Raw genomic sequence first — 125,407 nt, 5'->3', positions numbered from 1 at the left:
TTGGTTTAACCATGAAAATAGCTTTTCCAATGCAGCAACCAAAATCTATCTTCTACTGATTAGTTCCAAAAAGAACGAAACAGGCTTGTCTAGTGAGTGATTTCTGGTTTGCTGTCATAATCCTGTTTAAAAAGATCGCTGTGTCAAAACAGTATTTTTGAAGCAAAAAACTGAGAATTTGCATATCTAATTTGCATATCTTACCCACAATTCTCTTGTGCATTTGAAACATTGTATATTAAGAATTTCTGGTGAAAAGCAAGTGGGGATACTTGCCTAGATGTTCTAATTTCCTATGCAAATATTTACATTGATTTAATTTTGAGACATGGAGGATTTTAATTTCAGTTTTTTATCTCCCCCCATAATTTAACCCGTTAACGACCAAGGACGTACGCCACATGTCCACAAAAAAAAATACAGTTAATGACCGAGGACGTGTGGCGTACGTCCTTGGTCTGGAAAGCAGCTGGAAGCGATCCTGCTCGCTTCCAGTTGCTTTCCGGTTATTGCAGTGATGCCTCGATATTGAGGCATCCTGCAATAACCTTTTTTAGCAATCCGGTGCAGAGAGAGCCACTCTGTAACCCTCTCTGCACCGGACATCACCGGCTAAATCCGTTGGTGGGTGGGAGCCGAGGCGGGTGGCGGCCATCGATGGCCCTGATGATGTGTAGGGGGGCGGGATTGTGGGCGGGGGTGATCGGAGGTGCACACAGGCGTGCGCACAGGAGGGCGGGGGCGGGCGCGTGCACGGGGAGGGAGCGGGTGGGAACCGCTACACTACAGAAAAACTATGTATTAAAAGTTTAAAAAAATAGTATTTATTTATATAAAAATACATTAATCAGGGGGTTAGGGATTGGTCTGTGGGGGAGGGGAAGCTACACTACAGAAAAAGAACATAACAATTAAAAAAAAAAAACGTTTCTCTTGCAAACTGGGTACTGGCAGACAGCTGCCAGTACCCAAGATGGCCCCCAATAAGGCAGAGGGGGGGTTAGAGAGCTGTTTTGGGGGGGATCAGGGAGGTTGGGGGCTAAGGGGGGATGCTACAAAGTAGCATATGTAAATATGCTAAAAATGTATTTTATTTTTATTTTTTTTTAAAAACTTTTATTTTATTACTGGTAGACTTTCTGCCAGTACTTAAGATGGCGGGGTCAATTGTGGGGTGGGGGAGGGAAGGAAGCTGTTTGGGAGGGATCAGGGGGTCTGATGTGTCAGGTGGGAGGCTGATCTCTACACTAAAGCTAAAATTAACCCTGCAAGCTCCCTACAAACTACCTAATTAACCCCTTCACTGCTAGCCATAATACACATGTGATGCGCAGCAGCACTTAGGGGCCTTCTAATTACCAAAAAGCAACGCCAAAGTCATATATGTCTGCTATTTCTGAACAAAGAGGATCCCAGAGAAGCATTTACAACTATTTATGCCATAATTGCACATGCTGTTTGTAAATAATTTCAGTGAGAAACTTAAAATTGTGAAAAATTTAGCGTTTTTTTTTTAATTTGATTGCATTTGGCGGTGAAATGGTGGCATGAAATATACCAAAATGGGCCTAGATCAATACTTGGGGTTGTCTACTACACTACACTGAAGCTAAAATTAACCCTAGAAGCTCCCTACATGCTCCCTAATTAACCCCTTCACTGCTGGGCATAATACACGTGTGGTGCACAGAGGCATTTAGTAGCCTTCTAATTAGTAAAAAGCAAAACCAAAGCCATATATGTCTGCTATTTATGAACAAAGGGGATCCCAGAGAAGCATTTACAACCATGTATGCTATAATTGCATAAGTTTTTTGTAAATAATTTCAGTGAGAAACCTAAAGTTTGTGAAAAAAATTGTGAAAAAATGAACAATTTTTTTTATTTGATCGCATTTGGCGGTGAAATGGTGGCATGAAATATACCAAAATGGGCCTAGATCAATACTTTGGGATGTCTTCTAAAAAAAAATATATACATGTCAATGGATATTCAGGGATTCCTGAAAGATATCAGTGTCCCAATATAACTATAGCTAATTTTGAAATAAAGTGGTTTGGAAATAGCAAAGTGCTACTTGTATTTATGGCCCTATAACTTGCAAAAAAAAGCAAAGAACATGTAAACATTGGGTATTTCTAAACTCAGGACAAAATTTAGAAACTATTTAGCATATGTTTTTTTTGGTGGTTGTAGATGTATAACAGATTTTGGGGGTCAAAGTTAGAAAAAGTGTGTTTTTTTCCATTTTTTCCTCATATTTTATAATTTTTTTATAGTAAATTATAAGATATGATGAAAATAATGGTATATTTTGAAAGTCCATTTAATGGCGAGAAAAACGGTATATAATATGTGTGGGTACATTAAATGAGTAAGGGAAAAATTACAGCTAAACACAAACACAGCAGAAATGTAAAAATAGCCTTGGTCCCAAACGGACAGAAAATGGAAAAGTGCTGTGGTCATTAAGGGGTTAAATGAAGTTTGGTTTAACCATGAAAATAGCTTTTCCAATGCAGCAACCAGAAATCTATCTCCTACTGATGAGTTCCAAAAAGAACGAAACAGGCTTGTCTAGTGAGTGATTTCTGGTTTGCTGACATAATCCTGTTTAAAAGAATCGCTGTGTCAAAACAGTATTTTTGAAGCAAAAAAACTGTGAATTTGCATATCTAATTTGCATATCTTACCCACAATTCTCTTGCGCATTGGAAACATTGTATATTAAGAATTTCTGGGGAAAAGCAAGTGGGGATACTTGCATAGATGTTCTAATTTCCTATGCAAATATTTACATTGATTTAATTTTGAGACATGGAGGATTTTAATTTCAGTTTTTTATCTCCCCCCATATTTTAAATGAAGTTTGGTTTAACCATGAAAGTAGCTTTTCCAATGCAGCAACCAGAAATCTATCTCCTACTGATGAGTTCCAAAAAGAATGAAATGGTCTTGTCTAGTGAGTGATTTCTTGTTTGTCATAATCCTGTTTAAAAGGATCACTGTGTCAAAACAGTATTTTTGAAGCAAAAAAAATAAGAATTTGCATATCTTACCCACAATTCTCTTGTGCGTTGGAAACATTGTATATTAAGAATTTCTGGGAAAAAGCAAGTGGGGATACTTACCTAGATGTTATAATTTCCTATGCAAATATTTACATTGATTTCATTTTGAGACATGGAGGATTTTAATTTCAGTTTTTTATCTCCCCCCATAATTTAAATGAAGTTTGGTTTAACCATGAAAATAGATTTTTCCAATGCAGCAACCAGAAATCTATCTTCTAGTGATGAGTTCCAAAAAGAACGAAGCAGACTTGTCTAGTGAGTGATTTCTGGTTTGCTGTCATAAACCTGTGAAATGGTGGCATGAAATATACCAAAATGGGCCTAGATCAATACTTGGGGTTGTCTACTACACTACACTGCAGCTAAAATTAACCCTAGAAGCTCCCTACATGCTCCCTAATTAACCCCTTCACTGCTGGGCATAATACACGTGTGGTGCGCAGTCGCATTTAGTAGCCTTCTAATTAGTAAAAAGCAAAACCAAAGCCATATATGTCTGCTATTTATGAACAAAGGGGATCCCAGAGAAGCATTTACAACCATGTATGCTATAATTGCATAAGTTTTTTGTAAATAATTTCAGTGAGAAACCTAAAGTTTGTGAAAAAAATTGTGAAAAAATGAACAATTTTTTTTATTTGGAAATAGCAAAGTGCTACTTGTATTTATGGCCCTATAACTTGCAAAAAAGCAAAGAACATGTAAACATTGGATATTTTTAAACTCAGGACAAAATTTAGAAACTATTTAGCATATGTTTTTTTTGGTGGTTGTAGATGTATAACAGATTTTGGGGGTCAAAGTTAGAAAAAGTGTGTTTTTCCATTTTTTATTCATATTTTATAATTTTTTTATAGTAAATTATAAGATATGATGAAAATAATGGTATATTTTGAAAGTCCATTTAATGGCGAGAAAAACGGTATATAATATGTGTGGGTACATTAAATGAGTAAGGGGAAAATTACAGCTAAACACAAACACTGCAGAAATGTAAAAATAGCCTTGGTCCCAAACGGACAGAAAATGGAAAAGTGCTGTGGTCATTAAGGGGTTAAATGAAGTTTGGTTTAACCATGAAAATAGCTTTTCCAATGCAGCAACCAGAAATCTATCTCCTACTGATGAGTTCCAAAAAGAACGAAACAGGCTTGTCTAGTGAGTGATTTCTGGTTTGCTGACATAATCCTGTTTAAAAGAATCGATGTGTCAAAACAGTATTTTTGAAGCAAAAAAAATGGGAATTTGCATATCTAATTTGCATATCTTACCCACAATTCTCTTGCACATTGGAAACATTGTATATTAAGAATTTCTGGGGAAAAGCAAGTGGGGATACTTGCATAGATGTTCTAATTTCCTATGCAAATATTTACATTGATTTAATTTTGAGACATGGAGGATTTTAATTTCAGTTTTTTATATCCCCCCATATTTTAAATGAAGTTTGGTTTAACCATGAAAGTAGCTTTTCCAATGCAGCAACCAGAAATCTATCTTCTAGTGATGAGTTCCAAAAAGAACAAAACAGATTTGTCTAGTGAGTGATTTCTGGTTTGCTGTCATAATCTTGTTTAAAAGGATCGCTGTGGCAAAACAGTATTTTTGAAGCAAAAAAAAAAAAGAGATTTTGCATATCTTACCCACAATTCTCTTGTGCATTGTAAACATTGTATATTAAGAATTTCTGGGGAAAAGCAAGCGGGGATACTTGTCTAAATGTACTAATTTCCTATGCAAATATTTACTTTGATTTAATTTTGAGACATGGAGGATTATAATTTCATTTTTTTTTTATCTCCCCCCATAATTTAAATGAAGTTTGGTTTAACCATGAAAATAGCTTTTCCAATGCAGCAACCAGAATTCTATCTTCTACTGATGAGTTCCAAAAAGAACGAAACAGGTTTGTCTAGTGAGTGATTTCTGGTTTGCTGTCATAATCCTGTTTAAAAGGATCGTTGTGTCAAAACAGTATTTTTGAAGCAAAAAAACTGAGCATTTGCATATCTTACCCACAATTCTCTTGTGCATTGGAAACATTGTATATTAAGAATTTCTGGGGAAAAGCAAGCGGGATACTTACCTAGATGTTCTAATTTCCTATGCAAATATTTACATTGATTTAATTTTGAGACATGGAGGATTTTAATTTCAGTTTTTTATCTCCCCCCATAATTTAAATGAAGTTTGGTTTAACAATGAAAATATCTTTTCCAATGCAGCAACCAGAAATCTATCTTCTAGTGATGAGTTCCAAAAAAAAAAAAAAAAAAAAAAACAGACTTGTCTAGTGAGTGATTTCTGGTTTGCTGTGTCAAAACAGTATTTTTGAAGCAAAAAAACTGGGAATTTGCATATTGAACTTGCATATCTTACCCACAATTCTCTTGTTCATTGGAAACATTGTATATTAAGAATTTCTGGGGAAAAGCAAGCGGGGATTCTTGCCTAGATGTACTAATTTCCTATGCAAATATTTACATTGATTACATTTTGAGACATGGAGGATTTTAATTTCTGTTTTTTTATCTCCCCCCATAATTTAAATGAAGTTTGGTTTAACCATGAAAATAGCTTTTCCAATGCAGCAACCAGAAATCTATCTTCTACTGATGAGTTCCAAAAAGAATGAAACAGGCTTGTCTTGTGAGTGATTTCTGGTTTGCTGTCATAATCCTGTTGAAAAGGATATCTGTGTCAAAACAATACTTTTGAAGCAAAAAAAGTGAGAATTTGAATATCTTACCCACAATTCTCTTGTGCATTGGAAACATTGTATATTAAGAATTTCTGGGGAAAAGCAAGCGGGGATACTTGCCTAGATGTACTAATTTCCTATGCAAATATTTACATTGATTTAATTTTGAGACATGGAGAATTTTAATTTCAGTTTTTTATCTTCCCCCATAATTTAAATGAAGTTTGGTTTAACCATGAAAATAGCTTTTCCAATGCTGCAACCAAAATCTATCTCCTACTGAAGAGTTCCAAAAAAGAAGTAAACAGGCTTGTCTAGTGAGTGATTTCTGGTTTGCTGTCATAATCCTGTTTAAAAGGATCGTTGTGTCAAAACAGTATTTTTGAAGCAAAAAAACTGAGAATTTGCATATCTTACCCACAATTCTCTTGTGCATTGGAAACATTGTATATTAAGAATTTCTGGGGAAAAGCAAGCGGGGATACTTGCCTAGATGTACTAATTTCCTATACAAATATTTAAATTGATTTAATTTTGAGACACTGAGGATTTTAATTTCAGTTTTTTTATCTCCCCCCATAATTTAAATGAAGTTTGGTTTAACCATGAAAATAGCTTTTCCAATGCAGCAACCAAAATCTATCTCCTACTGATGAGTTCCAAAAAGAATGAAACGGGCTTGTCTAGTGAGTGATTTCTGGTTTGCTGTCATAATCCTGTTTAAAAGGATCGCTGTGTCAAAACAGTATTTTTGAAGCAAAAACACTGAGAATTTGCATATTTAATTTGCATATTTTACCCACTATTCTCTTGTGCATTGGAGACATTGTATAATAAGAATTTCTGGGGAAAAGCAAGCGGGGATACTTGCCTAGATGTACTAATTTCTTATGCAAATATTTACATTGATTTGATTTTGAGACATGGAGGATTTTAATTTCAGTTTTTTTTTATCTCCCCCCATAATTTAAATGAGGTTTGGTTTAACCATAAAAATAAATTTCTGGTTGCTGCATTGGAAAAGCTATCTCCTACTGATAAATTCCAAAAATAACAAAACAGGCTTGTCTAGTGAGTGATTTCTGGTTTTCTGACATAATCCTGTTTAAAAGAATCGCTGTGTCAAAACAGTATTTTTGAAGCAAAAAAATTGAGAATTTGTATATCTAAATTGCATATCTTACCCACAATTCTCTTGTGCATTGGAAACATTGTATCTTAAGAATCTCTGGGGAAAAGCAAGTGGGGATACTTCCCAAAATGTACTAATTTCTTATGCAAATATTTACATTGATTTAATTTTGAGACATTGAGGATTTTAATTTTAGTTTTTTATCTCTCCCCATAATTTAAATGAAGTTTGATTTAACCATGAAAATAGCTTTTCCACTGCAGCAACCAGAAATCTATCTCCTACTGATGAGTTCCAAAAAAAGCGCAACAGGCTTGTCTAGTGAATGATTTCTGGTTTGCTGTCATAATCCTTTTTAAAAGGATCACTATGCCAAAACAGTATTTTTGAAGCAAAAAAAAATGAGAATTTGCATATCTTACCCACAATTCTCTCGTGCATTGGAAACATTGTATATTAAGAGTTTCTGGGGAAAAGCAAGCGGGGATACTTGCCTAGATGTACTAATTTCCTATGCAAATATTTACATTGATTTTATTTTGAGACATGGAGAATTTTAATTTCAGTTTTTTATCTTCCCCCATAATTTAAATGAAGTTTAGTTTAACCATGAAAATAGCTTTTCCAATGCAGCAACCAAAATCTATCTCCTACTGATGAGTTCCAAAAAGAAGTAAACAGGCTTGTCTAGCGAGTGTTTTCTGGTTTGCTGTATCAAAACAGTATTTTTGAAGCAAAAAAACTGAGATTTTGCATATGTTACCCACATTTCTCTTGTGCATTAGAAACATTGTATATTAAGAATTTCTGGGGAAAAGCAAGCGGGGATACTTGCCTAGATATACTAATTTCCTATGCAAATATTTACATTGATTTAATTTTGAGACATGGAGGATTATAAATTCAGTTTTTTTTATCTTCCCCCCATAATTTAAATGAAGTTTGGTTTAACCATGAAAATAGCTTTTCCAATGCAGCAACCAGAAATCTATCTTCTACTGATGAGTTCCAAAAAGAACGAAACAGGCTTGTCTAGTGAGTGATTTCTGGTTTGCTGTCATAATCCTGTTTAAAAGGATTGTTGTGTCAAAACAGTATTTTTGAAGCAAAAAAACTGAGAATTTGCATATCTTACCCACAATTCTCTTGTGCATTGGAAACATTGTATATTAAGAATTTCTGGGGAAAAGCAAGCGGGGATACTTGCCTAGATGTACTAATTTCCTATGCAAATATTTAAATTGATTTAATTTTGAGACACTGAGGATTTTAATTTCAGTTTTTTTTATCTCCCCCCATAATTTAAATGAAGTTTGGTTTAACCATGAAAATAGCTTTTCCAATGCAGCAACCAGAAATCTATCTTCTACTGATGAGTTCCAAAAAGAACGAAACAGGCTTGTCTAGTGAGTGATTTCTGGTTTGCTGTCATAATCCTGTTTAAAAGGATTGTTGTGTCAAAGCAGTATTTTTGAAACAAAAAACCTGAGAATTTGCATATCTTACCCACAATTCTCTTGTGCATTGGAAACATTGTATATTAAGAATTTCTGGGGAAAAGCAAGCGGGGATACTTGCCTAGATGTACTAATTTCCTATGCAAATATTTACATTGATTTAATTTTGAGACATGTAGAATTTTAATTTCAGTTTTTTATCTTCTCCCATAATTTAAATGAAGTTTGGTTTAACCATGAAAATAGCTTTTCCAATGCAGCAACCAGAAATCTATCTTCTACTGATGAGTTCCAAAAAGAAGTAAACAGGCTTGTCTAGTGAGTGATTTCTGGTTTGCTGTCATAATCCTGTTTTAAAGGATCTTTGTGTCAAAACAGTATTTTTGAAGCAAAAAAATGAGAATTTGCATATCTAATTTGCATATCTTACCCACAATTCTCTTGTGCATTGGAAACATTGTATATTAAGAATTTCTGGGGAAAAGCAAGCAGGGATACTTGCCTAGATGTACTAATTTCCTATGCAAATATTTACATTGATTTAATTTTGAGACACTGAGGATTTTAATTTCAGTTTTTTTTATCTCCCCCCATAATTTAAATGAAGTTTGGTTTAACCATGAAAATAGCTTTTCCAATGCAGCAACCAGAATTCTATCTTCTACTGATGAGTTCCAAAAAGAACGAAACAGGCTTGTCTAGTGAGTGATTTCTGGTTTGCTGTCATAATCCTGTTTAAAAGGATCGCTGTGTCAAAACAGGATTTCTGAAGCAAAAAAACGGTGAATTTGCATATCTAATTTGCATATCTTACCCACAATTCTCTTGTGCATTGGAAACATTGTATATTAAGAATTTCTGGGGAAATGCAAGCGGGGATACTTGCCTAGATGTACTAATTTCCTATGCAAATATTTACATTGATTTAATTTTGAGACATGGAGGATTTTAATTTCAGTTTTTTTTTCTCCCCCCATAATTTAAATGAGGTTTGGTTTAACCGTGAAAATAAATTTCAGGTTGCTGCATTAGAAAAGCTATCTCCTACTGATGAGTTCCAAAAAGAACGAAACAGGCTTGTCTAGTGAGTGATTTCTGGTTTTCTGACATAATCCTGTTTAAAAGAATCGCTGTGTCAAAACAGTATTTTTGAAGCAAAAAAACTGAGAATTTGTATATCTAATTTGCATATCTTACCCACAATTCTCTTGTGCATTGGAAACATTGTAAATTAAAAATTTCTGGGGAAAAGCAAGCAGGGATACTTCCCTAAATGTACTAATTTCCTATGCAAATATTTAAATTGATTTAATTTTGAGACATGGAGGATTTTAATTTCAGTTTTTTATCTCGCCCCATAATTTAAATGAAGATATATATATATATATATATATATATACACACATACATATATACACACATACATATATATACACATACATATATATACACATACATATATATACACATACATATATATACACATACATATATATATACATACACATATATACATACACATACACATATATATATATACAGTATTTTACATAACTGGAAGATATATAGAGGGCGACTCCTAGTGCAGATCAGTTAGCTTTAAATTCTCCCACTAACAACTCCCCTTGGAAGAATACTCACACAGTGGGAAGCACACTATAGTGCTAATGCAGCCTGCTGGGTATATTGCAGTGGCCCAGTGCACATATACACTCTGGTAATGAACAGTTCCAAGGTTTTTTTTGCAGGATGTTCCAATAAAACAATAGGAGACTTCAGTGGATAAAGGGAACTGTATAAAAATCAATGAAATATATAAAAACCTTGGAACTGTTCATTACCAGAGTGTATATGTGCACTGGGCCACTGCAATATACCCAGCAGGCTGCATTAGCACTATAGTGTGCTTCCTACTGTATGAGTATTCTTCCAAGGGTAGTTGTTAGTGGGAGAATTTAAAGCTAACTGATCTGCACTAGGAGTCGCCCTCTATATATCTTCCATTTCTACAGATTGTCATAACAATTTAACAGGAGGAGCTGCCCTGCCATCTGGTGCACAGTCAACTTGGACACTGCTGAGTTCCCAGAGCGTTTACCTTGGCATTATCTTTGCCTTCACAATTTGTGAGTATAAAATTTATATCTGATTATATCTGTACAGTTCTATATTGGCTACACTAGGAGGCGCCCTTTCTCTTTTTGTCTCATTTTACATAACTGGTCTGTGAACCCCCATTTGAATAACCCACGAGCCGCCACTGGATGTAGAGTTGCTGTAGAACTGCCTATTTTATACAGGCTTTACAGCTAACAAATAGGGATTGATAGTAACTAACATCACGTATATAAAACATATTCTTGCTGCATTCTACTATTTTCTAATTGGCATGAAACACTTTGAGAGGCTAATTTAAAATGATAAATCATATATATATATAAAATAATCTGCAATATACATTCATTATTCATTTTGTCCCCTTTTCCTGTAATTCCATTCTGAAATTGTGAGCTTTTCAGGTCCTGTTAGAAATAAAAGTGAAACACTGATATATTTCATTCACACAACCATTGGCTGCACTCTCTAGCGACCTATTTATAACTGTCTCTAATTGGCCACCGCATAGAAGGTAACCTAAATTACATGGCAGCTCCCATTGTTTTATAGACACTACAACTTCACACTTATTTTATCAATATTTATACAGGTAATGAAACTTTAAAAAATACATCTGCATGTTATTCTCAGACTAATCTTTTCTTTGAGTGCATCATTCTATCTAGCATTTATTTAGTGTTAAAAGTCCCTTTAACCCCTTAACGTCAAGGTTCGTACAGGGCACGTCTTACACAAACTGGTCTTTAAAGACCAGCGACGTACCCTGTATTGCCTAGGTGTTTAAAGTGGCTGGAAGCGATCCTGATCGCTTCCAGCCGCTTTCAAGGTATTACCATGATGCCTCGATATTGAGGCATCATGGCAATACCTTTTCTGGCACACCGATGCAGAGAGGGCCCCGCAATCTAATCATCTAAACGGTCTGAATGTGGTGGGAGCGGGTGGTGATCTGTGGTGGGAGCGGGTGATGGGGGTTTAATTTTTATTTATAAAAGGGATCTGGGAGAGGGGGAGGGGGTATTGGGGGGAGCCAGCTACACTACAGAAAAAAAAATATATTAAAAAAATGCACAAAAGTTTGAAAGTGGGTACTGGCAGACAGCTGCCAGTACCCAAAATGGCACCAAATAGTGAGAGGGGGAAGATTAGAGAGCTGTGTGGGGGGGCTCAGGGAGGTTGGGTGCTATGGGGGGATCCTACACAGCAGCATATGTAAATATGCTAAAAAACTAATTAAAAAAATTAAAAAATAGCTTTTATTTTAGTACTGGCAGACTTTCTGCAAGTACTTAAGATGGCGGGGACAATTGTGGGGTGGGGGAGGGAAGAGAGCTTGGGAGTTTGGGAGGGATCAGGGGGTGGGATGTGTCAGGTGGGAGGCTGATCTCTACACTAAAGCTAAAATTAACCCTGCAAGCTCCCTACAAGCTACCTAAATTAACCCCTTCACTGCTAGCCATAATACACATGTGATGCGCAGCGGCATTTAGCGGCCTTGTAATTACCAAAAAGCAACTCCAAAGATTTTTTTAATTTGATTGCATTTGGCGTTGAAATGGTGGCATGAAATATACCAAGATGGGCTTAGATCAATACTTGAGGTTGTCTATTACACTAAAGCTAAAATTAACCCTAAAAGTTCCCTACATGCTCCCTAATTAACCCCTTCACTGCTGGGCATAATACACGTGTGGTGCGCAGTGGTATTTAGCGGCCTTCTAATTACCAAAAAGCAACACCAAAGCCATATATGTCTGCTATTTCTGAACAAAGGGGATCCCAGAGAAGCATTTACAACCATATATGCCATAATTGCACAAGTTGTTTGTAAATAATTTCAGTGACAAACCTAAAGTTTGCCCTATAACTTGCAAAAAAAGCAAAGATCATGTAAACATTGGGTATTTCTAAACTCAGGACAAAATTTAGAAACTATTTAGCATGGGTGTTTTTTGGTGGCTGTAGATGTGTAACAGATTTTGGGGGTCAAAGTTAGAAAAAGTGTGTTTTTTTCCATTTTTTCCTCATATTTTATATTTTTTTTATAGTAAATTATAAGATATAATGAAAATAATGGTATCTTTAGAAAGTCCATTTAATGGCGAGAAAAACGGTATATAATATGTGTGGGTACAGTAAATGAGTAAGAAGAAAATTACAGCTAAACGCAAACACTGCAGAAATGTAAAAATAGCCCTGGTCCTTAAGGGAAAGAAATTGAAAAATGGCCTTGTCCTTAAGGGGTTAATGCTTTAAGGCATAGCAAGAACTAAACAGCTGGATGGAAAAGCAACTTCAACTCAAAGCTTCATGGTCTGTATGGATGTTCTGTGTATTGTAAAAATAAGATATATAGGGAGTAGTGAGATTCACAGTTAAATGCTTCACTATTATGAATACTTTGCAATGTGCATGAATCACAGGACCTCCTTGTTTCAGTTCTAAGGAGTAGTCAGTTTAGAAAATAGAGAGCCAGTTGGACAGCCCTTATCTAACCCAGCCATATTATCTAATAAACACATGTAGACTATGCTTGACCATAGATGGACACTGATTTTATTAGAATTATTATATATGATTCAGGGACAAGTAAAGAGATGTTTTGTATAACCCACACATTCAACTCAGCATCATTTACACTTTTGCATAAAATGCATTTTAGTGTTTATTTTCTAGATCCTTTTTTACAGCAAATTTCCTTCCCCCAATGTCTTCGTACGCTCCTTCGAAGATATAATTGGATTAAGGTGTGATAACCACTGGCGTTCCTGGAATGGGTGACGGAATAAATAATTAATTTTATTTTACAAAACACAAGTGCTCACAAATGAAATGTTCCAAGCTGAATAGCACATAATACAATTATTTATTTTTACTATAGTACAGATGTTACAACTTAATTGAACACAATTATAGTTATATTAGCCACAATGTCCAATCTGTTTCTTTACATATATAATAACAGCCTTTAATGAAGCCATTTTTTTTTATTTATTCTAAGGCTTTATTTCCGTGTTTCTGGTTTTGGTTCCTACAAAATATAATTTAATACAATTTAATTCCACTGCTTAGTCTAAAAATGTCTGACATGTAAACAGGGGCGGGCTGAGACCAGTTCCTGGGCAAAAATTAAGGAAGGACCCCCTCCTCCCCTACCCTGACCCCTTTTTACCCTCCCTCATTGACTTTCTGCCTTACCCCACCAGGACCCCCACATCACCACAGACCCTTCCTCTGTGGGGTCAGTTCCCAAACTTCAGGGTCCCCATAGCAACAGACCTTCTATTCAGGCATAGGGTACCCATTTCAGGGTCAAATACAGACCCCCGCACACCAGGGACAGGGCTGCTATTCTGCCCACCCTTAAAGGGGCATTAAACACTTTGAGATGGTAATATGAAATGATAAATTGTATATATAAAACAACTCTGCAATATACTTTCATTATTTATTTTGTCCTCTTTGCCTGTAATTCCATTCTGAAATTGTGAGCTTTTCAGTTCCTGTTAGAAATGGAAGTGCAGAACACTGTTAAATCCAGCACAACCATTGGCTGCACACTCTAGTGACCTATTTATAACTGACCCTAATTGGCCACAGCAGAGAAGGTAATACAAGTTACAACATGGCAGCTCCCAGAGTTTTATAGACACTAAAACTTTACACTTATTTTGTCACTTTTTAAACAACTAATGAAACTTTAAAAAATACATCTACATGTTAGTCATGGACTAATCTTTTCTTTGAATGCATCATTCTATCTAGCATTTATTTAGTGTTTAAAGTCCCTTTAACTACTATCACCACTGCTCTAGCTCATTTAACCAACTCTGAGCATAAGCAGCACGCCAAGAACCCCATTGGGAGCCTCCTTGGCAACACCAATGGTGGGCCTCTTACGTTCTGTGCCCTCGATCTAGGTCCTATTGCCCGACTGCTCAGTCTGCCCCTGCATGTAAAATAAAATAAGTATCCAAGACATACTTAAATTAAGAATATTATTTATAATATTAAATATCAGTCCTCGGAACAGACGCATGTTCAAAGCAATCCCTTAAAAGACATACACACTACAAAACATCTGAACTTACACCAAGTGCATGTCCTTAGAACCTGTTTTAAGAAGCTACATACCCAAAACATTTTGACGTTATCTCCTGCACATCCTATGATACAAAACCATGTGCTTTGACATGGTAGAGGGAATAGAAGAAAAGAGATAGCGGGGCCTTGCTGCTAAACCAACATAGCCGCACTGTTTCTCTTTGGCTACCACCATATTGACCCCCACTAGTATAACACTGCCTTTAAGAAAATATTTAGATTATTGTCAATTTGGACACACATACACTTTTAAAAAAAATTAAAGATATTTTAATGAATACTATGGGATCCATTTATCCATCTGTGGATGCAGCTTTGCAATGCCTTCAGCCGATAGTTAAGAAGCCAAGACGTTCAGACCACTGCTTCCTAACCTATACGCCAGCTCTTAGTTGGCAGATTAAGATCACCCCAGATTGACTGATCTGGGTGATTAACAACCGTGTGTGAGCAGGGGGTGGCATTCATTTTAAAGGTGGGCAGCGTATTGCTTTTTTTAATGGGGCCCTATTTCTGTGAACCATATGTGTAACAGGCTTTGATAGCAGGAAATGATATGGTTCTCTAATTAGATTGTCTAATGATCTGTTGGTATTATAAAATGTAGAATGGGAAGAAGAAAAGACAGGAACATACAGAAGTGAATCGCATCATAGCAGATCAGGATATTGTACCTTCTCCAGCTTTTCCAGAGCATGCAGTTCTTCCTTCAAATGTGATCTGTGATCCAGGAGTCTCCAGTACTTACTCTGTCGCTGGTTCTGGAGCTGCAATAGAAACGTTTTGTAGCTGGTTATCAATCTCAGATCTTTGGTATTAAACTTGCCGATCCTCAAAATTCACACTATCATCTACCACCCACAGATGACAATGAATTAATCTCCAGTAATCTGCTGATTCAATGAGAAAAACGGAAATACTGACCATCTAGAAATGGTGTTTAGCAATCCTATTCTTAAAGGGACAGTCAACACCAGAATTTTTGTTGTTTTAAAAGATAGATAATCCCTTAATTACCCATTCCCCAGTTTTGCATAACCAACACTGATTAATATACTATTTACCTCTGTAATTACCTTGTATCTAAGCTTCTGCAGACTGCCCCCTTATTTCAGTTCTTTTGACAGACATGCATTTTAGCCAATCAGTGCTCACTCCAGGGTAAATTCACGTGCATGAGCTCAATGTTATCTATATGAAACACGTTAACTAATGCTCTCTAGTGGTGAAAAACTGTTGAAATGTGTTTAGATTAGAGGCGGCCTTCAAGGTATAAAAAATTAGCATATGAACCTCCTAGGTTTAGCTTTCAACTAAGAATACCAAGAGAACAAAGCAAAATTGGTGATAAAAGTAAATTGGAAAGTTGTTTAAAATTACATGCCCTATTTGAATCATGAAAGTTTTTTTTTGGACTTGACTGTCCTTTTAATATGTTTAGTTTTATTTCATACTCACATTTTTGTGACCAGGGTATTGTGACCAGGGTTAAACAGTTTGCCATTCTGTCTTGTTTATTGGCAACCAAGCTCATTTGCATGGGGTTTAAACATTTAAGAGACAGTAAAATCAAAATTAAAGTTTTATGATTTAGATAAAGCATACAATTTAATCCCCTCCATATATGTCCATTATTAAAATGTGCACATTCTTTTTTTATGCACACTTTCTGAGGCTCCAACTGAGAATGTGCAAAAGTGCACAGTTTATACGTGTATACAGTTTGTGATTGGTTGATGGCTGTCACATGATACAGGGGGAGAGAAAATTAACTTTAACATTTGCCAGAAAATAAATATTCTCCTGCTCATTTCAAATTATGATTACAATTGCATTGTCTTTTTATTGTGTATTTCTCAATTATTAAATTCTATTGTATTCAGTGGTCCTTTAAAACCGTATTTTGAAAAAACATGGATTTAAACTTTCTAGAACCTCACTTCACCATCCTCTTACAGAAATAGAATTTCACTTCCTTCTTATGGAAATTAGTTTCCTGTAGTGTTCTTCTTGATTTTAAATTAAAATCTCGCCAAAACGGAAACAGAAGTTTTCTTAATAAATTTTAAAAAAATTATAAAAAATACTTTTAAAATATTAAAAGTTTAAAAAATATCATAGATCAAAAGTGCCCAGTATTCTCATTGTGCCCTTATACAAGTGGCATTTAGATTGTTTTACACTTATCATAAACACCAGTCTATCCAAAACACAAACACTAACTCCATTAACCGATATCAGATTTCAGTGATCGGTATCCATTATCGTCTGTTCTGAGTGTCGGTCTGGGAAAATGGAGATCATATTTCATGTGAGTTAACAATCTCTGTTGTATTTGACTCGGAATGATTGTGATCACTTTGCTAACAAAAAAATATCTTCCTGTTTTTCCAACATTGGAAACCCCCCCGAAAGATTGGAATTTACCTTAAAATCATTATATGCTTCAGATCACGTGCAATAGATTCAAGGAAAAAGTAAGTTTTGCTAAATCTTTACTTCCTAAAAAGTACTTTTCCAGAATGACATTATAAACTGGACATCATGTATATAGTATACCATTACCTACCCTCCTTAACTGCCCCTCTTCTTTTGCCAAATGCAGTAACAGGTCTTGCTCTTTCTTTGCAGCTTCTGATATGACTTTCTGTAGCTACAGAATTATGCAGAATTAGTGCATATCCACATAGATCTATCAACTCTCAGCTATTTTACTATTGGGGCATAATACTTATATGCTAAATCACTTGCAAGTGATGCAGCATAACTGTAAAAAGCTGACATGAAATTATCACCTGAACATCTCTATGTAAAAAGGGAAGATATTTGACCTCAAAATTTCTTAAGCTCCCCAGAGTAAGTGCTCTGTGAACAGTTATACTTCAGCTGCAAGTTAAAAAAACAAAACAATAACCAATCACCATTAATAGTGCTGAGGTCATGCTTTGCTTTACTGTAATCTCATGAGATTTCACTGAAATCTTGAGATTTCATAGTAAACTTCCTTAATCTGAATTGGAAAATAACATGACTGTGCCCGCACATGCCAGATGCAAACTCCCTTGCAAATCCTGGGACTACCATCCTGATTGGCTGCTTAAAGACCCTTTACAATGGGGTGTGAATACTTAGGACATTTTGAGGTAAAATATCTTCCTTTTATGATATGTTTAAGATATGTTCAGGTGATATTTTTAGTCAGCTTTTTACAGCTATGATGCAGTACTTTTGCTGGAAAAAAAATAAGATAACGGTTTACCAGAGAATCTTAATGCGGCTGACGTTTTTTTACCGCTCTCTTTACTTTGAATGGATAATGCTTGAGTAAATGCATAACAAAACACATATATAATATATCAAAAAAGTTTTTCAATGATAGTTATACATTTTAAATGTAAAATCAAGTTTATTATTAAAAAAAAAGGGTATATGATCAGGTGCTGGGCTGGGAAGGGTCAAAGGCGTGTAGGTATAGTGTGTGCATTTGTGTATGTGTATATATATATATATATATATATATATATATATATACTGTATATCAAAATAACAAGAGTATTGCATTGAGCAATGATACTTTTTTATTGGACTAACTCTTCCGAAAGCTTGTCATCTTATAAATGTATAGTTAGTCCAATAAAAAAAGTATCATTGCTCAATGTAATACTCTTGTTATTTTGATATCTAAATCTCTGGACTAACACGGCTACTCCAATCAACGTATATATATATATATATATATATATATATATATGTGTGTGTGTGTGTGTATATATATATTAAAACTAACTCAGATTTTAAAAGTAAGTAAAGAACTCCACTATTTTACTTTTGGCTTATGGCTCAAGCGATAAATGACACAAGTTTTTCAGTGCACCCCCCTAGAAATCTATTATGTGAAAGTTTTAGCATTCACAATCTATCTGACATCAAGATGTTAGCAACCCCTAGACTTTCACTCCAGCGCTAATATAATACAGGTAGCCCTCAGTTTACGCCGGGGTTAGGTTCCAGAAGGAATGGTTGTAAATCGAAACCATTGTAAATTGAAATCCAGTTTATAATGTAAGTCAATGGGAAGTGAGGGAGTTAGGTTCCAGGCCCCTCTCAAAATTGTCATAAGTAACACTTAATACATTATTTTTAAAGCTTTGAAATGAAGACTTTAAATGCTAAACAGCATTATAAGCCTAATAAAATAATCACAACACAGAATATATAATTAAACTAAGTTAAATGAACAAAAACATTTACTAAACACCATTATAAACCCAATAAAATAATCACACAGACATTAACTTGCATTTTTCTGCAGTTCTTTCTATGCATTCCAATCTGGACTGATTTATAGACAGGAAGATCTTGTTCCTTTGCAAGCTGCTCGATAGCTATGGTCTGGTTAAACTGATTAATTTCTGCTTGCTTGGCTTGCATATCTTTGCTGCAACACAAGCGGACAGCTCCACCTACTGGCTATTTTAATCAATGCACTGCTTCTCAATGCTTTTCAATAGCAGTCACATGACTGGGAAAAAAAGGTTGTTATTCTGAAAAGGTGCAAATTGAACCGGTGTAAAACGAGGGCCACCTGTACTTTTAACTTGAAATATGAGTGCAAAAATATTGATTTAACTTGAGTGACGTTAACACACAATAGCACTAATAACTTGTGCTCCACTTGTAATCTTTGCCATTATGTTGCTTTGGATAAGATGTAATGAACGAGTCAAACCTGCGCAGAGTTCTCTTGTCTCTTTTTGATTAGCTCCTGTTGCAGACTTGTCACCACTTCTGAAGATTTTTTGTATGAGTATTCGGCAGAACGCACTCCGGCATACAGCTGCTTCTCAAATTTCTTTCCTAAGGAGACTGATCTCTGGACCAAGGACATAGACACTAATTTATGTGAAACACAGAATACAATCAGTAGATCAATTTGCATGAGTATAAAATTCAGTCAAATTATTGTCCCCATATAAATGTATTAGAACTCCAGTGAGAAAACATTGTATCCCATAATTCCTGCTATGCTTGAAAACAGCCTTGAGCAGTACTGCACCGGCGTGAGGAACATTATGTGAGGCATTGTGGAGCTCATATTCTCCTCCTCTATACCAGTAGGAGACACTGCTAGTTGGGTATTTCCATGGCAAAATGTGCAAGTCTTTGCAATGATCTAATGTATGTCTAGTGCTCTTGAAAATAGCGTTCTTGTGAAACTGCTGCCTTATAGTGCTCCAGACATGTGCACGCTCCTGAGATTACGTCCCTGCTTTTTAACATAATATACCAAGAGAACGAAGAAAATCTGTTAATAGCAGTAAATTAGAAAGTTGTTTAAAATAACACAGTCTATCTGAATCATGGTGTAACAGCACAGGATCATTAATTTTTCAAAAACAAAGCACTTTAACCTTTTCCTGACCATGGGACGTTGCATGCCGTCCTAAATGCGCTGGGCTTTAGCGCCGTCAGGCCGGCATGCAATGTCCTAGTTCAAACAGTGAAATTCCACAGCACCAAGAGTTCATAGGAAAAAATGTTTATTGAGGTACAAACAAATGCAACGTTTCGGGAGTATTTCCCTTAAAGGGACAGTCTACACCAGAATTGTTATTGTTTTAAAAGATAGATAATCCCTTTATTACCCATTCCCCAGTTTTGCATAACCAACACAGTTATAATAATGTACTTTTAACCTCTGTGATTATCTTGTATCTAAGCCTCTGCAAACTGCCCCTTTTTCAGTTCTTTTGACAGACTTGCAGTCTAGCCAATCAGTGCCTGCTCCCAGATAACTTCACGTGCACGAGCACAGTGTTATCTATATGAAATACGTGAACTAACACCCTCTAGTGGTGAAAAACTGTTAAAATGCAATCTGAAAAGAGGTGGGCTTCAAGGTCTAAGAAATTAGCATATGAACCTCCTAGGTTAAGCTTTCAACTAAGAATACCAAGAGAAAAAAGCAAAATTGGTGATAAAAGTAAATTGGAAAATTGTTTAAAATTATATGCCCTATCTGAATCATGAAAGTTTATTTTGGCCTAGACTGTCCCTTTAATCATGCATAGCATCAACAGGTGTATACAGAGCTTATATAGGGAAAACCTTAACCCTTCACATCCTTATCACCATAAATAAATCACCATGAGTTCACATAGCACCATCTAGTGAGAATTGCACAATAATACAATTTAATCTAATTTAAACACTACCTTACTTTAATATTAGAACATGTATTTCAACCTGTTAACCTATTTAAAAACAATACTTAAACAGAGGGGGTACCATTAAAAGTTTTTTTAATAGTAATTTAACATCACAGAAACACTGTCAAATCAAGCTCCCTATTAAGACCCATAGGGGCCATTGCATTTAATTTATGGATCCAAAAGGATTCCTTTTGCTTTAACACCTGTTCCCTATTGCCTCCTCTACGTAGCCTACCTACACTGTCTATGATCTGCCATCTTAGTTGGCTGATACTGTGCCCAGCCTCTAAAAAGTGACTGGATACAGGGGCATTGATATCTCCACATCTGATATTAGACTTGTGTTGACTCATCCTATCTCTCACCTTTCTGGTTGTCTCACCTAGATAGATCTTGGAACACGGACACTTTATTAGGTAGATGACATAGGATGAGTCACACGTATAGAAATCCCTTATTTTGAATATTTTGCCTGTGAGGGGATGTACAAAACACTCGCCTTTAATTACTGCATTACAACTGGCACAACCAAGACAAGGATACGTGCCATTTTTTTAGCTGTTATATAAGTCTGGTTCATTGTTTTCCTAGACCCTACATCACTCCTCACTAGTCTATCTTTCAAATTCGGTACCCTTTTATAGGCCATCATTGGGGGATCCCTAAAAGCAGCAATGTCAGGATTACAATTGCTGAGTATATTCCAATGCTTGTACATTATCTTAGAGATATCCTTACTGTAGGGGTTAAATTGAGTGACACAGACCATACATTGTGGTTTCTTTTCTTTCCCAATAATGACTGGTCTCTCTTCCCAGATCCTTTCCCTTTCTCTCTTGATTAATGGAGCTGGATAACCCCTTTCTTTAAACCTGGCAGCCATTTCATCTAATCTCAGTTCTGCCACCTCGCTGTCTGTCACTATTCTCTTGACCCTTAACATTTGGCTACGTGGGAGGGAATTTTTTAATTGGTTAGGTTGATAGCTATCAAAAGCCAACAATGTGTTTCAGTCTGTAGGTTTTTTATGAATATCCACATTCAATAGACCATCAGCATTTCTATAGACCACAGTGTCAAGAAAAACTATACTTTCCTCACTGAATGATATAGTGAATTTCACACAATTAACTGCATTGTTCAGTTCTTCAACAAAGGATAGGAGGGTTCCAATGTCACCCCACCACACGCCAAACACATCATCTATGAAGCGCCACCAGGCTGCTCCATAGAGTTTAAAGAGTGAATTCTCATAAACAAATCTTTCTTCTATTTGACCCATAAAAAGGTTGGCGTATGATGGGGCGACATTGGAACCCATTGCTGTTCCTCTTACTTGTTCATACCATTGATCTGCAAAAAGAAAATAATTGTGATATAGCACAATCCTTAGTAGTTCCTCTAAAAATACTAGTTGGGGCATGGTATATAGACCTGTGTTTCTAAGGGTACACATACTGGATTCAATTCCACTCTCAGGATTGATGACAGTGTATAAACTACACACATCTAAGGTGAATAATATATATTTGGTATTCTGTACAGATAGATTTTTAAGTTTGACTAAGAAATCATTGGTGTCCCTAATATATGAGGTTAGCTTTAACACCTCAGGTTGAAGTATCTTATCTAAATATGTGGCAATGTTTGTAAATACAATGAACTCCTGCCACAATGGGGCGACCTGGGGGTCTCTCTATATTTTTATGTACCTTAGGTACTGTATATAAAATGGGAGTTTTTGGCCATTCAATAAACAAATAGGTACACAATGATTTATCAATTATATTTCTTGACAATGATCGGGTTATGACAAACTTAATTTCCTTCTGGATGTTAAACACAGGATTACTATTTAACTTTCTATAGGTGGTGTTATCCTTTAGTTGACCCTCTATCTCTGATATATAGAAATCATTTTTCAACAAAACAGTGGCACCTCCCTTATCCGCTCTCCGTATGGTAACCTCTTTAGATTTCAACACCTCAATGGCAGCCCGTTGGTCCCTTGGTAAATTAGTTTTACATAATTTTGACAGATGTTTTACTTGCTCTTTCAATTTTTCTAGGTCTGTGTTTACCAATTTCACAAAGGTCTCAACGCTGCCATTGACCTCAGGAGGGATAAAGGTGCTCCTTTTAAATAAACCAGTGCCCTTAAGTTGTAATCTATTACTTGCATTTTCACCAGAGGAATTTATCACATGCATTTGATCTTTATTAGAAAAAAAAGCCTTCAATTTTAAACTCCTAAAGAATCTAAACATATCTTTATCTAATTCAAATAGATCAATATTTTTGACCGGACAAAATGTTAATCCCTTGTTGAGTAACGAAAGTTCACTTTCAGTCAATATAGAGTCAGATATGTTAATAACATTATTTACTTGCTTTACGGTATCATGCAATGTCCTAGTCATTTGGCTGTACTGAAGCCAAAGGCGCTTCTTGAATGGGATTGGTCATGGTGGGCTTGCCTAGCGTTGTAGGCTCGCCCCCCCCCCGACCCGATCCCATCATTGAAAACATTTTTTTTTTCTTTTATGATTCAGATAGAGAATGCAATTTTAAGCAACTTTCTAATTTACTCCTATATTCAATTTTTCTTCGTTCTCAATCTCTTGCTATATTTATTTGAAAAAGAAGGCATCTAAGCTAAGGAGCCAGACAATTTTTGGTTCAGAATGCTGGTCAGCACTTGTTTATTGGAGGGTGATTTTATCCACCAACCAGCAAGAACAACCCAGGTTGTTCACCAAAAACGGGCCGGCTTCTAAACTTATATTCTTGCTTTTCAAAAAAAGATACCAAGAGAATGAAAAAAATTGATAATAGGAGTAAATTAGAAAGTTGCTTAAAATTGCATGCTCTACCTGAATCACAAAAGAAAAAATTTGGGTTTCGTGTCCCTTTAAAGATTAGCTGCCTTTCCCAGTCACAGACTTTGGTGTCACCTGTATATGGGCCACTCCATGTTCCAACCCCAGCCTTCTGATCTCATCTAGTGATAGTTGCTCAGAACAGGGTACGTTTGCAGTTTTTTTCTCAGATGTTTGGGTAGTCTGCTGGTTTCTGGCCTGACGGTACAAAGTCACATATTTATATTGTTTTAAAAACATATTTCTGGTAGACAGTGCTCACAGAAATGAACAACTGTATACAATCAAGCTGACAATTATGAATCTCAAGAACACCCTGTTTATTAACCCCTTAATGACCACAGCACTTTTCCATTTTCTGTCCGTTTGGGACCAAGGCTATTTTTACATTTTTGCGGTGTTTGTGTTTAGCTGTAATTTTCTTCTTACTCATTTACTGTACCCACACATATTATATACCGTTTTTCTCGCCACTAAATGGACTTTCTAAAGATACCATTATTTTCATCATATCTTATAATTTACTATAAAAAAATATATAAAATATGAGGAAAAATAAAAAAAAACACACTTTTTCTAACTTTGACCCCCAAAATCTGTTACATATCTACAACCACCAAAAAACACCCATGCTAAATAGTTTAAAAATTTTGTCCTGAGTTTAGAAATACCCAATGTTTACACGTTCTTTGCTTTTTTTTGCAAGTTATAGGGCCATAAATACAAGTAGCACTTTGCTATTTCCAAACCACTTTTTTCCAAAATTAGCGCTAGTTACATTAGAACACTAATATCTTTCAGGAATCCCTGAATATCCCTTGACATGTATATATTTTTTTTTAGTAGACATCCCAAAGTATTGATCTAGGACAATTTTGGTATATTTCATACCACCATTTCACCGCCAAATGCGATCAAATACAAAAAATCGTTCACTTTTTCACAAATTTTTTCACAAACTTTTGGTTTCTCACTGAAATTATTTACAAACAACTTGTGCAATTATGGCATAAATGGTTGTAAATTCTTCTCTGGGATCCCCTTTGTTCAGAAATAGCAGACATATATGGCTTTGGCGTTGCTTTTTGGTAATTAGAAGGCCGCTAAATGCCACTGCGCACCACAAGTGTATTATGCCCAGCAGTTAAGGAGTTAATTAGGGAGCTTGTAGGGTTAATTTTAGCTTTAGTGTAGTGTAGTAGACAACCCCAAGTATTGATCTAGGCACATTTTGGTATATTTCATGCCACCATTTCACCGCCAAATGCGATCAAATTGAAAAAAAAGTTAAATTTTTCACAATTTTAGGTTTCTCACTGAAATAATTTACAAACAGCTTGTGCAATTATGGCACAAATGGTTGTAAATACTTGTCTGGGATCCCCTTTGTTCAGAAATAGCAGACATATATGACTTTGGCGTTGCTTTCTGGTAATTAGAAGGCCGCTAAATCCTGCTGCGCCTCACACGTGTATTATGGCTAGCAGTGAAGGGGTTAATTAGGGAGTTTGTAGGGAGCTTGCAGGGTTAATTTTAGCTTTAGTGTAGAGATCAGCCTCCCACCTGACACATCCCACCCCCTGATCCCTCCCAAACAGCTCCCATCCCTCCCCCACCCCACAATTGTCCCCGCCATCTTAAGTACTGGCAGAAAGTCTGCCAGTACTAAAATAAAAGTTTTTTTTTAAAAAATTTACATATGCTAGGGTGTAGGATCCCCCCCTTAGCCCCCAACCTCCCTGATCCCCCCCAAAACCGCTCTCTAACCCTCCCCTCTGCCTCATTGGGGGCCATCTTGGGTACTGGCAGCTGTCTGCCAGTACCCAGTTTGCAAAAAAAAAGTGCTTTTTTATTTTTGTTTGGCTTTTTTCTGTAGTGTAGCTTCCCCCCCCACACAGACAAACCCCCACCACCTTGCTGATCTTTTTTTTTTTTTTAAATATTTAGACATTTATACTTTTTTTATTAATACATTTTCTGTAGTGTAGCGGTTCCCACCCGCTCCCTCCCCGTGCATGCGCCCGCCCTCCCGTGCACGCGCGCACGTCCGTGCGCGCCCCCGCTCATCCCCGCCCACGATCCCGCCCCCCCTGCACATAACCAGGGCCATCGATGGCCGCCACCCGCCTCCCGGTCCGGCTCCCACCCACCAACGCAGGGAGCCACCGATCTCCGGTGCAGAGAGGGCCACAGAGTGGCTCTCTCTGCACCGGATGGCTACCAAAGGTTATTGCAGGATGCTTCCATATCGAGGCATCACTGCAATAACCGGAAAGCAGCTGGAAGCGAGCAGGATCGCTTCCAGCTGCTTTCCACACCGAGGACGTGCAGGGTACGTTCTCAGGCATTAACTGCCTTTTTTTTGAGGACGTACCCTGCACGTCCTCGGTCGTTAAGGGGTTAAAGGTACATTAAACACTTCAAGATAATATGAATTGCTTAATTACATATAGTAAAACAACTTTGCAATATACTGTCATTATTTATTTTGTTCTCCTTTCCTGTAATTTAATTCTGAATATTGTGAGCTTTATAATTCATGTCAAACATTGAAGTGCAGACACATCTATATTCCACACAGTCATTGGTTGTTCACGCTAGTAAGCCATTTATAACCATTCCTAATTGGCATCAGCAGAAAAGGTAACCTAAGTTACAATATGGCAGCACCCACTGCTTTATGAACATTAACTTTACATTTTTTTTAAATATTTAAACAACTAATAGGAGCTCTGAAGTCACTGTAATCATTCTAGACTAAGGGGTCAATTTATCAAGCTCCGTATGGAGCTTGATGCCCCTTGTTTCCGGCGAGTCTTCAGACTCACCGGAAACAGAAGTTATGAAGCAGCGGTCTAAAGACCGCTGCTCCATAACTTGTCCGCCTGCTCTGAGACAGCTGACAGAAATCAATCCAATCCAATCCGATCGGGTTGACTGACATCCCCTGCTAGCGGCCGATTGGCCGTGAATCTGCAGGGGGCGGTATTGCACCAGCAGTTCACAAGAACTGCTGGTGCAATGATAAATGCCGACAGCGTATGCTGTCGGCATTTATTGATGTGTGGCAGACATGATACGCTACATTGTATCATGTCCATCCACACTATAATAAATATACCCCTATTTCGCAATTGCAATCAATACTTTCAACTTATAATATAGGCGGAATTTAACTTGCGTGCAAATGGCCACAAAAACCCGATAACGCTCATGCGCAAACTATAGCATGTCACTCATAAACTAGCCCATAATTTTTAAAAATAAATGTACAAATTATTCTCAGGCTAATCTTTGCTCTGAATACATCATTCAAGCAATAATGTATTTAGTGTTTAATGTCTCTTTAATGGATGCCATTCCAATCCATTAGAATTCTTGTGTGAAAAGATTGTATATGAATAATTTTACCTTCATGTTCAAAGCCATTCAAATCCATTAAATGAATCACTGTTTATTTTTTTTAAGAAAAGGTAAAAAGAGATACTAGTGAAAAAAATGCTCAAACGTGTTAGAAGTTTTTATTGTTGCACTAATTCATGCATGTTAATCCAGTGATCACAATTCTAAAATGCCTCTGCTGCTAATACACCTAAAGCTTGAGAGCTTTACCCCGAACAACAACACAAAGTTGTTATCAGCGTCTTTAATCTCCCAATTCCGTAATACAAAACCCAATGGGCAACAAACAAAATGGCAATTTTGTGGGTTTAGCGATTATGTCACAGTTTGAAGGGTCTCTATGTTGACTGATCTCTTTTAATACTGTGTAGAGATTCCAATAGGTGACTTGTGTGCAATCAAGCTGTTGTGCTCCAAAAATATTGAGTGCTTGTTATTAATATTTTAACTTTAACTGATTTAGCAGGAAGCATCTCCATCTGTCTGGTTCCTTCGTTGCTTCCTAATGACATCCAATATGATGGAGGGTGATGCCAATTCGCTTTACCCATGCACAAAACTAGTGGTACAGTCAAAGACTTTTGGGAATACTCGGTAGTAAGTCAAAAAGTGTTGTCTAGGGGCTATTAATTAGTTTTAGTTGTTGAATTTGATAAGTGAAAAATAGCTCTGTAAACATGTTGCTTAGTATAGAAGATATGAATTGTGATCAGAAAAACAGGACTAGCACTTGTTAAATATAGGGCCATTTTTAAACCAAAACAATAATTTAAAAAGTGCTGTTAATAAACAATGAAAAGGGCTGATTATGATCATGTGACTATCATCAGCAGTCATTAAGATGCAGGTAATTATCAAATGATAAACCCATTCGTCTTTGAAAGCAGTGAGATGCACTTTGTACCGGAATTCTGAAAGACTTGCATAGGGACCAATGTGTAATGTTAAACAACTGGTAAGTAATGGCCAGTGGGTGACAAGAGGTCAATTCATGGTAGTGGGTTATTCATGGTGTTCATGTTCTTAGCATTTACATTTTTTTACTCTCTGTAGTAACTAATACCTTTTCTGCCATATGTTGACTTCTCAATTGAGCGATGTCTTGTTGCAGCCTTTGTTGACTTTCCAAATTCTTCTTCATCTGGTTTTTGATTTCCAAATCTTTTCTTGACTCTACAAGCAGAAAATAAACACAGTTGTCCACTATCACTTAGATAATTTAATCTTTCTCATCTGACGGCTGTTGCCTTTACATGTATTCTCTGTAAGTCATTCTTATTGGCCTATATTCACTAAGTTATGGAAGCAATGCGATGAAGTAAATGACTATGTATTTTACTGATCTCTACTAATTCACTAATACACATAATAGGAATACATTTTGATGATGAAATACAACAACTTGCCACAGTATTGTGCTTATGAGATAAAGTAAAGCTTTCGTCCCCATGCTCAACAAATTTTAATTGAGATTACCCCAAGGCGCACAGGCCAGTAACAGGGACATCACACATGTACATGATAAGTCATACAGGCCCATTTATCAAGCTCCGTACGGAGCTTGAAGGGCCGTGTTTCTGGCGAGACTTCAGACTCGCCAGAAACACAACTTATGAAGCAGCGGTCTAAAGACCGCTGCTCCATAACCCTGTCCGCCTGCTCTGAGCAGGCGGACAGGAATCGCCGGAAATCAACCCGATCGAATACGATCGGGTTGATTGACAGCTCCCTGTGATTGGCCGCGAGTCAGCAGGGGGTGGCTCTTGTGAGCTGCTGGTGCAATGTTAAATGCGGAGAGCGTATTGCTCTCCGCATTTAGCGAGGTCTTGCGGACCTGATCCGCAGTGTCGGATCAGGTCCGCAAGCCCTTTGATAAATGGGCCTGATAGTGACCACCAAAGGCCATTGCATTTTGATTCCATGGTGTGGTGGCATTGTAAGGATTAATGAAAACCTATCTATTTGCTACCCTGCACAGAAACACTGTAACACATTTTAATGACAAATAAACCTAAGATACATTAATCCACTCAAAAGTCGTTTATAGAAGATGCTACTGCACCATACTTTACCAATCCAGTATATCAACAATTGCAATAAAATATATGGAGATGATAACAACACTATTAACTACTCATCATTTTAATTGTTTTAGCCTTTTCCTTCTGTTATTTTTTTCAATACCAACCAATGCATTCTAATTAAAGTTGTAATTAACTGCTACATCTGGTTAGAGTAGAATATGATTGAAATGTATGTTTGCTAGTTTTGTAAGGACATTAACATCAGTAGTGTACAGAACCCAGCTTCTCCTGTGGCTCCCTTTCCATTACATGGAAGAAAACACAAAACGACCCAGTTTTGTCCGACATGATCTGCTCAGCGGATCATGTCTGACAGACATCGATGAATGCACACAGCATATGCTGTCTGCATTTATCATTGCACAAGCAGTTCTTGTGAACTGCTTGTGCAATGCCGCCCCCTGCAGATTTGCGGCCAATATAATGGTTTAAAAGTATAGAACAGACTCTTGTAAGGTTCAGTGCCAAATATTCTTGTGCTTGATTAATATTGGTTACCTATCACTGATCTAGTCTTTTTTTTTGGGGGGGGGGGGTTTCAACAAGCTTTACTGAAGATATAAACATACATTACAATGAATTATGTAAAGTGATCATAAATTATATATAAAGATTAGGAAGAAATATAAGAATATAGGTTTCATTACCCAATGTTGTGCCAATAGTGCTGCTGTCTCGTATTTAACAAAAAAATTATATTAATTTATAGTTTACAGCTTAATTTACTTATACTGTCTCATGAAACTTTATCCTTTACAGTAAAATAATAGCAATACATTAATTTTAATTGGATATTTTATTAATGTTATATACAATTTAATGAAGAAATAAAAAGGATATAAGAGACACACTGTAAAATAGATTTTCTGTTTATTGACATAATATATGTGACTTTACATAGACTTTGGTTTCTTCAATTTGAGGGGCTAATCTCAAATAACATAGAAATACAATGGGATTTATTACTTTCCTCTTTTCAACTTGGAGATTTGTACAGGGTAAGAATCAACTGATTGCCAATGTATTTGTTTATTATTTTTCATATTGTTAATGCTTATGTAAACATATTGCTTTATTTTGTGTCTTTAAAGGGACACTAAACCCAATTTTCTTTTTCTTTACTGATTCAGCATCAGTTTTAAGCAACTTTCTAATGTATTCCTATTATCTATTTTTCTTTGTTCTCTGGTTTTGGTTCAGAACTTGGGTTAGTTACCCTTGCTTATCGGTGGCTAAATGTAGCCACCAATAAGCAAGCGCTATCCAGGGTTCTGAACCTAAAATGGGCCGGCTCCTAAGCTTTCTATTCCTGCTTTTCAAATAAAGATGTCCAGAGAACGGGGGAAATTGATAATAGGAGAAAATTAGAAAGTTGCTTAAAATTACATGCTCTATCTAAATCATGAAAGAAAACGATTGGGTTTAGTGTCCTTTTAATAAAAAAAGAATACAATAAAAAATACATTAAAGGGACACTGAACCCAAATTTTTTCTTTCGTGATTCAGATAGAGCAAGACATTTTAAGCAACTTTCTAATTTACTCCTATTATCAAATTTTCTTCAATCTCTTGGTATCTTTATTTGAAATGCAAGAATGTAAGTTTAGATGTCGGCCCATTTTTGGTGAACAACTTGGGTTGTCCTTGCTGATTGGTGGATAAAGTCATCCACCAATAAAAAAAGTGCTGTCCAGAGTCCTAAACCAAAAAAGAAGCTTAGATGCCTTCTTTTTCAAATAAAGATAGCAAGTGAACGGTCCCTTTCATTTACAAATCTACAAAGTATGATAGAGTTTGAAAGTTGAATTACTGTATATGATAACCTTCTGTCCTAACCTTCTGCTTTCTTCCTGCTCAGACGTGTAAGAGTGGCAGATCGTTCAGCTTCTAGCTGCCATCTTTGTTGTTCTATGGCTCTCAGCTTCTTCTCTGCCCAGTGACGTTCGCTTTCCAGATCTTGTCGTCGGCGGTCTTCTCTTCTCAAGCTCTCTGCTTGTCTTACTCCCATACTGTAATTAGGGTGAAGTGTGAGGTGGTAATATCACAAAATAAACTAAAGAGCCATTGTTAACATTTACTGCTTTTTGTATAAAATGTCATAGCATATAGACTGCATTAAAAAAAAAAAACATGCCACAAATACAAGCTTTATGAGCAGGCAAGGTCTTTGGCTCCTGATGCTTTAGACATAGAAATAGATGCATATGTGTGTATGCTGCTTAAGCAGTAATAACTTTGCACATATCAATATTGACTTTTCTATCCCTTTAACTTCTGCTTTTTCATACGTACAATATCATTTTCATTCAGTATAATGCCACTTTAGGCTACTGTGTCCAGAAGTATTGTCCCAAGGGGACAGTCTACTCCAGAATTTGTATTGTTTAAAAAGATAGATAATCCCATTATTACCCATTCCCCAGTTTTGCATAACCAACACGGTTATATTAATATACTTTTTTACCTCTGTGATTACCTTGTATCTAAGTCTTTGCAGACTGCCCCCTTATGTCAGATCCTTTGACAGACTTGCATTTTAGCCAATCAGTGCTGACTCATAAGTAACTCCACAGATGTAAGCACAGTGTTATCTAAATGACACTGGCACACACTAGCGCTATCTAGCTGTCAAACTGTCAGTGTTAAAATGCACTGAGAAAAGAGGTGGACTTTAACGGCTTAGGTTTAGCTTTCAACCAAGGATACCAAGAGGACAAAGCAAATTTAATTATAAAAGTAGATTTTGAAAGTTGTTTAAATTGCATGCCCTATCTAAATCATGAAAGTTTAATTTTGACTAGACTGTCCCTTTAAAGGGGCAGTCTACACCTTAGTCATCTTAAAGTTTGGTCATTTTGAAATGGCAGTCAAACTCTGCCCACTGATGACATCACGATCTGGGTTGTATCTAAGCAGTCTGCTGAATAGCATTGACAGTCTGTTGAATCCAACTAGTGAGCATTTTGTGATTGGACCCTATTATGCAACCCAGATTGTGATTTTATCAGTGGGTGGAGCTTGGCAGCTATTTCAAAGTGGCCAGAAAGTGATATAGAGAGGAGAGGAGGATATTTGCAGCTTAATCTAAGGTAAGACTTTAAAGGGACATTAAACAATTTTTTTCTTTAATGATTCAGATAGAGCATGCAATTTAAAGCAACTTTCTAATTAATGCCTACTATACATTTTTCTTCATTCTCTTGCTATCTTTATTTAAAAAGCAGGAATGTAAAGCTTAAGAGCCGGCCCAATTTGGTTCAGAACCCTGGATAGTTTTTGCTTATTGGTGGCTACATTTAGCAAACCAATAAACAAGCATAACCCAGGTTCTCAACCAAAAATGGGCCGGCTCTTAAGCTTTGCATTCCTGCTTTTTAAATAAAGATAGCAAGAGAACGAAGAGAAATTGATAATAGGAGTAAATTAGACAGTTGCTTAAAATTGCATTCTCTATCTGAATCATTAAATAAAAAATGGGGTTAGTGTCCCTTTAAGATGACTAAGGAGTAGACTGTTCCTTTAAAGATTATTTTTTTTTAAAGAGCAACACTAGAAAAAAGATTCATAATCTCACATCAGAAGAAAGTAGATTTAGGAGTAATTTTCAGAAGCACATCTTTTAAGAAAGGATACTAGATTCATTAAAAAGACTTCAAATAGAAGAATGTCTGTGATTTGCAGAAGGCTGTCATTAGCTCCACTAAGAATAGGAGTCACTGATTTTATCTAGATCAAGTAAGAATAAGATTAAATGGGCTTAAAGGGACAGTCTAGGCCAAAATAAACTTTCTTGATTCAGATAGAGCATGTAATTTTAAACAATTTTCCAATTTACTTGTATCACCAATTTTGCTTTGTTCTCTTGGTATTCTTAGTTGAAAGCTTAACCTAGGAGGTTCATATGCTAATTTCTTAGACCTTGAAGCCCACCTCTTTCAGATTGCATTTTAACAGTTTTTCACCACTAGAGGGTGTTAGTTCATGTATTTCATATAGATAACACTGTGCTCGTGCACGAGAAGTTATCTGGGAGCAGGCACTGATTGGCTAGACTGCAAGTCTGTCAAAAGAACTGAAATAAGGGGGCAGTTTGCAGAGGCTTAGATACAAGGTAATTACAGAGGTTAAAAGTATATTAATATAACTGTGTTGGTTATGCAAAACTGGGAAATGGGTAATAAAGGGATTATCTATCTTTTAAAACAATATAAATTCTGGTGTAGACTGTCCCTTTAACCCCTTAATGACCACAGCACTTTTCCATTTTCTGTCCGTTTGGGACCAAGGCTATTTTTACATTTTTGAGGTGTTTGTGTTTAGCTGTAATTTTCCTCTTACTCATTTACTGTACCCACACATATTATATACCGTTTTTCTCGCCATTAAATGGACTTTCTAAAGATACCATTATTTTTATCATATCTTATAATTTACTATAAAAAAAATTATAAAATATGAGGAAAAAATGGAAAAAAACACACTTTTTCTAACTTTGACCCCCAAAATCTGTTACACATCTACAACCACCAAAAAACACCCATGCTAAATAGTTTCTAAATTTTGTCCTGAGTTTAGAAATACCCAATGTGTACATGTTCTTTGCTTTTTTTGTAAACTATAGGGCCATAAATACAAGTAGCACTTTGCTATTTCCAAACCATTTCTTTTCAAAATTAGCGCTAGTTACATTAGAACACTGATATCTGTCAGGAATCCCTGAATATCCATTGACATGTATATATATTTTTTGTTAGTAGACATCCCAAAGTATTGATCTAGGCCAATTTTGGTATATTTCATACCACCATTTCACCGCCAAATGCGATCAAATACAAAAAATCGTTCACTTTTTCACAAATTTTTTCACAAACTTTCGGTTTCTCACTGAAATTATTTACAAACAACTTGTGCAATTATGGCATAAATGGTTGTAAATTCTTCTCTGGGATCCCCTTTGTTCAGAAATAGCAGACATATATGGCTTTGGCGTTGCTTTTTGGTAATTAGAAGGCCGCTAAATGCCACTGCGCACCACAAGTGTATTATGCCCAGCAGTGAAGGGGTTAATTAGGGAGCTTTTAGGGAGCTTGTAGGGTTAATTTTAGCTTTAGTGTAGTGTAGTAGACAACCCCAAGTATTGATCTAGGCACATTTTGGTATATTTCATGCCACTATTTCACCGCCAAATGTGATCAAATTGAAAAAAAAAGTAAAATTTTTCACAATTTTAGGTTTCTCACTGAAATCATTTACAAACAGCTTGTGCAATTATGGCACAAATGGTTGTAAATACTTGTCTGGGATCCCCTTTGTTCAGAAATAGCAGACATATATGACTTTGGCGTTGCTTTCTGGTAATTAGAAGGCCGCTAAATCCTGCTGCGCCTCACACGTGTATTATGGCTAGCAGTGAAGGGGTTAATTAGGGAGTTTGTAGGGAGCTTGCAGGGTTAATTTTAGCTTTAGTGTAGAGATCAGCCTCCCACCTGACACATCCCACCCCCTGATCCCTCCCAAACAGCTCCCTTCCCTCCCCCACCCCACAATTGTCCCCGCCATCTTAAGTACTGGCAGAAAGTCTGCCAGTACTAAAATAAAAGGGTTTTTAAAAAAAAAGAAAAAATTTTTTAAGCATATTTACATATGCTACTGTGTAGGATCCCCCCCCCCAAAACCGCTCTCTAACCCTCCCCTCTGCCTCATTGGGGGCCATCTTGGGTACTGGCAGCTGTCTGCCAGTACCCAGTTTGCAAAAAAAAGTGCTTTTTTTTGTTTGTTTGGTTTTTTTTCTGTAGTGTAGCTTCCCCCCCACACAGACAAACCCCCACCACCTTGCTGATCGTTTTTGTTTTAAAACGTTTTACCCATTTTTTTACATTTTTTAACATTTTTTACTATTTGATTTTCTGTAGCGTAGCGGTTCCCGCCCCCACCCTCCCGTGCACGCGCGCGCGTCCGTGTGCGCCCCCCGGCCATCCCTGCCCACGATCCCGCCCCCCCTCCACATCACCAGGGCCATCGATGGCCGCCACCCGCCTCCCGGTCCGGCTCCCACCCACCAACGCTTTGAGCCACTGATCTCCGGTGCAGAGAGGGCCACAGAGTGGCTCTCTCTGCACCGGATGGCTTTAAAAGGTTATTGCAGGATGCCTCCATATCGAGGCATCACTGCAATAACCGGAAAGCAGCTGGAAGCGAGCGGGATCGCTTCCAGCTGCTTTCCACACCGAGGACGTGCAGGGTACGTCCTCAGGCGTTAACTGCCTTTTTTTTGAGGACGTACCCTGCACGTCCTCGGTCGTTAAGGGGTTAAACCGCTTGAAATGAGTATAAACATACTACCAAGTGGAATATAAAGACTATCAGTAATCATGTTTTATTTTTAAGAAATTATAATATTGTTTCTATATTGTTTTTAATATGTAACATTGTAGGATAAATGTTTGCTATAGAGATGATGTTTAAATGTATATCACACATATACTGTATATGAAAATCCTTTTTCTGTTTTGTTATATGCGCATTGTGTAATAAGATTTAGCTAGCTGTGGATTTAATGAATAATCAAGAACCATGGTGTGCTTACACGCCCATGGTGGGCGTTACTGATTTGTTAATTGGTTAGACTTTGTTTTAAAAGAATTGTTTGTTACAAGGTGCTTTATGCCTGAGGAAACAGCCAGTTTTAAGCCTGAGAAATGCGTTGCATAGATAGGGGGTACATTGCACATGCCCCCTATAGCCACTGCTTGTATGTTTTTAGTTCTTGACATTTTTAATAAGCCTTTTTTACTACAAGCTGAGTGGAAGCACCTGTTTTTGTCTGACCTATCATTATACCATATCTGAGCCACTGAAGCTGCCCCCTTCTGTAGTGGATTGGACTGCACTTGCATACCTCGCTGGAGCCAGGAGAGGGTTTACTGGTACACCCCAAGTTACTTGTTCCTACTAGTACATAAGTGCACTTTTACCAAATGTGAGTATAAATTTGGCTTGAATAGCCATTTGCTCATATCTGAATATGCTGATACACACATCTGTTTTATGCTTTCTTCATAGGCTGTTATAAGAATTGTGTTTGCATTTCAGATAGAAAAGTTAGGAGGCTTGATTGGTTTTATGACATTATATACCAGGCATCCTCAAACTTCGCACTTCAGAGGTTTTGAAACTACATTTCCCTCCCTGGCTGAGCATCATGGGAAATGTAGTTCCAAAACCTCTAAAGGGGCAAATTTGAGGATGTCTGTTATATTCCATCAAAATCTATGTTGCCGTGGTTCTATTTCTGGAATCCTTCGCTCAGGACCATGGACAGCTTTTGGATATGCACATGCAATAATGTCATACTTCAAGGAAAAAGGGTGCGTCCTTATATTAAAAGCTTTGTAGGAGATAGGTGTTGTCCTGCCTAAAGAAAAGACTATTGAATCATTTATATTTCACACTTACAGAATGGTTTCACGATCCTTCTGACCTGATTTTGTGGACAAGAGCTCCAACCTATTCTGAAGGATGCTGTCTTTTGTCACCTGCATGGAAACATTTTTAAATAAATTAATTTCTTCAAGTTAACGGTGAAAGAACATGAAGGATTTAGGATTTCTGAAGAGGTAAACATTTCTAAATTTAAGAATTAGAGAAGTATGCGAGTGAAGGTGATAAAGACAAGATAAATACAATATAACATCCTCATTGATGGAGATACAAGAGAAAAGCAGAACATAAAAAAAATATTTATTCTTAGAGGTGTTCTCATAGTTCTTAAGAATAATAAGTCATTGATTTTGGCACAAATTTCAAAAGACATACAGAATATTGATTGTATCTATTTAAATCTATGAGTTACAGATTGGAACTCATATTGTACCGATCCTTTATTAATTATTATAACAGTTATGAGTATTGAAATCCCACAGTGGCCATCAAGCTAACAATCACCACTGACAAAGATACATTGATGATTTGGGATTAAGTGATGGATCAATCGGGATTGTATATGCATGTTTAGCAGGAACATTACCTGTTCTCTTCTTTTTGATTCTTTTTGTGGGAAATCTTCATTTTGCCTCTGAATATCCTTAATTTGCTTCTCACCATCTGAGAGTTTCTTCTGGATGTCTGGAAGAGGAAAATATAACAAAAGTGAGTACACCCCTATGTGGAATTGTCCAAATTGGGCCCAATTAGCTATTTTCCCTCCCAGTGTCATGTGACTCATCAGTGTTACATGGTCTCAGGTGTGAATGGGGAGCAGGTGTGTTAAATTTGGTGTTATCGCTCTCACACTCTCTCATACTGGTCATTGGAAGTTCAACATGGCCCCTCATGGCAAAGAATTCTCTGAAGAACTAAAAAAAAAGAATTGTTGCTCTACATAAAGATGATCTAGGCTATAAGAAGATTGCCAAGACCCTGAAACTGAACTTCAGCACGGTGGGTAAGACCATACAGTGGTTTCACAGGACAGGTTCCACTCAGAACAGGCCTCGCCATGGTCAGCCAAAGAAGTTGAGTGCACATGCTCAGCGTCATATCCAGAGGTTGTCTTTGGGAAATAGTCGTATGAGTGCTGCCAGCATTGCTGTAGAGGTTGAAGGGGTGGGGCGTTAGTGCTCGGACCATACTCCACACACTGCATCAAATTGGTCTGCATGGCTGTCGTTCCAGAAGGAAGCCTCTTCTAAAGATGATGCACAAGAAAGCCCGCAAACAGTTTGCTGAAGACAAGCAGACTAAGGACATGGATTACTGGAACCATGTCCTGTGGTCCTATGAGACCAAGATAAACTTATTTGGTTCTGATGGTGTTAAGTGTGTGTGGCGGCAACCAGGGGAGGAGTACAAACACAAGTGTGTCTTGCTTACCAGTCAAGCATGGTGGTGGGAGTGTCATGGTCTGGGCCTGCATGAGTGCTGCCAGCACTGGGGAGCTACAGTTCATTGAGGGAACCTGAAGCAGAGCATGATCCCGTCTGTACGGAGACTGGGCTGCAGGGCAGTATTCCAACATGATAACGACCACAAACACACCTCCAAGACGACCACTGCCTTGCTAAAGAAGCTGAGGGTAAAGGTGATAGACTGGCCAAGCATGTCTTCTAGTCCTAAACCCTATTGAGCATCTGTGGGGCATTCTCAAACGGAAGATGGGGGACCGCAAGGTCTCTAACATCCACCAGCTCTGTGATGTCGTCATGGAGGAGTAGAAGAGGACTCCAGTGGCAACCTGTGAAGATCTGGTGAACTCCATGCCCAAGAGGGTTAAGGCAGTGCTGAAAAATAATGATGGCCACACAAAATATTGACACTTTGGGCCCAATTTGTACATTTCCACTTAGGGGTGTACTCACTTTTGTTGCCAACTGTTTAGACATTAATGGCTGTGTGTTGAGTTATTTTGAGGGGACGCAAATTTACACTGTTATACAGGCTGTACATTTACTACTTTACATTGTAGCAAAGCGTCATTTCTTCAGTGTTGTCACATGAAAAGATATAATAAGATATTTACAAAAATGTGAGGGGTGTACTCACTTTTGTGAGATACTGTATATATCCTGAAAATCAAATAATAGACTTCATAACATGTTTTCCTATTGAAATATAAATTTGAAATACTGCACACATACATTAACACGTTCACTACAGGGAATTTCAACGAAAAACAGAAGATTCTTTGCATTTTTGCTATCCTTGTTTAAAAAGTTTGTTTTTTAATTTACCTATATATCTTTTTAAAGTAGACAACCCAAGTTATTGATCTAGGCCCATTTTGGAATATTTCATGCCACTATTTGGCGACCAAATATGATCATGTACATAAATTAACTTTTTTGCAAACTGGGTTTCTCACTGAAATTATTTACACATAACTACTACAGTCATAAGGCAAACAGTTGTAAAAGCTTCTCTGGGGTCCCCTTTGTTCAGAATGTTTTTTGGTAATTAGAAGGCTGCTAATTGCTGATGCGCACCACACTTTTTAATTTCCTGGCAGTGAAGGGTTAATCAGTTACCTTGTAAGGTTCATTTTTGCTGCAGTGTAGGGATTACCCCCCACCTGACACCGCCCATCACTTGATCCCTACCTGTTTCCTCTCCTCTCAAACAGCACTCTTCCCTCCATCTCCCCCTACTGGTCACTACCATCTTAGGTACTGGCCAACAGTCTGCCAGTATGCAGTTTAAGGCTATTTATAAATATATTCAGTGCTTTTTTTTGTAAAAGAAAAGGTGCTGGTACTCAAAAAAAAGGTTACGGTACTCACTGATTATAAATTGATAAATTCTGCTTAGTAACTTTGAGAAAAGCAAAGGGACAACATTATTTACAATGTTTGATGTATTTTGTAGCCCCCTCTTGTGAAAACTACAGTATTTAAATGATGATTACAAATATTACCTGTTAAGAGTTGGCAGAGGTGGGGATACTCAGTACCGATGAGTAACCCCACCAAAAAAGTCCTGAATATATTTATTGATTTATTCTTGTAGTGTAATGATCCTTCCTCACACTCCCACCTCCCTGATCCTCCCCAACAGCTCTCTTACATTCCCCCTTCCCACTGTTCACCGCAATGTTTTTTCTTTATATAATTATTAATTTATATATTTTCATGTAGTATAGGGGTTTCCCTCAACTCCCCCCCCCCTCCCCTTCAAGCGATTTATTTCCCCCCTGTAGTGTAGTTAACCCCTCCCCCTTCCAGTCTATATTTTTCTATAGCATAGGGCCCCCCATCCTTCCTTCTCCCTGATCATAGACCGTATATTTTTTGAATCATTGTTAAAATATATATTTTTCAATAATACACTTTGATTTTATTTTAATATGTATGCATATGAGTGAAATACTTTATTTGAACAAATGTTATATGTTTTTTGTTTAGCATATTTTCAGTTGTTAACAGTTTACTTCAAGTCTCTAAAAGAGGTAGATTTTTCAGTGTTATTTTATGTTGGACTCAAGCGCATTACTTAACTGACCCCTTGTAATTTGAACGATAATCCTTTAAAAGTATAGTGAATGTTGAAAAAAATGTTGGCTGTGTTAGGATTCTCTGTTAAACCTTTTTACCAATCGCTTGTTATCCCAGTTGGTGTGTTATTCTTTGTGAGATTCTCTGAGATTTGCATTCCACTTGTAATCTAGCCCTTAATTTGCAATGTAATTTAAAAACACAAATATAATATTTTTTCTAATGTAAAATGAGTCTCCCAGTCTTGACAAAAGGGCTGAATAGGGGGTGTTCCTTGAATATGTCTGATGTTTTCTCACAGGTCTCATTGTATTCTCCATGCACCTTACACCTGTAGTTCTTGCTGTTTTATTATGTAAAATAGCATGCTTGTTTAAAAAATATGCAATGTGCTTATTGTACTGATTAAAATATACATGTATGTGAAACTAGAGTATATGTACATGATTAAAAAAAATGTTGCTATCAATGCTAGGAGCTCCCTGATACATTTATTTTCTCCAGCGAGATTATGCAAACCTAAGCTTCTGTTCCCTTTTTTTTTTTTTAGAGAGATTTGAGTGAGATCTGCCCATGTGAGGGTCAGCGTAATTATTTTACTTAATGGGGCCTATCTATCAAGTTTCGAATGGAGCTTGACGGCCCGTGTTTCTGACGAGTCTTCAGACTCGCCAGAAACACAAGTTATGGAGCAGCGGTCTAAAGACCGCTGCTCCATAACCCTGTCCGCCTGCTCTGAGCAGGCGGACAGGAATCACTGCAATTCAACCCGATCGAATACAATCGGTTGATTGACACCCCCCTGCTGGCGGCCGCGAATCTGCAGGGGGCGGCATTTCACCAGCACCTTGTGAGCTGCTGTTGCAATGCTGAATAAGGCGAGCGTATTGCTCTCCGCATTCAGCGAGGTCTTGCAAACCTGATCCGCACTGTCGGATCAGGTCTGCAAGACCTTTCTTAAATAGGCCTCAATGTCTTTAAAAAAATCAGGACCTTACAGAAAGGAAATAACAAAAAAAACAAGGATATATATATATATATATATATATATATATATATATATACAGGGAGTGCAGAATTATTAGGCAAGTTGTATTTTTGAGGATTAATTTTATTATTGAACAACAACCATGTTCTCAATGAACCCAAAAAACTCATTAATATCAAAGCTGAATAGTTTTGGAAGTAGTTTTTAGTTTGTTTTTAGTTATAGCTCTTTTAGGGGAATATCTGTGTGTGTGCAGGTGACTATTACTGTGCATAATTATTAGGCAACTTAACAAAAAACAAATATATACCCATTTCAATTATTTATTTTTACCAGTGAAACCAATATCACATCTCAACATTCACAAATATACATTTCTGACATTCAAAAACAAAACAAAAACAAATCAGTGACAATATAGCCACCTTTCTTTGCAAGGACACTCAAAAGCCTGCCATCCATGGATTCTGTCAGTGTTTTGATCTGTTCACCATCAACATTGCGTGCAGCAGCAACCACAGCCTCCCAGACACTGTTCAGAGAGGTGTACTGTTTTCCCTCCTTGTAAATCTCACATTTGATGATGGACCACAGGTTCTCAATGGGGTTCAGATCAGGTGAACAAGGAGGCCATTTCATTAGATTTTCTTCTTTTATACCCTTTCTTGCCAGCCACGCTGTGGAGTACTTGGACGCGTGTGATGGAGCATTGTCCTGCATGAAAATCTTGTTTTTCTTGAAGGATGCAGACTTCTTCTTGTACCACTGCTTGAAGAAGGTGTCTTCCAGAAACTGGCAGTAGGACTGGGAGTTGAGCTTGACTCCATCCTCAACCCGAAAAGGCCCCACAAGCTCATCTTTGATGATACCAGCCCAAACCAGTACTCCACCTCCACCTTGCTGGCGTCTGAGTCGGACTGGAGCTCTCTGCCCTTTACCAATCCAGCCACGGGCCCATCCATCTGGCCCATCAAGACTCACTCTCATTTCATCAGTCCATAAAACCTTAGAAAAATCAGTCTTGAGATATTTCTTGGCCCAGTCTTGACGTTTCAGCTTGTGTGTCTTGTTCAGTGGTGGTCGTCTTTCAGCCTTTCTTACCTTGGCCATGTCTCTGAGTATTGCACACCTTGTGCTTTTGGGCACTCCAGTGATGTTGCAGCTCTGAAATATGGCCAAACTGATGGCAAGTGGCATCTTGGCAGCTGCACGCTTGACTTTTCTCAGTTCATGGGCAGTTATTTTGCGCCTTGGTTTTTCCACACGCTTCTTGCGACCCTGTTGACTATTTTGAATGAAACGCTTGATTGTTCGATGATCACGCTTCAGAAGCTTTGCAATTTTAAGAGTGCTGCATCCCTCTGCAAGATATCTCACTATTTCTGACTTTTCTGAGCCTGTCAAGTCCTTCTTTTGACCCATTTTGCCAAAGGAAAGGAAGTTGCCTAATAATTATGCACACCTGATATAGGGTGTTGATGTCATTAGACCACACCCCTTCTCATTACAGAGATGCACATCACCTAATATGCTTAATTGTTAGCAGGCTTTCGAGCCTATACAGCTTGGAGTAAGACAACATGCATAAAGAGGATGATGTGGTCAAAATACTCATTTGCCTAATAATTCTGCACACAGTGTATATATCAGAAAAGAGAGAACAGCACTCCTGAGATAGAACAAAAGCTAGAATAACTTCCATGCTTGTTCATTTCAATTGCAACTCAGGGTGCGCTTTCTTTTAGCACACTATGCCCCTTCACAGAGAAAAAATATCCTGTAGTATATCAGTCTGATCCTGCCCAATGACAGTCCAGCGCCGAAATACCAGGCAATTCTTCTCTGAACAAAAGAAACAACAACCCCAGACGATCTTTCCGGCCTTCTGTGGGCCGCATCAGTGAAGTACAGTTTTATCTCTTTAATGGCATGAGTGCAAGGAGTCCACGTCTGGTTTCCCCCATTACTCTTAGGAAGACCTAAGAGTTATTTGCATAATTATTAGAAAAGAGAGAACATCACTCCTGAGATAGAACAAAAGCTAGAATAACTTCCATGCCTATTCATTTCAATTGCAACTCAGGGTGTGCTTTCTTTTAGCACACGTTGACGCCTATCCACAGAGAAAAACATATTCTGTAGCATATCAGTCTAATCCTGCCCAATGACAGTCCAGCGCCAAAACACCAGGCAATTCTTCTCTGAAGAAAAGAGACAACAACCCCAGACGATGGTGTCAGCCTTCCATGGGCCTCATCATTGAGTTGCAGTTATATCTCTATAAGGGCATTTGTGCAAGGAGTCCACGTCTGGTTTCCCCCATTACTCTTAGGGAGACCTAAGAGTAATTTGCATAATTATCAGAAAAGAGAGAATAGCACTCCTGAGATAGAACAAAAGCTAGAATAACTTCCATGCCTGGTCATTTCGATTGCAACTCAGGGTGCGCATTCTTTTAGCACACGTTGATGCCTTTCCACAGAGAAAAAATATCCTGTAGCATATCAGTCTGATCCAGCCCAATGCCAAAATACCAGGCAATTCTTCTCTAAACAAAAGAAACAACAACCCCAGACGATCATTTCGGCCTCATCAGTGAGGTGCAGATGTATTTATCTAAGGGCATGTGTGCAAGGAGTCCACATCTGGTTTCCCCCATTACTCTTAGGGAGACCTAAGAGAAATTAGCATAAATATCAGAAAAGAGAGAGAACAGCACTCCTGAGATAGAACAAAAGCTAGAATAACTTCCATGCCTGGTCATTTCGATTGCAACTCAGGGTGCGCATTCTTTTAGCACACGTTGATGCCTTTCCACAGAGAAAAAATATCCTGTAGCATATCAGTCTGATCCAGCCCAATGCCAAAATACCAGGCAATTCTTCTCTGAAGAAAAGAGACAACAACCCCAGACGATGGTGTCAGCCTTCCATGGGCCTCATCATTGAGGTGCAGTTATATCTCTATAAGGGCATTTGTGCAAGGAGTCCACGTCTGGTTTCCCCCATTACTCTTAGGGAGACCTAAGAGTAATTTGCATAATTATCAGAAAAGAGAGAATAGCACTCCTGAGATAGAACAAAAGCCTCAGTTGCAATTGAAATGAACAGGCATGGAAGTTATTCTAGCTTTTGTTCTATCTCAGGAGTGCTGTTCTCTCTTTTCTGATATTTATGTAAATTACTCTTAGGTCTCCCTAAGAGTAATGGGGGAAACCAGACGTGGACTCCTTGCACAAATGTCCTTATAGAGATATAACTGCACCTCACTGATGAGGCCCATGGAAGGCTGACACCATCGTTTGGGGTTGTTGTTTCTTTTGTTCAGAGAAGAATTGCCTGGTATTTTGGCATTGGGCTGGATCAGACTGATATGCTACAGGATATTTTTTCTCTGTGGAAAGGCATCAACGTGTGCTAAAAGAATGCGCACCCTGAGTTGCAATCGAAATGACCAGGCATGGAAGTTATTCTAGCTTTTGTTCTATCTCAGGAGTGCTGTTCTCTCTCTTTTCTGATATTTATGCTAATTTCTCTTAGGTCTCCCTAAGAGTAATGGGGGAAACCAGATGTGGACTCCTTGCACACATGCCCTTAGATAAATACATCTGCACCTCACTGATGAGGCCGAAATGATCGTCTGGGGTTGTTGTTTCTTTTGTTTATAGAAGAATTGCCTGGTATTTCAGCGCTGGACTGTCATTGGGCAGGATCAGACTGATATGCTACAGGTTATTTTTTCTCTGTGGAAAGGCATCAACGTGTGCTAAAAGAACGCGCACCCTGAGTAGCAAATGAAATGAACAGGCATGGAAGTTATTCTAGCTTTTGTTCTATCTCAGGAGTGCTGTTCTCTCTTTTCTGATATATATATATATATATATACACACTGTAGTATAAATAACCACACACACTCACATCAGAAATTTACTTTCAACCTAAAAATCACAAGGGTTGGAAATAGGTTTAAATTGTAGAGTTCCGCTGCCAACATATTGTGTGGTCAAAAACAACAGCAGTGATCCCACATGAATGGATATGCTAAGGAAAGTTTGCTTATATGTACTATTTGTAAATACTAGATACTGATATATTAAAGATTTATAAAATGTAACTTTTAATTTAATTTCTAATAAAAGAACAGCAAAAACAGTTATGAGAGCTGCTTGTTGGTCATATTGTGTGGTCAGTCTAATGTACTGTTTGGCTGTAATAAGAAAGTTTTACCATTTGTAGCCAGATTAAATCCATTATCAAAGAGTGATGCCCCCACCTTCTGCCATTAGTAAACATTTAAATTTTTCCAGTTTTATAAACCTTAATAAACCATCTTCCTAAACATAATTTGATATCCCACACATAGCAGTAAATGCTCTACAAAATGTGAATAATTCTGTATTTAATTAAATTAAAAATGTTTCTATACGATCTGTAGTCTGTACTTTTCTTTATTTTGTTTTCTGTCTGAATATATTTCTCAAGACAATACATGAAAATAATACTTTTTTAAAGGACAATTATATATTATGGAAAGCGTATACAATTGCCTGTTACATTAATTTGTGCAACAAATTATGTTATTAGGGGGTTTTAAGTTTCAAAGGATAGGACATGAAAAAAACTCTTACGAGAGGTAATAAAGATCCTCTCCTAGATCATACAGAAGTGTTTTGGTTTTTTAAACTTAGTACTAGACGGCCAAAGGGATTAAACAAATAATAGGATGTGCATTTATTCTATTATCCATGTAATGAAAGCCATGCAGCACAATTATCAATCTGCGAGCGGACAGGATTCACATGTTGGGGGCTAGTTATCAAGCCGTCTACTTTTCTGGCTTCGCCGGCCCAATACGTCCGCCTAAGCTCGCCTACCTTCGCCGCCGCGGACCTTGAATACGTTCGCCTAAGTTATCAAATAAAGCTGTCAAAAAGCCGCGGGGCGATGAGCAGCGGACTGTGACAGTTATCACTCATCCGATCTCGCTGCCCTTCGGCTTTTTCCCAGCTTTATTGCTAGCCTGTCACTAAGCACTCACACTAAACTGCACTGTTCTACCCCCTATACCGGCGCCCCCGGAGCCCCCCGCAACTCAATAAAGTTACTAACCCCTAAACCGCCGCTCCTAGACCCTGCCGCAAGTCTTATAAATGTATTAACCCCTAAACCGCCGCTCCTAGACCCTGCCGCAACTCTTATAAATGTATTAACCCCTAAACCGCCGCTCCCGGACACCGCTGCCACCTACATTATACCTAGTAACCCCTATCCTGCCCCCCCTATACCGTCGCCCTCTATTATAAAATTATTAACCCCTATCCTGCTGATCCCGCACCTCTCCGCAACTAAATAAATAGTTTAACCCCTAAACCGCCGCTCCATGAACCCGCCGCAACCTATAATAAATTTATTAACCCCTATCCTGCCCCCCACTACGCCGCCGCCACTGTAATAAAATGATTAACCCCTAAACCTAAGTCTAACCCTAACCATAACGCCCCCCTAACTTAAATATTAATTAAATAAATCTAAATAAATTAACTCTTATTAACTAAATGAATCCTATTTAAAACTAAATACTTACCTTTAAAATAAACCCTAATATAGCTATAATATAAATAATAATTATATTCTAGCTATCTTAGGATTTATATTTATTTTACAGGTAACTTTCAATTTATTTTAACCATGTACAATAACTATTAAATAGTTATTAACTATTTAATAGCTTACCTAGCTAAAATAAAGAGAAATGTACCTGTGAAATAAATCCTAACCTAAGTTACAATTACACCTAACACTACACTATACTTTAATAAATTATTCCTATTTAAAAATAAATACTTACCTGTAAAATAAACCCTAAGATAGCTACAATGTAATTAATACTTATATTATAGCTATTTTTGGATTTATATTTATATTACAGGTAACTTTGTATTTATTTTAGCTAGTTAGAATAGTTATTAAATAGTTATTAACTATTTAATAACTACCTAGCTAAAAGAAATACAAAATTACCTGTAAAATAAATCCTAACTTAAGTTACAATTAAACCTAATACTACACTATCATTAAATTAACTAAATAAACTACCTACAAAGAACTACAATGAAATACAATTACATAAACTAACTAAAGTACAAAAAATAAAAAAAGCTAAGTTACAAAAAATAAAAAATTACGTTACAAACATGTTAAAAATATTACAACAATTTTAAGCTACTTACACCTAATCTAAGCCCCCTAATAAAATAACAAACCCCCCCAAAATAAAAAAAATCCCTACCCTATTCTAAATTACATAAATTTCAATGCTCTTTTACCTTACCAGCCCTTAAAAGGGCCATTTGTGGGGGCATGCCCCAAAAAGTTCAGCTCTTTTGCCTGTAAAATAAAAATACAACCCCCCCCCCAACATTAAAACCCACCACCCACATACCCCTAATCTAACCCAAACCCCCCTTACAAAAACCTAACACTAATCCCCTGAAGATCATCCTACCTTGAGTCGTCTTCACTCAGCCGAGCCACCGATGGAACTGAAGAGGGCATCCGGAACGGAAGAAGTTAATCCTCCAAGCGGCGCTGAAGAAATCTTCCATCCGATGAAGTCATCATCCAGGCGGCGCTGAAGAAGTCTTGGATCCGGCCGATGTCATCTTCAAAGAGGCGCTGAAGAGGTCTTCTATCCGGGCGAAGTCATCTTCCAAGCCGGGTCTTGAATCTTCCTTCCGCCGACGCGGAACCACCTTCTTCACCGACGGACTACGACGAATGACGGCTCCTTTAAGGGACGTCATCCAAGATGGCGTCCCCTCAATTCCGATTGGCTGATAGGATTCTATCAGCCAATCGGAATTAAGGTAGGAAAATCTGATTGGCTGATGGAATCAGCCAATCAGATTCAAGTTCAATCCGATTGGCTGATCCAATCAGCCAATCAGATTGAGCTCGCATTCTATTGGCTGATCGGAACAGCCAATAGAATGCGAGCTCAATCTGATTGGCTGATTGGATCAGCCAATCGGATTGAACTTGAATCTGATTGGCTGATTCCATCAGCCAATCAGATTTTCCTACCTTAATTCCGATTGGCTGATAGAATCCTATCAGCCAATCGGAATTGAGGGGACGCCATCTTGGATGACGTCCCTTAAAGGAGCCGTCATTCGTCGTAGTCCGTCGGTGAAGAAGGTGGTTCCGCGTCGGCGGAAGGAAGATTCAAGACCCGGCTTGGAAGATGACTTCGCCCGGATAGAAGACCTCTTCAGCGCCTCTTTGAAGATGACATCGGCCGGATCGAAGACTTCTTCAGCGCCGCCTGGATGATGACTTCATCGGATGGAAGATTTCTTCAGCGCCGCTTGGAGGATTAACTTCTTCCGTTCCGGATGCCCTCTTCAGTTCCATCGGTGGCTCGGCTGAGTGAAGACGACTCAAGGTAGGATGATCTTCAGGGGATTAGTGTTAGGTTTTTGTAAGGGGGGTTTGGGTTAGATTAGGGGTATGTGGGTGGTGGGTTTTAATGTTGGGGGGGGGGTTGTATTTTTATTTTACAGGCAAAAGAGCTGAACTTTTTGGGGCATGCCCCCACAAATGGCCCTTTTAAGGGCTGGTAAGGTAAAAGAGCATTGAAATTTATGTAATTTAGAATAGGGTAGGGATTTTTTTTATTTTGGGGGGGTTTGTTATTTTATTAGGGGGCTTAGATTAGGTGTAAGTAGCTTAAAATTGTTGTAATATTTTTAACATGTTTGTAACGTAATTTTTTATTTTTTGTAACTTAGCTTTTTTTATTTTTTGTACTTTAGTTAGTTTATGTAATTGTATTTCATTGTAGTTCTTTGTAGGTAGTTTATTTAGTTAATTTAATGATAGTGTAGTATTAGGTTTAATTGTAACTTAAGTTAGGATTTATTTTACAGGTAATTTTGTATTTCTTTTAGCTAGGTAGTTATTAAATAGTTAATAACTATTTAATAACTATTCTAACTAGCTAAAATAAATACAAAGTTACCTGTAAAATAAATATAAATCCAAAAATAGCTATAATATAATTATTAATTATATTGTAGCTATCTTAGGGTTTATTTTACAGGTAAGTATTTATTTTTAAATAGGAATAATTTATTAAAGTATAGTGTAGTGTTAGGTGTAATTGTAACTTAGGTTAGGATTTATTTCACAGGTACATTTCTCTTTATTTTAGCTAGGTAAGCTATTAAATAGTTAATAACTATTTAATAGTTATTGTACATGGTTAAAATAAATTGAAAGGTACCTGTAAAATAAAAATAAATCCTAAGATAGCTAGAATATAATTATTATTTATATTGTAGCTATATTAGGGTTTATTTTAAAGGTAAGTATTTAGTTTTAAATAGGATTCATTTAGTTAATAAGAGTTAATTTATTTAGATTTATTTAATTAATATTTAAGTTAGGGGGCGTTAGGGTTAGGGTTAGGGTTAGGTTTAGGGGATAATCATTTTATTACAGTGGCGGCGGCGTAGTGGGGGGCAGGATAGGGGTTAATAAATTTATTATAGGTGGCGACGGTGTAGGGGGGGCAGATTAGGGGTTAATAAATGTATTATAGGTGGCGACGGTGTAGGGGGGGCAGGATAGGGGTTAATAAATGTATTATAGGTGGCGACGGTGTAGGGGGGGCAGGATAGGGGTTAATACATTTAATATAGGTTGCGGCGGGTTCAGGGAGCGGCGGGTTAGGGGTTAATACATTTATTATAGTTGCGGTGGGCTCCGGGAGCGGCGGTTTAGGGGTTAATATGTATAGAGTAGCTTGCGGTGGGCTCCGGGAGCGGCGGTTTAGGGGGTAATAACTTTATTTAGTTGCGGCGGTGTAGGGGGACAGATTAGTGGTGTTTAGACTCGGGGTACATGTTAGGGTGTTGGGTGTAGACATCTCCCATAGGAATCAATGGGATGTCTGTCAGCAGCGAACTTGTACTTTCGCTATGGTCAGACTCCCATTGATTCCTATGGGATCCGCCGCCTCCAGGCTGGCGCTTTGAAAACCAGGTACGCTGGGCCGTAAAAGTGCCGAGCGTACCTGCTAGTTTTTTGATAGCTAGCAAAAGTAGTGAGAATGTGCCGCACTTGTGTGCGGAACATCTGGAGTGACGTAAGAATCGATCTGTGTCGGACTGAGTCCGGCGGATCGAAGCTTACGTCACAAAATTCTACTTTTGCCTGTCTCGAGCCTTTGATAACTAAGGCGTATCAGCCTCGCCACAAATACGCTGCGGAATACGCAGCGTATTTGAGGTTGACGGCTTGATAACTAGGCCCCGTTGTGTGCCCTTCCACATTTGATAGCAGATTGTGGGGCACATTTGTTCCTCATATTTAACATTGCACAGATGAACGCTTGTTAAAGTTCACCCACCTACCCTCACTCAACCAATTGCATGAAAGTAGGGCTTGTCAATCACCACAGTCGAATGAATGTGGGGTGATAATCACCCCCCAACTCCAAATTGGTGATAGAGTTTATGAAGCAGCGGTTTTAAAGGATTGCTTATATGTCAATGATTAAGAGTCTAACCAGCATTAAATATGTCTGATAGTGTTTCTATCCTTTTTATTATTGAAATTTGTGTGCATGGTTTTTAAAAAGAATTTTCAATAAAGCATTTTTTTTAGTTTCCTTTCAGAGTCAGTTTTTAGTTTAAAAAGTATATATATTTTGGCCTATATTTTAGTTAGTGTTGCACAAAAATATTGATGCTAATATACGTTAACGAAGGTCAAGCACAATCAATAGCACTTCTATTTTTGCACTCATATTAGAGGTCCAAACAGGGCTGGACTGGGAATAAAAAGCAGCCCTGGAAAAAATATGAAGACCAGCAGACCAGCCCTATTTTCCGTTGAGTCGATAGAATGCACATGCCCCAGGGGATTACTGGGACACTCCTTCCCCAATATTTTTTCAGACTTAAATTATATTACTTTGTATTAAATACAAATATCAGATTGATGTTATATAGCAGCCCTACAACCCAATTGCATCCATTAATCACCCCTTTCAATTGTAGCTTTCCAGCCCCAGCTGCTGCAGCCCACCGGGAAATCTCCTGGTATCCTGGTAGGCCAATCCGGCCCTGGGTCCAAAGTTATTTTTTATCACTCGAGCATTAGTCTAAGATGCTCTAACATCTGCACGTTGCTAAATCTCTCATATAATACATTACTATGGGGCTATGCAGTAAAATTAATGTTAAGGTTGCTGATAGTGTGCAAATAGTGGAGTTGTTCATAAAGTTCTGTACTATTTTATTAATAATAAGGGTCTACTTCAGGTCTTAAAAAGCTCAACACATAACTCACCAATACAAGCATGAGTGAACTAATAGCATTAGCCTGCACTATCCATTAAATTATAGGGTCCTTCAATTAATATATTTAACCATCCACATGTGATACCAGATTTTGATTTATTCTTTGTGCAAGTTCGGGTAAAAGATAACGCACCATGCGCTATTGATTGCACTCCACTTGTAATCTAGCTCTTGATCTGTTAATTTTTGTTTTGAAAAGTGTGTGTATATTATGTTGGAAAAATGGATTTTGTAAATATACATTTATTTAAAAAAATATTGTTTACTACTGAGATGCACAATAATTTTAGATAAGACATTTTTGTTTTTAATATGAAATCCATTACAGACATTTTTTAAACTAGTTTTCTATTTGACTTGTACAGATTAGTGGATCAGAATATTGTGTGTAAAGGAGCTGGATGGATTTTGTAGAGCACATACATCAGTACACTCATATTTATAATACCGTATTCATATGCTTTGAACTGATCCTGCAAAGCGCTACATTCCTTCATAACATCTCCTTGTGATCTACGCAGGCTTCTGACTTCTTGTCTCTTCTGACATAAAGAGTCCTGGCACATAGAAATTTAGGAACATAAAATTAGTGCAAATCCACCTCCAAATGTTCAAGATCAGAGATATTTTGTATCTTAAAGGGACAGTCTACACCAGAATTTTTATTGTTTTAAAAGATAGATAATCCCTTTATTACCCATTTCCCAGTTTTGCATAACCAACACAGTTATATTAATATACTTTTAACCTCTGTGATTATCTTGTATGTAAGCCTCTGCAAACTGACCCTTTTTCAGTTCTTTTGACAGACTTGCAGTCTAGCCAATCAGTGCCTGCTCCCAGATAACTTCATGTGCACGAGCACAGTGTTATCTATATGAAATATGTGAACTAACACCCTCTAGTGGTGAAAAACTGTTAAAATGCAATCTGAAAGAGGTGGGCTTCAAGGTCTAAGAAATTAGCATATGAACCTCCTAGGTTAAGCTTTCAACTAAGAATACCAAGAGAACAAAGCAAAATTGGTGATAAAAGTAAATTGAAAAATTGTTTAAAATGACATGCTCTATCTGAATCATGAAAGTTTATTTTGGCCTAGACTGTCCCTTTAAAGGGACATGTTACCCAATTGCTGAATAAATTGAATGTGATGTAGCATATCTGTAAATAGCTGAGTAGAAAATATCACATAAACATTTCTAAAAAAGGAAGATATTTAAACTTGACATTTTTTCAGTAGTACTATAAAGGATCTTAAAGCATCCAATCAAGATACTTGCTCTGGGAGTGTACATCTGACATGTATAGGCAAGGCCACTTTGTTTCCCTCCTCAGTTTATGGAAGTTTACTATGAAATTTCGTGTGATTTTGGTGAAATCCCACAAGATTACAGTAAACCAAACTGAATTCAGCAATGATGATGTTGATTGGCTGTTGTTTTTTCACTATGCAGATGACTAAAATGTTGAACAATAACTGCTCACGGAGCACTTACTCTGGAGAGCTGAGGACATTTTGATGTAAAATATCTTCCTTTATCATAGAGATGTTTGTGTGATATTTTCTAGTCAGCTTTTTACATATATGCTGGATCTATTTAAAATGATTTAGATTTCGGATAGCATCTTCCTTTAAAGGGATTCTTCATACCAAAAAAAGAAAAAATAGACACAATTTTCAAAACTGGTAAATGTATACATGTGAGACAATAGGTTCTACATATTCTTGATAAAAATGGGACAGTAGCTATGTTTCAGTGATACCAGCTAAGGCATGACTAAAGCTGATGGAAAAGGGTTTTTCATGTCAGCTTGTGTGCGTTTTTTGTTACTGTTCGTTATGTTTTGTCTGTCAACAAGGGATTTTTTGGGGGTGGATATCAGGGGAAGTAACGGTTCCCTGCAGTATTAATTTAATTCCTGTCTGGATCACACCCAAGCATTAATCCCCTGTCACCCTTAGGAACCATAACTATTTAGCAGCAAACTTCACAGGCAAAAATCACTTTATGATTCAAACGTTTTTAGGCAGAGAAGTGTTTTTCACTATTAGTGGCAACGGATCTCTGCTTTATTTTTTTATAATTGTTCAATTAAATGTTGTTTTATATCTAGTTATTTAAGTGCCCAACAGCATTCTTTTCTCTCATCTATCAATCAGCTAGATTACGAGTTTTGAGCGATATAGGGAAATTAACGACCGCCACAAAAGCGGCGGTATTTAACCTCCCTATAGCGCTGCTATTATAGGTTTTGTAAAACCCGGCTTGTGCTGCCGATATGGTTGCGTTAAGCTCCATATCTCACCCAAATACAAGCAGTGTTTTGACATGCTCGTGCACGATTTCCCCATAGACATCAATGGGGAGAGTCGGCTAAAAAAAAGCCTAACACCTGCGATCACAGAAACAAAAGCTCCGAAACGCAGCCCCATTGATGTCTATGGGGAAAGAAAAAAAGCTACATTTAAACCTAACACCCTAACATAAAAAACACGTCTAAACACCACTAATCTGCTGTCCCTAACATCGCCACCACCTACATTACAGTTATTAACTCCTAATCTGCCGTCTCCAATGTCGACGCCACTATACTAAAGTTATTAACCCCTAAACCTCTGGCCTCCCACATCACTAACACTAAATAAATATATTAACCCCTAAACCTAACCCTAACGTAACCCTAAGCGTAAATCTAACCCTAACCCCCCTAACTTAAATATAATTAAAATAAATCTAAATTAAACTTACAATAATTACCTAAATTATTCTTATTTAAAACTAAATACTTACCTGTAAAAAAAAACTAAGCTAGCTACAATATAACTAATAGTTATATTGTAGCTAGCTTAGGTTTTATTTTTTATTTCACAGGTAAGTTTGTATTTATTTTAACTAGGTAGACTAGTTAGTAAATAGTTATTAACTATTTACTAGCTACCTAGTTAAAATAAATACAAATTTACCTGTAAAATAAAACCTAACCTGCCTTACACTAAAACCTAACATTACAATCAAATCAAATAAATTAAATTAATAAAATACAATTATCTAAACTACAAAAAAATAAACACTAAATTGCACAAAATAAAAAAAGAAATTATCAAAAATAAAAACGAATTATTACTCCTAATCTAATAGCCCTATCAAAATAAAAAATCCCACCCAAAATAAAAAAAACCCTAGCCTACACTAAACTGAAAATGGCCCTTAAAAGGGCCTTTTGCGGGCATTTCCCCAAAGAAATCAGCTCTCCTACCTGTTAAAAAAAATTACAAACACCCCCCAACAGTAAAACCCACCACCCACCCAACCAAACCCTCTAAATAAACCTAAGCTAACCATTGCCCTGAAAAGGGCATTTGGATGGGCATTGCCCTTAAAAGGGCATTTAGCTCTTTTACATTGCCCAAACCCTAAGCTAAAAATAAAACCCACCCAATAAACCCTTAAAAAAACCTAACACTAACCCCCGACAATCCATTTACAGTTCTCGAAGACCGGACATCCATCCTCATCCAGGTGGCAGAAGTCTTCATCCAAGCGGGCAGAAGTCCTCATCGAAGCCAGCAGAAGTCTTCATCCAAGCGGGCAGAAGTCTTCATCTTCATCCATCTCGCGCGGAGCGGGTCTATCTTCAAGTCATGAGGCGCGGAGCATCCTCTTCTTCCGATCGCTGCTGTAGAATGAAGTATCCCTTTAAGTGACATCATCCAAGATGGCGTCCCTTACATCTGATTGGCTGACAGAATTCTATCAGCCAATAGGAATTAAAGGTGAAAAAATCATATTGGCTGTTGCAATCAGCCAATAGGATTGAGCTTTCATTCTATTGGCTGATCCAATCAGCCAATAAGATTGAGCTTGCATTCTATTGGCTATTCCAATCAGCCAATAGAATGCTAGCTCAATCCTATTGGCTGATTGCAACAGCCAATAGGATTTTTTCACCTTTAATTCCTATTGGCTGATAGAATTCTGTCAGCCAATTGGAATGTAAGGGACGCCATCTTGGATGACGTAACTTTAAGGGAAACTTCATTCTACAGCAGCGATCGGAAGAAGAGGATGCTCCGCGCCAGATGTCTTGAAGATAGACCCGCTCCTCGCCGGATGGATGAAGATAGAATATGCCATCTGGATGAAGACTTCTGCCTGCTTGGATGAAGACTTCTGCCGACATCGATGAGGACTTCTGCCTGCTTGGATGAAGACTTCTGCCACCTGGATGAGGATGGATGTCCAGTCTTCAAAAACTGTAAGTGGATCGTCGGGGGTTAGTGTTAGGTTTTTTTTAAGGGTTTATTGGGTCGGTTTTATTTTTAGCTTAGGGTTTGGGCAAAGTAAAAGAGCTAAATGCCCTTTTAAGGGCAATGCCCATCCAAATGCCCTTTTCAGGGAAATGGTTAGCTTAGGTTTATTTAGGGGTTTGGTTGGGTGGGTGGTGGGTTTTACTGTTGGGGGGTGTTTGTATTTTTTTTAACATGTAAAAGAGCTGATTTCTTTGGGCAATGCCCCGCAAAAGGCCCTTTTAAGGGCCATTGGCAGTTTAGTGTAGGCTAGGGTTTTTTATTTTGGGTGGGCTTTTTTATTTTGATAGGGCTATTAGATTAGGAGTAATTTGTTTTTATTTTTGATAACTTCTTTTTTTATTTTGTATAATTTAGTGTTTAATTTTTTTTTGTAATGTAGATAATTCTATTTTATTAATTTAATTCATTTTATTTGATTGTAATGTTAGGTTTTATTGTAAGGCAAGTTAGGTTTTATTTTACAGGTAACTGTGTATTTATTTTAGCTAGGTAGTTAGTAAATAGTTAATAACTATTTACTAACTAGTCTACCTAGTTAAAATAAATACAAACTTACCTGTGAAATAAAAATAAAACCTAAGCTAGCTACAATGTAACTATTAGTTATTTTGTAGCTAGCTTAGGTTTTATTTTATAGGTAAGTATTTAGTTTTAAATAGGAATTATTTAGGTAATAATTGTACGTTTAATTTTGATTTATTTTAATTATAGTTGTTAGGGGGTGTTAGGGTTAGGGTTAGACTTAGGCTTAGGGTTACATTAGGGTTAGGTTTAGGGGTTAATATATTTATGTAGCGATGTGGGAGGCCAGAGGTTTAGGGGTTAATAGTTTATTTTAGCATATTTCATTGTGGGGGGCTTGCGGTTTAGTGGTTAATAGGTTTATTATTCCGGTGGCAGATTAGCGGTTAATAATATTTAAATAGTGTTTACGATGCAGGAGGGTGGAGGTTTAGGGGTTAATAGGTTTATTATAAAGGCAACGATGTCAGGGAGTGGAGAGATAGGGGTTAATACATTTTTTAAGTGGCGGCAATGTCCGGAACGGCAGATTAGGGGTTAATAAATTAAATTTAGTATTTGCAATGCGGGAGGGCCTCAGTTTAGGGGTTAATAGCTAGTTTATGGTTGTTAGTGTACTTTTTAACACTTTAGTTATGAGTTTTATGCTACAGATTTGTAACATAAATCTCATAACTACTGACTTTAGATGGCGGTATGAATCGTGTCAGTATAGGGTGTACCGTTCACTTTTTGTGTATGTATTGTATGTATTGGGTACGTGTAAAGTGCGGCTAATCACCCGTAAGAGTCTCAAGGTGCTGTTCATTTTATCAGCTTCTGAAGGATGAAAGGCTGAGTGGACCTCACCGGGGATCGAACCTGCAACCCTTGGGTTGCTACAGAGCTCAGCCACAGTGCCTTAGCATGCTGAGCTATCTGCCCGGCTTTTTGGCCTCACAGCAAAACTTGTAATACCGGCACTATGAAAAGTCCCATTGAAAAAGGACTTTTTTAAAAGTGCGGTACTGACGTTGCGTGACGGCCAAAAAGGTGTGCGGTACACCTATTCTGACAAGACTTGTAATAGCGGCATTAGGGAAAAAGCATCGTTATGAAGCATAATGCTGCTTTTTCACTCATAACGCCAATCTTGTAATCTAGCTGTATTATAGGTATTTATTTATACAAGTTTATTATTATGCTTAAGCACACTTTTGGATAGCCACCTACCATAAAAATGTATATACATCTAACAAGGTCATCCAAAAGCAACTACTTATTTTTGTCCCAGGACCATAGTATATTTATATGATACTGCAACTGCTGTCCAGCTGCAGGTTAAATCCCCCCCCCCAAAAAAAAAACAGTCAATCAGCATCAGCATTGCTGAGGTCATGCTTTGCATTGCTGTGATCTCATGAGACTTCACTAAAATATTTTGAGATTTCACAGTAAACTTCCTTAAACTGAATAGGGAAATAACATGACTGTGCCCGCACATGCCAGATGCACACTCCCTTGCAGGTCCTGGGACTAACATCCTGACTGGCTGCTTAAAATCCCTTTACAATGGGATGTGAATACTTATTACTTAGGACATTTTGAGGTAAAATATCTTCCTTTTTCATATAGAAATGTTCAGGGGATATTTTCTAGTCAGCTTTTTACAGCTATGCTGCATCACTTTCAAGTGCATGCACATTTGGGTATCATGTCCCTTTAGGTATATGAATCGGAAATGCTAAGCAAGAAAGGCATAGCTTGTTGCCAGTTTGTCATGTTTTTAACCCCTTAACAACAGCTGACATACCCTTTACGTCAGCTGTTGTTTGTGCATAAGGGGTTAAATGGCTTGCGTCTCGTCAACAGCAGCAAGATCAGTCTATTCCTGCATGTGTGAGACAGTAATGGACACAGAAATAGGGCAGTCTTGCCTCTGTCGGCAAGACCTGTACTCCCGGAGCCCTTTAAACCCCTTGTGACAATCAGTGTATGTCACTGACATTAAGGGGCTAAGTAACGTTCATTAAAAGTCATCATTACTTAAGATTACAGAAGCATTTACAGGTGAGTAATGATAAATGACTGAAAAAGAACCACAGACAGCGAAGAGAACCTAGCAGTAGCCTCAGTTAAATGTTATATGTCTGGTGGTAGAAGACTTATCACTCTCTATACCTGCAAGCGTTGTTCCTCTGATGTCGCCTCATTGCTTCGCTTCTCTCGGCAAACAGGAATGACACTCTTGGTCTTTGCTAAGCCTTTTCGAACCATATAACTGTTTGCGTATCTCTTTGAGTCCAAATACCCCTCAGGACCAATCATACGCTCCTGCTCTCTAAAAAAAACATTCTATTTAAAATGTTCATCAGGTTAAATGGATCTAATCAACACAGTACAACATTGTTTTGATAAATATGATGTAATATTTGATGTAATATTAGGTGCGTGCCATTTTTAAAAATTGATAATAGGAGTAAATTAGAAAGTTGCCTAAAATTGCACGTTCTTTCTGAATCATGAAAGAAAAAAAATGGGTTTAATATCCCTTTAAGGTTAAAATGAAATATTTATGGTTATTTTTTTACCATATTTGCTTTGTCCTCTTGGCATCCTTTGTTGAAAAATAAACCTAAGTAGGCTGATATGAGCTTAGATGTGTGCACATGTCTTTAGCATTTTATGGCAGCTGTATTTGCAACTATGTAGAACATTGCAATAAACATTGTTGCTAGCACTGCTGCCAAATGGCTACATACATGTGTATGCTCCCGAGCTCACTTAGAATTATTATTTAACAAAGGATAACAAGAGAACAAAGCAAAATTAATCATAGAAGTTCATTTTAACCTTGTTTAACCGATTATGTTCTATCCAAAACATTTAAGTTTAATTTTTCCTTTACTGTGTCTTTACAAAGAACCAACAGCCATATTTAATTTTATGTTTTGTATAATTATTGAACCAATTAAACACCAGGAGGGGATTTAAATTTCTTAACATCACAGATGCATTTTTGAAAAATCCATTATCATGCGAAACGCGTGTAGGTTATGGAGCTTTATTTTACACATTAAGGACTTTGGACTGGTAATGTATAAACATATGTAATGCCTAGTACCCAAGGTAATACAACTCTGTAGTATGTATGCAGGAGTAATTCTTAAAGTGATGGTAAACGCTCCCCTTTATAAAATCAAATCCGGAATGTTAGTAATATTTTAGATGGAGTTTAATTCATCAGATGTAATGAAGATGCTCTATAACTTACTTTTTTATAGATATGAAATATTAATTCCTTGTGCTCCGCCACCCACTTCAAAAGTCAGTTTTTCTGTGAGCTAAAGGTTTGATTTGTTTTCCAATCAGTGCTCTCCCCATATGGAACTTTTGTTGTAGCTAGAGTGCTGATTGGAGATCAATTCAAACCTTTAGCTCACAGAAAAACTGACTTTTGAAGTGGGGGCGGCAATTTGAATTTTATATCTATATTAAAAAGTAAGTTATAGCGCAACTTCATTACAACTGATGACTTAGACTCCATCTTAAATATCACTAACATTCCAGATCTGATTTTATAAAGAGGAGAGTTTACTGTCACTTTAAGGATATTGTAGATAAGAAAGCTGTGGTGGCCTATTGCTAATTTGTAAAAGAAAAGTTAGGCTCCACCTTAACCCCCCTCCAACATGGCCACACCCATTATTGTTTGCCCTGGTTCGGAACTTAAAGGGACATTATACACTCATTTTTTCTTTGCATAAATGTTTTGTAGATGATCTATTTATAAAGCCCATAAAGTTTTATTTTTTTTAAATGTCTAGTTTTGCTTATTTTTAAATAACATTGCTCTGATTTTCAGACTCCTAACCAAGCCCCAAAGTTTTATGAGAATACTGACGTATACCTACACCAGCTTGCGTCTGTTTGTGTAAAGGGTCTTTTCATATGCAAAAGAAGGGGGGGGGGGTCTTATTTCCCACTTGCAGTGGACTTTCCAGCTACCTTTTCAACAGAGCTAAACTGAGAGCTTCCAAGTAAGTTTTTAAACAGTTTTATACTGGATTTTTATATAAGTATCTGTGCATCTTATTCTTTATAGTAGTGTCTATTACATGCAGTTATATTGAAATTAGTGTATACTGTCCCTTTAATAATATTGAGTGGCAGTTGTGAAACATGACGACACTCACAGTAGGAAATCTGTATATTTTTGGCTCCTCATTGCTGGCAGTACTGTTGGGACGCGTATGATCTTACAGTCATTGATGGATACAACAGACTTTGGATCCTTGTCATGTGCCACCATTCTTCAGCAACAAAAACCTTAAAAGACACAAATTTAGTTTTATATTACAAAACTAGTAGCTCAAACTTGCGTAAAGCCTCAATATGTTCTTATTTTCTTTAGTAAAATGACACTGTTAAAAATTCTTAGTTACTACCCAAATATTTAAAGGGACACTAAACACATGTTATGCCCCTCCCTCTAATCATGGGTGCTGTCATTATGGGCCCTACGTTACACTGCAGTTATCTGAAGAATAATTACTGCACATGTGCAAACAGGTCAGCACTGGAATTTAGTGAAAGACAGATTTTTACATGGCACCACAAGTGACTGGAAGCAGGCAGGGAATAATGTTAATACTATGCTAATAAAGTATATTTAGTGTTTAATGTAGTTTCAAATCTTGGGGGGGGGGGGTTGCCCTACAACAATCTAATTTGTACACCCTAGCTGATAAAAAGCTACAATTAATGATCAGTTAGTAATCCAAAAAGAAACTACATTACTGCACATTCACAGTAGAGTAACTGAAGATCTTGAAAAATAACTAGAGAAAATATTTTTATGGATTAATACTTTTGAGCAAAGCTGCCAATGAAATAAACTATTTATACCATGAATAAAAGTATACAATACAAGAAAAACACTAGCAACAAAAATCATTAAAGGCTAAGTTGACTCTATAAGGAAGAGAGAAAGAGATGATTCCATAATTAATCAACCACACACAAGAGGCACGTTGCCTTGACTACTATAATGGTAAAATGCACAGACTCCTTATGCACATCTCTAAAGGGAAAGTCTACTTCAGAATTGTTATTGTTTAAAAAGATAGATAATCCCTTTATTACCCATTCCCCAGTTTTGTATAAGCAACACTGTTATATTAATATACTTTTTACCTGGGATTACCTTGTATCTAAGCCTCTGCAGACTGCCCCCTTATTTCAGTTCTTTTGACAGACTTGCATTTTAGCCAATCAGTGCTGACTCATAAATAATTCCACGGGGGTGAACACATTGTTATCTATATAGCACACATGAACTAGCACTGCCTAACTGTGAAAAATTGTCAAAATGCTCTGAGATAAGAGGTGGCCTTTAAGGGCTTAAAAATTAGCATATGAGCCTACATAGGTTTAACCTTTAACAAAGAATACCAAGAGAACAAAGCAAATTTGAGGATAAAAGTAAATTGGAAAGTTGTTTAAAATTACATGACCTATCTTAATCTTGTATGTTTAATTTTGACTAGACTGTCCCTTCACGTTAGTTAATGTTCAAGACTAAAAACCTATTTCTGTTTATTTTTTTGGAAGGGACATTAAGCTTTTAAAAGAAACATAATAACCATAATATGCTTACAATGGTATACTTGTAGCATGTATAATGCTTTTTTCTACGCCCCTTTAATCCATTATTACATTTTTTCCATTTGATGAAGCCAAGTTCAATATGAGATCAACCAAAAAGGTTTCTTTCTGCTCTGTGTTCACAAAAACTGGCTTTGTTCGATCTTTTGGACTAGTTTTATGGATTTGGGCAATGATTGCTAGGTTTTGGATAGGACTTCTGTACATATTGGGATTAGTTTGTGGTTCTGACAACGCTTTTATATAGCAAAACGTGTTCCATAGCTACACTGGATTAGAACACTGACCATGCTAATCATGCTTAGATCAATATCTTAAGGGCAAGTAAGGAAGAAAAAATACAAGGGGAATAGGAAAGTGACAGGGCAAGAATGTAAAAGTAAAAGGGAGTTGAGGGAAGACAATAAAAATATGTCAATAAAAAAATCAAATCTAGATAGTGAACTTCACAGAATCAACACTAGATGGAGACATTTTATCATATTTACCACAAAAAATGCTTTTCATGACACATTTCATTTATAGAAAATACATCAATAATTAAGAAGTATTAAATGACCACCACAACAGCAAATTATATTATGTTTCCAATAGGTGGTTGTACTAAAACACATTAGTCATCTCTTTTACAATAAAAACACTATTATTATTTATACATAAACATCATTACAAGAAAAAAACACACACAAAAAAACAAATAATATATTTTAAACTGCCCTATTTTACATGCAGTAGCAAAAAATGACTTTATTGTCCTTTAACACTAAAGCTGTTTAAATGTATATTGAAACAAACTGCATATTCATGTTTGCGCACATCGCTTACCTTGGTTTTTTTTCAGCACAGGAATCTCCATAAAAAAAAAAGAAAGTTTAACCCCCAGAACAGAGCATGAAATTGATTCAGTTTAGGACGGCCAGTTTAAAGGGACATATTACTATGATGTATATTAGGTATTATTAACCAGAGGCCGATAGAGAAATAAAATTGAACACCATCCTTTTTTTGTGGCCGCAGGAAAAAGTGGAACTTAAAAAATGTGCACTTTGGGGACTTCTGGTGAATGGCAACAAATCAAAAGGGAGAAAAATAAAGAAGTCTCTAAATAAATACCAACAGTACAGTATATATAATAAAATAGAAACGATATATATTATAAACAATACCATACAACGTTTGTGCTGCAGAACAAGTGTATATGTACTTAATAAAGGAAGACACTGTTAAATACTGTATATATGCAACAGAGAAATGTTTATCAACAGCGGTCCTTAAATTCCCCCAACAGGTCAGGTTTTCATTATAGCAGTTGAGAAACACTGGATTAGAGGAATAATGCTTGAAATGCAATATTTAGTGAGAAGCTTCTCAAATGTATACCAAAATATGAATTGAAATATTTATTGCATATAAAACACTGGTATGTAATTATTAACAACCAAACATACAGTATGATAGCTGTACAACAGTCAATATCAGCTTTAAAGGGACAGTCTAGTCAAAATTAAAGGGACAGTATACTATATAATTTTTTTCCCTTAATGTGTTTCCAATTACTTTTTTACCAGCTGCAGAGTACAAAATATGAGATTTGCTTTTTTAAGGCTTATTTGTGTATATGAATTAGCTGATTTTGTGTTTTGAAGCCACAACCTAATAAAATGGGTTGAGCTTGTAGGTATAATCAGATCTCATTAGTTTATCACATTGTGTACATATACCTGCTTCTTTATCTTATATCTGTCCATAAACCAATCACCAATACTTGGAGAGAACAATAGAAAATTAACATTTTGTTACCTTATCTCTTCTATAACCCACTGAGAGTGTAATTTCTTCTACTGGCTGTGTTTAACCAGCTTGGTCTTAAGGCTAAAAACTTTCAGGATGGGTGGGGATACCACAGGCTAAATAAACTATTTTAAATGCCAATATAAGGGTAATGGAAATACTTGTAAACAATTTAATACACTCCAGCAGGTAAATTGAATCATTGGGAACAAATTAAAGGGGAGACATTTTTTTGAGTAAACTGTCCCTTTAAACTTTCATGATTCAGAAAGGGCATGCAATTTTAAACAATTTTAAACGGCTTTCCAATTTATTTTTATCATCAAATTTGCTTTGTTCTGTTGGTATTCTTTGTTGAAAGCTAAACCAAGGTAGGCTCATATGCTAATTTCAAAACCCTTGAAGGCTGAAATAAGGGGGCAGTCTGCAGAGGCTTAGATACAAGATAATCACAGAGGTAAAACGTATATTAATATAACAGTGTTGGTTATGCAGAGCTGGGGAATGGGTAATAAAGGGATTATCTTTTTAAACAATAGCAATTTTGGTATAGTCTGTCCCTTTAAGTGGAAGTTGGACTCCACCAATATTGGTAACCGCTACCATTTCACATTGTTCTTACCACAACAACACCTCTATCGTGTGACTAACAGGCTTCCTGACAAATCCAGCAGTTGTTTTTGCCAGTTGGGGCGACTTTCTCAAGGACAACTCAAAAGAGCCCTCTGGAGAACAGAACAGCAGACCCTGCAACTTTACCTAAATTTGACCCTGTGCTACTGAATATCTAAGACGATGGGGCCCATTTATCAAGCTCCGAACGGAGCTTGTGGGCCAGTGTTTCTGGCGAGTCTTCAGACTCGCCAGAAACAGCAGTTATGAAGCAGCGGTCTAAAGAGCAGGCGGACAGGAATCGCCGGAAATCAACCCGATCGAGTATGATCGGGTTGATTGACACCCCCCTGCTGGCGGCCCATTGGCCGCGAGTCTGCAGGGGGCGGCTCACAAGAGCTGCTGGTGCAATGCTGAATACGGAGAGCGTATTGCTCTCTGCATTCAGCAATGTCTTGCGGACCTGATCCGCACTGTCGGATCAGGTCTGCAAGACATTTGATAAATAGGCCCCAATATGTTATTATCTGTGTGTTTAATAGCAATATATTTATATACGGCCCTAAAAGCTTCTAAAATACTGCTGTGCAGCCCCCATGTCTTAAGAAGTTGTCCCTCATTGATGTATATAAAAGAGCAGCCGTTATTATTGTTAAACAAATGTTTGCATGAAAAAGGAATTTTATGAGACTTCATCCACTTTGCAACTTCTGAGTGCGCCTCTTCTCTGAAAATGTGAGTATGTAAAATTGGCGTATTAGATGTGACACAATGAGACAATCACATATTTCTTTCTTGTTTTCTTTCTATATATTCACCCTGAATTACAGTTTAGATTAAATAATACATCTGTAATTATATATGTGTATTTATATATATACAGTATATATACTGCTTGTGCAATGCTGCCCCCTGCAGATTTGCGGCCAATCGCAGCCCCAGAGCAGGCGCACCAGTTATTCATGTATTAAAAGTATGTTTTGTTTGTGAGAGATTATTAGATAAGGCAGAAGTCCTTGGTGTGCAAAAACATACAAAACAAATTTGGGGATTTAAACAAATTTTTTACTAAATAAAAAAAGATGTGGGAAAAATGGTAGATATAGGGGCTGATTTATCATCGGTCTGTCCAACATTATCTGCTCAGCAGATCATGTCCGACAGACATCGATGAATGCCGACAGCATACCCTGTCAGCAATTATCATTGCACAAGCAGTTCTTGAGAAACTGCTTGTGCAATGCCACCGCCTGCAGATTCGTGGCCAATCGGCCACTAGCAGGGAGTGTCAATCAGTCCGATCGTATGAGATTGGGTGGATTGATGTCCGCAGCCTCAGAGGAGACGGACCAGTTAAGGAGCAGTCTTAAGACCGCTGCTTTATAACTGCTTTATAACTGCTGTTTGCGGCGAGCCTGAAGGCTCTCGCAAAACAGGGACATCAGGGGCCATTCAGCCCTTAATAAATTGCCCCCATAATATGGGAACAAAGCAAATTTGATAAAAAAAAAAAAATTGGAAACGCATTTAAAATTACACGCTCTGTCTGCAGGGGGTGGCATTGCACAAGCATTTCACTAGACTTGCTTGTGCAATGTTGAATGCCAACTGCGTATGCTGTGCACATTCAGCAATGTCTGTCGGACATGATACACTACAACGTATAATGTCGGACAGACATTGTTAAATCAGCCCCAATGTCTTCTGTGCTAATTGTTTGTAGCAGCTATTCTACTAATTTGGAATTGTTCAATTTACAGCTCCAAATGACATGAAATGTGGAAAAATAAATAATGAAAATATATTGCACAGTTGTTTCATTATGCATAACAAAACATTTTATATAAATTCTCAATGTGTTCACTGTCCCTTTAAAAAAGAATTTGACTAGAGAGACAAGATAAGGGAGCGAGGATAATATAATTTCACAAAGTAGATAATTAGTAATAACCCCAAACCTCCATGAGAAAAAGGGGGACAAACAGAATTTTCAGATGAATTTCACAGCAGAAGGCAGTAAAATAAATTACTGTATATTGCAATAGTTATACTTTTAACACTGAAACATTGTTTTGTATTCTTAAATTCTGATTGTAATGGTCTAAGATAAGAGTTTGTTGTATCTGGCACTTGTGCAAGAATGCCCTTAAAGAAGGGCTGGGGTTTCTCACCCACACCCCAACGGGAGGTTGATTTCTTCTGGTTCCTCTTTTTTTACATAGGTTTCCTGTAACCATTATTGCATCGTTTACATTTGTTAGTGTATGGATGGATATTTGAATAGAAAAAAAAACAACTATTTCAAATGACAAAATAAAGGTAAATGGATTAGTTGTAAACAATGTAATACACCACATGGATCATTGGAAACACTTTAAAAAAGAAATACAGTAAACTGCCCGTTTTAAGTTAAATGTCCCTTTAACTTTGCATCAACATAGATTTCTATTACATACTAACTGTTAATTGTTAACTTCACAGATGGGTATCTGCATAACAAAAATAAAAATAAAGGACTATTAGGTTAATAATTTGAAGGTATATTGCATTCCTGTTCTCTAAAGAATTTGTTTGCCTCTTGGAGTTTTAAGTAAATATGTGGCGGCAGATTAATGTGTGTTCTGGCATTGGAAGACAGATGACGTTGCTACAGAAACAAATCGTTTCACATGTTAAATAGCCCATAACTAGTTAGTGCAAGGACCGGTCACACGGAGAGGTTGTTATGGGTTCTGTATACGCCTGCACTATAAAAGGGAATACATATAGCAGATACAACCGGACACCTCACCCTCTTTCCAGGAGACCTCTCAGTCAGCCTCCTTGTTAATCTTCTGCTTGTTCCCCTTTTTCACTCCTTAGTAGACTGCTTGGCCATTGTGAAATGTTTGTTTGCACAGAGTCCTTGACGACTGACGTGTCATTATCACTGAGGGAGTTTGTAGGCAGCAGCAGTGATCAGCACTATAAACACACCTACAATGTATTATAGATCTCAATACTGTTGTTATTTAAAGGGACATGAAACCCAAAATATTTATTTCATGATTCAGATAGATAATATATTTTTAAACAACTTTCCAATTTACTTCTGTTACTTCATTCTTTTGGTATCTTTTATTGCAGAAGCAGCATTGTACTCCTGGGAGCTAGCTGAAAAACCATCTAAGCCAATGAAAATGGACAAAAAATGTCAGTCATCAATCAGCAACTAGCTCCAAGCTACTGAGCCTATCTAGATATGTTTTTCAACAAAAGATACAAAGAGTATGAAGCAAATTTGATAATAGAAGTAAACTGGAAAGTTGTTTAAAATTGTATGTTCTATCTGAAACATGAAAGAAACATTTTGGGTTTTATGTCCCTTTAAAGGGACATGAAACCCAAAATTTTTCTTTCAGTATTCCGATACAACATACAGTTTTTAATAACTTTCCAATTTACTTCTATTATCAATTATGCTTCTTTCTCTTGGTATCCTTTATTGAATGAGCAGAAATGCACTACTAGGAGCACGCTGAACACATCTGTAAGCCAATGACAACAGCCACAAATCAGCAGCTAGCTCCCAGCTCCTGAGCCTACCTAGGTATTCCTTTCAACAAAGGATGCCAAAAGAACAAAGCAAATTAGATAACTGAAGTCAATTTGAAAGTTGTTTAAAAATGTATGTTTTCTCTGAATTATGAAAGAAAAATGTTAGGTTTCATGTCCCTTTAACGTAATATTAATTCAGAATGTATTTACTTCTAAAACTAAAACATTTAATTATTTTAAAGGGACATAAAAATCAAAATTAAACTATTGGGGTTCAGACAGCACGCAAAGACTTTTCAAGTCATTCCTGTTATCAAATTGACTTTGTTTTTGTTGTATCCATTGCTGAAAGGAATACTTAGGTATGGTAAAGTAAACACGTTCTTTGACAAGACATTTCTGTTGTCTTGTGATAGAATAACATATCAAGTAAAAATATTTTTAAAACAAATTAATATCTTACTTGCTGTAATTGTCTTTTTCAATAGCCAAACTCCAGCCACCACTTGCCTCATTTGGAGGAGCCAATAAGAGCTTAAGTCTGCAGCTGACAAGGCTCGCCACTGTCACTATGTTAGTATAAAGTGCATTGTTTTTCCATCTTATCACTTAAAGGCAATTAGGGAAAATATAAGCAGTAGGGTTAGCCTTGAAAAGTCTGCATGTGCTTTTTCAGTTTTGAGAATTAAAAAACCCAGAGCTAAATTGCATGAAAAGGGAGCAAAATAAACAATAAAATATATTTCACAGTTGTTTTACTATGCATTACTATTGAAATCTCAGGTTGTTTACCGTCCCTTTAACTTCTTTGTAGTGGTTAAACACATAGGGCTAGATTAGGAGTGAAGCACTATCGTTAGTACGGGGAGCGTAAACACGATTATGAGATTGCAGTGTTTTTTACGCTCTAATCTATATTACAAGTGGTGTACTGTTTAAATTACTGCTTATTCGTTTACACGAACCTGTAATAATTTATGATCCCCATAATTGAACGTAAACGCGTTTGCTCGAATGCAATCGCATTTAAAGCTCAAACTTTTTACGTGATCTAAAAGTTTGTGTAAAAAGTTTGGCCGGAGGAAACAGTGGCACTAAACTACTCTATTAACCCCTGAAATGCCACCCCCCCACACTATTAGCCCCTAAACCGGAACAACCCTCACTGCAAGTAACCCACTACACTATTTACCCCTTCTATAGGCTCCTCTTGTTCTTATGTCGATAGTCACGGCAAAGAACCCTAGTGCAGTGAATGGGGGTAAGTCGTACAACAACGTGCAGCAAAGTTTATATATATATATATATATGTATATAAGCATATACATGTACAGTATATTTCAATTAATAACACAGTCCCCATAGACCGCAATGTAAAGGCACTTTTTAGTGCCTTTTTTTCTAAAAACCCCACATCTATACACTTTAACCCATTAAAACTGCTTTGTGCAGTTATTTTAAAAAAATAAAGATGCTACAATTTTTTATTTTTAAAAAGGAACCTTAAACTTTATTTTGGGGACAATTGGGGACATCAACTGGGGACAATTGGGGACATCAACTGGAGCGCAAAGATTAACCAGACACGTGTAATGGATGGTTATTTGACGTGTGCCCATAAACAGGCACATTTGCCCATTTCAGGGCGCACATTAAATTAGCGCTCCACTTGTACTCTATCCTTATATGCAAATTGTGCTACTAAAATGACAGCTTTTATAAACATTTATTTTATATGCAAATATTTTAAAATGCAGTCTGGAATTTGCAAAATCCCCCTATTTCCTAATTTCCCTAAATAAGATTATATAAGATTGTGTTTATACAGAATTCTCTACAGAATGACTATTTTATAGTCATTATAGAGCTTCATGTAAAAGCAGCTAAGGTTGCTTTGGAGCGATTGCGGTAAGTAAGCCTCTTTACAGCAAGTTATGACCGCTACTTCCTCTTCAGTGGTTTTAATCGCTGTGAACACAGTGATTGACAGGACCAGCTCTCAGAGGGCTGGACTGCATTAAGGAATCCTTGTGTAATAAACACTGTGGCAGCTGATGTACAGTGTTCACTGCCCACTCGATACTAAGATAGGTGAACAAACTTGCGAATTGAGAAATTTGTCTGCCTGTTGTTTAGTACATAGAGCCCAAAATCAATTCAAAGTAAAATGTTAATTATATGTAGTTAATAGAACCTTTGTAGTATACTTGTATTGGGTATTTCGCCTTCTTTTCCTGTAATTAAACTGATTTTCTGATTTTACTGATTCCACAGAATGACTGTACTGCATCCTGCAAGTTTTCTGAACCTTTACTCTTTTCACAGTGATTGCTTGAACAGTGCGAAAGCGCATTCATATCTGTCGCTAAGTGACCAGCAGAGGGCATAACACAAACAGAACTAAATAGGATTTTCAAGGGGCAGGTGCCCAGATTAATGTACATTGCACAAAAAGTCTTTAAAACATTTATTTTGTATTTAGTTTTGCATTACAGTAGTTAAGCGATTATATTTTACTCTGCAAATATCAAAAAATACTAAACATTTGTAAAAAATGTGCTTCCTCACACTCCCTGGAGAGTCCAAATTCTAAGTATATAACCTGCCAATGCGGCAAATCAAAAAGCTGGTTTAGGCAATTTGAAGCATTTGGAAAACCTAGGTTAAAGAGACACAACATCCAAAGCACTTCTCAGTGTAGCTACTTTTCCTCAGGGAAATAAGAGTTGACATATTGGCATATTGGCATCTTAGGTTGCTTTCTGCCTCTTCTGAGCATGAGCAAATCGGACTCCATGTTTTCCTAGTATTCACTTAAAGGGATATAAAACCCAAACCTTTTCTTTTGTGATTCAGACAGAGCATACCGTTTTTTAAAAAGTTTCCACTTACCCTCTTCGCTGCGCTAGTTCTCATTCTGTGTCTGACGACATGAGAATGAAGCTCCCATTGGAGCCTATTGGAAGCACACTCTTGTGACGGCAAAGCTTCCGTGCAATGCCAATGCAAGGTCGCGTTTGCGTTCCACCTCACTTGTAACACCAGCGCACATTTGTGTGTGTTTGTATTACTAAATTGAGTGCAAATATCACTTTCGCGGAAGAGATATTTTGCGCTCAACTTGTAATATGGCCCAAGGTATTTAATGCCCCTTTAATTTCTCTATAATGGGTATAAATATTACATATAGTATGCTTGCATTCAGGTTGAACAGCCCTCTTTTTAAAGTATGTAATTTTCATTTTATAATATAGATTAATATAAACTGTACACTTAACCAGTTGTGTGTTAGTCAGCAAAGCTCACGTCCTGGTGTACATCAGAGTAATTAAAAAAAAGAAGAGGACACCTGCCCCTAATCCTAATTACAAGCGCACTAATTAATTCTATGATACCTTAATGGTATCTTATTAGCTTAGACAACCAGCCCTGCTCTGCATCATTTACCTTCATCAGTTCTGATCACCGAGAGCTGAAATGACAGTACTGTGATAATTTAAACATTGATTGAATTAGGCAATAATTTAATAGGAACCCAGCACTGTTCTGATATTCTGCACACAGAAGCTTATCCTGCACTTCCTAATTACTTCGCCTCTGTATTTCATAGTTAACCCACTGTATGTTCACACTAATAATCTGCAGACAGAGGTTATTTCTGCATTCAGTATAAGCCCAGTTCTGTCTGAACCTGCAGGGTTTCTCAATTTCAGTCCTCAGAGCACACTAACAGTGCAGATTTTCAGAATTAGCTTAGGGGGCCAAATTATTATTGGGCCAATTCACCCTGTTTCCGCTGTCCGCATTCAGCGATGTCAGGCATCCATGATACGCTACAGCGTATCATGTCCGCCAGACTTTAATAAATTGGTGACAACAGGTGGATCAGTTGATTATATTACCTGTGCTCTACTTTAGATATCCTGAAAACTGGTGTGTACCCTGAGGAATGGAATAGAGAAAAACTGATCTATAAGGATATAATCTAACAGTGGAAACTGAAAAATCTGTTTTTTGGAATCAGGAGATCATCCTATGTTGGCACAAACCCATAGTGGGCTCTATTCACAGCGGTGTGATTATGTTTGGACAGTCCCCAAATTGGTTATTCCCTGAACGCAAGTAAGATCTAAAGCTATCTTTTACAACCGACTTACAACTTGCTTCCACTGAGCAGTAATAAAGTTTGTGCAAGGTCACAAACCAATACATTTCTAGTATCGACTGCTTGCGATGGTGTGTTATACCTCAATATCGGCAGCTGGGGTCCGGCTGACAAAAATATTTTTTACGTCCTATAGAAAGTATTTACACCAGGATTCCAATGGAAGCGCAAACCATTAATACACTGTTGGAGGCTGCTGTTACTTTAAAAAAAATTACACCCAGCTCAATCAGGTGTAATAGAGGAAAAATTTGCTTTTTTAAGGCCTAGTTCTCACTGAAATTTTAAAACTTGTAAAAAATGCAAGGGTTTTAATGTAGAAAAAAAAATAATATGTAATATGTATTGTTGTCCCATGTATAGGAATAGTGGCACTTATGTTCTTATAGAAATATCAGTATGTATTTACATATAAAAATATATGCAAGCACATACCTACAGAATTCAAACAAGACCTATGCCTAGGGCAGCAATAAATATTACATATATTAATAAATAAGAAAATTTGATTTAAAAAGTATAATTATAAAGTAGTATTTGCTTATAGTTTAAAAATATGTATTGTAAATAAGTGAATGTTTTTGTTTCTCTTTAGAAGTGATCACAGGTAAGGAGAACAGACATTAAAAGTAAATTTTATAGTGTAAGGTCATACTTAGACATGTGTCTATGCATATATGTGTTAAAGCCCTTCGCAGCCCTTTTTTATTTCAAACACCGTATACCATCTATCTTTGAGCCCTTATAACTTTTTAAATATTTTTTTCCCATTTTTATCAGACAGTGTTTATATGAGTGTAACTGTACTTTTACATGTATTTATGTTGTGTCTTATGCAACTTTTTTCTTCCCTAGCTCTAAAGTTGCGCTAACCTGTTGCGCGTTAAATCCGTCGTGCTCAAAAAGCCGAGAACCCAATTCCACTTGCGCGCAACAGTTAGCGAAGTCGTAATCTACCCCTTTGTACTTCATGAAATTAGAGCAAAACATGATTCAAATTTCAGTTCAGTGTAATCAGGTTCCAAAGTGGTCAAACTATTACTTTCCAAGCCATTCAATTTTGTTTTTAAACAAGTCAATTTAAAAAATAAATAAAATAAATAAATAGACTTCAAACCAGATTAAAGTGACTTAGCGCCTTCCAGTATTTTCTGCTGAATTCCTTCTTTTGTTCATCACTTCACGTTGCACCCCCATAATTCCTAGCAAAGTTGTTCTTTAGCTCTTTCCCCAAGTGCAGAGCCTCTGTCAGTCAAGTTTTCTCCTGGTGAATTTGACATGGATGTTCCTTCCCATGTCCATGTTGCTTGTTTTAAATAGTACTAAGGTGTTCTTCACTGGATGTCCATACAATTTGAAGTATTGAAATGTAAAAATGTGAATATAACCCACTATTTGAATTTGTCTTGACCAGAACACTATTCAAAGTTCCTTGGGCCCAATCAAGTGAATGTGTTGGTCTAATATCCAAGAAAACAGCAACATTGTGCACAATGCATGTACTTTATTAAATGGACAGTAAACATCTTGTAATTACAAGACATTTTTGTTGTGTTGTTAAAGAATAACATATTCTAAATGTTTTTTAAACAAAATCGCATCCTTTTTTTTATACAACTATTTTTCAATTACTAAAGTTTGCCTTATTTGGAGGGTTCAGTCAGCAGACTACTGGGCTATCCTCAAAATAAATAATGAAAATATATTGCACAGTAGTGACATTATGCATAAATAAATATTTTATATACAAAACTCAAGGTGTTTGCTGTCCATTTAAAGATTGTGGGCTAGATTAAGAGTGGAGCGTTATTTGTTGCTCCCACTCGCACGGTAAGCACTTTGTGCACGTCAGATTGAGCTCGTATTACAAGTTGAAAGTAAAAAGCTTTCACTCATGCGAAGCAGAAGTTAGAATATCACGACCGCGTTAACGTATTCCCCCACAGACTTCAATAGAACTTTCCTGTAGTATATCAGTCGAATCCCGCCTATTACGGTCAGTCCCGCACCAAAATACCAGGCAATTCCTCTCTAAACAAGGAACACAGCAACCCCAGATGATTGTTTCAGCCTTCATTGGGCCTTGTCAATGAGGTGTAGCCATAGTCCTCTAAGCACACAGAGCAAGGAGTCCAAGTCTGGTTGCCTCTTTTTTCCCATAGGAAGACTAAATACACACAGAGACATGTATATGTATGTATCTCTATGTTAAAGCTCTTTGCCTGTCTTATGTTTTCTAACACCTCAGACCAAATAAAATCAGCTAATAGGAAAGTAGCTCTCATCCTGTTGGCTAATTGGAATTTGAAGAATCAAATCAGCCAATAGGAATGCAAGGTACCCCATATTTAAATGCGTACCTTGAGTTCAATCCTCAGTGTGCAGCGGTGATCGTACAAAAAGGATCTCCACGCTTGATTGCTCCGCGGTCGGCGGTCTTCTGTTCCGCGCTCATCTCATTTCCACTCCACGTCGTCTTGGTCCTGATTGAAGATAGAAGGCGTCGCCACGATGGAAGAAGATATCGCTGCTTGCAAGAAGACTTCACCGCTTGGAAGAAGACTTTCTCCGCCGGACTTCAGGAATGGTGAGTACCTATTTGGGGGTTAGAGTTAGTATTTTAAAATTTTTTGGGGGGTTTGTTTTTTTTAGTATAGGGATTTTGGCACTGAAAAAGAGCTGAATGCCCTTTTAAGGGCAGTAAAAGAGCTTAGTGCCCTTTTAAGGGCAATTCCCATACAAATGCCCCTTTAGGGGCAATGGGTAGTTTAGGATTTTTTAGTGTTAGGTTTATTTATTTTGGGGGGTTTGGTGGGTGGGGGTTTTACTGTTAGAGGGGGACTTAGTATTTTTTTTAAGGTAAAAGAGCTGTTTAATTTAGGACAATGCCCTTTTAAGGGCTATTAGTAGTTTAGTCTAAATTTGTTTTTGTTTTTATTTTGGGGGGGCTTTTTTATTTTCATAGGAATTAGGTTTAATTTTGATTGATAATTTGGTTTATTATTTTCTGTAATGTTAGACTTTTTTTATTTTTTTGTAATTTTAGATTATTTTAATTTAATCTTATTTTTTTTTTTTTAAGTACTGTTAGGATTTTTTATTTTAATTGTAATTTAGTATTTTATTAATTTAGGTAATTTGCGGTTAATTTAGGGGGTGTTAGGTTAGGGGGCTTAGTAATTAAATAAGGTCTATTACAATGTGGGGGTTTGGCGGTTTAGGGGTTAATAGATTAATTAGGCTTATTGTGATGTTGGGGTTTAGGGGTTAATAGATTAATTAGGTTTATTGTGATGTGTGGGTTTGGCGGTTTAGGGGTTAATGCTATGTGATAGCAGAGGCGTAACTAGAAACCACAGGGCCCAGGTGCAAGAATCTAAGAAGGACCCCCACCCCCCCCACCCAAAAAGAAGTGAATTTGATACATATCTTTTTTTTTTTTTTTTTTTTTTACATTTAACACAGAAAAAAAATGTGAATCAGATTACATGTCTGCAAAAGGAGGTACCCTGTGCCCACAGTTTGTGAGACGGTCTGACCCCCTATTACTGTATATAGTGACACTGTTTAACCCACCAGTACTGTATATAGTGAGTCAGCGACAGAGTCTGTAATCTGCCGGTGAGATGGCTGGCCTGACCCTACCCGCCCCAGCACTTTATAAAGTGACCACAGTAGTCTGTGACATAGTTCAGCCCCCCGTACTGTATATAGTGGTACTGTATAGACTGACACTGTTTACCCCGCCCCCCCCATGCTGTAGTAACAAGGTCTGTAATTTGCTGGTTCCACAAACATACACAAACACACACACACACATACATGCATAAATACACACACACAGTCACATACACACATACATACATGCATAAATACACACACACACACATACATGCATAAATACACACACACAGTCACATACACACGCACAGACATACATGCATAAATACACACACACAGTCACATACACACACACATACATACATGCATAAATACACACACACAGTCACATACACACACACACACATACATGCATAAATACACACACACAGTCACATACACACACATACATACATGCATAAATACACACAGTCACATACACACACACACACACACACACACATACATGCATAAATACACACACACAATCACATACACACACACATACATACATGCATAAATACACACACACAGTCACATACAAACATACACACATACACACACACACACACACATAAACACCAATGGGTAAAACAGAAACACTAACCCCTGTAGTCAGACACTAGTGAAGCATCATGTAACACTCAAATGATATCTGTGCAGGCAGTGGCAGGTCAACATTTTTTATTGTAAAAAAAAAAATTTTTTTTTAAGCAGGGCCCCCACCCTTGGGGGCCCAGTCGCAATTGAGGCCTCTGCACCCCCTGTAGTTTTGGCCCTGTGTGATAGCAAAACTGGACTAAAGACTGGCGTCGCCGGCTTTTGCTGGCGACGCCGCTTATGTAATCATGCCTCAGAATTTTAATTGTTTAAAAAGATAGATAATCCCTTTATTACCCATTCCCCAGTTTTGCCTAACCAACACTGTTATAATAATATACATTTTACCTCTGTGATTACCTTGTATCTAAGCCTCTGCAGACTGCCCCCTTATTACAGTTTTTTTGACAGACTTGCATTTTAGCCAATCAGTGCTGGCTCGTAGGTTATCTATATTCCACATATTAAATAGGGTTGTCTAGCTGCGAAATTAGCATATGAGCCTACGTAGGTTTGGCTTACAATAAAGACAACCAAGAGAACAAAGCTAATTTGATAATAAATGTAAATTGGACAGTTTAAAATTGCATGCCCTATCTGAATCATGAAAGTTTAAATTTGACTAGGCTGTCCCTTTTAATACAGGTGAGCTGTCACTCTTAAATGAGGGAGGAACATAGGTGCATTTTACAGACACTACCTAAACTATTCGCACATCAAATTGCTTACACTTTAATTAGCAGTAGGGAAGACTTACAGACAGACAAGGATAAGTGTATGAATGCATTTTAAAGAGAGGTGTATTCAAGGGCTTAGATATATATAAGTGCTTTAGCCCTAGCAACTTTTGAAATCGTTCTTTGAAGGTTTGACCTTTGTGATTGTCTTGAAGGCTCTGACAGTAGGCGCTTGGAGGATATTCTGTTACAAGGCATTCCAGGCATGAGTGGCCGTCAGTAAAAAAGCTTTGTAAGGGCTCAGCAACAGACACAAGACACACTCAGGGGTTTAGCAAAAAGATGAGATCAGGAGCATAAAGGTAAACATTAGTAAATCATATTACAAGAGAGGTCAAGAATTTGTCAAGACCTACAAATAATATTCACAAGAGATTTGTGGGACTTAAACAATTAAGATGAAAAAATTATTAAAAATGATCTACCTTCAAAAATGAAATAAGATCATACTTAGGTATCCGGTAAAATACTTATTTTAAATAGATTGTGAGGCTTGTGTAGGTAACATTTGCCATACATGTGATATGCCCAGAGGCAGAACTATTCTTCACTTTCTGGGATGATTTAAAAAAAAAAAAAAAGTTTCTGCAGGCTATTTTCAAATAAAATTCAATTTTAAATTAGCCAGTTACACTAGAGCATCAGCCTAAATGCAATGTGTTTGATTAACTGGAGAATAAAGCAACATTTTTAAGATGTCTCAAATAAATGTGTTTCCTTTTCTCTTAATTTAACATCAAAGATAGAAAAGTAACAATAAAAAGGAGCATTACTCACAAGAGCCTCTTACATTCAGAAGTCACAGCTTTGCAGATCAGGAAATGCTATGGAGAAGGGTTGAAAAAATCCCTGAGAGCCAGTCAAAAATAAATGCTCAGCTGCTTTGCAGCTCCATATTTGACTGTACTCTTCAAACAGCACTTTGCTCTTGCTGCACTGTGTACGTTTTCCTTAACACGTGGCATCCAGAGCAAAGCTCTGTTTGAAGAGAACAGTCTTATGTGGAACAGTGCTGCAAAGTGAAAGTGCTAAGAGTTACTGCACGTGTCCTATTGTTTCTGCAGACACGCTGCATTATCTGCAATGACATCTCAGATCACAGCATGTTCTGCCTTGGGGGTGATATGTTGTTTCTGTTTATCCAAATGTAAAAAAAAGAATTACAGATAGAAAACACTTTATTCAGAAAAGGTTTAGATTTCAGAATAGTTTGGATTTTGGAATATTTGCATCTATAAACTGGGACAGTTTGGAGAGCGGACCGGACAACAATATTTTAGTAATTTTGACAATATTTGCATGTAATTATACAGCTTATACATGTAACCTAAAGGTAGTTTTAAATAATTGTTATACACAGCACTCTCAGACAGACAGTACAGTAATCAGACAGGTAATATTTATATTATATAATACAGCTTATACATGTAACCTAAAGGTAGTTTTATATAATTGTTATACACAGCACCCTCAGACAGACAGTACAGTACTGTAATCAGACAGGTAATATTTATATGATATAATACAGCTTACACATGTAACCTAAAGGTAGTTTTATATCATTGTTATACACAGTACCCTCAGACAGTACAGTACAGTACTGTAATAAGACAGGTAATATTTATATAACATAATACAGCTTATACATGTAACCTAAAGGTAGTTTTATATCATTTTTATACACAGCTCCCTCAGACAGACAGTACTGTAATCAGACAGGTAATATTTATATAACATAATACAGCTTTTAAGGTAGTTTTATATCATTTTTATACACAACGCCCTCAGACAGACAGTATAGTACAGTAATCAAACAGGTAACATTTATATCATATGATACAGCTCATACATGTAACCTAAAGGTAGTTTTATATCATTGTTATACACAGCACCCTCAGACAGACAGTACTGTAATCAGACAGGTAATATTTATATTATATAATACAGCTTATACATGTAACCTAAAGGTAGTTTTATATCATTGTTATACACAGCACCCTCAGACAGACAGTACAGTAATCAGACAGTTAATATTTATATTATATAATACAGCTTATACATGTAACCTAAAGGTAGTTTTATATCATTTGTATACACAGCACCCTCAGACAGACAATACAGTACTGTAATAAGACAGGTAATATTTATATGATATAATACAGCTTATACATGTAACCTAAAGGTAGCTTTATATCATTTGTATACACAGCACCCTCAGACAGACAGACAGTACAGTAATCAGACATGTAATATTTATATGTTATATAATACAGCTTATACATGTAACCTAAAGGTAGTTTTATATCATTTTGATACACAGTACCCTCAGACAGACAGTACTGTAATCAGACAAGTAATATTTATGTTATATAATACAGCTTATACATGTAACCTAAAGGTAGTTTTATATCATTTGTATACACAGCACAATGAGACAGACAGTATAGTAATCAGACAGGTAATATTTATATTATATAATACAGCTTATACATGTAACCTAAAGGTAGTTTTATATCATTGTTATACACAGCACCCTCAGACAGACAGTACTGTAATCAGACAGGTAATATTTATATTATATAATACAGCTTATACATGTAACCTAAAGGTAGTTTTATATCATTTTTATACACAGCACCCTCAGACAGACAGTACAGTAATCAGACAGGTAATATTTATATTATATAATACAGCTTATACATGTAACCTAAAGGTAGTTTTATATCATATTTATACACAGCACCCTCAGACAGACAGTACAGTACTGTAATCAGACAGGTAATATTTATATTATATAATACAGCTTATACATGTAACCTTAAGGTAGTTTTATATGATTGTTATACACAGCACCCTCAGACAGACAGTACTATAATCAGACAGGTAATATTTATATTATATAATACAGCTTATACATGTAACCTAAAGGTAGTTTTATATCATTTGTATACACAGCACCCTCAGACAGACAGTACAGTACAGTAATCAGACAGGTAATATTTATATTATATAATACAGCTTATACATGTAACCTAAACTTAGTGATATATCATTTTTATACACAGTACCCTCAGACAGACAGTGCAGTACTGTAATTAGACAGGTAATATTTATATGTCATTATACAGCCTATACATGTAACCTAAAGGTAGTTTTATATCATTTTTATACACAGCACCCTCAGACAGACAGTACTGTAATCAGACAGGTAATATTTATATTATATAATACAGCTTATACATGTAACCTAAAGGTAGTTTTATATCATTTTTATACACAGCACCCTCAGACAGACAGTACTGTAATCAGACAGGTAATATTTATATTATATAATACAGCTTATACATGTAACCTAAAGGTAGTTTTATATCATATTTATACACAGCACCCTCAGACAGACAGTACTGTAATCAGACAGGTAATATTTATATTATATAATACAGCTTATACATGTAACCTAAAGGTAGTTTTATATCATTGTTATACACAGCACCCTTAGACAGGCAGTACAGTACTGTAATCAGACAGGTAATATTTATATTATATAATACAGCTTATACATGTAACCTAAAGGTAGTTGTATATCATTTTTATACACAGCACCCTCAGACAGACAGTACAGTAATCAGACAGGTAATATTTATATTATATAATACAGCTTATACATGTAACCAAAAGGTAGTTTTATATCATTGTTATACACAGCCCCCTCAGACGGACAGTACAGTACTGTAATCAGACAGGTAATATTTATATTATATAATACAGCTTATACATGTAACTTAAGGTTGTTTTATATCATTGTTATACACAGCACCCTCAGACAGACAGTACTGTAATCAGACAGGTAATATTTATATGTAATAATACAGCTATGGAGTTTTTAACGGTGGATAATCCCAGAACACCCCTGTTCCATCACCTACCAAAGGTCCATAAATCCCTGAGTAATATACAGGGTCGCCCCATAGTAAGTGGTATAGGATCTCGTTTTTAGAGCACCTTTCCCAGTGGGTTGATACCATTCTTCAACCATTTGTAAAGTCACTACCATCATTTATTAAGGACACTAAACATGTCCTTAATATGATGGAAAACCAGGTTTGGGATCAAGATTATCATTGGTTGACGGTGGACGCTGTGTCCCTATACTCCTCGATTCCTAACGAGGAAGGTTTGGAGGCTATCAAATTCTTTCTTAGAAACCATTCTGAGTTTTCGAGAGAATTTCAGGACTTTGTAATAAAGGTGATCAGGTACTTGTTGACCCATAATTTCTTCCAGTTTCAAGATGTTTCCTATCTCCAAAGATGTGGAACTGCGATGGGGGCTAAGTTTTCCCCGTCCTACGCCAACCTATTTTTAGGTTGGTGGGAATTTTTCCACATCTTTGGAGATAGAAACATCTATAAGGATAGAATCGTCATGTATGGAAGATACATTGACGATCTCCTGTTTATCTGGAGAGGGGATCCATCAGACATTGTGGGATTTGTGGAGAGTTTGAACAAAAATGAAGTGGGCAGGGGCGAAACTACAAGGGGTGCAGAGTCCGCAGGTGCGACTGGGCCCCTGAGAGTGGGGGCCCAGCTTTAAAAAAAAAAAAAAAAAAAAAAAATTTATAATTTTTTTTTTTTATAAAAAACGTTAACCTACCACTGCCTGCACTGATATCATGTGAGTGTGACATGACTACAGGGGTTAGTGTTTCTGTTTTACCCATTGGTGTTTATGTGTGTGTATGGTGTGTGTGTGTGTGTGTGTGTGTATGTATGTGACTGTGTGTGTATTTATGCATGTATGTGTGTTTGTGTATGTTTGTGGAACCAGCAAATTACAGGCCTTGTTACTACAGCATGGGGGGGCAGGGGGTAAACAGTGTCACTATACAGTACCACTATATATAGTATGGGGGGGTGGACCATGTCACTGACTACTGTGGTCACTTTATAAAGTACTGGGCGGGTAGGGTCAGGCCGGCCATCTCACCAGCAGGTTACAGACTGTGTCACTAACTTACTATATACAGTACTGGGGGGTTAAATAGTGTCACACTATATATATATATATATATATATACACAGTAATAGGGGGTCAGACCATCTCAAAGACTGTGGGCACAGGGTACCTCCTTTTGAAGACATGTAATCTGATTCACATTTTTTTTCTGTGTAATGTAATTTTTTTTTAAAAATGATATGTATTAAATGCACACTTTTTTGGAGGGGGGAGGGGCGGTGGGGGGGGCCTTCTTAGATTCTTGCACCTGGGCCCTGTAGTTTCTAGTTACGCATCTGTGGGTATGAGTTTTACCTACGAACACAATCCCACAGTGATCAACTATCTGGATTTAATACTAACATGCACTGGAGATAGTAGGGTCACTACGAAAGTATTTAGAAAACCAATCAGTGGTAACAAATTATTACATGGCAAAAGCTGCCACCCAATACATACAGCGGCAGCAGTTGCCAAGGGCGAATTTATTCGCCTAAAGAGGAATTGTTCAAGCGAAATATACTACCATCAGGTGGCAGCTGCTTTAGAACAGAGATGTAGTTCGAGGAAATGTCCAACTCTAGGGTCACTGCTATCACCCACTGAACTAAAGTCAGAGATCAAATCCCAGGGCACTTGGATGACCAGCAGGGGTATGTACAACTGCGGTCATAAAAAGTGCAAACTGTGTGAATACCTTGACAAAATCAAGTAATTTAAGTCCCAAGTGACAGCAGAGGTCTTTCAGATTAAAACATGTATGAACTGCACGACATGTAGTGTGATATACATGCTTACCTGTCAAATGTGTGGAGTTCAATACATAGGACTCACCTCAAGGGACATTAAGACAAGAATACGGGAGCATATATCTACGATCACGAGAGGTAAATCACAAACACCTGTGGTGCGACATTTTACTGAAAACCATAATAGTGAAATTTGTACACTAAAATAGGGTGCCATAGAGGGAGTTGAAAATTCCCAAAAGGGGCGGCGATCTAGATAAACTTTTGGCAAAAAGGGAAATGTTCTGGATATTGAGACTCAGAACCAGATTTCCAGAGGGTCTCAATTCCAGATATGACATAATCAATTATTGGGAATAGAAGAATCCCTTCCAACTAGTCCTTAATAGGCGTGCTGTCTTTAGTATTCACAATGTTTATAGGATGTCTGACATTTGTAACATTGAGTTGTTTGATATATTGTATACAGTAGGTTAGCAATTATTTATTTGAATTTATTATGCTGATTGCATACATGATTTACCCATCCTCCTATAGCTTTAAAATCAACAACACCCCTTCTGCAAACTCAACAATTTATCTGGTAAAGTAATATAAACTCCCATTTTTCCATTTTAGACAAACCCTGAATATCAGGGATTTTGATAAGAAGGTAAAAAGAGATAAACATAAAGATACCTCTTGATACAATACATTCTAACAATAAAGGGAAGTTTATTGAAAACATTCTTCCGTTTACATAAGGAGTTAATATTACTGTGTTTGGCACTTTTGAATAAGTCAGCATCCTACAAAGAGTTAATTCCCTATCTCAGGTATTCCTTAGGTGCTTCTAATTAGAGGGAGGGACAAGCGCTTTCTTATCCTATCAGCATGGTTTTAAGTGTTCTTAAAGGCAAGGAGAGTACACACACATCAGGCTATGATTACGGCAAACTGCCGAAACGCGTAAGCTTGTGTGCTGCGCTTTCCTCTCTACGAATGTGGCAGGCTGTCACAATATCTTTCAAGTTTATTTTTAAAGATTGTGAAAATAAAAGTTGTTTTTATACACGGAGTGTGGAACTGTAACTTTTTTCTTCCTGATAATACAGCTTATACATGTAACCTAAAGGTAGTTTTATATCATTGTTATACACAGCACCCTCAGACAGACAGTACAGTAATCAGACAGGTAATATTTATATTATATAATACAGCTTATACATATAACTTAAAGGTAGTTTTATATCATTTTTATACACAGCACCCCCAGACAGACAGTACAGTAATCAGACAGGTAATATTTATATGTTATATAATACAGCTTATACATGTAACCTAAAGGTAGTTTTATATCATTTTTATACACGGCACCCTCAGACAGACAGTACTGTAATCAGACAGGTAATATTTATATGTTATATAATACAGCTTATACATGTAACCTAAAGGTAGTTTTATATCATTGTTATACACAGCACCCTCAGACAGACAATACTGTAATCAGACAGGTAATATTTATATTATATAATACAGCTTATACATGTAACCTAAAGGTAGTTTTATATCATTGTTATACACAGCACCCTCAGACAGTACAGTACTGTAATCAGACAGGTAATATTTATATTATATAATACAGCTTATACATGTAACCTAAAGGTAGTTTTATATCATTGTTATACACAGCACCCTCAGACAGGCAGTACAGTAATCAGACTGGTAATATTTATATTATATAATACAGCTTATACATGTAACCTAAAGGTAGTTTTATATCATTGTTATACACAGCACCCTCAGTCAGACAGTACTGTAATCAGACAGGTAATATTTATATTATATAATACAGCTTATACATGTAACCTTAAGGTAGTTTTATATCATTTTTATACACAGCGCCCTCAGACAGAGACAGACAGTGTAGTACAGTAATCAGACAGGTAATATTTATATTATATAATACAGCTTATACATGTAACCTAAAGGTAGTTTTATATCATTGTTATACACAGCACCCTCAGACAGGCAGTACAGTAATCAGACTGGTAATATTTATATTATATAATACAGCTTATACATGTAACCTAAAGGTAGTTTTATATCATTGTTATACACAGCACCCTCAGACAGACAGTACTATAATCAGACAGGTAATATTTATATTATATAATACAGCTTATACATGTAACCTAAAGGTAGTTTTATATCATTGTTATACACAGCACCCTCAGACAGACAGTAAAGTACTGTTATCAGACAGGTAATATTTATACGATATAATACAGCTTACACATGTAACCTAAAGGTAGTTTTATATCATTGTTATACACAGTACCCTCAGACAGTACAGTACAGTACTGTAATCAGACAGGTAATATTTATATTATATAATACAGCTTATACATGTAACCTAAAGGCAGTTTTATATCATTTTTATACACAGCTCCCTCAGACAGACAGTACTGTAATCAGACAGGTAATATTTATATTATATAATAAAGCTTATACATGTAACCTAAATGTAGTTTTATATCATTGTTATACACAGCACCCTCAGACAGACAGTACTATAATCAGACAGGTAATATTTATATTATATAATACAGCTTATACATGTAACCTAAAGGTAGTTTTATATCATTGTTATACACAGCACCCTCAGACAGACAGTACTATAATCAGACAGGTAATATTTATATTATATAATACAGCTTATACATGTAACCTAAAGGTAGTTTTATATCATTGTTATACACAGCACCCTCAGACAGACAGTAAAGTACTGTTATCAGACAGGTAATATTTATATGATATAATACAGCTTACACATGTAACCTAAAGGTAGTTTTATATCATTGTTATACACAGTACCCTCAGACAGTACAGTACAGTACAGTACTGTAATCAGACAGGTAATATTTATATTATATAATACAGCTTATACATGTAACCTAAAGGCAGTTTTATATCATTTTTATACACAGCTCCCTCAGACAGACAGTACTGTAATCAGACAGGTAATATTTATATTATATAATAAAGCTTATACATGTAACCTAAATGTAGTTTTATATCATTTTTATACACAGCACCCTCAGACAGACAGTACTGTAATCAGACAGGTAATATTTATATTATATAATACAGCTTATACATGTAACCTAAAGGTAGTTTTATATCATTGTTATACACAGCACCCTCAGACAGACAGTACAGTAATCAGACAGTTAATATTTATATTATATAATACAGCTTATACATGTAACCTAAAGGTAGTTTTATATAATTTGTATACACAGCACCCTCAGACAGACAATACAGTACTGTAATAAGACAGGTAATATTTATATGATATAATACAGCTTATACATGTAACCTAAAGGTAGCTTTATATCATTTGTATACACAGCACCCTCAGACAGACAGACAGTACAGTAATCAGACAGGTAATATTTATATGTTATATAATACAGCTTATACATGTAACCTAAAGGTAGTTTTATATCATTTGTATACATAGCACCCTCAGACAGACAGTAGAGTAATCAGACAGGTAATATTTATATTATATAATACAGCTTATACATATAAACTAAATGTAGTTTTATATCATTTTTATACACAGCACCCTCAGACAGACAGTATAGTAATGAGACAGGTAATATTTATATTATATAATACAGCTTATACATGTAACCTAAAGGTAGTTTTATATCATTGATATACACAGCACCCTCAGACAGACAGTACTGTAATCAGACAGGTAATATTTATATTATATAATACAGCTTATACATGTAACCTAAAGGTAGTTTTATATCATTTTTATACACAGCACCCTCAGACAGACAGTACAGTACTGTAATCAGACAGGTAATATTTATATTATATAATACAGCTTATACATGTAACTAAATGTCGTTTTATATCAGTTGTATACACAGCACCCTCAGACAGACAGTACAGTAATCAGACAGGTAAGATTTATATCATATGATACAGCTTATACATGTAACCTAAAGGTAGTTTTATATCTTTTTTATACACAGCACCCTCAGACAAACAGTACAGTAATCAGACAGGTAATATTTATATTATATAATACAGCTTATACATGTAACCTAAAGGTAGTTTTATATCATTTTTATACACAGCACCCTCAGACAGACAGTACTGTAATCAGACAGGTAATATTTATATTATATAATACAGCTTATACATGTAACCTAAAGGTAGTTTTATATCATTTTTATACACGGTACCCTCAGACAGACAGTACTGTAATCAGACAGGTAATATTTATATTATATAATACAGCTTATACATGTCACCTAAAGGTAATTTTATATCATTGTTATACACAGCACCCTCAGACAGACAGGCAGTACATGACACCTAAAGGTAATTTTATATCATTGTTATACATAGCACCCTCAGACAGACAGTACTGTAATCAGACAGGTAATATTTATATGTAATAATACAGCTTATACATATAACCTAAAGGTAGTTTTATATCATTTGTATACACAGCACCCTCAGACAGACAGTACAGTAATCAGACAGGTAAGATTTATATTATATAATACAGCTTATACATGTAACCTAAAGGTAGTTTTATATCATTGTTATACACAGCACCCTCAGACAGACAGTACAGTACTGTAATCAGACAGGTAATATTTATATTATATAATACAGCTTATACATGTAACCTAAAGGTAGTTTTATATCACTTTTATACACAGCACCCTCAGACAGACAGTACAGTACTGTAATCAGACAGGTAATATTTATATTATATAATACAGCTTATACATGTAACCTAAAGGTAGTTTTATATCATTGTTATACACAGCACCCTCAGACAGACTGTACTGTAATCAGACAGGTAATATTTGTTGTTTCAAATAAATATAGACTATTATTTGCATTTTAGATAAAAAAAACAAAGACACAGGCAGAGAAGATTGTGACTTACAGGCAGCCACCAATCAGCTGATCTTGAGCTTACCTAGGTTTGATTTTCAACAAAGGATAACAAGAAAATGAAACAAATTAGAAAATAAAAGTTTTATTCTATTTTAGTTGTTTAAAATATTGCTCTATCTGAATCATGGGGTGATGGGTTTTGTGTCCCTTTAACATTTAAAGGGATATAAAAGTAAAAATTAAACGTTCATTGTTCAGACAGAGTATACAGTTTTAAAAGACTTTTCAATTTACTTCTGTTATTAAATTTACTTAATTATCTTGCTATCATTTTTGAAAAGCATACCTAGGTAGCTTAGGGGCTACATGCTAGCTGGTGATTGGTGGCTATACACATGCCACTTGTCAATGTATTGCTAAAATGGAGATGACTATTTGTTTAAAGAGATATGAAACCCAAAAAATTTCTTTCATGATTTAGAAAGAGCATGTAATTTTAAAAAACTTTCCAGTTTACTTTAATTATCTAATTTGCTTAGTTCTCTTGCTATCCATTGTTGAAAAGAATACCTAGATAGGCTCAAGAGTGGCAAAGCACTACTGGGAGCTAGCTGCTGATTGGTGGCTGCACATACACCTCTTGTCATTGGCTTACCTGATGTGTTCCGTGAGCTCCCAGTAGTGCATTGCTGCTCCTTCAACAAAGGATACTAAAAGAACAAAGCATGTTTGATATTAGAAGTAAATTGGAAAGTTGTTTAAAACTGTAATGCTCTGTCTGAATCATGACAGAGAAATTTCCAGTTTCATGTCCCTTTAAGCCTTTGCAGGGATTAAACACATTAGAGAAGGTTCGTTTTTATCTTGTATGTTCCTTTAAGATTTTTTCCAGAAAAATAACAGCAGTTTAATCAGAATAAAAAATAATCTTTCATGATACAGACAGAGCATGGATTTGTCTTAAAGGGACATAAACCCCAATTTTTTCTTTTATGATTTAGATAGAACATAACATTTTAAACAACTTTCTAATTTACTTCTATTATCAAATTTTCTTAGTTTTCTTGTTATCCTTTGTGGAAAAGCAGAAATGTAAGCTCAAGAGTGTGCACGTGTCTGCAGCACTATATAGCAGCAGTTCTGCAACAATGTTAGGCATTAGCAGGAGCACTAGATGGCAGCACTATTTCATGTCATGTAAGGCTTCAGGCATGTGCACGCTACTTACCTAGGTATCTCTTCAACAAAGAATAACATGAGAATGAAAAAAAATGATAATAGAAGTAAATTGGAAACTTTTTAAAAATTGTATCCTCTATCTGAATCATGAAATAATTTTTTGGGGGTTTAATGTCCCTTTAAATATACTTTCATGATCAATTTGTGAATTATTTTTAAATGCACACTTTCTGAGGCACCAGCTCCTACTGAGCATGTGAAACAATTCCCAATATAAATGAGTAGGAGCCTGTTATTGGCTGATGGCTGTCATGAGATACAGGGAGGGGGAAATGTAAGGAAACTTTTGAACTTTGTCATAAATAAAATTACAGCTCATTTGTTATTCAGAGTAAGTGTTATTGCTTTGTCTTTTAATTATGCATAAGTTGATTAGACAATGCTACAGTATTTACTTGTCCTTTAAATGGACATGAAACACAAAGGGCCCGATCCGATATGCAGCGTCGCCCGCAAAAGCCGGCGACGCCCGATTTTGCGCGATTTTGGTATTACATATACGGCATAGCATACAAGTTACGCGCGTATATTTCAGCCTTCGCCCGTATTTTTTTTACCCGTAGACTAACATAGAACAGACGCGCAATTTGGTATCCAATATACAGCGTAAGGACTTACGCGCGCAGAATTCAGAAAATCTACTCCATTCTCATCTCGCCACAAATTGCAGACGCAGCAACCCTTGCACTGACTAAAAAAGCAACGTAACTCCCTGGAAGCCTTAACAAACACATACATTTGTTAAGCGGCAGCAGTTGCCAAGGGCGAATTTATTCGCCTAAAGAGGAATTATTCAAGCGAAATATACTACCATCAGGTGGCAGCTGCTTTAGAACAGAGATGTAGTTCGAGGAAATGTCCAACTCTAGGGTCACTGCTATCACCCACTGAACTAAAGTCAGAGATCAAATCCCAGGGCACTTGGATGACCAGCAGGGGTATGTACAACTGCGGTCATAAAAAGTGCAAACTGTGTGAATACCTTGACAAAATCAAGTAATTTAAGTCCCAAGTGACAGCAGAGGTCTTTCAGATTAAAACATGTATGAACTGCACGACATGTAGTGTGATATACATGCTTACCTGTCAAATGTGTGGAGTTCAATACATAGGCCTCACCTCAAGGGACATTAAGACAAGAATACGGGAGCATATATCTACGATCACGAGAGGTAAATCACAAACACCTGTGGTGCGACATTTTACTGAAAACCATAATAGTGAAATTTGTACACTAAAATAGGGTGCCATAGAGGGAGTTGAAAATTCCCAAAAGGGGCGGCGATCTAGATAAACTTTTGGCAAAAAGGGAAATGTTCTGGATATTGAGACTCAGAACCAGATTTCCAGAGGGTCTCAATTCCAGATATGACATAATCAATTATTGGGAATAGAAGAATCCCTTCCAACTAGTCCTTAATAGGCGTGCTGTCTTTAGTATTCACAATGTTTATAGGATGTCTGACATTTGTAACATTGAGTTGTTTGATATATTGTATACAGTAGGTTAGCAATTATTTATTTGAATTTATTATGCTGATTGCATACATGATTTACCCATCCTCCTATAGCTTTAAAATCAACAACACCCCTTCTGCAAACTCAACAATTTTATCTGGTAAAGTAATATAAACTCCCATTTTTCCATTTTAGACAAACCCTGAATATCAGGGATTTTGATAAGAAGGTAAAAAGAGATAAACATAAAGATACCTCTTGATACAATACATTCTAACAATAAAGGGAAGTTTATTGAAAACATTCTTCCGTTTACATAAGGAGTTAATATTACTGTGTTTGGCACTTTTGAATAAGTCAGCATCCTACAAAGAGTTAATTCCCTATCTCAGGTATTCCTTAGGTGCTTCTAATTAGAGGGAGGGACAAGCGCTTTCTTATCCTATCAGCATGGTTTTAAGTGTTCTTAAAGGCAAGGAGAGTACACACACATCAGGCTATGATTACGGCAAACTGCCGAAACGCGTAAGCTTGTGTGCTGCGCTTTCCTCTCTACGAATGTGGCAGGCTGTCACAATATCTTTCAAGTTTATTTTTAAAGATTGTGAAAATAAAAGTTGTTTTTATACACGGAGTGTGGAACTGTAACTTTTTTCTTCCTGATAATACAGCTTATACATGTAACCTAAAGGTAGTTTTATATCATTGTTATACACAGCACCCTCAGACAGACAGTACAGTAATCAGACAGGTAATATTTATATTATATAATACAGCTTATACATATAACTTAAAGGTAGTTTTATATCATTTTTATACACAGCACCCCCAGACAGACAGTACAGTAATCAGACAGGTAATATTTATATGTTATATAATACAGCTTATACATGTAACCTAAAGGTAGTTTTATATCATTTTTATACACGGCACCCTCAGACAGACAGTACTGTAATCAGACAGGTAATATTTATATGTTATATAATACAGCTTATACATGTAACCTAAAGGTAGTTTTATATCATTGTTATACACAGCACCCTCAGACAGACAATACTGTAATCAGACAGGTAATATTTATATTATATAATACAGCTGATACATGTAACCTAAAGGTAGTTTTATATCATTGTTATACACAGCACCCTCAGACAGACAGTACAGTAATCAGACAGGTAATATTTATATTATATAATACAGCTTATACATGTAACCTAAAGGTAGTTTTATATCATTGTTATACACAGCACCCTCAGACAGTACAGTACTGTAATCAGACAGGTAATATTTATATTATATAATACAGCTTATACATGTAACCTAAAGGTAGTTTTATATCATTGTTATACACAGCACCCTCAGACAGGCAGTACAGTAATCAGACTGGTAATATTTATATTATATAATACAGCTTATACATGTAACCTAAAGGTAGTTTTATATCATTGTTATACACAGCACCCTCAGTCAGACAGTACTGTAATCAGACAGGTAATATTTATATTATATAATACAGCTTATACATGTAACCTTAAGGTAGTTTTATATCATTTTTATACACAGCGCCCTCAGACAGAGACAGACAGTGTAGTACAGTAATCAGACAGGTAATATTTATATTATATAATACAGCTTATACATGTAACCTAAAGGTAGTTTTATATCATTGTTATACACAGCACCCTCAGACAGGCAGTACAGTAATCAGACTGGTAATATTTATATTATATAATACAGCTTATACATGTAACCTAAAGGTAGTTTTATATCATTGTTATACACAGCACCCTCAGACAGACAGTACTATAATCAGACAGGTAATATTTATATTATATAATACAGCTTATACATGTAACCTAAAGGTAGTTTTATATCATTGTTATACACAGCACCCTCAGACAGACAGTAAAGTACTGTTATCAGACAGGTAATATTTATACGATATAATACAGCTTACACATGTAACCTAAAGGTAGTTTTATATCATTGTTATACACAGTACCCTCAGACAGTACAGTACAGTACTGTAATCAGACAGGTAATATTTATATTATATAATACAGCTTATACATGTAACCTAAAGGCAGTTTTATATCATTTTTATACACAGCTCCCTCAGACAGACAGTACTGTAATCAGACAGGTAATATTTATATTATATAATAAAGCTTATACATGTAACCTAAATGTAGTTTTATATCATTGTTATACACAGCACCCTCAGACAGACAGTACTGTAATCAGACAGGTAATATTTATATTATATAATACAGCTTATACATGTAACCTAAAGGTAGTTTTATATCATTGTTATACACAGCACCCTCAGACAGACAGTACTATAATCAGACAGGTAATATTTATATTATATAATACAGCTTATACATGTAACCTAAAGGTAGTTTTATATCATTGTTATACACAGCACCCTCAGACAGACAGTAAAGTACTGTTATCAGACAGGTAATATTTATATGATATAATACAGCTTACACATGTAACCTAAAGGTAGTTTTATATCATTGTTATACACAGTACCCTCAGACAGTACAGTACAGTACAGTACTGTAATCAGACAGGTAATATTTATATTATATAATACAGCTTATACATGTAACCTAAAGGCAGTTTTATATCATTTTATACACAGCTCCCTCAGACAGACAGTACTGTAATCAGACAGGTAATATTTATATTATATAATAAAGCTTATACATGTAACCTAAATGTAGTTTTATATCATTTTTATACACAGCACCCTCAGACAGACAGTACTGTAATCAGACAGGTAATATTTATATTATATAATACAGCTTATACATGTAACCTAAAGGTAGTTTTATATCATTGTTATACACAGCACCCTCAGACAGACAGTACAGTAATCAGACAGTTAATATTTATATTATATAATACAGCTTATACATGTAACCTAAAGGTAGTTTTATATAATTTGTATACACAGCACCCTCAGACAGACAATACAGTACTGTAATAAGACAGGTAATATTTATATGATATAATACAGCTTATACATGTAACCTAAAGGTAGCTTTATATCATTTGTATACACAGCACCCTCAGACAGACAGACAGTACAGTAATCAGACAGGTAATATTAATATGTTATATAATACAGCTTATACATGTAACCTAAAGGTAGTTTTATATCATTTGTATACATAGCACCCTCAGACAGACAGTAGAGTAATCAGACAGGTAATATTTATATTATATAATACAGCTTATACATATAAACTAAATGTAGTTTTATATCATTTTTATACACAGCACCCTCAGACAGACAGTATAGTAATGAGACAGGTAATATTTATATTATATAATACAGCTTATACATGTAACCTAAAGGTAGTTTTATATCATTGTTATACACAGCACCCTCAGACAGACAGTACTGTAATCAGACAGGTAATATTTATATTATATAATACAGCTTATACATGTAACCTAAAGGTAGTTTTATATCATTTTTATACACAGCACCCTCAGACAGACAGTACAGTACTGTAATCAGACAGGTAATATTTATATTATATAATACAGCTTATACATGTAACTAAATGTCGTTTTATATCAGTTGTATACACAGCACCCTCAGACAGACAGTACAGTAATCAGACCGGTAATATTTATATCATATGATACAGCTTATACATGTAACCTAAAGGTAGTTTTATATCTTTTTTATACACAGCACCCTCAGACAAACAGTACAGTAATCAGACAGGTAATATTTATATTATATAATACAGCTTATACATGTAACCTAAAGGTAGTTTTATATCATTTTTATACACAGCACCCTCAGACAGACAGTACTGTAATCAGACAGGTAATATTTATATTATATAATACAGCTTATACATGTAACCTAAAGGTAGTTTTATATCATTTTTATACACGGTACCCTCAGACAGACAGTACTGTAATCAGACAGGTAATATTTATATTATATAATACAGCTTATACATGTCACCTAAAGGTAATTTTATATCATTGTTATACACAGCACCCTCAGACAGACAGGCAGTACATGACACCTAAAGGTAATTTTATATCATTGTTATACATAGCACCCTCAGACAGACAGTACTGTAATCAGACAGGTAATATTTATATGTAATAATACAGCTTATACATATAACCTAAAGGTAGTTTTATATCATTTGTATACACAGCACCCTCAGACAGACAGTACAGTAATCAGACAGGTAAGATTTATATTATATAATACAGCTTATACATGTAACCTAAAGGTAGTTTTATATCATTGTTATACACAGCACCCTCAGACAGACAGTACAGTACTGTAATCAGACAGGTAATATTTATATTATATAATACAGCTTATACATGTAACCTAAAGGTAGTTTTATATCACTTTTATACACAGCACCCTCAGACAGACAGTACAGTACTGTAATCAGACAGGTAATATTTATATTATATAATACAGCTTATACATGTAACCTAAAGGTAGTTTTATATCATTGTTATACACAGCACCCTCAGACAGACTGTACTGTAATCAGACAGGTAATATTTGTTGTTTCAAATAAATATAGACTATTATTTGCATTTTAGATAAAAAAACAAAGACACAGGCAGAGAAGATTGTGACTTACAGGCAGCCACCAATCAGCTGATCTTGAGCTTACCTAGGTTTGATTTTCAACAAAGGATAACAAGAAAATGAAACAAATTAGAAAATAAAAGTTTTATTCTATTTTAGTTGTTTAAAATATTGCTCTATCTGAATCATGGGGTGATGGGTTTTGTGTCCCTTTAACATTTAAAGGGATATAAAAGTTAAAATTAAACGTTCATTGTTCAGACAGAGTATACAGTTTTAAAAGACTTTTCAATTTACTTCTGTTATTAAATTTACTTAATTATCTTGCTATCATTTTTGAAAAGCATACCTAGGTAGCTTAGGGGCTACATGCTAGCTGGTGATTGGTGGCTATACACATGCCACTTGTCAATGTATTGCTAAAATGGAGATGACTATTTGTTTAAAGAGATATGAAACCCAAAAAATTTCTTTCATGATTTAGAAAGAGCATGTAATTTTAAAAAACTTTCCAGTTTACTTTAATTATCTAATTTGCTTAGTTCTCTTGCTATCCATTGTTGAAAAGAATACCTAGATAGGCTCAAGAGTGGCAAAGCACTACTGGGAGCTAGCTGCTGATTGGTGGCTGCACATACACCTCTTGTCATTGGCTTACCTGATGTGTTCCGTGAGCTCCCAGTAGTGCATTGCTGCTCCTTCAACAAAGGATACTAAAAGAACAAAGCATGTTTGATATTAGAAGTAAATTGGAAAGTTGTTTAAAACTGTAATGCTCTGTCTGAATCATGACAGAGAAATTTCCAGTTTCATGTCCCTTTAAGCCTTTGCAGGGATTAAACACATTAGAGAAGGTTCGTTTTTATCTTGTATGTTCCTTTAAGATTTTTTCCAGAAAAATAACAGCAGTTTAATCAGAATAAAAAATAATCTTTCATGATACAGACAGAGCATGGATTTGTCTTAAAGGGACATAAACCCCAATTTTTTCTTTTATGATTTAGATAGAACATAACATTTTAAACAACTTTCTAATTTACTTCTATTATCAAATTTTCTTAGTTTTCTTGTTATCCTTTGTGGAAAAGCAGAAATGTAAGCTCAAGAGTGTGCACGTGTCTGCAGCACTATATAGCAGCAGTTCTGCAACAATGTTAGGCATTAGCAGGAGCACTAGATGGCAGCACTATTTCATGTCATGTAAGGCTTCAGGCATGTGCACGCTACTTACCTAGGTATCTCTTCAACAAAGAATAACATGAGAATGAAAAAAAATGATAATAGAAGTAAATTGGAAACTTTTTAAAAATTGTATCCTCTATCTGAATCATGAAATAATTTTTTGGGGGTTTAATGTCCCTTTAAATATACTTTCATGATCAATTTGTGAATTATTTTTAAATGCACACTTTCTGAGGCACCAGCTCCTACTGAGCATGTGAAACAATTCCCAATATAAATGAGTAGGAGCCTGTTATTGGCTGATGGCTGTCATGAGATACAGGGAGGGGGAAATGTAAGGAAACTTTTGAACTTTGTCATAAATAAAATTACAGCTCATTTGTTATTCAGAGTAAGTGTTATTGCTTTGTCTTTTAATTATGCATAAGTTGATTAGACAATGCTACAGTATTTACTTGTCCTTTAAATGGACATGAAACACAAAGGGCCCGATCCGATATGCAGCGTCGCCCGCAAAAGCCGGCGACGCCCGATTTTGCGCGATTTTGGTATTACATATACGGCATAGCATACAAGTTACGCGCGTATATTTCAGCCTTCGCCCGTATTTTTTTTACCCGTAGACTAACATAGAACAGACGCGCAATTTGGTATCCAATATACAGCGTAAGGACTTACGCGCGCAGAATTCAGAAAATCTACTCCATTCTCATCTCGCCACAAATTGCAGACGCAGCAACCCTTGCACTGACTAAAAAAGCAACGTAACTCCCTGGAAGCCTTAACAAACACATACATTTGTTAAGCGGCAGCAGTTGCCAAGGGCGAATTTATTCGCCTAAAGAGGAATTATTCAAGCGAAATATACTACCATCAGGTGGCAGCTGCTTTAGAACAGAGATGTAGTTCGAGGAAATGTCCAACTCTAGGGTCACTGCTATCACCCACTGAACTAAAGTCAGAGATCAAATCCCAGGGCACTTGGATGACCAGCAGGGGTATGTACAACTGCGGTCATAAAAAGTGCAAACTGTGTGAATACCTTGACAAAATCAAGTAATTTAAGTCCCAAGTGACAGCAGAGGTCTTTCAGATTAAAACATGTATGAACTGCACGACATGTAGTGTGATATACATGCTTACCTGTCAAATGTGTGGAGTTCAATACATAGGCCTCACCTCAAGGGACATTAAGACAAGAATACGGGAGCATATATCTACGATCACGAGAGGTAAATCACAAACACCTGTGGTGCGACATTTTACTGAAAACCATAATAGTGAAATTTGTACACTAAAATAGGGTGCCATAGAGGGAGTTGAAAATTCCCAAAAGGGGCGGCGATCTAGATAAACTTTTGGCAAAAAGGGAAATGTTCTGGATATTGAGACTCAGAACCAGATTTCCAGAGGGTCTCAATTCCAGATATGACATAATCAATTATTGGGAATAGAAGAATCCCTTCCAACTAGTCCTTAATAGGCGTGCTGTCTTTAGTATTCACAATGTTTATAGGATGTCTGACATTTGTAACATTGAGTTGTTTGATATATTGTATACAGTAGGTTAGCAATTATTTATTTGAATTTATTATGCTGATTGCATACATGATTTACCCATCCTCCTATAGCTTTAAAATCAACAACACCCCTTCTGCAAACTCAACAATTTTATCTGGTAAAGTAATATAAACTCCCATTTTTCCATTTTAGACAAACCCTGAATATCAGGGATTTTGATAAGAAGGTAAAAAGAGATAAACATAAAGATACCTCTTGATACAATACATTCTAACAATAAAGGGAAGTTTATTGAAAACATTCTTCCGTTTACATAAGGAGTTAATATTACTGTGTTTGGCACTTTTGAATAAGTCAGCATCCTACAAAGAGTTAATTCCCTATCTCAGGTATTCCTTAGGTGCTTCTAATTAGAGGGAGGGACAAGCGCTTTCTTATCCTATCAGCATGGTTTTAAGTGTTCTTAAAGGCAAGGAGAGTACACACACATCAGGCTATGATTACGGCAAACTGCCGAAACGCGTAAGCTTGTGTGCTGCGCTTTCCTCTCTACGAATGTGGCAGGCTGTCACAATATCTTTCAAGTTTATTTTTAAAGATTGTGAAAATAAAAGTTGTTTTTATACACGGAGTGTGGAACTGTAACTTTTTTCTTCCTGATAATACAGCTTATACATGTAACCTAAAGGTAGTTTTATATCATTGTTATACACAGCACCCTCAGACAGACAGTACAGTAATCAGACAGGTAATATTTATATTATATAATACAGCTTATACATATAACTTAAAGGTAGTTTTATATCATTTTTATACACAGCACCCCCAGACAGACAGTACAGTAATCAGACAGGTAATATTTATATGTTATATAATACAGCTTATACATGTAACCTAAAGGTAGTTTTATATCATTTTTATACACGGCACCCTCAGACAGACAGTACTGTAATCAGACAGGTAATATTTATATGTTATATAATACAGCTTATACATGTAACCTAAAGGTAGTTTTATATCATTGTTATACACAGCACCCTCAGACAGACAATACTGTAATCAGACAGGTAATATTTATATTATATAATACAGCTGATACATGTAACCTAAAGGTAGTTTTATATCATTGTTATACACAGCACCCTCAGACAGACAGTACAGTAATCAGACAGGTAATATTTATATTATATAATACAGCTTATACATGTAACCTAAAGGTAGTTTTATATCATTGTTATACACAGCACCCTCAGACAGTACAGTACTGTAATCAGACAGGTAATATTTATATTATATAATACAGCTTATACATGTAACCTAAAGGTAGTTTTATATCATTGTTATACACAGCACCCTCAGACAGGCAGTACAGTAATCAGACTGGTAATATTTATATTATATAATACAGCTTATACATGTAACCTAAAGGTAGTTTTATATCATTGTTATACACAGCACCCTCAGTCAGACAGTACTGTAATCAGACAGGTAATATTTATATTATATAATACAGCTTATACATGTAACCTTAAGGTAGTTTTATATCATTTTTATACACAGCGCCCTCAGACAGAGACAGACAGTGTAGTACAGTAATCAGACAGGTAATATTTATATTATATAATACAGCTTATACATGTAACCTAAAGGTAGTTTTATATCATTGTTATACACAGCACCCTCAGACAGGCAGTACAGTAATCAGACTGGTAATATTTATATTATATAATACAGCTTATACATGTAACCTAAAGGTAGTTTTATATCATTGTTATACACAGCACCCTCAGACAGACAGTACTATAATCAGACAGGTAATATTTATATTATATAATACAGCTTATACATGTAACCTAAAGGTAGTTTTATATCATTGTTATACACAGCACCCTCAGACAGACAGTAAAGTACTGTTATCAGACAGGTAATATTTATACGATATAATACAGCTTACACATGTAACCTAAAGGTAGTTTTATATCATTGTTATACACAGTACCCTCAGACAGTACAGTACAGTACTGTAATCAGACAGGTAATATTTATATTATATAATACAGCTTATACATGTAACCTAAAGGCAGTTTTATATCATTTTTATACACAGCTCCCTCAGACAGACAGTACTGTAATCAGACAGGTAATATTTATATTATATAATAAAGCTTATACATGTAACCTAAATGTAGTTTTATATCATTGTTATACACAGCACCCTCAGACAGACAGTACTATAATCAGACAGGTAATATTTATATTATATAATACAGCTTATACATGTAACCTAAAGGTAGTTTTATATCATTGTTATACACAGCACCCTCAGACAGACAGTACTATAATCAGACAGGTAATATTTATATTATATAATACAGCTTATACATGTAACCTTAAGGTAGTTTTATATCATTGTTATACACAGCACCCTCAGACAGACAGTAAAGTACTGTTATCAGACAGGTAATATTTATATGATATAATACAGCTTACACATGTAACCTAAAGGTAGTTTTATATCATTGTTATACACAGTACCCTCAGACAGTACAGTACAGTACAGTACTGTAATCAGACAGGTAATATTTATATTATATAATACAGCTTATACATGTAACCTAAAGGCAGTTTTATATCATTTTATACACAGCTCCCTCAGACAGACAGTACTGTAATCAGACAGGTAATATTTATATTATATAATAAAGCTTATACATGTAACCTAAATGTAGTTTTATATCATTTTTATACACAGCACCCTCAGACAGACAGTACTGTAATCAGACAGGTAATATTTATATTATATAATACAGCTTATACATGTAACCTAAAGGTAGTTTTATATCATTGTTATACACAGCACCCTCAGACAGACAGTACAGTAATCAGACAGTTAATATTTATATTATATAATACAGCTTATACATGTAACCTAAAGGTAGTTTTATATAATTTGTATACACAGCACCCTCAGACAGACAATACAGTACTGTAATAAGACAGGTAATATTTATATGATATAATACAGCTTATACATGTAACCTAAAGGTAGCTTTATATCATTTGTATACACAGCACCCTCAGACAGACAGACAGTACAGTAATCAGACAGGTAATATTAATATGTTATATAATACAGCTTATACATGTAACCTAAAGGTAGTTTTATATCATTTGTATACATAGCACCCTCAGACAGACAGTAGAGTAATCAGACAGGTAATATTTATATTATATAATACAGCTTATACATATAAACTAAATGTAGTTTTATATCATTTTTATACACAGCACCCTCAGACAGACAGTATAGTAATGAGACAGGTAATATTTATATTATATAATACAGCTTATACATGTAACCTAAAGGTAGTTTTATATCATTGATATACACAGCACCCTCAGACAGACAGTACTGTAATCAGACAGGTAATATTTATATTATATAATACAGCTTATACATGTAACCTAAAGGTAGTTTTATATCATTTTTATACACAGCACCCTCAGACAGACAGTACAGTACTGTAATCAGACAGGTAATATTTATATTATATAATACAGCTTATACATGTAACTAAATGTCGTTTTATATCAGTTGTATACACAGCACCCTCAGACAGACAGTACAGTAATCAGACCGGTAATATTTATATCATATGATACAGCTTATACATGTAACCTAAAGGTAGTTTTATATCTTTTTTATACACAGCACCCTCAGACAGACAGTACAGTAATCAGACAGGTAATATTTATATTATATAATACAGCTTATACATGTAACCTAAAGGTAGTTTTATATCATTTTTATACACAGCACCCTCAGACAGACAGTACTGTAATCAGACAGGTAATATTTATATTATATAATACAGCTTATACATGTAACCTAAAGGTAGTTTTATATCATTTTTATACACGGTACCCTCAGACAGACAGTACTGTAATCAGACAGGTAATATTTATATTATATAATACAGCTTATACATGTCACCTAAAGGTAATTTTATATCATTGTTATACACAGCACCCTCAGACAGACAGGCAGTACATGACACCTAAAGGTAATTTTATATCATTGTTATACATAGCACCCTCAGACAGACAGTACTGTAATCAGACAGGTAATATTTATATGTAATAATACAGCTTATACATATAACCTAAAGGTAGTTTTATATCATTTGTATACACAGCACCCTCAGACAGACAGTACAGTAATCAGACAGGTAAGATTTATATTATATAATACAGCTTATACATGTAACCTAAAGGTAGTTTTATATCATTGTTATACACAGCACCCTCAGACAGACAGTACAGTACTGTAATCAGACAGGTAATATTTATATTATATAATACAGCTTATACATGTAACCTAAAGGTAGTTTTATATCACTTTTATACACAGCACCCTCAGACAGACAGTACAGTACTGTAATCAGACAGGTAATATTTATATTATATAATACAGCTTATACATGTAACCTAAAGGTAGTTTTATATCATTGTTATACACAGCACCCTCAGACAGACTGTACTGTAATCAGACAGGTAATATTTGTTGTTTCAAATAAATATAGACTATTATTTGCATTTTAGATAAAAAAACAAAGACACAGGCAGAGAAGATTGTGACTTACAGGCAGCCACCAATCAGCTGATCTTGAGCTTACCTAGGTTTGATTTTCAACAAAGGATAACAAGAAAATGAAACAAATTAGAAAATAAAAGTTTTATTCTATTTTAGTTGTTTAAAATATTGCTCTATCTGAATCATGGGGTGATGGGTTTTGTGTCCCTTTAACATTTAAAGGGATATAAAAGTTAAAATTAAACGTTCATTGTTCAGACAGAGTATACAGTTTTAAAAGACTTTTCAATTTACTTCTGTTATTAAATTTACTTAATTATCTTGCTATCATTTTTGAAAAGCATACCTAGGTAGCTTAGGGGCTACATGCTAGCTGGTGATTGGTGGCTATACACATGCCACTTGTCAATGTATTGCTAAAATGGAGATGACTATTTGTTTAAAGAGATATGAAACCCAAAAAATTTCTTTCATGATTTAGAAAGAGCATGTAATTTTAAAAAACTTTCCAGTTTACTTTAATTATCTAATTTGCTTAGTTCTCTTGCTATCCATTGTTGAAAAGAATACCTAGATAGGCTCAAGAGTGGCAAAGCACTACTGGGAGCTAGCTGCTGATTGGTGGCTGCACATACACCTCTTGTCATTGGCTTACCTGATGTGTTCCGTGAGCTCCCAGTAGTGCATTGCTGCTCCTTCAACAAAGGATACTAAAAGAACAAAGCATGTTTGATATTAGAAGTAAATTGGAAAGTTGTTTAAAACTGTAATGCTCTGTCTGAATCATGACAGAGAAATTTCCAGTTTCATGTCCCTTTAAGCCTTTGCAGGGATTAAACACATTAGAGAAGGTTCGTTTTTATCTTGTATGTTCCTTTAAGATTTTTTCCAGAAAAATAACAGCAGTTTAATCAGAATAAAAAATAATCTTTCATGATACAGACAGAGCATGGATTTGTCTTAAAGGGACATAAACCCCAATTTTTTATTTTATGATTTAGATAGAACATAACATTTTAAACAACTTTCTAATTTACTTCTATTATCAAATTTTCTTAGTTTTCTTGTTATCCTTTGTGGAAAAGCAGAAATGTAAGCTCAAGAGTGTGCACGTGTCTGCAGCACTATATAGCAGCAGTTCTGCAACAATGTTAGGCATTAGCAGGAGCACTAGATGGCAGCACTATTTCATGTCATGTAAGGCTTCAGGCATGTGCACGCTACTTACCTAGGTATCTCTTCAAAAAAGAATAACATGAGAATGAAAAAAAATGATAATAGAAGTAAATTGGAAACTTTTTAAAAATTGTATCCTCTATCTGAATCATGAAATAATTTTTTGGGGGTTTAATGTCCCTTTAAATATACTTTCATGATCAATTTGTGAATTATTTTTAAATGCACACTTTCTGAGGCACCAGCTCCTACTGAGCATGTGAAACAATTCCCAATATAAATGAGTAGGAGCCTGTTATTGGCTGATGGCTGTCATGAGATACAGGGAGGGGGAAATGTAAGGAAACTTTTGAACTTTGTCATAAATAAAATTACAGCTCATTTGTTATTCAGAGTAAGTGTTATTGCTTTGTCTTTTAATTATGCATAAGTTGATTAGACAATGCTACAGTATTTACTTGTCCTTTAAATGGACATGAAACACAAAGGGCCCGATCCGATATGCAGCGTCGCCCGCAAAAGCCGGCGACGCCCGATTTTGCGCGATTTTGGTATTACATATACGGCATAGCATACAAGTTACGCGCGTATATTTCAGCCTTCGCCCGTATTTTTTTTACCCGTAGACTAACATAGAACAGACGCGCAATTTGGTATCCAATATACAGCGTAAGGACTTACGCGCGCAGAATTCAGAAAATCTACAGCTTATACATGTAACCTAAAGGTAGTTTTATATCATTTGTATACATAGCACCCTCAGACAGACAGTAGAGTAATCAGACAGGTAATATTTATATTATATAATACAGCTTATACATATAAACTAAATGTAGTTTTATATCATTTTTATACACAGCACCCTCAGACAGACAGTATAGTAATGAGACAGGTAATATTTATATTATATAATACAGCTTATACATGTAACCTAAAGGTAGTTTTATATCATTGATATACACAGCACCCTCAGACAGACAGTACTGTAATCAGACAGGTAATATTTATATTATATAATACAGCTTATACATGTAACCTAAAGGTAGTTTTATATCATTTTTATACACAGCACCCTCAGACAGACAGTACAGTACTGTAATCAGACAGGTAATATTTATATTATATAATACAGCTTATACATGTAACTAAATGTCGTTTTATATCAGTTGTATACACAGCACCCTCAGACAGACAGTACAGTAATCAGACCGGTAATATTTATATCATATGATACAGCTTATACATGTAACCTAAAGGTAGTTTTATATCTTTTTTATACACAGCACCCTCAGACAAACAGTACAGTAATCAGACAGGTAATATTTATATTATATAATACAGCTTATACATGTAACCTAAAGGTAGTTTTATATCATTTTTATACACAGCACCCTCAGACAGACAGTACTGTAATCAGACAGGTAATATTTATATTATATAATACAGCTTATACATGTAACCTAAAGGTAGTTTTATATCATTTTTATACACGGTACCCTCAGACAGACAGTACTGTAATCAGACAGGTAATATTTATATTATATAATACAGCTTATACATGTCACCTAAAGGTAATTTTATATCATTGTTATACACAGCACCCTCAGACAGACAGGCAGTACATGACACCTAAAGGTAATTTTATATCATTGTTATACATAGCACCCTCAGACAGACAGTACTGTAATCAGACAGGTAATATTTATATGTAATAATACAGCTTATACATATAACCTAAAGGTAGTTTTATATCATTTGTATACACAGCACCCTCAGACAGACAGTACAGTAATCAGACAGGTAAGATTTATATTATATAATACAGCTTATACATGTAACCTAAAGGTAGTTTTATATCATTGTTATACACAGCACCCTCAGACAGACAGTACAGTACTGTAATCAGACAGGTAATATTTATATTATATAATACAGCTTATACATGTAACCTAAAGGTAGTTTTATATCACTTTTATACACAGCACCCTCAGACAGACAGTACAGTACTGTAATCAGACAGGTAATATTTATATTATATAATACAGCTTATACATGTAACCTAAAGGTAGTTTTATATCATTGTTATACACAGCACCCTCAGACAGACTGTACTGTAATCAGACAGGTAATATTTGTTGTTTCAAATAAATATAGACTATTATTTGCATTTTAGATAAAAAAACAAAGACACAGGCAGAGAAGATTGTGACTTACAGGCAGCCACCAATCAGCTGATCTTGAGCTTACCTAGGTTTGATTTTCAACAAAGGATAACAAGAAAATGAAACAAATTAGAAAATAAAAGTTTTATTCTATTTTAGTTGTTTAAAATATTGCTCTATCTGAATCATGGGGTGATGGGTTTTGTGTCCCTTTAACATTTAAAGGGATATAAAAGTTAAAATTAAACGTTCATTGTTCAGACAGAGTATACAGTTTTAAAAGACTTTTCAATTTACTTCTGTTATTAAATTTACTTAATTATCTTGCTATCATTTTTGAAAAGCATACCTAGGTAGCTTAGGGGCTACATGCTAGCTGGTGATTGGTGGCTATACACATGCCACTTGTCAATGTATTGCTAAAATGGAGATGACTATTTGTTTAAAGAGATATGAAACCCAAAAAATTTCTTTCATGATTTAGAAAGAGCATGTAATTTTAAAAAACTTTCCAGTTTACTTTAATTATCTAATTTGCTTAGTTCTCTTGCTATCCATTGTTGAAAAGAATACCTAGATAGGCTCAAGAGTGGCAAAGCACTACTGGGAGCTAGCTGCTGATTGGTGGCTGCACATACACCTCTTGTCATTGGCTTACCTGATGTGTTCCGTGAGCTCCCAGTAGTGCATTGCTGCTCCTTCAACAAAGGATACTAAAAGAACAAAGCATGTTTGATATTAGAAGTAAATTGGAAAGTTGTTTAAAACTGTAATGCTCTGTCTGAATCATGACAGAGAAATTTCCAGTTTCATGTCCCTTTAAGCCTTTGCAGGGATTAAACACATTAGAGAAGGTTCGTTTTTATCTTGTATGTTCCTTTAAGATTTTTTCCAGAAAAATAACAGCAGTTTAATCAGAATAAAAAATAATCTTTCATGATACAGACAGAGCATGGATTTGTCTTAAAGGGACATAAACCCCAATTTTTTCTTTTATGATTTAGATAGAACATAACATTTTAAACAACTTTCTAATTTACTTCTATTATCAAATTTTCTTAGTTTTCTTGTTATCCTTTGTGGAAAAGCAGAAATGTAAGCTCAAGAGTGTGCACGTGTCTGCAGCACTATATAGCAGCAGTTCTGCAACAATGTTAGGCATTAGCAGGAGCACTAGATGGCAGCACTATTTCATGTCATGTAAGGCTTCAGGCATGTGCACGCTACTTACCTAGGTATCTCTTCAAAAAAGAATAACATGAGAATGAAAAAAAATGATAATAGAAGTAAATTGGAAACTTTTTAAAAATTGTATCCTCTATCTGAATCATGAAATAATTTTTTGGGGGTTTAATGTCCCTTTAAATATACTTTCATGATCAATTTGTGAATTATTTTTAAATGCACACTTTCTGAGGCACCAGCTCCTACTGAGCATGTGAAACAATTCCCAATATAAATGAGTAGGAGCCTGTTATTGGCTGATGGCTGTCATGAGATACAGGGAGGGGGAAATGTAAGGAAACTTTTGAACTTTGTCATAAATAAAATTACAGCTCATTTGTTATTCAGAGTAAGTGTTATTGCTTTGTCTTTTAATTATGCATAAGTTGATTAGACAATGCTACAGTATTTACTTGTCCTTTAAATGGACATGAAACACAAAGGGCCCGATCCGATATGCAGCGTCGCCCGCAAAAGCCGGCGACGCCCGATTTTGCGCGATTTTGGTATTACATATACGGCATAGCATACAAGTTACGCGTGTATATTTCAGCCTTCGCCCGTATTTTTTTTACCCGTAGACTAACATAGAACAGACGCGCAATTTGGTATCCAATATACAGCGTAAGGACTTACGCGCGCAGAATTCAGAAAATCTACAGCTTATACATGTAACCTAAAGGTAGTTTTATATCATTTGTATACATAGCACCCTCAGACAGACAGTAGAGTAATCAGACAGGTAATATTTATATTATATAATACAGCTTATACATATAAACTAAATGTAGTTTTATATCATTTTTATACACAGCACCCTCAGACAGACAGTATAGTAATGAGACAGGTAATATTTATATTATATAATACAGCTTATACATGTAACCTAAAGGTAGTTTTATATCATTGATATACACAGCACCCTCAGACAGACAGTACTGTAATCAGACAGGTAATATTTATATTATATAATACAGCTTATACATGTAACCTAAAGGTAGTTTTATATCATTTTTATACACAGCACCCTCAGACAGACAGTACAGTACTGTAATCAGACAGGTAATATTTATATTATATAATACAGCTTATACATGTAACTAAATGTCGTTTTATATCAGTTGTATACACAGCACCCTCAGACAGACAGTACAGTAATCAGACCGGTAATATTTATATCATATGATACAGCTTATACATGTAACCTAAAGGTAGTTTTATATCTTTTTTATACACAGCACCCTCAGACAAACAGTACAGTAATCAGACAGGTAATATTTATATTATATAATACAGCTTATACATGTAACCTAAAGGTAGTTTTATATCATTTTTATACACAGCACCCTCAGACAGACAGTACTGTAATCAGACAGGTAATATTTATATTATATAATACAGCTTATACATGTAACCTAAAGGTAGTTTTATATCATTTTTATACACGGTACCCTCAGACAGACAGTACTGTAATCAGACAGGTAATATTTATATTATATAATACAGCTTATACATGTCACCTAAAGGTAATTTTATATCATTGTTATACACAGCACCCTCAGACAGACAGGCAGTACATGACACCTAAAGGTAATTTTATATCATTGTTATACATAGCACCCTCAGACAGACAGTACTGTAATCAGACAGGTAATATTTATATGTAATAATACAGCTTATACATATAACCTAAAGGTAGTTTTATATCATTTGTATACACAGCACCCTCAGACAGACAGTACAGTAATCAGACAGGTAAGATTTATATTATATAATACAGCTTATACATGTAACCTAAAGGTAGTTTTATATCATTGTTATACACAGCACCCTCAGACAGACAGTACAGTACTGTAATCAGACAGGTAATATTTATATTATATAATACAGCTTATACATGTAACCTAAAGGTAGTTTTATATCACTTTTATACACAGCACCCTCAGACAGACAGTACAGTACTGTAATCAGACAGGTAATATTTATATTATATAATACAGCTTATACATGTAACCTAAAGGTAGTTTTATATCATTGTTATACACAGCACCCTCAGACAGACTGTACTGTAATCAGACAGGTAATATTTGTTGTTTCAAATAAATATAGACTATTATTTGCATTTTAGATAAAAAAACAAAGACACAGGCAGAGAAGATTGTGACTTACAGGCAGCCACCAATCAGCTGATCTTGAGCTTACCTAGGTTTGATTTTCAACAAAGGATAACAAGAAAATGAAACAAATTAGAAAATAAAAGTTTTATTCTATTTTAGTTGTTTAAAATATTGCTCTATCTGAATCATGGGGTGATGGGTTTTGTGTCCCTTTAACATTTAAAGGGATATAAAAGTTAAAATTAAACGTTCATTGTTCAGACAGAGTATACAGTTTTAAAAGACTTTTCAATTTACTTCTGTTATTAAATTTACTTAATTATCTTGCTATCATTTTTGAAAAGCATACCTAGGTAGCTTAGGGGCTACATGCTAGCTGGTGATTGGTGGCTATACACATGCCACTTGTCAATGTATTGCTAAAATGGAGATGACTATTTGTTTAAAGAGATATGAAACCCAAAAAATTTCTTTCATGATTTAGAAAGAGCATGTAATTTTAAAAAACTTTCCAGTTTACTTTAATTATCTAATTTGCTTAGTTCTCTTGCTATCCATTGTTGAAAAGAATACCTAGATAGGCTCAAGAGTGGCAAAGCACTACTGGGAGCTAGCTGCTGATTGGTGGCTGCACATACACCTCTTGTCATTGGCTTACCTGATGTGTTCCGTGAGCTCCCAGTAGTGCATTGCTGCTCCTTCAACAAAGGATACTAAAAGAACAAAGCATGTTTGATATTAGAAGTAAATTGGAAAGTTGTTTAAAACTGTAATGCTCTGTCTGAATCATGACAGAGAAATTTCCAGTTTCATGTCCCTTTAAGCCTTTGCAGGGATTAAACACATTAGAGAAGGTTCGTTTTTATCTTGTATGTTCCTTTAAGATTTTTTCCAGAAAAATAACAGCAGTTGGGACATAAACCCCAATTTTTTCTTTTATGATTTAGATAGAACATAACATTTTAAACAACTTTCTAATTTACTTCTATTATCAAATTTTCTTAGTTTTCTTGTTATCCTTTGTGGAAAAGCAGAAATGTAAGCTCAAGAGTGTGCACGTGTCTGCAGCACTATATAGCAGCAGTTCTGCAACAATGTTAGGCATTAGCAGGAGCACTAGATGGCAGCACTATTTCATGTCATGTAAGGCTTCAGGCATGTGCACGCTACTTACCTAGGTATCTCTTCAACAAAGAATAACATGAGAATGAAAAAAAATGATAATAGAAGTAAATTGGAAACTTTTTAAAAATTGTATCCTCTATCTGAATCATGAAATAATTTTTTGGGGGTTTAATGTCCCTTTAAATATACTTTCATGATCAATTTGTGAATTATTTTTAAATGCACACTTTCTGAGGCACCAGCTCCTACTGAGCATGTGAAACAATTCCCAATATAAATGAGTAGGAGCCTGTTATTGGCTGATGGCTGTCATGAGATACAGGGAGGGGGAAATGTAAGGAAACTTTTGAACTTTGTCATAAATAAAATTACAGCTCATTTGTTATTCAGAGTAAGTGTTATTGCTTTGTCTTTTAATTATGCATAAGTTGATTAGACAATGCTACAGTATTTACTTGTCCTTTAAATGGACATGAAACACAAAGGGCCCGATCCGATATGCAGCGTCGCCCGCAAAAGCCGGCGACGCCAGATTTTGCGCGATTTTGGTATTACATATACGGCATAGCATACAAGTTACGCGCGTATATTTCAGCCTTCGCCCGTATTTTTTTTACCCGTAGACTAACATAGAACAGACGCGCAATTTGGTATCCAATATACAGCGTAAGGACTTACGCGCGCAGAATTCAGAAAATCTACTCCATTCTCATCTCGCCACAAATTGCAGACGCAGCAACCCTTGCACTGACTAAAAAAGCAACGTAACTCCCTGGAAGCCTTAACAAACACATACATTTAAGCAGTATCTCAAGGTTAAAGGGACAGTATACTATGATATTTTTTTTTTAAGGTTTATTTGTGTATTTGAAATAGTTTGAAGCCACAACATAATCAAATGGATTGAGCTTGTAGGTACTTTATCACATTGTGGACATATACTTGCTTATTTACTTTAAATTTCTTCTCAAAACAATCAACAATATTTGGAGGAGAGAACAATGGGAAATCATAATTGTATTACCTTCATCTCTTTATATATGGGTTTATATATGAATTTTGAATAGCAGAATTACGTGTCGCATTTTTATATGAAATCGCGGTTCATTTTTACAAGTGTTAGCCTAATTTGCATAAACTACTCTTTATTGACACTTTCCGTGGATAAAATACTGGCGTAAGTTACTTGCGACGACTAAAATGTGTATTTGCGCACATTTCAGAAGATCGCCAGTTTGTCCTACTTACGCCAGTTTAGCATCTGACGGCGCAGTATATGTAATACCCCGATGTGCGAGGTGAAATTACGGGAGGCGCGAGTTCCCATGCTTGCGCCGAAAACTACGCCGTATATCGAATCGCGCCCCAAATGTTTATTTCATGATTCAGCTAGAACATACAATTTTAAATAACTTTCAAATTTACTTCTATTATCACATTTTCTTTGTTATCTTGGAATCTTTTGTTGAAAAGCAGGGATATAGGGTGTCCGGAGCACTATATGGCAGCAGTTTTGCAGGAATGTTATCCATTTGCAAGACCACTAGATGACAGCGCTATTTCTTATCATATATTGTTCAAGGAACCTACCTAAGTGTCTATTTAACAAAGAATACTAGGCTTGTGCATCCAGAAGAGTCAAAAGGAAACGAATGGGGAAGATGGCAGCCGCTAGTGGCATTCGACTTTTCTCTGAGCCGGATTTCTTCTTGTGAAACTGCTAAACACTATGGGGCGCGATCCGATATCGATCGCAGTTTGCGGCGCAAGCGAGGGAACTGGCGTCGCCCGCAGTTTCAGCTCGCAACTCGAGCCATCCCATATAGGTCGCCGTCAGATGCTAACGTGCCGTAAGTCTCACAAACCAGCGATGTCCAGAAATCTGCGTAAGTACAAATTTCTGGCGTCGCCAGTGACTTGCGCCACGTTAGAATCTGCCGGCGCCTATAAAACCTGACTAAAGTCTAAAACACCCGCACTGTCTAACACGCCTCCCTAACATAGCCCGCACTGTCTAACACGCCTCCCTAACATAGCCCGCACTGTCTAACCCTCTATCCGCTATCCCCCCTCACTAGCCTAACAATAAAAATGCTATTAACCCCTAAACCGCCGCTCCTTTACCCCGCCGCAACCTAATAAAATTATTAACCCCTAAACCGCCGCTCCCGTACCCCGCCGCCAGCTATATTATATCTATAACCCCCTAAAGTGAGCCCCTAACACCGCCGCCATCTATATTAAAATTATTAACCCCTAATCTAAGCCCCTTACACCGCCGCCATCTCTATTAAAATGATTAACCCCTAATTTAATCTACCTACCCTGCCGCCAGCTATATTATCTATATTAACCCTAAGTATATTATAGTTAATATAGGTATTACATTATATATATTAACTATATTAACCCTAATTATATTAGGGTTAATATAGTTAATATAGTTACTATAGTATTTATATTAACTATATTAACTCTATCTAACCCTAACACCCCTAACTAAATTTATATTAAATTAATCTAATTAATTTATAAACTAAAATATTCCTATTTAAATCTAAATACTTACCTATAAAATAAACCCTAAGATAGCTACAATATAATTAATAATTACATTATAGCTATGTTAGGGTTAATATTTATTTTACAGGTAAATAGTTAATTATTTTAACTAGGTATAATAGATATTAAATAGTTATTAACTATTTAATATCTACCTAGTTAAAATAATTACCCAATTACCTGTAAAATAAATCCTAACCTAAGTTACAAATACACCTACACTATCAATAAATTTAATAAACTACAAACATCTATCTAAAAATACAATTAAATTAACTAAACTAAATTACAAAAAAAAACAAACACTAAATTACAAAAAATAAAAAAAAGATTACAAGATTTTTAAGCTAATTACACCTATTCTAAGCCCCCTAATAAAATAATAAACCCCCAAAATAACAAAAATTCCCTGCCCTATTCTAAATTAAACAAATTTCAAAGCTCTTTACCTTACCAGCCCTTAAAAGGGCCTTTTGTGGGGCATGCCCCAAAGAATTCAGCTCTTTTGCATTCAACAAATACAATCCCCCCCCCCCCATTACAACCCACCACCCACATACCCCTATTCTAAACCCACCCAAACCCCCCTTAAAAAATCCTAACACTACCCCCCTGAAGATCTCCCTACCTTGTCTTCACCACACCGGGCCGAACTCCTGATCCGATCCGGGCGATGTCATCCTCCAAGCGGCAAAGAAGAATTCTTCCTCCGGCGACGTCTTCCTCCAAGCGGCAGCAAAGTCTTCATTCTTCCGGCGGCATCTTCAATCTTCTTTCTTCGCTCCGCCGCCGCGGAGCATCCATCCCGGCCGACTGCTAAACTTGGAATGAGGTACCTTTAAATTACGTCATCCAAGATGGCGTCCGCCGAATTCCGATTGGCTGATAGGATTCTATCAGCCAATCGGAATTAAGTTAAAAAAATCTGATTGGCTGATTGAATCAGCCAATCAGATTCAAGTTCAATCCGATTGGCTGATCCAATCAGCCAATCAGATTGAGCTCGCATTCTATTGGCTGATCGGAACAGCCAATAGAATGCGAGCTCAATCTGATTGGCTGATTGGATCAGCCAATCGGATTGAACTTGAATCTGATTGGCTGATTCAATCAGCCAATCAGATTTTTTTAACTTAATTCCGATTGGCTGATAGAATCCTATCAGCCAATCGGAATTCGGCGGACGCCATCTTGGATGACGTCATTTAAAGGTACCTCATTCCAAGTTTAGCAGTCGGCCGGGATGGATGCTCCGCGGCGGCGGAGCGAAGAAAGAAGATTGAAGATGCCGCCGGAAGAATGAAGACTTTGCTGCCGCTTGGAGGAAGACGTCGCCGGAGGAAGAATTCTTCTTTGCCGCTTGGAGGATGACATCGCCGGAGGAAGATTTCTTCTTTGCCGCTTGGAGGACGACATCGCCCGGATCGGATCAGGAGTTCGGCCCGGTGTGGTGAAGACAAGGTAGGGAGATCTTCAGGGGGGTAGTGTTAGGATTTTTTAAGGGGGGTTTGGGTGGGTTTAGAATAGGGGTATGTGGGTGGTGTGTTGTAATGGGGGGGGGGGATTGTATTTGTTGAATGCAAAAGAGCTGAATTCTTTGGGGCATGCCCCACAAAAGGCCCTTTTAAGGGCTGGTAAGGTAAAGAGCTTTGAAATTTGTTTAATTTAGAATAGGGCAGGGAATTTTTGTTATTTTGGGGGTTTATTATTTTATTAGGGGGCTTAGAATAGGTGTAATTAGCTTAAAAATCTTGTAATCTTTTTTTTATTTTTTGTAATTTAGTGTTTGTTTTTTTTTGTAATTTAGTTTAGTTAATTTAATTGTATTTTTAGATAGATGTTTGTAGTTTATTAAATGTATTGATAGTGTAGGTGTATTTGTAACTTAGGTTAGGATTTATTTTACAGGTAATTGGGTAATTATTTTAACTAGGTAGATATTAAATAGTTAATAACTATTTAATATCTATTATACCTAGTTAAAATAATTAACTATTTACCTGTAAAATAAATATTAACCCTAACATAGCTATAATGTAATTATTAATTATATTGTAGCTATCTTAGGGTTTATTTTATAGGTAAGTATTTAGATTTAAATAGGAATATTTTAGTTTATAAATTAATTAGATTAATTTAATATAAATTTAGTTAGGGGTGTTAGGGTTAGATAGAGTTAATATAGTTAATATAAATACTATAGTAACTATATTAACTATATTAACCCTAATATAATTAGGGTTAATATAGTTAATATATATAATGTAATAACTATATTAACTATAATATACTTAGGGTTAATATAGATAACATAGCTGGCGGCGGGGTAGGTAGATTAAATTAGGGGTTAATAATTTTTATATAGGTGGCGGCGGTGTAAGGGGTCAGATTACGGGATAGATAAGGTAGATGGCGGCGGTTTTAGGGGCTCACAGTAGGGGGTTAGTTTATGTAGATGGCGGCGGGGTCCGGGAGCGGCGTTTTAGGGGGTAATAACTTTATTAGGGATTTGGGGGGGGGGGGGGGATCGCGGTTGACAGGGAGATAGACATTGCGCATGCGTTAGGTGTTAGATTTATTTTAGAAGATCGCGGTTGACAGGGAGATAGACATTGCGCATGCGTTAGGTGTTAGGTTTATTTTAGAAGATCGCGGTTGACAGGGAGATAGACATTGCGCATGCGTTAGGTGTTAGGTTTATTTTAGAAGATCGCGGTTGACAGGGAGATAGACATTGCGCATGCGTTAGGTGTTAGGTTTATTTTAGCAGCTAGTTTAGGGAGTTACGGGGCTCCAATAGTCAGCGTAAGGCTTCTTACGGCTGCTTTTTGTGGCGAGGTGAAAATGGAGTAAGTTTTCTCCATTTTCGCCACGTAAGTCCTTACGCTGCATATTGGATACCAAACTGCGCGGGTTTGGTATACCTGCCTATGGCCCAAAAAACTGCGGGCGACGGCAGAAATATACGCGCGTAACTTCTAGCTTACGCCGTATATAGGATACCAAATCCGCGCAATTATTGGCGTCGCCGGCTTTTGCGGGCGACGCTTTATATCGGATCGACCCCATGATCTGTGCAAGCAAATCCAGCTGCCACCTTCACCATTCGATTTTTCCAAATATTCTGAATGCACGAGCCTAAAGAATAACATAGGAACTAAGCAAATTTAATAATAAGAGTAAATTAGAAACTTGTTTTTTAAATTGTATATTCTGTCTGAATAACAAAAGAAATGGTTTGAGTTTCAGATCCCTTTAAGTGTTTGATGCACTGGCTAAACCCAAGGTCAAGTGGTCTGACCCAAGAGTCAAGACATTATATAAGATTTCCTACTTCCATTAATCCCATGTGACTATCGCTCTCGGTAACCAAAAGCCCTTCAATAAAGATGTTTAAATTTATAACAAAAACTAACATGAAGATGACGTTTGTACACAACTTATACTGAAGAATCAGTTCCTCACTGGCTGGTAACGGCAGCTCCAACAGCTCAATTGGTAGATACAGAGAGACCTCCACAAGCATACAAAAAACCCCAGATGTTTTCTGAGCAGGAACATTTAGTTTTTTGCCCCCCCAAAAAAAGATATTAATACATTTTAAAAATAACCTCTTTAAAGGGATAGTAAAGTCAAAATTAAACTTTCATGATTCAGATAGGGCATGTAGTTTTAAACGACTTTCCAGTTTACTTTAATCATCAAATTTGCTTTGTTCTCTTGGTATTCTTAGTTGAAAGCTAAACCTAGGTAGGTTCATATATTAAAGGCCACCTCTTATCTGTATGCAGTAGACAGATTTTCACAGCTAGAGGGTGTTAGTGTATGTGTTTCATATAAATAACATTGTGCTCATGCACATTGAGCTATTTAAGAGTCAGCACTAATTGCCTGAAATGCAATCAGAAGATCTGAGATAAGGAGGCAGTCAGCAGAAGCCTAGATAGAAGGTAATTACAGAGGTAAAAAATTATATTTATATAACAGCGTTGGTTATACAAAACTGGGGAATGGTAAATAAAGGGATTATCTTTTTTTTTTTTTAAACAATAAAATTTTTGGTGTTTAATATCCCTTTAAGATGCACTAAAGGAAAACAAATATACCTTTAAAAAATTGCAGCAAGTCACCCATGTAATGCAAAGTGCCAGCTGTGATCACATAACTGTACTACTGTAATGTCTTCTTTATTACCCTATCATCATGTAACGGATGTTTACCATGCTGCTGTGAAATATGATGGTACCTATTAATAAAAAACCCCATTCATTATTCATACCCCTCCTCATTAACACATCCCTAACGCATTCTGGTATGAGAATTAGCTGTGTTGGGATGTGAACAAATGAAATGACTAGTGTCTGACTGTTTTCCCTTATGCTGAAGCTATTAATAAATTGTAAAAACAACTAAAAATAGCATGTACAAAACAGGGTGATGAATTTGCCCTGTCAGTGCTGGTCTCAGGGTAGAAATGTCACACATTGCTCTACATAATTTGAAGTGGTTAATGTAAGGATCATAAGTCACAATATTTGTATAAACTGCATACCATTCACAAACTCAGTTTTCAGCTGAGAGATGGGACCTATACATGACCTCTTCCCCACCCACTAAACTGGGCTGTTGCACCCCTGGGTGCATCTTTATCAGCTTCAACTAATTACAGCCATTTCCTAGAGGCTGACAGGAAGTTCATTCCTGCAGTTTGCACCCAACCATTAACCTTCTGCAATGAATATAAAAAATAGTGACATTTAGCTAAACATATCATTATGGTATGATGAGCTAGATAAGAATATATCTCAATCTGTGCAATAATGAGGAAGAATTAATTTTCCATAATGTTTTCTTTGGTTTTCACTGACGTCACTGGACTGTTTCAAAGAAATGTAATACACACAAATATCCACTAGGTGGAGCTCTATAAAACTTTATCCCAACAGTGTTCTTGTATAATATAAATTATTGTAGTGAGCAAACTCAATGAGAATGATGCATGAAAACTACTTGGAGAAATTTTGAAGCTAAACAAAACATCTATTCCTGATTTAAATGGATATGAAACAGTCTTTTTTCATTGTTGTAATAAAAAAGCAGTAAACAGTGGCTTATACTTATTAATTGCATGATGTATTACTCATTTTTAAAAGGGACATTAAACCCAGTGTTTTTCTTTCATGATTTAGAAAGAGTATGCAATTTTAAACAACTTTCTAATTTGTTTCTATTATCTAATTTGCTTCATTCTCTTGATATTCTAAAATCATATCTAGATAGGCTCAGTAGCTACTGATTGGTAGCCGCACATAGATGCCTCATGCTATAGTCTCACTCATGTGCATTGCTATTTCATCAACAAAGGATATCTTAAAAATGAAGCAAATTAGATAATAGAAGTCAATTGGAAAAGTATTTAAAATTGTATTCTCTACCTGAATCATTAAAGAAAAATGTTGGGTTTAGTTTCCCTTTAATTTGTTCAGTGTCCATTACTTCCTGTCACAGCCTAAAAGGGGGCTGGGGTCTCTACACGAAGGCTTATCTAGCTTGATGTCAGAAAACATCTAGAGCATCATGAGCTGGTTTACTATTAACGGGACATATACCCAACATTTTTCTTTCACGATTCAGATAGAGCATGCAACTTTCTAATGTAATTCTATTATCAAATGTTCCTTGTTCTCTTGGTAACTTTTGTTGAAAAGTAGGGACATAAGCTATGGAGCGTGCATGTGTCTAGAGCACTATATGGCAGCAGTTTTGCAAGAATGTTCTCCATATACAAGAGCACTAGGTTGAGGTACTGTTTCCTGCCATGTAGTGCTCCAGACAGCTACCTAGGTATCTCTTCAACAAAGAATTACATGGGAACAAAGCAAATTTGATAATTGGAAACTTTTTTTATTTTAATTGTATGCTCTCTCTGAATCACAAAAGAAAGTTTTTGGTTTTCATATATTTTAAAGTGAATACTAGATAAACAGTGAGTCAGACTTGCCCATTCTCAGAAGAGGCAGAATGCAACCTAAGTTGCCAACACGTCAGCTCGTATTTCCATGAGGGCAGTGGCTACATTGAGAATTTCAAAGTGCTCGTTTTGTAAGAAAACATTTAAATTGTTTGCTCTTTTTTTTATTTACACAATCTGTTTCTTTTTATGTTTACTTTATATTTAGTTTTCTATTTAGTTTTTTTATTTAACATATTATTATATTATTATTATTATTATATTATATCATTATTATTTATCCCTTTAAGTAAAGACTTGATCCCGCCTGCTGCATATACAGCTAACAACATCCTCAGCCATATGTAATACTCATTGCTTTGTTTTAGTATCAGTTTTCTAATTAAAAGTGATCTGATTTCTCAGCATTTCAGCACTAATAGGTACACGTGGAGCTCTCCTTGGTACAAAACAATATTCTTTTCCAATATTCAGTTAGAGATACTGAACAAAAAAGTGATACTTTATAAAGCACTCAGGATTAACCCCTTTCAGATATATATTGTGTGTGTGTTCATCATGGGTGGTTTAAAACTTAAAACTTTATTAAAAATAACATTAAAAAAATGTGTGTATTTAAAACTAAAAGGCTAGCAATAAATCAGCTTATATCATAATGCAGTCACTATGTATCAAGTTGAAATTAATATGGATACCAGGTAATCATTAAATGGTTAAAGTAACCAGCCCACTATATAGATATTAATCAGTTGTTGCAACGATATGATTAAAAAAACGTTACAATTAGCAATAAAGGGCTAGACAATTGATATGGTTGCAGGTAACAATATTGGGATTATCATTAATATAAATCTTGTGCACAACTTTTATACAGCTAAAGGCCTGTAAATATGGGGTAAATATACCCCATCAATTTCAGCAGTAGTGCCATCAATTCTTTCTGACAGTAAACAAAACAGTATTCTTGCAGGAGCTTACCATGCAATGAACTTCTATTAGCTGCTTGCCTTAGTATAACTATATTGTCTTATTAATCGGTGGTGATTGCTGCTCAGGCTACCAACGTTATAGGAATTGTCCAGCATAGTACCTTAGTACATAATTATAAACAGAGCTATCGGTTCTAGTGGGATTAAGGCTGATTATGGAAAAGAGAGTTGGTATGCTGAAGTGCAAAACCACTTGAAAGGAGCAAACCGTATGTTTAATTACACATCTGCTGCTGAGACAGACTTTCCCTTAATACATTTAACTGTCGCTGCTATCTCTGTATGAGGGATAAAACTTGCAATCCAGAGAAGGATCAGGAAGCTTTAGGGGTAGATTTACTAACAAGTTAAAATCTAATACTGCTGGTATAATCTATACCAAATGTATCAAAGATTTAGAAACAGCAGAGATATTGATACAATTAATTTATGACCCACAAATGTTCATTAACCTCAGATCAAACTACATTTGCAAATAAAGGCAAGAAGCTGACACCAGGGCCATTAAGTATTTGTGCATATGTATATAAGTGTATGTCTGTGTTTGTTTTTTGTGCCTATGTGAGTGAGTGTGAATATATGTGTGCCTGTGTATGTGTGTGCCTAAATACGTGTATATGTATTTGTGTGTGTGCATGTGTACCTATATTAGGGTTGCCACCTGTCCCTTAAAATACAGAACACTTATAAGTTACTCATGCTGCAGGGTGTGCAGGGAGGAATATAAATAGTGCTTTCCAGAAACACAATACATGTTCCTCCCTGCACACCCTGCAGCATGTGTAACTTATAAGTGTCCAGGAAAACATGGCTGAGGTGGCAACCCTAACCTATATGTATATGTGTGTGTGTGCATATGTACCTATATGTATATGTGTGTGTGTATGTACCTATATGTATATGTGTGTGTGTGCATATGTACCTATATGTATATGTGTGTGTGTGTATGTACCTATATGTATATGTGTGTGTGTATGTACCTATATGTATATGTGTGTGTGTGCATATGTACCTATATGTATATGTGTGTGTGTGCATATGTACCTATATGTATATGTGTGTGTGTGTGTGTGTGTGTATACCTATATGTATATGTGTGTGTGCATATGTACCTATATGTATGTGTGTGTATGTACCTATATGTATATGTATGTGTGTGTATGTACGTATATGTATATGTGTGTGTGTGCATAGGTACCTATATGTATATGTATGTGTGTGTATGTACCTATATGTATATGTATGTGTGTGTATGTACCTATATGTATATGTGTGTGTGCATATGTACCTATATGTATGTGTGTGTATGTACCTATATGTATATGTATGTGTGTGTATGTACCTATATGTATATGTGTGTGCATATGTACCTATATGTATGTGTGTGTATGTACCTATATGTATATGTATGTGTGTGTGCATATGTACCTATATGTATATATGTGTGTGTGTATATGTACCTATATGTGTGTGTGTGTGTATGTACCTATATGTATATATGTGTGTGTGTGTGTGTGTGTATATGTACCTATATGTGTGTGTGTGTGTATATGTACCTATATGTATGTGTGTGTGCATATGTACCTATATGTATATGTATGTGTGTGCATATGTACCTATATGTATATGTGTGTATGTACCTATATGTATATGTATGTGTGTGCATGTGTACCTATATGTATGTGTGTGTGCATATGTACCTATATGTTTATGTATGTGTGTGTGTGTGCATTTGTACCTATATGTATGTGTGTGTGTGTGCATATGTACCTATATGTATATGTATGTGTGTGTGCATATGTACCTATATGTATGTGTGTGTGTATTTACCTATATGTATATGTATGTGTGTGTGCATATGTACCTATATGTTTATGTATATGTGTGTGCATTTGTACCTATAAGTATGTGTGTGTGCATATGTACCTATATGTATATGTATGTGTGTGTGCATGTGTACCTATATGTATGTGTGTGTGTGGGCATGTGTACCATATAAGTATATGTATGTGAAAATGTTTGAGTGCCTGAGTTTGTATATGTGTGCATGTATGTGTGTATATATGTTTGTGTGTCTGTGCATGTGTGTGTATATATATATATATATATATGTATATGTTTGTCTGTGCAGATATGTATGTAAATGTTTGCGTGTCTGTGCATGTATGTGTGTATATGTTTGTGTGTCTGTGCATGTATCAGTGTGTATGTTTGTGTGTCTGTGCATGTATGTGTGTATATGTTTGTGTGTCTGTGCATGTATGTGTGTATATGTTTGTGTGTCTGTGCATGTATATGTATATATGCTTGTGTGTCGGTGCATGTATGTGTGTATATGTTTGTGTGTCTATGCATATATATGTGTATATGTTTGTGTGTCTGTGCATGTATCAGTGTATATGTTTGTGTGTCTGTGCATGTATGTGTGTATATGTTTGTGTGTCTGTGCATATTTGTGTGTATATGTTTGTGTGTCTGTGCATGTATGTGTGTATATGTTTGTGTGTCTATGCATGTATGTGTGTATATGATTGCGTGTCTGTGCATGTATGTGTGTATATGTGTGTCTGTGCATGTATGTGTGTATATGTGTGTCTGTGCATGTATGCATATATATGTGTCTCTATATTTGTGTCTGTGCATGTATATGTATATGTTTGTGTGTCTGTGCATGTATCAGTGTATATGCTGTGTGTCTGTGCATGTATGTGTGTATATGTTTGTGTGTCTGTGCATGTATGTGTGTATATGTTTGTGTGTCTGTGCTTGTATGTGTGTATATGTTTGTGTGTCTGTGAATGTATGTGTGTATATGTGTGTCTGTGCATGTATGTGTGTATATGTGTGTCTGTGCATGTGTGTGTATATGTGTGTCTGTGCATGTATGTGTGTATATGTGTGTCTGTGCATGTATGCGTATATATGTGTCTCTATATGTGTGTCTGTGCATGTATGTGTATATGTTTGTGTGTATGTGCATGCATCAGTATATATGTTGTGTGTCTGTGCATGTATGTGTGTATATGTTTGTGTGCCTGTGCTTGTTTGTGTGTCTGTGCATGTATGTGTTTATATGTTTGTGTGTCTGTGCATGTATCAGTGTATATGCTTGTGTGTCTGTGCATGTATGTGTGTATATGTTTGTGTGTCTGTGCATGTATGTGTGTATATGTTTGTGTGTTTGTGCATGTATGTGTGTATATGTGTGTCTGTGCATGTATGCGTATATATGTGTGTCTATATGTGTGTCTGTGCATGTATATGTGTATATGTTTGTGTGTCTGTGCATGTATGCGTATATATGTGTGTCTATATGTGTGTCTGTATATGTTTGTGTGTCTGTGCTTGTATGTGTGTATATGTTTGTGTGTCTGTGCATGTATGTGTATATGTTTGTGTGTCTGTGCATGTATGTGTGTATATGTTTGTGTGTCTGTGCATGCATGTGTCTCTGTGCATGTATGTGTGTATATGTTTGTGTGTCTGTGTATATGTTTGTGTGTCTGTATATGTATATGTGTGTCTGTGCATGTATCAGTGTATATGTTTGTGTGTCTGTGCTTGTATGTGTGTATATGTTTGTCTGTCTGTGCATATATGTGTGTATATGTTTGTGTGTCTGTGCATGTATGTGTGTATATGTTTGTGTGTCTGTGCATGTATGTGTTTATATGTTTGTGTATCTGTGCATGTATGTGTGTATATGTTTGTGTGTCTGTGTATGTATGTGTTTATATGTTTGTGTGTCTGTGCATGTATGTGTGTATATGTTTGTGTGTCTGTGCATGTATGTGTTTATATGTTTGTGTATCTGTGCATGTATGTGTGTATATGTTTGTGTGTCTGTGTATGTATGTGTTTATATGTTTGTGTGTCTGTGCATGTATGTGTTTATATGTTTGTGTATCTGTGCATGTATGTGTGTATATGTTTGTGTGTCTGTGTATGTATGTGTTTATATGTTTGTGTGTCTGTGCATGTATGTGTGTATATGTTTGTGTGTCTGTGCATGTATGTGTGTATGTGTGTGTCTGTGCATGTATGTATGTGTGTATATGTTTGTGTGCCTGTGCATGTATGAGTATATATGTGTGTCTATATGTGTGTCTGTGCATGTATGTGTGTATATGTTTGTGTGTCTGTGCATGTATGTGTGTGTATGTTTGTGTGTATGTGCATGTATCAGTGTATATGTTTGTGTGTCTGTGCATGTATGTGTGTATATGTTTGTGTGTCTGTGCTTGTATATGTGTATATGTTTGTGTGTCTGTGCATGTTTGTGTGTCTGTGCAAGTATGTGTGCATATATTTGTGTGTATGTGCATGTATCAGTGTATATGTTTGTGTGTCTGTGCATGCATGTGTGTATATGTTTGTGTGTCTGTGCTTGTATGTGTGTATATGTCTGTGCGTCTGTGCATGTATGTGTGTATATGTTTGTGTGTATGTGCATGTATCAGTGTATATGTTTGTGTGTCTGTCCATGTATCAGTGTATATGTTTTTGTGTCTGTGCATGTATGTGTGTATATGTTTGTGTGCCTGTGCTTGTATGTGTGTATATGTGTGTGTGTCTTTGCATGTATGTGTGTGTATGTGTGTGTGTCTGTGCATGTATGTGTGTGTATGTTTGTGTGTCTGTGCATGCATGTGTGTATATGTGTGTCTGTGCATGTATGTGTGTATATGTTTGGGTGTATGTGCATGTATCAGTGTATATGTTTGTCTGTGCATGTATGTGTGTATATGTTTGTGTGTATGTGCATGTATCAGTGTATATGTTTGTGTGTCTGTGCATGTATGTGTATATTTTTGTGTCTCTGTGCATGTATGTGTGTATATGTTTGTGTGTATGTGCATGTATCAGTGTATATGTTTGTGTGTCTGTGCATGTATGTGTATATTTTTGTGTCTCTGTGCATGTATGTGTGTATATGTTTGTGTGTCTGTGCATGTATGTGTATATATGTTTGTGTGTCTGTGCATGCATGTGTGTATATGTGTGTCTGTGCATGTATGTGTGTATATGTTTGGGTGTATGTGCATGTATCAGTGTATATGTTTGTCTGTGCATGTATGTGTGCATATATTTGTGTGTATGTGCATGTATCAGTGTATATGTTTGTGTGTCTGTGCATGCATGTGTGTATATGTTTGTGTGTCTGTGCTTGTATGTGTGTATATGTCTGTGCGTCTGTGCATGTATGTGTGTATATGTTTGTGTGTATGTGCATGTATCAGTGTATATGTTTGTGTGTCTGTCCATGTATCAGTGTATATGTTTTTGTGTCTGTGCATGTATCAGTGTATATGTTTGTGTGTCTGTCCATGTATCAGTGTATATGTTTTTGTGTCTGTGCATGTATGTGTGTATATATTTGTGTGCCTGTGCTTGTATGTGTGTATATGTGTGTGTGTGTCTTTGCATGTATGTGTGTGTATGTGTGTGTGTCTGTGCATGTATGTGTGTGTATGTTTGTGTGTCTGTGCATGCATGTGTGTATATGTGTGTCTGTGCATGTATGTGTGTATATGTTTGGGTGTATGTGCATGTATCAGTGTATATGTTTGTCTGTGCATGTATGTGTGTATATGTTTGTGTGTATGTGCATGTATCAGTGTATATGTTTGTGTGTCTGTGCATGTATGTGTATATTTTTGTGTCTCTGTGCATGTATGTGTGTATATGTTTGTGTGTATGTGCATGTATCAGTGTATATGTTTGTGTGTCTGTGCATGTATGTGT

General features: G+C 36.1%; 1 protein-coding gene across 1 annotated transcript; it reads right to left on the bottom strand.

Moving 5' to 3' along the window:
• Positions 1-13,015: 13,015 nt before the first annotated feature.
• On the bottom strand, positions 13,016-67,287 carry LOC128639526 (trichoplein keratin filament-binding protein). Its single transcript, XM_053691666.1, has 13 exons — positions 67,177-67,287; positions 60,512-60,644; positions 58,497-58,656; positions 51,951-52,059; positions 37,190-37,287; positions 36,619-36,698; positions 31,000-31,172; positions 28,143-28,252; positions 23,753-23,875; positions 19,316-19,459; positions 17,156-17,239; positions 15,261-15,353; positions 13,016-13,250 (listed from the first exon to the last, which is right to left on the bottom strand). Exons 2-13 carry the CDS (start codon positions 60,625-60,627, stop codon positions 13,167-13,169), a joined length of 1,374 nt encoding a protein of 457 aa, XP_053547641.1. The 5' UTR covers positions 60,628-60,644; positions 67,177-67,287; the 3' UTR covers positions 13,016-13,166.
• Between the last annotated feature and the right edge of the window lie 58,120 nt (positions 67,288-125,407).

This window comes from Bombina bombina, chromosome 9 (genome assembly GCF_027579735.1).
Source record: "Bombina bombina isolate aBomBom1 chromosome 9, aBomBom1.pri, whole genome shotgun sequence".
NCBI classification, from domain to species: domain Eukaryota; kingdom Metazoa; phylum Chordata; class Amphibia; order Anura; family Bombinatoridae; genus Bombina; species Bombina bombina.
The sequence above is the reverse complement of the archived record's forward strand: the minus strand, read 5'-3'. Positions and strand labels throughout refer to the sequence as shown.

Excerpts from the sequence above, each read along its gene's own strand:
- LOC128639526 (XM_053691666.1), bottom strand. The coding sequence starts at position 60,627 with ATGGTGGCACATGACAAGGATCCAAAGTCTGTTGTATCCATCAATGAC. Across the intron at positions 52,060-58,496 it reads CAGAGGAACAACGCTTGCAG|GACTCTTTATGTCAGAAGAG; the intron begins GTATAGAGAGTG and ends TCTATGTGCCAG. Across the intron at positions 19,460-23,752 it reads ATGGAGTGGCCCATATACAG|AGATCAGTCTCCTTAGGAAA; the intron begins GTGACACCAAAG and ends TCCTTGGTCCAG.